Source organism: Mustela putorius, unplaced genomic scaffold, assembly GCF_011764305.1.
Source record: "Mustela putorius furo isolate JIRA1106 unplaced genomic scaffold, ASM1176430v1.1 tig00003927_pilon_pilon_pilon, whole genome shotgun sequence".
Lineage (NCBI taxonomy): Eukaryota > Metazoa > Chordata > Mammalia > Carnivora > Mustelidae > Mustela > Mustela putorius.
In genome coordinates this window covers 938,636-1,082,814 of record NW_025422072.1, presented here as the reverse complement: position 1 = coordinate 1,082,814, position 144,179 = coordinate 938,636, and positions in this window count along the sequence as shown.

The following is a 144,179-nucleotide window of genomic DNA, read 5'->3' as shown; positions in this document are numbered from 1 at the left end:
CAGAACCAAAATCCAGGTTTCCTGACTCCCAATCTATATACTTTTTTTTTTTAAATTAGGTTTGCGAACAGGTTCTCAAAATGTCTAAACAGATTAAACAGTTTAGATACATTTAAGACTCTAGATCTTTAAAGCATATCCCCGTTCTTTCTCATTTAAAGAACTTTATTGGGCACTTAGGTGGCTCAGTTGGTTAAGCATCTGCCTTCGGCTCAGTGGGGAGCCCATTTCTCCTTCTCCCTCTGCTGCTCCCCCTACTTGTGCTCTCTCACTCTCTCTCTGTCAAATAAATAAATAAAATCTTTTTTATTTTTTTTATTATTTATTTATTTATTTATTTATTTATTTGACAGAGAGAGATCACAAGTAGGTAGAAAGGCAGGCAGAGAGAGAGAGGAGAAGGAAACAGGCTCCCTGCCGAGCAGAGAGCCCGATGTGGGACTCGATCCCAGGACCCTGAGATCATGACCTGAGCCGAAGGCAGCGGCTTAACCCACTGAGCCACCCAGGCGCCCAATAAATAAAATCTTTTTTAAAAAGAACTTTATTTAGAAAAATAAATGCAACACTCAAAGGTTGAGGAAAATAAAACAGATGACGTGTTGGCATAGATTTTGGCATAATTGGAGTTTTAGCTCTGTCAGAAGACAATGATCCCATTCTTTGAACTTATGAGGTTAATTGTTAGGATAGCCCTTGAAAATCCATACTTTGAAACTCAGCTTGAAATAAAAACATAGATAAATGCAGATATAATAATTTGTTATTTTATTGTAAGGTTACATACCTTAAAAAATATGGTCTTCCATAAAACAGTCCCAGCAAATGGGCGTGGTAAGGACTTTCTCAGTGGATGTGCCCTGGGATTGATGTAAAACATGGAAAAGTAACAAATGATAAACGTATTGATTTCCCAACAAAGACATTTTCTTTCACAAGAGGAACATACAGATTCATCTGAGGCTGATCCTTAAGAGGACCTAGAGGCATGTGCAGGAAAATCAAATCCTTTTGTATGATATACGTATAAAGCTATGCCTATAGACCAGAAGAGAAAGTGTTTGCTCATCACCCATGGGCTCAAATCTACCTTTTTCTTTGAAATATGCAGGCGATCATACCATCATAATTAAATGTTCCTCTTTAATGTTTACTGGCTCTTCAAATAATTAAAGAGAATAATAGACTAGACTAAGAAATAAGCTGTGATTGCTGCAGCAGGTAGAACATCTGTGAGGGATGCTCTCCATTGCTGAGATGGAGGGGGCCATGTAGCAAGGACCTGAGAGTATCTAGGAGACTGTTCCTTGGTGGACAGCCAACAAGACACCAGGATCCTCAGTCCTACAAACACAGGGAAGTGAATTCTGCCAATAACCCGAGGGAATCTGGAAGAAACCATTCCCTAGTTGAGATTCCCTAGTCGCTGACATCTTGATTTCAGCCTTATAAGACCCTGACCGGAGGACCCAAATAAAATGTGCCAGACATCTGACCCCTGGAAATGGGGAGAAAATAAACTGGTGTTGTTGTAAGCTGCTAAGTTAATAATTTGTTACACAATAATAGAACATAAATTCAAGCGTGTTCTCAGATATTCCCTATAATTAATTGGATCTTACTTTGGTTCATTTAATATTACTGTGAGCCCACCAGATGGATAAGGCATCCTTAGAACATAGCTGTTAGGGGCGCCTGGGTGGCTCAGTGGGTTAAAGCCTCTGCCTTCGGCTCAGGTCATGATCCCAGGGTCCTGGGATCGAGCCCCGCGTCGGGCTCTCTGCTTAGCAGGGAGCCTGCTTCCTCTTCCCTCTCTCTCTGCCTGCGTCTCTGCCTACTTGTGATCTCTCTCTGTCAAATAAAATAAATAAAATCTTAAAAAAAAGAACATAGCTGTTAGAGTGGAAAGCCAACTTGGGATTTAAAGTTGGTGTGAAAAACGTAAAAGAGCTTTACTGTTCCTTCTGGACAAGCACAGTGATGATGTGCATGAACACTGGGATCTGAATTCACCACTCTGCTACTTAGGGGGAAATTAGTTAAGTTACTTAAGCTTTTTTCTAAATGGAAAAACAAGTATTTGCCTTGTAGACTTGACGTGCAGTTTTAGCAAAACGCTGTGTTTCAGCAAAATGCCCACCACAGAGCAAGTGTCTGATAAATTGTCACTATTATTATTATTCTAATCAAAGAAGGTAAGGCTGAGAGGGTGGTAAAGTACCATGAGAGTAAGAAGGAGGAAAAAAGCAGAGTGTGTGCAGGCAAAGATGCATCCCTATGTAAGCTCTTGCTAGTGGGTCACCAGCTATCACACATACTCAGCAGTCAGATTTTATTCATGGGAAAACCTTCAGAGAGCCTGGAGATAGAGTGAGCGCCACTTTTTTTTTTTTCTTTTTTCTGCAGTGAAATAGATTGCATCCCTAGGTTATGTGTCAGTCACCCAAGGTCTATTCAGATTCTGTTCCTGTTTTGAATTTAATGCTCTGCCTATCTCACTGAACCCGAGGCCACTCAAAAGTGAAGCTGAAACTACAGATGATCAAAAAGTGGAGTCCACAGATAAAAAGGGACGTAAGTCACAAGGTATGTCTTTCAAACCTGGCTCCACTGGCGGTCTCTGTCTGCCAGGGCTGAGGAGAAAGAATGGGTCCATTGTGCAAGGCGCTGGACATCATCACCAGCAATGAAAGCATGTCTATTTATAAGGGACTTGAGAAATGCAAAGAGAGAGAAGAAAGAAAAAGTTGTTATGTATAGGTTTTTTTCCTAAATTTAATGGGTTCAATGCAATGTACCTTTCCATATATTGGAAAGGAAACAACATGGGAAGTTAAATCAGTTAATATTTTATGTCCATATATTTTTACATATAATGTAGTTATAAAATGGAAGATATTTGAATGTGATTTAGTGAATTTAGTGTTAGATTTTCAAGCAGAACGTTCAGGTTTTTGTTTCTGTTTTTGTTTTTGTTTTAATTTCTGAAAACTCTCTAAGATGTTGGATAATTATTTTCTGGCCTTCAAACACCTTCATTTTGTTTCAACAGTATCTATACTAGGGCTGTTATCTACAGGGATATTAAATGTCCATTTTCTCTAATAACAACAAACATTGGAAAAAATATAACTTTAAAATTTCCATCTAACATAAAACATTTATTACCTAGTGTGTATCTTTATATAATAAAAAAAAATTAAGAATTGAGTAACCCTCAAGGACTAGTTCTTATCTTAGTCTTTTTGTATCTTCACCACAGCCTTGTCTAGGTCCACACACCCGCTAGCGGGCAGTAAGTACCCAAGGAAGGAATGAAATGTTTCAGACTCTCATCCCCAAGAAGCAGGCTGGCCTGTTAGAAAAGAAGAACTGGCTTGAGATCCAAAGCCCAGCTGCCACTGTAGCGTGGCCTTGGCAAAGTCACTTCCCCTCTGGGCTGTAGTTCCCTTATGTGAAAAATAAGATGGTTGACCTGTTCCCTTTCAGCTCCGACATACGGGAACTTAATGAAGCAAAGACAATTCCCTGAAGTGGGACAACAGTGTCTTGTATGAATATGCAAGAGGATAAACAATCTTACAAGGAGGCAGACTTTTGGAGTATGTGTGTGTGTGGAAGGGTGCTTTTAGGCTGACTCTCAATCTTTTTGACAAAAGTCTGCTTCAGAGATGTTAAAGAGCTATTGAAAATGTTCCATTTAAAGATCGAGTGTTTTCTTCTTCTTGAAAAGGTTATCTATTATCTACTGGCAATCACTTACTTTAGAGGGTATTACTTACTCCTAGCGTATTTGTGGGAGCGAACGCGGGCTCGTGTGTGTGTGTGCACGCGCGTGCGCACATGGTATCAAATCCTGGTGTTGTTATAATTATGACCAAGGGAATCATTACCATCAAACTCCTGTGACAACAACTCACAGAGCCTTACATTTTTCGCGTTTTATGTCTGAAAAGGAGGGATGTGGAAGAGTGAAAACAACTCATTTCCAGCTGCTTTTGTCCTTAGGTATAAAGCATAACAGTTTCAAGAGCAAAGGAGGAATGTAAAGGGTGAGACTAAAAGGAATCACTCTTTGAAAACTAATGGCAAGTGATAAAAATAAGTCACTAAAAGACAGACCGCCTTTTGATACAGAGCAAGCTTTGATTCTAACAGTGCTGGCTCTTGCTGGAACAAGCACAGAGAAATGAGATCCTTGGCTATTTCAACCCTGAGACACCTACCCCAGAAAATCCTGCTGGAACCAATTACCAAGCATTTTATAGATTTCTGCCATGAGCTCTGCCAAAGATGCCATCTGCTCAGACCCACCTAGCACTGACCTGTTGGTTTCCTAACCTGCACAGGTACTGGGAGGATGCGGCTGCCTAACCCAGTCTGCTTGCCCTGAGTTAGTCTTACAGGGAGACGGCTTAGAAAGCTAATGGGTCAGACAGACGGCAGCGCATCCTGAAAATGAGGTCGCACAAGCTGCCAGCTTTCCAGTCTCTCCTGGGTAATGAGCCGCCGGGAAATGCGTTGAATGGGTCCACCTTTAAAGAGACACAGACAAATATATCATTTATTTACCACCACAGCTTGTGGAGAAAAGCTTTCAAGATGAAAAATTATAAAACATGATGCTGTGAAACAGACCTGCAATTCTCATGTTATTTGGAATCAGGTCACTGGAAAGAGAGCCCAAGCTGCTTCTTAGACAAATGGCTAGAACGTAAAATGGAGTGAGAATCTGGCATGCTTCAACTCACATCTTTCCCCACATACACAGATTCTCTTAGAGCTTTTTGTTTGCTGAGGAAGATGGGAATGGCTCCTGTGAGACATGCTGAAGCAAGGAAGGGTGATGAAAAGCACTTTGGAGGCAGAAACAGCAGACTTGGGTGGGCCTGCTGGTCTACTTATTATCCCTGTCACTTGGAGCTAGGTTCCTAACTTCTATGCTTCTCAGCATCCTGATCTAAAACAAAGGTGAGAATACCCTTCCTGGCCACCTCATGGGGTTTTGAAAACGGAAGAGATAATAATGTATAAAGTCTGACCACACTTCCTCACAGTGCTGCAGAGTACAAGACAAGCATTCAACATGGTTAGGACTGCAAAGTCATTTGAGTATTATCACACTTGTATTGCTCCGTGAAAGATTCTTAAAATATAATATCCAGACTCTAAGATCAGCACAAGAGAGACTGTGTTCACATTAATAAAAGCTTAGATTAAACAAAATCATTTCCTTGCCTTAATCTAAACTTCCAGGTGGCCAGGATTCATGCACCCTTGAGTCCCTCTATGGGGCATTGACTGTATTCAGTGTGCTCATGGGACATTAAAGTTTCTCCTTCATATGTCCATATTTTAGACATTGACTTTGGAGATTAAGCCGATAATTCTCTTCAACCACAGCCAGTAAGTCAATAGGAAAATACTCCCGGCTTTTTAGGATTTCTTAGGGTTGTCATGATTGTCTTTCACTTATAATCTCTTTGTGGTCTCAGAAAGAAATATTTTCATTTTCAAAATTACCCATCAGATTTCCATGGTTTAATGTGGAGTGTCATAAAAATATGCATTTTTTTAAAAAGTAGGCTCTATGTGGGGCTTGAACTCAGGACACTGAGATCAAGAACTGAGCTGAGATTAAGAGTCCGATGGTCAGCCACTCAACCGACTGAGCGACCCAGCTGTCCCAGCAAATATGCATTTGAGACATTTTTGGAGACAGTAGTATGAAATATATAATATTATATCTTAACTCACTTTTTGAATCGTGAAACATTTGAAAATGCTTATTCCTGTGAACTAAATTGATGTGTCCTATGTGACTGATTCAGGTACTAAGTGTAGAAATTCTGACTTGAAACTCTGTGTAAAATTAAAGTCACATTTCTAAAACATTAAGGCTTGGGTGATAGAAAGCAAAACTATGAGTGTTTCAGAGGAAAGTCACCATCTTTGAAGATCATTCTTTTGAAATCAGAATTTAAATTTTTCTCACTAATAATTGAAAACAAGTCTATCCTATAAAAAAAAAAAAATAAGTAAATATAATTCCAAAGCCACAAGCTTGAAAATATATGCCAGGGGAAAAAAAGTTGTTTCTGTTTTATTACAGATTCTTAGGCTGGGTGTAATCAACATTTGTTTTATTGACACTTTTGCAATTTAATTGCTGCCATAGTCACTCTCTAAAGAATAAGCAATTGGCCCTCTGTATTATTAAAATAGCTAATCTACATCTCAGCTTTGTCATCCTTTCTTGCCAATAAGCTTAATAACATTTCTCCCCAAAGAAGCATTTGCATACTCGTGGTATGTAAAATACGCTGTAAGCAGACCAACACACACTTCTCCCTGGATTTTTTTTTTTTTTTTTTTTTTTTTTTTTTTTTTTGGGTGGCAAGCTTTTGCATTAGTTCTCGTCCCGACAGTACCTCGGCCAATCACCGATCTAGTCCACGCCCCTCTCCCCTGATCAAACGGGCTCACCCATGCTTGCAGCCATAGGGGCACCTCCGCATGTAATTTGCAGAAAAATTTATATATGATGGCGGGGATCGTGCCTATTACTTACGCTTGTCATCCCCCCTGGCCGAGGGGTCCCTGTCTTAGGTTGCTATAGGGTGGGGTCTATAGCTCAATTATAGAGCTATAATTGAGAAAAAATATTACTTTGCCCCCCGTCTTTGGAAGGGCCCCATTTGAGTGTGACTTATGTTATTCTCTAGCATCATCTCCAATCACCCTCTGTGCCATCTGGAAAGGAGGAAGCCCTGCTTTCCAATATGTGCACTGATGAATGTAGGTTCTTGGAAATTATCACAGTTTGATAATTAAAGGGAGCCCCTCTCAGCCCCTTTGCTCATCTAAAAAGCAGAGCTTAGTTGTAAATTCTAGGACCCAAGTGGCTCTTTATAACACTCACAGGCACATGCTACCTAGCCCCTATGTCCTACCAATGATGGGACAAAGTAGGCCGTCTGGGTATAAAATGAGAAATCAGAGTTATGAGAGAATTCTGATCTTTTTTTAGGTCTTGACCGAGTAATTAGGCTATCTACACATTTAATGAGGCAAGAGATCTAGATTTAGAAATGCGGAACTGGATGGAGGCTTAAAGATTAAAGTCCACCTCTTGCTAAACAAAGTAACTGAGAAAACCAAAACCAAAACAAACAAAAAACAAAACAAAACAAAACAAAAGTAACTGAGGCTCCATGAAATTAGGTGGTCTGCTTCAGACCACAGAGAGAATATCTAGTGTTGGTGGCTTTCAGGTAATGATTAATATTTCCTATCTTGGAGACTTTACTGACAAGTTTCCATAAATAAAATCATTCTATTAGAAACCCATCAAAACCAAGCAACCTGGTAACCAGCCAACCAATCAAACAACCAGCCAACCAACCAACCAATCTGCTAACCTACTGAAAACTTTTTGTTTACATGTGTCTGAGAACACAATATATGTGCCTCCATAGTCACATAACATAACATAGTGGTTGTGTGGAGAGAGAAGGGGCTATAGCTGAGTACTTTTATGTGTGTCATCAGCACTGTATAGGATATTGAATTTCCTCAGGAGCATTCATTATTCCTTGAGGATCCATGATTAATATGTAGGTATAGATGTAGCCAGTGAAGTAAGTTTTCAAATGATTTTGAAATCCTATTTTGCAACTTCTGTTCACAGTTTTCATTCATGTATGTGTTTTCTCAACATTGCTATAAAATTTTGCATTTCTATAGCTCAACTGGGTCTTATGTTAAAACTGATTCGTTGGAAGTGGGAACATAGAATTTGTAACAGATTAGTACTTACAGTAACTATAATAATAGTTGAATAAAATCAGTAAGAAATTTTAATCTGCACATTTTGAAGGTCAAAGTAACAGCTGGTGTTCAAATAACCTATAATACCATTATCATAATGTCACTATTTTTCATTTTCGCACGTTTTGGGTTGTACTCAGAAACAAACAAAAATTTGTCTCTTCTGGGTGTATTCTTTTTCCCCTACACCCTATACCTCAAATGAGCACAAAATAACTGATCAACTTTTCTTGTGGTGTAGCTTTTTAAAGATGTGTTAGTATCCATAAAGGTATTATAGTGATAAAAACAACTTACCCCCTGTTAATACTATTCTTCTCATACCAACTGTCTAACATTCTGTAAATTGGTTCAAAACTGGTGCTTCCTTCTCAAGTGTGTCTGGTACCCCGAAGCTGGCACTAGCCTATTTGTTCTGTAAGTCTGCTGGTGCACTTGAACGTCTATCTCCTAGATGGACATATGCTCTATGTAGCCTGCAAATGCTGTGGTCATTCTGAGCCTAACTCTTATGTCCAAGCATTTCCTGGGGCCTGGCATGGCTTTCTCTTTGCCTTTCATTTTTCCAACTCCTGTACCATCCATGAAGCCTTCTCAATTTATAGGCCCATCCATAATTTCCCTAACTCTAACAGTAAGACTAATAATAAATTGCAATAACAAAATATTGTCGAGGAACCCAGACTGAAGAAAAAAGTAACAGCTTAGTTACTAGCTCAAAATCATGCCCCTTCTGTGAATAAATTATGAATAAACAAATTGTATATACACCTCAGCTTTCAAAAATTAACCTCAGTCAGTTGTTTTTTGGAAAACTGTAATACTTTGACCATTTGTCTTTTTGGGTTAAAAGCTGACATACATGTTAAGTGTCTCAAGTTAGAAGGCCTTGAAATAGAGGCTTTTACAACACACTATGTATAGAAGAGTCAAAAGCTACCTTAGCAAAATCATTCTCGTAAAAACAACTACCATAAACACTTTTTTGAATACCATTACTTAGGCCTTTTCATTATCGAAATGTCTTGACTGATGCATAATCATAAATAATTCATTACTATGGGAAGGAAACCCTAGGGAGAGGGAAGATGTTTCCTTCTCTGTGTCTTTCTTTGTGTGCGTAGTTTTTTTCCTATCAGAGGGGACTTATGGATAGAATATTTAATCTGATATATTCTTGTTTCAGAGTGATTAATTTATGAAGAAATCAATAAATCCAAATTGGTCTATCTTGAACCACTGTCTGAACACATGGAGGAACAGGAGAGAACACTGTGCTGGTGGTTGAGGGGCTGAAGCAAAGAAGAACAGGGAAGAGAGAGAGTAGCCCTCTGGAAGAAACTTCTATCTTGTTGATTCTAGTAAGAATTTTGTGATTCTTCCACCACCACCCTCTGTTTCCCCCAAACAAACAACACTTTAAACTCTCTTTCCTCTCTTCTTGAATTGGTATATTTACTGTGATAAAGCTATCTTTTTTTACACTGTAGGTGTAGAAGCACAGCACAATATAATTTAAAGCTATGGAAGAGATCATTATTTAAGACTTAGAATGAAGGCTTTGAACACTGATTACTGATGGCTCCGTTATCTTTGAAGTTTCTTTGTCTTACAGAGGAAATGTTGATTCATGTTGTAGAGTGAGAATGATGTGCATCATGTGCTATTGTACATTTCCAGTTTCCTGGTGAGGGTTGAAGCTCTCAGGGTGCTTAGAATCATCTAGTTCAGACAGATTACAAGATGAAAACAAAAATGGTTGCTGGGTAGGAGGGAAGTGAAGGTGAGTGATAAACCACATGTAGGGGCAAGAATCAAGATGGAAGATAAATTCACTTGTGACATGTAGATTGATGTAAATTGCTTGAAAATATTGACCACAAGCTATTAGAAAGTGTAACAGTGAGTTGGTACTCTCCAACTTTGGATCTTAATCTTTCATTTACATTACACTGGCATAAATGGACCTTGAAAGGATTGAGCTTCTATGTTTGGCTTATTTTATTTTCATTACATCTGAAATAATTGGTGAAATGTACTTCCACTCCTCAACTGAAACACACTAAATATTTCATATATTCTACATTTGAAATGGAAGGACCCACATGAATTCTAAGGAAACAGATCCTGGATCATTTCCAAAAAGTGATAATAACAACATTATGTGATCATTATAGTCATTGTAAATAGAAGTATGATAAATGCAACAGCTGCTTGAATGAACTTAGGACTGTTACATTTTATTAATGAGGGAAATGGTTCATTGTAGCATTTGGAATAATGTAAGCTCTGCTTGGTTGTGACCTGTTAATTGATCAGAAAATCTAAGCAGAGTAAATCTAAATAGTATCTTCCTACACAGTAATTTAAAAACTTACTTGTTTCCCATACTGTCTCTGATTATTGATTTCAATATATAACAGGATGTGGGACCATTTAAATGACTTTCCATTAGGCATCATTAGCCAGATATTAGGTGCCAGGGTTCATCCAGAGACATTACTCTCTGGAGAGTATCCTGATGCCATGGCTGTTAGAATGCACTTCCAAATGATATTCAGACTTTCTTTTTTTTTTTTTTTGGCAACTTCTGTATGTAACTTTATTCAGACAAATGCATCATTATTCATGGTATTACTACAGCAATTTTGATATACTAGTTTGGCTGGACCTTTATTATAATTTACATGTTATATATAACTTACAGAACATTATAACAGTAAAAATTGTACACGTTAAAACTAGTGAAAAGTATGAGTCAAAATTTTGTGTATTTTGAAAGGAGTAGGAACAAATGGCCTTCCATCTTGTTTCCATAGTCAGTCAGTAAACTATCTCAATAATGCTCAGCCTAAACATGAGCACCTCTAGGGCTGACAATTGCATACACTGCTGAGAACAAAACTAGGACCATACACTCACAGACGAGAAGGGGCAGGCTAAGTGTCTCCTACTTGAGCAACTAGATTGTTTTCATTCCCAAACATGAAGTTGACTTAGCCCTGTTTTAAGTTCCCCAATCAGTCTCTGTGTCCTGAGGCAAGTGGATGAAAAGATGATGGATTGGTCATTATTTTGAATCATCTTTCTTCTTGTACTTCTACTCTCCATTTAAAACACGAGCGCTGATGACCTCAAATTGACTGTTTTTACTTTAAACAGGACATTAGGATCACATAGTGCATCTTTTTAAAAAAGCATTAAGTGAACAAATGCTTTCACCACTGTGAAAACAAAGAGGGTATATAGATAATTTAATGAGAATCCTATATTCCTTTAGTATTGAGTTCCTTTTGTTCTAGTCCTGCTGGATCTTGGCCCTGGGCAGGTCTTAAATCCTGCTGTGCACCGGAAGTGCTTCCTGTGGCTTCCCACCCTGGCTCTTCTCTGAGTGCTCTGCGAGCTCTACAGTTTAATCATCACAGCAATCTCCCGAGGTATGTGTTACTGTGATCTTGTCAATATCTTAAATAAAAATTGATATATCAATTTCAGTTGCTCATCTTTCATATTAAGAGCTATTTGTCTTTCTTTTTTTGTAAACTGCTCAATTTCTCTACTTTTTTTCTATTCGATTTTTTTCTTCTCAGCCTCTGGGAGCTCTTTATATGTTAATGAGATGAGTGTGGTATGTTATATTAGTGGCAAATATTTTCTAAATTTATTTGTCTTTTGACTTGGCTTATTTTCTTTTGCTATGCAGATATGTTTTTTGTGGACTATGTAATAAGATGTATCGATATTTTATTCTGTGGCACCATGGGCTTCCTTTAATGTAAAGTTAAAACATGTGAAAAAACACCTGTGCAGGAGATGCATAAAAAGCATAGGTTTTAACCTGCTCTAATGTGTATTATATTTTCCCCAAAGAAATTGATTTCTGCACAGTGTGTGACTTGAAACTGCCAAGAAGGTTAATGCCCTAGGCCTTGGCTACAAAGTAGGATTTAAGCCTGTAGAGTTATAAAGCCAAAAGATATTTATCATGGATTTTGGAAGGTGCCCCCCGCTCCCCCCGGGAATTATTCTGCATTATGGCTAAGCTTCCAGCCAAATGTTCTTGTGGGGAGCAAAAGATGTAGGGAAAAAAAAAATAGGCAGTTTAGAGAGCAATCTGCCAGCAGAAACTGAATCCTATCTTAACAAAAGCCTTTATGAGAGGTTTCAAGTAGACCTGTTTTATTGATGAAAAGCCAAGACTCCTCTCCAGATAATAATAACTATAAAAAGTGCTTTGCATACACTTAAAATATAATCCTCACAACAACTTGATGAGTAGGTAACATTAGAATCTTTATTCTGTAGACAATATGAGGTTTATAAATGTTCAGTAACCTACCCAAGGTTACACAGCTAGGAGTGAGAGACAAAATGAGAGCCTAACATAAATCTCATCCAATTCCGAAGACCAGGATCTTAGGTACAACCCTAGCTACCTACAGAGGCTAGCTTAACTTTTTGAGGCTACATTGCCCTTAACCAGGTAATTGAGTTTTGAAGGCAAAGCATGACTATCTTTATATCTACTGGTGGCATCAAAATTCCCTGAGATTTTTTTTTCTTCATTGGTTTTCAAATAGTAATAAAAAAGGTGCTATGGCAGCATCATATTCAAGTCTGAGTTATTGTGAGCTGTGGAGACAGCCACTGTTTTATTCATGTTTATGTTCCTAGCATCTGGCACAGTGCCTGGCATAGATACAGTCAATGGTGTCTGCTAAATGAATGTATGAATGAATACGTTCTCTCCTCATTATTCTCCTACTTATATAATTGATTATTTGCTTTCTAATTTATTTTTTGACTAGTTAATACATTTACATGGTCCAAAGACACAGAAGAGTATGCAGTAACCCTTTTGATCTCTCCAGCTATGGTTCCCATCTACCCAGCTCCCCTCTCCACAGGCAACCTTATTATTGGTTTCTTGTGTATTCATGCATCAATTTCAAGCATATTTAACCCCAAATCAATATAATCCCTTTAACACAATCTGATTCTCTTTTTTTTAAGATTTTATTTATTTATTTGACAGAGAGAAGTCACAAGTAGACAGAGAGGCAGGCAGAGAGAGAGAAGCAGGCTCCCTGCTGAGCAGAGAGCCCGATGCGGGGCTCAATCCCAGGACCCTGGGATCATGACCTGAGCTGAAGGCAGCGGCTTAACCCACTGAGCCACCCAGGCGCCCTGAACACAATCTGGTTCTTAAAAACACATATATTCATTATCAATATGAAAAGGCTTATTGAAAATTTGAAACATGTTAGAAAAGCAGAAAAAGGTCTAATAACTAGATAATCCATTAGAAACATTTTGGAGAATTTTTCTCCATCTGAGGGATCATTAGCTACCTTTAGTTACTCTGCTTCATGCTGCTATCCCTGACTTTAAGCCTGACCCACGTGTTAACAAGGACACGTGTTAACAAGGAAAGCCTAAATAGCACACTCTGGTAAAGTTTCAGCTGGATTGCTCCTAACTCTACCTGCTGCTATAGACAGGGCATTTTAAGGGGACACATAGGAGGCCACTATAAAATGATGACTTCTAGGGACTGAAGGGTCTCGTTTTCTGACATAAACCATGGCAGGATAAGGACATGAAAGCCCCAGTTAAGTATTTAACTGCAGGCATCTTGAGGGGGATCTTTGGCAAAATCTATTCACATCTGCAGAGATTGAGTCAGGAAGGATGGAGATTGGAACGGCTATATGCAGAGAACAAGAACAACGTACAGTTAGCTTGTCGGCTCTAATACGTGAAAATTCTGAGTCTCTGTGGCAGAGCATATATCAGTGAGGATATATGTGAAATGGAGAGATGTACCAGTGGTGAACTTTGCACAATGACAGAAACGGAGAATACCGACCAAACCCAAATCTTCAGTTTGTATTTTTAAGCCAAGGGCCACCACAGGCGAGGGGCTTCATTCGTGTTCTAATTGGAGGGACTGGTAATTTACGCCCTAGCTCTAGTATAAATACATTGGGATAGTTGATGCAGTTACTGTGTGTGTGTGTGTGTGTGTGTGTGTGTGTGAACCCACACATACAGAACTTTAGTACATTTGACATTTCCCAGGGGTTGAACCAATTTTCAACCCATCACTTTTTTTGTTTGGTTTGTTGTTTTCAAGATCAGGATTAAAAATCTACTCATGTGTGGCTCAGAAAGGTGGTTAGATCCCGGGAATTCAAACACAATTGTGGTTAACCTGAGCCCAGAGTAGACAGAACCAGGTAAGCTGCAGCCCTTATCTGGTATCTGAAGACAGTAGAGCTCTGTCTGGAAATTCCACAACCACACAGGCATTCTCCAAGGTTCTGTCTGGTAAAGCTTTTCTCTTAACTTTCAGCTTCAATGAATTGAGACTAATATGTTCAGTGAAAAGAGCTAAGACATTCTTACTGTAAGTCAGAGTGTAGAAAATATCCATGCAGTAAATTCACAACAGGAATGTTACAAAGTAATTGCTTCCACTCCCCTACCCATTGCCCCAGCTCTGTGGTGGTTGATTTATTCCTCTGCCACATTAACCCATTAACAAGGTGGAGAAGGCTGGGACTCCATGGCCTTAGAAAGCACCTGGCGCATAGTACCTGTTCACTAAATATTTGTTGAGTAGATATTGAATACATCTGCATTTTAAAAAAAGAAAAAAGGACAGTGAAGAAGCTGCAGCTTCTTGCATACTTATCTCATTCTACCCACTCTTGAATTACTGAAATCTAGAGACTGAGCTATGCTTATCTTCAATGACTGTGCCTCCCACATTCCAGGAGGTAAGAATAATGTGGGGCTCTTGTTACCTAGAGAGTCTGATTCAGTAAGTTTGGATCGGGCTTCATGGACTGAAAAATAAGTGTTATGGATGATTCTTCGTATCAGGTAAGTTTGGGAAACTTCTCTAGAGCCCTGAGCAGAGTACCGTACACATGTAAGTGCTCAGTAAATATCTGTTAAGTAAATTCAGCTACCGATGGCAGCCCCATATATACATATATAAAAGAAAACAGTGTCAGGTTTACTCCTGACTTTGAACACACAACAGTATTGCAGGAGTAGTTTAATGAGACTCTCCTGGAAGATGATGATTTGAATGTGGGAACAATAATTCAAATCTGGACAAACATCCTTTCTATTGTATAGCACATGGGCTCAGTCATGGAAAATGGAATAGGTACAAAGCATCTCATTTAAAATTTCATTCAGAAATGTTCAGATGAAGTTGTTTATTTCCTTGTAAGACTAGCAGTCATAGTGGAAATAATTAAACTGTTCATTTTCTTTTTCTTTCTTTTTAAAAAAATATTTTGTATATTTATTTGACAGAGAGACACAGTGAGAGAAGGAACATAAGCAGGAGGAGTAGGAGAGGGAGAAGCAGGCTTCCCACTGAGCAGGGACCCCAATGTGGAGCTCCATCCCAGGATCCTGGGATCATGACCTGAGCTGAAGACAGACCGGTAACGACTGAGCCATTCAGGCACCCCTAACTGTTCATTTTTTAAAGGGAACCTCTGAGTTCTCATTCATTAGCCCTCACCACTCCACTTCCTTAAAATATGTAGCTTAAGAAGCAAAAGCAATTTACCACCCAGAATATCACCTCATGGTATGTGGAAAGAATTGAAGACACACTTAGAAAGAAAATGTTGAGAAGATCACTTTGCCATTTGGTTTTGATATACTGGATTTTACTCTTCTTTTGTATAGCCATCTGCCATTTTTTTCCTGGTTAGGCATCTTTTCTTTACAGCAAGAGTCTGCACACTGCCTTCTCTTTTTGTGTGCTTTGATTTCTATTTGCTCCTACCAATGACCCAACTTTCTCCCTACAACTGAATTGTAAGAGGGACTCTGACAGGTCCCTCTCACCTCCATTTTCTTTTGTTATTGTTGGTTTAGAAAGGACTTTCAAACCAGTCTTCTTTCTAGGTGGTTGGGAGACTTACAGACTAATTGCCCTTTCCTCATTATCTTTGTGGTCCAAACACTTCGGGCTGAGGGCACCAAGTCCTAGATTAGAACATAGCCCTATCTGTATGTGAAGTGCCCAAGGGGATGGGAACAATTAGAAGGCATGGAGGGGGTGGGGGTGGAGAATTCTGAGGCTTGGTTACTCTGGGATGTCTTTGTACTATATTTCATTCCTTCTTTAGTTGTAAATAATAATTTAAAGGGCATTTTCTTGGCAAATATATTTCTCTATTATTGTAGTATTTATATACATATGAAATTTTTCCCTAAAATTCACATGCAGGTCCTTAAAGTACTACATGTATAATCTAAAAATGATGTTAAGTAAATAATATTACCAACCCCACAGGTAACGTAGACATAATAGGGCAGATATCCATGAAGTATTCTGGATTTCACTGTTGACTTTCCTTTTCTTCTTATTCCTTCTTGACCTTTCCCTATGCCTGGGAGGACCGTCTCACATTAATGTTTGCAAGTCCAAAGCAGAATTAGTGGGGTGTCAATAATGCATTTGAGCTAAATGCTTCAAAGACCGAGGAGACAGAGACAGTTATGAGACAGGGACAGGAGAAGCATGGAGCTAATGTTAACGGACAATAGCAGCTGTACCAGGCTGGGGAAGGGACCACGTCTACTGCCAGCCACCATCTTCTGGAAAGCTGGCTGCACTTGGCACAAGCCCAATTCTTCAGACTTTGTGAGCCCCCCTCCCCACCCTCCCCACCCCCCACAGAGCCAGCCTACAATTTTGTCTTAGTTCTTTTAATTCTCTCTATGCCTTGCCCTCCTACAGAGTCCACACATGCTGCCTCAGTCTTGGCCAGATTAGCTTGGGTGCAAAGCCCCATCCTATTTCAGTTACGTGTTTTTTAAAATCCTCAGATTTCAAACACTGCCTAGATTTTAATAACTCTCCTGAGAGAGGGGTCCAATTAGGGAGTGCTCAGCCTCCCACTGTGTCCCTGGTTCTCCCTCTCCATCCCTTCTTGGGTGCCACTGGAAAAAGCAAACACTTTTTCCTCTGTCTTGTATCTTCTCTGCACGGTCAGCCTCTGAGGTGTATCAGTGGGTCTCTTTGTGAGCTAGGGATGGTTTTACCTTAGAAGTGGGATCTGAAATCAGCTTCAACCTTCAGGGATTAGTCAAAGCATTCCCTTCCTACGGAAGCATCTTTAATTGGTATTAAATGATGGTATGAGAAAATGTTTAACAGGGATGAGGAAGCAGTACAGGGATGAGACACCGTAAAAGGATATTGAAGTTAGAGTAAAGTGAGCAATGAAAAAGGTTAAGAACCAATGACTCACACTATTAAATAAAATATATAGCTATAAAAGAGATGGATATGAAGGCTATGGGGAGGAAGAGATGCATTTTTCACTTTCTTAGTCTCCGTTAATTCCACAGACTAACTTTGCTCTCCTCTCATCTCTTCAAGCTTCTCCAAACATCTCCCCTCCCCTCCTTTTAAAAACTAGGCTATTTGCCTAGATAACAATCTAAATTCGAGAAATCAAGTATTTTTCTATATTGGAATATAGGTGGACTTTTAATATTTTTAAGATGATAGTGAGTGAATGTGAACTTTGAAATGGTACACAATTCAGGTATTAAAAAAGATTTGTTCTAGAAATGTAAGTTGAACAGAACCAGTGACAGATGGCTCAGCATCAGGGAAAGGTATTAAATGCATCTTTAATTGGTGTTAAATACCTCCCTCTCCTGGAGGGAGCGGAGGAGAAAGGAGTCACTGAAATGACTTGATTGTCTGAACACTGCCATGGTGCCTTTTTGTTTATCAAGATGGCATATGTTTTTCTCATCATTAAATGTCCACCAAATTGTGTTGAAACCTGGAAGAAGATTATAAACCAGAACCTGGAGTGTGTAGGAAATACACGGGGGTGGAGAAACCAGCTTGGATTCTGATCCTAGCTCTGTCACAGATGGTGAGGCCTTTGGTAAACCAGTAAACTAGTCTCTGGTACTCGAGGTTTTTCATCTCTAAGTTGGTAAAATCCCTGCCTCCCTCTCTCAGGGGGCCACTGAGCACTGGGGGTGGTCAAATACTGTGAGCTCTTTAGTTTACGAAATGTTTCCCTTCAAATGTGCCCATGATGGGTAATCAAAACTCTGAAACGCTGGATATAAAAGGCGAATTCAGTAGCCCCGACAGCTCAACTCTGCGTTGCTCCAAGTTTATATAAAATGATACACATTTAGGGTTTTAGTTATAAATGTTCAGAATAACTTTGTGGCCACGTATTTAAGATCAAACAGAAAAGTTTGGAAATAAAATGAGCTGGATTTTCCAATGGTGGGTGAATGTTAAAGTTTTCTCTTTGTTTAGTTCTTCAATTATGTCCTTACTTAAAGTCTCCTTTTCAGTATTTTGTTCTCCTAGGCTGCCAGCCGTCAAGGTCTTTTTACCTTTTGAAAAGAAGTACTGATAATTGACAATGAGAGCTATGGATCCAATGATTACTAAGGAACTAGGATTTGTTTCTTCTTGCCTTGGTAAAATCATAATCTCAGATTAAGTATATTAAGTCATTGTTATAATTATAGAGTTGTTTTTTTTTTTTTTTTTTTTAATCTAGCTCTCTGATAATCCAAATAAAGCCAGAAAAAAATCTGATAGGCAATATGTTTTTAGGGAAGAAATTCTCAGCAGAGACATTTCCATTTAAGGATAATTAACATTAATCTGTACAAAAGTAAATGGCAAAGATTATTAATTTATTTTCATTGTATTTCAGTTTTTCTAAGACGAGCAAGAACTGTGGAATTTGCTTTTATTAAAAAAGATGGACATACTTTACCTTTTATTATTTAAAACTGTACTTGATAGTGTATCTGGAAATGAACAGTATGTCATGGACCAGATGCTGGCAGCAAAATAACATTTCTACATGTCTTCAAATATTAAAACCACAGATTAGAAAATGGTCTTGAAAATTCTAGGGTTATTATTTCTCATAAAAATTATGAAAAGGAATTAAATTAGCGTCTTACTTAAATGCAAACCAAAAATTTTTAGTAACACCTGCCAAGACACAATATTATAAAGGGAAGCATTTTCATTTAAGGGCTTATTATTTTGTTCTGCAGAACCAATCTTGGGTGACTATTTACCACAATTCTTTTGGAGACATTCTTTCAACAAATCAAGCAAAACAGGAGGTACACAGGATAGTCCATAAGAACTACTCAGAAACACTTAAATAATAACACTTTATTAGGTCCTACCAGAAAATAATAGAATGTTCTCACCAAAATAGAAACACTTGGGCTCTGATCCAAGTTCAGTCCTTCATTATCTAATGCTTTGTAATGAGGGTAATGCATGCTCTCAGAACGCTTCAGTTCCTATAGAAGTATACACAAAGAGTAAACTGTCAAATTACAGAACAGTAGATGATGCAGGGTATAGAAATATCCAACCACCATCATTAAGCAAAAAAAGCTATATATTTAAGTGAATATACCAAGTGTTTATTAGGCGAATATTATGTTTAGTTTTCAGTTCTTAAAGAGCTGGAAGGGCTTAAGTAGGGCTTAATATAGCAATGGTTAAACAGGGAAGTTAGGACATTTAGGGTCATTTTTTTTTAATGATTTTTTTTAAAAGATTTTATTCATTTGACAGAGATCACAAGTAGGCAGAGAGGCAGGCAGAGAGAGAGAGAGGAAGGGAAGCAGGCTCCCCACTGAGCAGGGAGCCCAATGCAGGGCTCAATCCCAGGACCCTGAGATCATGACCTGAGCCGAAGGCAGAGGCTTTAACCCACTGAGCCACCCAGGCGCCCCTTGATGATGTTTTTCATTGAAGTTTAATATATATATTTAAATACAAGTAAGACTCCTCAGGACCAAAATATACCAGGGCACACTATCTCTTGTGGAAGATAAAAATTTCACATGCCACACTCTTTACTATGCCTTCAAGAAATACTAGGAAAATTCTTTGCAATTTCCTCAGCTTATTTGTAAGGAACACATGGACCCTAGTTAGGGGAGGTCCCACTGATACAGTAGCTACTTAAAATGTGTGTTTCTGGGGCGCCTGGGTGGCTCGGTCATTAAGCGTTTGCCTTAGGCTTAGGTCATGATCCCAGGGTCCTGGGATTGAGCCCTGCATCAGACTCCCTGCTCAGTGGGAAGCCTGCTTCTCCCTCTCCCACTCCCTCTGCTTCTGTTCCCTGTCTCGTTGTGTCTCTCTCTGTCAAATAAATGAATAAAATCTTTAAATAAAATGTGTGTTTCTGTGATAGTTGCTTGAGAAGCTACAGGTGAAGTGTGCTTTACAGTTTACAGGTGAAGTTTTCGGAATCATTGATAATGGATAATAACAGAATACAAAAGCTTGAAGAAGATTTAGCTACTATCTAGGGTAACACCCTTCTCCCCTCTTTCTGTTCTTCACATATACTTTTTTACAATTCCCCTCTCCCCCCAGAAGAGCACACAGAAATTGAAGGGATTAAGTGATTGTCTGCAGATTACAGAAGTCATCAGAAGCAGAGCTGAAACTAGGACCACGGTCTTCTCATTTGGAGGCCAGGCCCTTTTCCTTACAGCTCTCTGCTCCAGTAATGAAGTTCATGGCCACACAGCAGTATTTCCCAGCAGGGTTTTGGCACGAATTGCCCATGCTCACTTATACTCTTCCCCAGAGTGTGCAAAGACCTCTACATAGAAGTTGCATTTCCTTTTTTCATGCAGTGTAGTTCAGATGTTAGACGTCATGTGGGATCATCATAGGAATTACTGAGCTGTGTAGTCTTCTAGAACTTCACTTTTCTTCCTTCCTTAATCAGTGCTTCTCAAGCTCTCTGGTTATTATCTGGTCACTATCATTGTTGTTATTTTTAAAATTGTCAGTGTTCTTGCCACAGCTGAGTTCTAGGACATTTGAACTTGTTTATAGCCCCCTGAAGGAGTCGTGGCTACTGATCATGTCCTTGGCCATGCAGCAGCATCAACTTGCTATAAGTCTCTAATTGTTTGCCCTCAACTTCTGCACTTGACAAGTTGGGGGAAAGTAGCAAATAGTTTGCGAACCAGCCCTCCTCCAGGACCACACTCTGAGTACTATAGGTCTAAGAGATTCTCTTATAAATAAGACGTCCCCAAGTAACACAGAAAGGACTCCAGCATTCTCTCTTGCATCAAGTTCCTCCCTACCCTCACTTTGTATTCAGCAGATGGCATTAATTTCTCCTTGAAAAAGCAGGAGCTATCAACAAGGGGCCTTCTTTGGGGCACCCGGGTGGCTCCGCTGGTTAAGCGTCTGCCTTCGGCTTGTGTCAGGATCCCGGGCACCTGGATCGAGCCCTGTATCAGGCCTGCTTCTCCCTCTCCCTCTGCCTGCCACTCTGCCTACTTGAGCTCTCTATTCGGTCAGATAGATAGATAGATAGATAGATAGATAAAGTCTTTAAAAAAGGAGGGCCCTCTTCTTCTCATGCTCCCTAACCCCAGATTATTTTTCTAGATAACTAAACTTCTAGATAAATATCCTCTCTCACCTTAAAGAGGGAGGTATCCTTCCTTCCTTCCTTCCTTTTTCTTTTTTTTAAAAAAGATTTTATTTCTTTATTTGACAGGGAGAGAAAGAGAGAGAGATCACAAATAGGCAGAGAGGCAGGCAGAGAGCTGAAGGCAGAGGCTTAACCCACTGAGCCACCCAGGGGCCCCTGTAGGTGTCCTTCCTTAAATCTAGCTTGGTAGGGTGATTAAGAACATTTTCTCTGGAGCCAGGCTTCCAAGATTTAGGCCCCAATATTTTCTCTTCAAGCTGTATAATTTTCAGCTGTGGGATCTTGCACTTGCATTTCTTTATCTGCAGAGACCTTAAAATAGCACCAGTATGTAAGTACTCAGTACGTGTTAGCTATTATAATATCCAAGACTAACATTGTCCTCTGAGCTCTGGATCTGTTCCCCAATCTATTCCTCATGGGCCCAATGCTATTGATAACAGCCTTTTTCCCTGGTAACTTCAGTCTGCCATGCCTGTGATCTTTCATGCTTTGTATTCACATTTAATGCCTCCCCCAACCTTTTATAGTTACTCTTTCAGAATAGAAAATCTAGACTTAGTTCTTCTGCTTCCTTACTTCTCATTTGTTCTTTTTTCCCTCTCATTCATTTAAGAAGTTCAGAGTGTTAAAGAAGGTAAAGTGTGTGTTTTGTTTTGTTTTGAGAGGGAGAGAGAGAGAAAGAGAGAGAGAGAGAGAGAGAGAGATGGCAAGAGGGCTGGGGAGGAGCAGGGGGAGAGAGAAAGAATCCCAAGCGGACTCCATGCTAAGCACGAAGTCCAAAGTTTGGCCCAATCTCATGACCCTGCGATCATGATCTGAGCTGAAAGCAAGAGTCAGAGGTTTAACCCACTGTATCACCCAGGTGCCCCAGAAGGAATATGGGATATTTAAATCACAACAGCTAGACGTGGATCCTGGCCTCAGAGTGAAGAAAATCAGTTGCATTAGACACACATCTAGGAGGACCTGCTTAAGAAAATCAATCCCTTTGATGAGGTGCTCAGCGTCTGGCACAACTGTCTCCTGGGCATCATTAGTAGCTTCAGGCTGAGTCTCCTTCCCAGTGCTCCAGTTAGCTGGAATGAGGTTAACATGCTTGGGGGCAGATAACTTTGTTGTTCATGACTTGTCCAATAAGACGGGATTCAAATTTCAGAAGTATTGACTTGCACCTTGGAAAAATCACTCTTACTTGGAGTTTTTGACATAAAACTGTCTTGAACCCTTCTAGAGACTCAAAAATTTTCTTGGACAACCTTTCGACTATGATGGAGGCTTTTCTGACAGTCCACAGCAGCACAAAGCAGTTTGAGAAAGGTGAGCCTAGTCATTGTCTGCCCAACACAACTATGAGGACAGACCCATGATTGATACCCAAGAAAGAGACAGACCTATACGCTCAAAGACTGCTGTGGAAGCCATTTGTTGCTTCTCATTGCTACTTACATCTCTGATCTTTCACTGGAAACATTTTTATTGTGCCTGAAGAACAACTTTTAATATTCATTCGCTGATAACAAATTTTCTGGTCTTATTTCTCTGAAAATATTTTAATTTTACATTCATTTGTGAAAGGTATTTTTACAGTACATAGAATTATAGGTTAACAGGAACTTTTTTTAACCACTTAAATACATTATTTTATTTTCTTCCAGCTTCTATTGCTAGTTCTTATATTAAGAAATAAACTGTCAGTCTAATTGTGGCTTTTAAAAAGATGATCAGTTGTTTCTCTTTAGTTGCTTTAAACATCTTTCTCTTTGTCTTGGCAGTTTTATTTTGATGTGTTTTGAAAAAAAACTTTTTAGATTTATTCTATTTGGGATTTGTAATTCTACTTCAGTTTTTGGCTTGATGTTTTAATCAGTTTTAGAACATTCTCTTTGTCAACACCTCTTAAAATACTGTTTTTAACTCACTCCTTGTCTTCTCTCCTAATAGAACCCATTTACAGCTTTCCACTGGGTCTTCTATGTCTTTTCCCTCTCTTCCCGATTTTTTCATCCTTCTTGAGTTTCTATAGTTTATCTGAATAATTTCTTCTTACTTATTTTCCAGTTCACTAATTCCTTTTGCAACTATGCTCAATCTTCTACTAAATCCATTCATTAAATTCTGCATTTTGGTGTTTGTATTTTGAAGGTTAGAATTCCCATTTCTTTCTTTTTTGTAGTTTCCAGAACTCCACAAAAAATCTCAGTTTTATCTTTCATCTCTTTCAATATAAAACCTTAGTTATTTTAAAGTCTATGTCTGATAAAAATATTTGACCGAAGCCTCCATGGGTGCAAATATTGTCCCCTCCTTCTTTTCTTACAGATTTCAATCATGTTGCTTTAGCTCCTTGTGTACCATGTTATCTAAAAACAATTTTATTGAAGTATGATATTCAAGCAGAATAGTGTACATATATATGTACAACATATTAAATTGCTACAAATGATGCCTATCTATGTAACTTGTACTTAGATTAAGAATCATAGCATTACCAACATCCAGAAGCCCCCTTTGAACCTTTCTAGAAATTATTTCTGCATTTTTTCCTCCTCCACCCACCCAAGAATAACTACTATTCTGTTGTCTCATGGTACTGATGAGTTTTGGCCTAATTTTTGGACTTTATATGAATGAAATAATGAAGTATGTATTTTTTGGGTGGGTTTTATCTTTTTTTTTTTTTTTTTACTTAACATATCTGTGAGCTTCATCAGTATTATTTTATGTAGTAGCTGTCCTCTGTTCATTTCCACTGCTATTTCATATTCTATTGTGTGAATTTGTCATAATTTCTTTAGCATTCAATTGTTTATAGTTTTCAGTTAGGGTCTTTAACAAGCAGTGTGGCTAAGAATATCCTTATATTTGTATTTTGATGAATACATGTACTGCCCAGTTACTTTTGATTGCCAGGTACTGTGTTAACAAAATATTTTGGTAGGAGTTATAGAAAAATTTGACACTTGGGATATTATCTTTCTCTAGAGAAAATTTACATTTGCTTCTGCTTAGAACAACCTTAATCTAAAAACTGGAATGATTCTTTTTTTTTTTTTCTTTAAAGATTTTATTTATTTATTTATTTGACAGACAAATCACAAGGAAGCAGAGAGGCAGGCAGAGAGAGAGAGAGAGAGAGAAGCAGGCTCCCCGCTGAGCAGAGAGCCCGATGTGGGGCCCGATCTCAGGACCCTGAGACCATGACCTGAGCCGAAGGCAGAGGCATTAACCCACTGAGCCACCCAGGCGCCCCAAAACTGGAATGATTCTTAATCTAAAAACTGGATGAGTTCTTGTCCCTGTAAGGGCCTGGCCATAACTGGGACACTCTGGTGTTTAGAGTACTGGACTTTGTGGGTCCTAACTCAAAGTTAGAACCCCATACCTGATCCCACAGAACTCTCCTTTCTAAAACTCCTTTTCTTTCTTGCTTTATATTTCTCAACTGGCTCATTTCTAGTTGCCTGCTACTTCTCTGGTCACCATGTCTCAGCTTTTTCAATCTCATACATTTTCTGTGAGTGAGTCATATGCATGACTTAAGGAGCCACCAGTACACTCAAGCCGACAAGATCCTTTCTTCTGAACTCCAGAACAGTATTCAGTATTTTCTCCTGCTTCTTGTATGTTTCCAGTAGATGTCTTATGGAGTTTCAAACTCAATGTATCCAAATGGAAATCATTTCAGGAAATGGTCTGGTCATCTCCTTCACTGTCCAAACCAGGGAGTCATCTTAAACTCCTTTTTCTTTCTCATTTCCCTCATTCCATCAGTCTCCAATTCCATAGATTTTGGCTTTAAATACACATACAACTTTATGTTTTAAAAAAATACTTGAGCTCAAATACTACATGTTTGGCCATGAGATTCACAAAGCAATAAAACAAATGAGAAGATACTTGGGAGGTATTCAGATGGCAAGGATGGTACTTTATGAGCCTTCTGTAGCATTCATGGGATGGTTCACACTATACTAAACCTCTCAGAATGCTGCTCTTTAGTGTCTAGTCAAAGAACCAGTTTCCATATCCTTCTGCCCACGTATTCTATTAAAATATATACCCATCTCCTAGGCATACATTATTCTTACTGTCCACCCCATCTGAGTCACCAACTCAATGGAATGCATATTTCAAAGCCTGAAAATAACAATTTATGCATAACTTGTAGATCCATGTGTGGAAGGTAGCCTGTGTGTTGATGAAGTCTTTCTCTATTTCTCCTTTGCCTTTCCTAAATTCTCACCATGCTCACCATGGTTAAGTGTAGTTACCATTTGCCATGATACAAGTTATTATAATTGACTATATTCCCTATGCTGTATTTTTCATCCTCATAGCTTATTTATTTTATAACTGGAACTTTGTATCTCTTTATCCCCATCCCCATCACCTAGTTCACTATTCTCCCAATCCCCTGCCCTCCGGCAACCAGTGGATTGTTCTCTGTATTTATGATTATATTTTTATTGATGTATGTTTGTTTTTTATATTTCACATGTAAGTGAAATCTTATATCATTTGTCTTTCCCTGACTTACTTCACTTACTTAATAGCCTCTAGGTCAATCCATGTTGTCACAAATGGCAAGATCTCATTCTTTTTAATGGTTGAATAATATTCCATGTTATATATAGCACCTCTTGTTTATCCATACATTTATTGATGGACACTGAGGTTGCTTCCATATCTTGGCTATTGTAAATAATGCAGTAAATATAGGAGTTCCTATATTTTTTTGAATTATCATTTTCATTTTCTTTGAGTAAATACCCAGTAGTGGAATTACTGGATTAAATGGTATTTCTTTTTTCTTTTTTAGTTTTTGAGAAATCTCTATACTGTTTTCCATAGTGGCCACACCAATTTACATTCTCACTAGTAACATACCAGGGTAACCTTTCTCCACATCCATGTCAACACTTGTTATTTCTTGTCTTTTCAGTTTTAGCCATTTTGACAGGTGTAAGGTAATACCTCATTATGGTTTTGACTTGGATTTCCCTGGCGATTAGAGACGTTCAGCATCTTTTTATGTGCCTTTGACCATCTGTATGTCTTCTTTGGAAAAATATCTATTCAGATTCTCTGCTCAATCTTTAATTGGATTGTTTATTCTTTTGGCATTGAGTTATAGAATTTCTTTATGTATTTTGGATATTAATGCCTTATCTGATGGACTGTTTGCAAATAAGTCACTGTATAATAAGCTGGCTTTTTGTTTTGTTGATGGTTTCTTTCACTACACAAAAGCTTTCTTTTTTGATGTAGTTCTGATAGCATATTTTTGCTTTTGTTTCTTTTGCCTGAGGAAACATATCCAAAATTTGTTGCTAAGGCTGATGTCCAAAAGATTATTGGTTATGTTTAAGGTCTTTTATGGTTTTACATTTCATATTTGATCTTTTAATCCATTTTGAATTTTTGTGAATGAGGTAGGAAAGTGTCCAGGTTAACTCTTTTGCATGTTGCTTTCCAGTTGTCCCAACACCATTTATTGAAAAGACTGTGTTTTCCCTATTATTTTTGCCTCCTTTGTTGTAAATTAATTGAACATATAAATGTGGGTTTATTCCTGGGATCTCTATCCTGTTCCTGATCTATGTGTCTATTTTTGTGCCACTACCATACTGTTTTGATTACTATAGCTTTGTGATATATCTTAAAATCTGAGATTATGATACCTTCAGTTTTGTTTTTCTTTTTCAAGATTGGTTTGGCTATTTGGGATCTTTTGTAATTCCATACAAATTTTAGGATTATTTGTTCAGTTCTGTGAAAAATACTATTGGTATTTTGATAAGATTTGCATGAATTGATAGGTTCCTTTGGGTAGTATAGTCATTTTGACAATATTAATTCTTCCAATCCATGAGCATGGTATAGTTCTCCATTTGTTTGTGTCATCTTTAATTTCTTACATCATTGTCTTATAGTATTTAGTCTATAGATCTTTCATCTCCTCTAATTTATTATAATTAAAATATAAATTATAAATAAATTTAAAAATATTTTATTCTCTGATAAAATTATAAATGGGATTGTTCTCTTAGATTCTCTTTCTGTAACTTTTTATTAGTGTATAGAAATGCAATTTCTATATATTAATTTTGTGTCTTTTAACTTCACTGAATTCATTTATTAGTTCTGTATATTAATTTTGTGTCTTTTAACTTCACTGAATTCATTTATTAGTTCTAATAGTTTTTGGTGGAGTCATTACAGTTTTCTATATATATTATCATGTCATCTGTAAATAGTGGCAGTTTCATTTCTTCCATACCAATTTGGATGAATTTTATTTCTTTTTCTTATCTGATGGTTGCAGCTAGGACTTCCAGTACTATGCTGAATAAAAGTGGTGAGAGTGGACATCCTTATGTTTTTCCTGATTTTAGAGGAAAAGCTCTGTTTTTCACCATGTTAGCTGTAGGTTTGTCATAAATGGGCCTTGTCATATTGAGATATGGTCCCCCAAATGCACTTTGTTGAGAGTTTTATAATGAACAAATGTTGAATTTTGTGAAAATTTTTTATGCATGTATTGAGATGATTATATGGTTTTTATCCTTCATTTTTTTAATGTGATTTATTGTGTTAATTGATTTGCAGATATTGAAACATCCTTGCATCCCTGGAATACATTCCACTTAATAGTGGTGAATGATCTTTTTAATGTGTTGTTGAATGTCATTCGCTAATATTATGTTGAGGGTTTTGCATCTACGTTCATCAGATTTTGGCCTGTATTTTTCTTTTTCTTTTCTTTCTTTTTCTTTTTTTTTTTTTTTTTTTTTTGGTACTGTCTTCATCTGGTTTTGATAATCAGGGTAATGCTAGCTTCATGGAATAAATTTTGAAGCCTTCCTTCTTCTTCTTCTTCTTCTTCTTTTTTTTTTTTTTTGGAAATAGTTTGAGGACAATAGGTATTAACTTTTCTTTAAATGTTTCATAGCATTCGCCTGTGAATATGCTCCTGGGGTTTTGTTTGTGGGAGTTTTTGATTACTGATTCAATTTTTTTTTTAATTTTTTATTTTTTATAAACATATATTTTTATCCCCAGGGGTACAGGTCTGTGAATCACCAGGTTTACACAATTCACAGCACTCACCAAAGCACATACCCTTCCCAATGTCCATAATCCCACCCCCTTCTCCCAAACCCCCTCCCCGCCAGCAACCCTGATTCAATTTTGATACTAGCAACCAGTCCATTCAGACTTTGTATTTCTTCTTTTTTTTTTTTCTTTTAAAGATTTTATTTATTTATTTGACAGAGAGAAATCACAAGTACACTGAGAGGCAGGCAGAGAGAGAGAGAGAGAGAGAGAAGGAAGCAGGCTCCCCGCTGAGCAGAGAGCCTGATGCGGGACTCGATCCCAGGACCCTGAGATCATGACCTGAGCCGAAGGCAGCGGCTTAACCCACTGAGCCACCCAGGCGCCCCTCTTCTTGATTCGGTTTTGGGAGGTTATATGTTCCCAGGAATTTATCCATTTCTTTTAGGTTGTTTAGTTTATTAGCATTTTTTTTTGTAGTAGTCTCATATTATATTTCTGTGGTGTTGGTTGTTACTGCTACTCTTTTGTTTCTGGTTTTATCTTGCTCTTTTTTCTTTGTTTGTTGATGAATCCAGCTAAGGTTTATCAATGTTGTGTATCTTTTCAAAGAACCAGCTATTGGTTTGATCTTTTCTATTGTTTTGTTTAGTCTATTTTTCATTTATTTCTGCCATGATCTTTATTATTTCTTTCCTTCTACTAACTTTGGGCTTTGCTTGTCATTTTTCTAGATTCTTTAGGTATAAGGTTAGGTTGCTCATTTGAGATTTTTCTTGTTTCTTGAGGTAGGCCTGTATTGCTATAAATTTGTCTCTTAGAATTGCTTTCATTGAATCCCAAAGATTTTGGATCATTGTGTTTTCATTTTCATTAGTTTCCATGTATTTTTTAAAATTCCCTCTTTGATTTCTTCATTGATGCTTTGGTTGTTTAGTACCATGCTGTTTAGCTTCCAGGTGTTTGTGTCTTTTTGTTTGTTTTCCTTAGTTCTTTTTCTGAGGTTTTGTGGATTTGTTTGTTTGTTTGGAGCATATTCTTCTTTGTTTGACTTTCTGTGTTTGTGACAGTGAACCTATCAGGACATCTACACCTGAACTTGAAGGAATAGCCTTGTGTAAGGATATCTCCTGTGTAGACCATGTGAGCCTGGCAGCTTTAGCTGACTGGCTGGGGCTGTAGCAGGCATGGGCTTGGTTTTGGGGTACTTTGTGCTCTAGCCATCCTGGTGGGAAGCTAGAACTCAACTAGGCACAGGCTGAGGGGTGTCCCAGAGCTCTCTATGCAGAGAGTGCCATGGCAGGACAGCTGAAGCTCAAATGAGTGCAAGGTAGGGGGTCCTGGGGCAATCTGTGCAGGGGGTTCCTTGGTGGAACAGCTGGAGCTGAAGTGGGCATAGACCAAGAGATCTGGAGGTACTCCATGCAGGGGGTGCCCTGGTGAGTCATCTGGAGCTGAAGTGGGTAAGATACTAGTGTGTCCCGGAATGCTTTGAATTTATGTGGCCTTGGTGAGATGACTGAACCTGTAGCTGTCCAGGGGTGTCTGGACAGGACACCCTGTACTAGGGCTGCCTTCATGGGGGCAGGGCTGGTGTGGGTTAGGAGCCTGGGGGCCACTAAGGCAGCCAGCCTGCTGGGACATCCAGACCTTCCTCCTGTCTGCACTATCAAGGTGAATAGGGAACATAAACAGTGGCACTCACCTAACCCATCAACCCAGGAGAGAATTTCATCAACTCCCTAGCCATTTGGCAGAGTTCCAGGGTTGGTTCCTTTTATATTTTAGTTGCTCTTTTAAACCAAGGCAGGGCACCTAGGGCTGGTGTGGGAGTGGGGCTAGAGCTCACCCAAGAGCTCTGGAGCTGGTAGGCCAGCTGAGTGGCCCAGACCCTGCTCCCATCTATGCTATGACAGTGGACAGGGAATGTAAATAGTAGAGCTTGCAAGTCCCTCTGATTCAAAGGGAGTCCCAATCATTCAGTGGAAGGCTAGTTCCTTTATATTCTAACTGTCCCTTTAAAAAATGGCTTTTTTTCTGTGTCTCAGGGCAGATAAATTAGCTCCTGGCCCCTCAGTACTATCCGTCCTACAGCAATTCATAGTATGGGGGTGGGGATTCTCATCATTACCATGTCTCTGTCTCCCTGCCATTCTCTTTGTTGTTCCTCTATCCTCTGTTGTGCAGCAACTGTTCATTCAGCCCTCAGTTCTTCTTCAGGAGGGATTATTCTATATATAGGTGTGAATTTGCTGTGTTCATGGAGGAGGTGAGTTCAGGATCTTCCTATGTTTTCATCTTCAACCTTCTCCCTATAGTAAATTGATCTTTCTAAATTCTTATGTTGTTTATACCACAGCATTCATCATAAATTATATGTTGTATTTTTTGCTGATAGTTTCAAATGCATTAATTTTGTCTCCCCAACTTCAGAGTTAGCTTCCTGGTGGGGCAGGGGTGGGTGGATAAGGCCTGTGTTTTCCAGTCCTTTGTATTCTTTGAACCTAACATGGGCTTGGACTGTACTGGATGCCTGGTAACCATTTGTTATTTGACAGTTAGTTAATTTATAAAAAATTGAAATCACCCAAAACTTGTAGGATTTTTACTCTGATTCATAAAGGAAAACTTGTTCATGTAGGAAAAAAAAATTGTCTTCTCTGCCTTTCTAAGTACCAATGAACATGTTTTAACCTCTTAGCCAAAACAAGTTATTATACACAATTCATGCTCCCTAAGAATTTGTAAATGGGGATAGAGGGCAGTTACACATCAAAAAATTACTGATGTGAAATCAGTGGCTTCCAATATACTCGCATTCATAAAATGACTTAGAGTTTCCAATTGCTTTCCTATTTCATCATGAAAATGATTATATCTGGAATGATATCATCACATAAGCATGTAATAACATGATTGCCTTTAAAAAGGTTCTTTTTAGGCCGCACATGAGAAAATATATACTATTGATTACCATAATGTAAGAAAGATCAGATATCAACTGGAAATGGCTTCTTTAAAGGGATTCCAGTGTGTGGGTGGGGAGGGAATAACAGGCTATGTGGAATTTGTGTTAGGCCCATGGGTAGCATGGTGCCAAGGAAAGAAGCCTGGATGAGGAATCAGAGCTCCTGGGCCATATCTCACTTCTACCAATTGCTGTTATAATCTTGAATAAATCATTTACTATCTCTGAATCTTAGTTTTCCCACCCGTAGAACAAGACTATTAATACTATCCCTGGATGGGACGCCTGGGTGGCTCAGTTGGTTAAGCAGCTGCCTTAGGCTCAGGTCATGATCCCAGCGTCCTGGGATCGGGTCCCACATCAGACTCCTTGCTCAGCGGGGAGCCTGCTTCTCCCTCTGCCTCTGCCTGCCATTCTGTCTGCCTGTGCTCGCTCTCTCCCCCTCTCTCTCTCTCTCTGATAAATAAATAAAATCTTAAAAAAAAAAATACTATCCCTGGCAAATTTTTAACCTTATTCATCTAATATAACACATATAAAAGAATTTCATAATCATCTAAGTAACATAGCAGTGCAAGGGAGTCCTTATTGGGAGCCTCAGTCAGTACCAGGGAGGTGTTTATGAGGAAGGGCTCTGACGCTAAATGGCCTGCAAGGTAATCCCTATTAGCAACCTTCTAACTTTCTCAACCGTAAAATGGGATTAGAACGATACATCTTACCTCACACAGTTGTGAAGATTAAGGAAGATAACACATAAAAACCACCAGCACTGCTTTGTACATAGTAAGATCGACATTGTCATTAGCTATTATTATTGCTAATTATTTCATGCATGATCTAAAAATAATAGGTAATTTGAGATGTTATCGATATGCTGAGAAACACCTGGCTAAAGAATGAAACAACCCATCAAACAATTACTTTCTGATCGATAGGTAACATTTTTAGAGACATGGGCGAGGTCCCTGTCTTCATGGACTTCTATATGAAGAGGATGGGGAGAGACAATGAATAAATGAAGAAAAAATACATCAGGAAATGACTAAAATGGTGGATTCAGAAAGTACTGTGGATGGAGTGAGCAGTGTGTTGAGGCTGCCATTGTCATGTGGTGGCGAAGTCCGCTCTGAGGAGGGGGTGTTCATGCCAAGGCCTGAAGGATGAGAAAGAACCTGCTATATGGAGAACATGCAAAGAGAGTGTGGAGACAAAATCCCAAGGAGGTAGGGGCTTGCAGACTTGGGGACAGAAAGGGGTGAACCTGCTGGAACATAGTGTGGATGGGAGGAAGTATTCAATAAGATTGTACAGAGGGGCGCCAGGGTGGCGCAGTCGTTAGGCATCTGCCTTCAGCTCAGGTCATGATCCCAGGGCCCTGGGATCCAGCCACATCGGGCTCCCTGCTCAGTAGGAAGCTACTTATTTCCCCAAGTGGGAAATAAGTGTCTCCCTCTCCCACTCCCCCTGCTTGTGTTCTATCCAAAAACAAAACAAAAAAAAGTTTGGAGAGAGGGATTCAATCACATGAAGCCTTTTAGGTCATGGCAAAGAGTTGGATTTTATTCCATGAGTATCAAGAAAACTTTGAAGCATTTGTTTAGGGAAGGGATCAAAGAAGGCAATATAGAATATTTAATTATATATGACAAAGGCCTTTCCAGATGAGCATAAGTAGCAGACAGTTAATTTACAGTAAATTATTTTGTTCAATTAGCAGATTTTGGTGACATTAGAACAGTTTTCAAAATAAATCTAACTGACGGCTGCTAGGACCTTAATTAAATGTAGTATTTAACATTGGTACACTAGATTTAGATTTTTTGCTTTGGGCAATCAGTGCATTCTAAATCCATATTATTGGTCTAGGCAGAAACCACCACATTGTTTATGCCACCCTAGGACATTTAATCTCAGTGCAGTGTGCCCTGCAGTGAAGACTAATAACTTCTCATTTATTAGACTTAAAAGGGAGGGGTTTCTTTTAGCTGTGAAAGAAAACCAGACAAACAGAGCCTTAAATGCATATTGGCTTGTTTGTTATTATTATATTTTGCTTCATGCAACAAGTCCAGAGTAGGTGGTGTTTCAAAGGTTCAAGTTATATCAGAGTCCACTTCTTTGCAATTCCTCGATTTCCTCCCTCGTGGTCCCTACGTGGTTGCTGCAGCTCCTAGCAACACACTTATACCCCAGGCAAGAAGGGTGAGAGAAAGTGGTAGTGCCTGTGTCAGGAAATCAGACTCTTAGATGTGCACAGAAATCTTCTCTTTGGCTTCTACATCTTTGGCTTGAACTTTGTCACAGTTACTGTTCTTAGTCAGAGTAGGTAAATTTTTAGTTTTCAGTAGCTATACTAAAGGAAGAAAAGGAAATAAGGTTGAAATGGGTTTGAGTGAGCTGACCTATGTTATTTTTCACAGTAGGGTTATTACACAACTTTAGTTCCCCCTAGCAGTAACAAGATCTATAGCAGATACTGAATTGCTGCACACTCCTGGCATGAAAAATTACATCTGGAAAGGGTTATCTTGGGAGATAGTTAAATAAATTTTCCAGCTGACTATGAAATCTGAAAGTGAAGGTAAACATCTGCATCAGGTAGTAAATAAAATTTTAGGATTGACTAACTTTCATAATTGATCCCAGATTTCCGTGATTACAGTCACACACATAGCCATCCATTTAACTGATCTTTGTACTTGAGAGGGTGAGCTACTTGGCTTCACTTAGCTATATAATAAAGCATCCTGAAGCAGAAGTGCAATTGCTTCTGAGTGGGTTGGGCTCTTTGGCTGAACCTCCGCTTGTGTATTTTCATGTAACTTCAGGGTATTGTCCCTGTGATTTATTCCTGGATGGAAAAGAAGATGCAGACTCCAGATTTTATAGTATCTGGAAATGCCTTTAAAGGGGAAAGGGAAAGCAGTTAAGTGGCTAGAACTGTAACAATTATAAATCCTAGGCAATGTCTTTACAGAACAATGAAAGTGATTTGGCAGGAAGCTAATGGATTTAATCAATTTTTAAAAATCAAAATAGATTAGCTAGTGGGTGCAGTGGAAAGTGTACAGCTGAGATGTTAGCTCAACCTCCACCACTTACAGTGCTCTCTGGACAAGTTTCCTCGATGGTAACACAGGGATAATAATGGGGACCATACTGGACAGTTGACACTGGGCTATAGAGCAGCCAAATAGCCCTTAAATTTGAAGGGATTTCCAAAATAGGTGGGAGCGATGGTTCCTTTTCTCCACAAAAAGGGAAAATACTTTCTCTTTTCATCCTGTAGAAGCCAGAATCTCGGGCAGCACAAATAGATTTTGCTGAAAATAATCATGAATTGCTTCCTAAGAGCACAGCAAGTTCTTGGGGAGAGGCCTAAAGATCAGCTAGACATTAGTTTTGAAGGGGGTTGGTGTAGAGTCTGGAGTCCAGCATCCAGCATGCAATGGCAGCTGCTCTGTAGGCAGTTTTGGTGATGGGGTCTCGGCTGTGTGCCTTTCCCTGCTTTGTTTCTGTTTGTTCCTTGTTCTCTGGGTTCCAGGTAGTCTCCCCAATTATCCACTTAATGTCCGAGTTTCTCCTTTCAATATTTTTATTAATACATAACTTCATATAACATATAATCTTTTATTAGTTTCAGGTATACAGCATAATGGTTCTCTATGTTTATATATTGCAAAATGATCATCACAAAAGGTCTAGTTTATATCCATCACCCACAGTTACACAAAATGTTTTTTCTTGTGATAAGTTTTTTCCATTTAACATTTTCAAGTATATTTTAATTCCAGTGTAGTTAACATACAGTGTTATATTAGTTTTATGTACAGTACAATGGTTCCAACAGTTTCATATATTACTCAGTGCTCATCAAGATAAATGTACTCTTAATTTCCTTCACTGATTTCACCCATCCCCCTCCAACCACCTCTCTTCTGGTACCATCTGTCTGTTCTCCATAGTTAACTGTGTTTTTTGGTTTGTCCCTTCTTTTTTCCTTTGTTCATTTGTTTTGTTTCTTAAATTTCACTTATGAGTGAAATTATATGGTATTTGCTTTCTCTGACTGTCTTATGGGTTATACTCTCTAGACCGATCCATGTTGTTGCAAATGGCAAAATTTCACTCTTTTTGTGGCTGCATGTACGTAAGTGTGTATATACACACACACATACATACATGCTACCTCTTCTTTATCCATTCCTCTATGCACACTTGGACTACTTCTGTAGTTTGACTATTGTAAACAATGCTGCAATAAATATAGAGATGCATGAATCCATTGAAATTAGTCTTCTCATGTAGTGTGGTTCCTGGATCATACGGTAGTTTTATTTTTAATTTTTTGAGGAACCTCTATGCTGTCTTCCACGGTGGCTGGATGGGTTTGCATTTCCACCAACAGTGTACGATGGTTCCTTTTTCTTGGCATCCTTGCCAACATACATTATTTCTTGAGTTTTTTATTTTAGCCATTCTGACGGGTGTGAGGTGGTATCTCACTGTGATGTTGATGTTGATTTGCATTCTCCTGATGATGAGTGATGTCGAGCATTTTTTGAGAACTTTAAAAATCTACTTTCTTGGCAACTTTCAAATATATAATATGGTATTAATTATGGTCATGATGCTGTACTAGAGTGAGTTTCTGATATCTGTAACAGGGAACTCTAATTAACACTGGAAGGAGCCGGAGTGTAAACGATGCAGTGCATGCCACCCAGACCCTCTGTCGTAAAAGGCCTGTGTCTTCTTTCTGCTTGTTCTGCAGAGTGATGCTCAGCAGCAGGGAGCTGCTCCTGTTGGACGGTTGCCAAATCCCTACTTCGTTTTGCGCTATGCACCATGCGCACATCCTTAAGTGTTTAAAAATCCAACCCTTTGGGATGTTCATTTTTACAAGCATTTAAAATGCTGATTGGAAATCTTTAGTCACTTCATTAAAAGACCCCTTCAGGGTGTGCCTCAGTTGGCTGGGTTAACTAGTGGCAACAAACAGTGGTACTTTGGAGCACTTTTAACTACCAGGAAGTCCATCTTTGTTGTGTGTAAAGCTATTATTTCTTCAGGCAACAAACTAGCACAGTTCTTGAAAGTATCAAATAGGAGATTATGTCTCCCTCCAGATCAGCCATAGCTAGTGAAAATATGTCTTATTTATTTTTACTAAATTTGAATAAGAACTAACCTTTGTACTTTTTTGGTAGTCATTAGCTGTCTGATAATTAGTTCAATCTCAAAATTATGGGAGAAGGGAAAGTAGTGTATATTGAACTCCACAGTATACCAGATGCTGTGCTGGGCACTTTCATTTACTCTCCACATAATTCTCTTAGCAACCCTGAACATGACATAGCATTATCTTCACTTTATAAACAATGATCTTAGATTCAGTTTCAAGGTCCCTCAGCTAAGAAATGGTGGCATGGGATGCCACACATGTTTGCCTGATTCTAAGAATAATGTCTTCTCATTCATCTGATTACTGGATATTCAGCGGGTACCTACCTTGTAACAGAGATAGTGTTAAATAATGAGTAAGTATCTCATCCCCTGAAGAACTCATTGACTAGAAGGTGAGATAGACTCCAAAACCAACAATATATATAAAGCACAGTGTGAGTGATCCATGATAGAAGCATATAGAGGTATAGGGGAGGGGTTCAGTTGAAATTGTGGGCAAGGAGGGCTTCGCTGATGCATGAAGTCTGTGCTGTGGCTAGGAGGAAGATTAGATTAGTGGTCAGCCAGATACAGAAGAGAGAGATAGACCTATCCATCTACCTAATCTATCTGTTAGGGACTGAATGTTTGTGTCCCCCTTCCCGGACTCATATTTTGGAGCCCTTGCTCCTATGGTGACTGTGCTTGGAGATAGGTCCTCTAACTAGGTTAAATGAAGTCATAATAGTAGGGCCCTGATCTGATAGAATAATCAGAGTCATAGCTGGAGTGGACTTCACAGAATCATGCTATTAATTGGCCTTATTTTCCAGATGAAGAAACCAAGACCCATCAGGGTTAAACTGTTCGTTTTATGTTACTCAGCAGTTACTGACTGAGACACACTAGAACTCATGCTTCCATGACTCAACCGGTGCTTTCTGGATCACACTGAAGACCTAGAAGGGGCTTGACGTCTCCATCTAGGCCACATCTACTTCTACCGTGGAACACAGTTTTCCCTCTCTGCATAACAGAGAGTACATTCATTTCTACAAAGCTTAATGGAAAATGATATTCTTTTGGCTGGAGATGTTTATAGTGATGATGTTTTTACTATATATATATATTTATGATTTCTGAATATGAAATCAGTATTTGTAAGTAAGGGATACTTGCTATTTTTAATTGCTATCCTTCCATAAGTTTTTCTTCTTTTTTTTTTTGCAAGCATAATTTTTAGTGTAGGCAGTTGTTTTTTCTTCAAAGAATATTATTAATATCTCTTATTTTTCCTAGTGTCATATATTTTAGCAGAAGGGTCTGCAATTAGATAATTCCAATTATTCATTTGCATTGCATGTGAAGTGCCACTTTATGTGGAACCAGTTTTCAGTCTATTTACTTATATCTTACTTCATGTGCTATTTCCTGATTATTAAGAAAAGGGAAATAAATTACACTTGTCATAAAGTCTGCTGAGCTGACCACAGGCAATTTAAAATCTATAAACCTTTAGCTGTAACTTCTTAACAATACAGAAGATTAGCTGGAGGGGGGAGAAAAAACATTTGAAGGGAAAGCAAGCTCATGTTCTCAGGATGTAGTGGGGTTCCTCCCCTGCCCAGCTGGTGGGTACATTTACTTGTCAGTTTGGTTGACTTCAGTGTGCTCTGAAAAGTCATGTTCTTCTGGCAATTATTAGCTAATATGTAATGTGAAGAGGTATCACCAAGCATTAGTAATTTTATAGGACTAATTTAAACAAATAGACATCAAGTAACTAAAAGCAAGTAAAGAAGATGGCAGTTTAACGAGGAAGAAATCCATCAAGTATTGACCAGGGAGAAAAGATCTGAGTTCCACAGTGAGATGTATTAAGGGACATAGAATTTTCCTGGACCATGCAGGCCTTTTGGTTCTAGCTGAATGAATCTGTCAAAGCAGAGGAAGGGGTGGGGAGATGAAAAGGATGATTAAAAAGGAAAAATGAAGTGAGCAAATTAGCCTCTCTAGGCTCTTCACACTAGGTTGTCTCCTTTAGCAACTCTGTCCACACCTTGTACCTCTTCATAATACCTACCACACTCTGAAATAGTTTTTTTAGCATCTGTCTTTTCCTGCCTGTCTGTGTTCAGACTAGCCATGATATTTTGGCCAAGTGACTTAATAGTCTTTGCCTCCTTAGTTTCCCTGCCTGTAATGTGGGGAAAATGAGATACTTACTTCATGGGTTAGTATGTGTAGAAACTTAGACCACCACCTGGCTCAGGGTTAGCCCAACAAGGATAAGGACTGCTTCTGACTTGTTTCCCACATCATTTCTGATTCTTTAGTACCATGATTTGCTCATTGTAAGGCCTTAATAGTTGTTACTCATCAACTGACCCTAGGCCCAGCAGCCCTCTAAAATACCCAGTCTTGGGGCCTCTGAGTGGCTCAGTTAGTTAAGCATCTGTCTTCAGATCAGGTCATGATCCCAGGGGCCTGGGATTGAGCCCCACACTGGGGCTGCTCAGGGGGGGTCTGTTTCTCCTTCTTCCCCTCCCTCCTCCCCCATCTCCCCACCTCTCTACCCCCCTGCTTATGCTTTCTCTTTCTCTCAAATAAATAAATAAACATCTGAGGAGCTGATCATCTGTTTTCTTCTGTGGAACCTTCATCCTCAACTCAGGGCCTTTGAAATAGATGGTGTTCTTTGGTTGAAAGTGGGCCCCAGGGACAGGATGGATTATCTCTAAATACTGCCCCTGGGGGTCGCTGGTTGTCAGACGAAGGTGGTGGCTCATGCTCATCTTTTCTAGAGAGGACCATTTGATCTAAGAAACTGGGAGCTTCTATCTATGTCATGAGTATCCTTCTCTATGAAGTACTTTTTCTAATTAAATTTTTAAAATTTAAATGACAATAGTATTAAGTCAAATTGCATAATCATAATTATGATAAAAGGAAAGTTACTTGCTCCAATTGTCCTGCTTACATCCCAATTTATAGAATTGGAATAGTTTTGAACTATTTTGTTTTAGTCATTATTCTTATAACAGCACATTAAGTATATATCTCTCTTGATTTTCCATTTTTGACTCTAGATAATACTTGCTGATTTCCTACCATAAAGATAAGGCTTTGCCTTTCTTTTGCTATCCTCTCTGCCTCCTATCACCTCATTCCAGTGTTTGGTAGTTTTATTTTTTAAGTGCTCTTCTGTCTTCTGAATAATGTTTCTGTCAGAATCATTTTTTTCTGATGGTTTACCATGGTCTTTCTTTTATGGTAATGTTGATGCCAGGTGATTCTTGCTGCTGTGTGTGTGTCACACCTGCTTCCTGAGAGTGGGTGAGATTTCCTGCAAATAAGGCATCACTCTGGGCACACTGTGTGTACTCTGATCTTGAGGGTAGGGTGTGCCCACAGGGAGGCTGGTTTAAAAGTTTAGGTTTTCCAAATGCCAGTATGAGGATGGCTTTCCTTTGAAGCCCCAGTACCCATACCTAAAGTCTCAAGCTTTCCCAGGTGGTCCATTCAATTTCTTTGGAAAGGAGCCCTCTATTTTGCCCAGGGGTAAAATGCTCCCACCATGGGTTAGTGCCGGCATAGGGTTGAGGAGTGAAGAGTAAAATCAGGCTGGGGAATCTGGAGTGTGCAGCGGTCCCTGTAGTGATTTTTCAGTGAATCCTCTTCCCATCCCCCCCCCCACTTCTCACTCTTGTTATACACCCATAGAGAACTCATATGTATTCAAAACCTTACTAGTGGTCCAGAATCCAATGTAAAGAATTGAGAGTGTAGGAATGAGTAACTGAGATGGAAAACAACTTCAGGCTAGTTCAGTGTGTCATTCCTAGATAGGGCTCTAACAATAATCTGTGAAATATGAGATCTGCAGGTGGAGGCCAAGGAATAAACTTTAATGTGTTGAAAAGAGGAAGTTTCAAATCATTATAAATGGAAGCTTAAAAGCTTAAAGATACAGGCAGGATCAACTATCACACTGAGGCTTAAGTTGAAAAAATTATTGGGATCAACAGGATATTACAGAGTCATTACTGACAAGTATTACCTTCAACTCTGGAGCTCTAAGAGACATAGAGCCCACTTAGTAAGACCCTTTATTGCACCAAGAGAAAGAAGAGACATAAAAAGGTTAGTGACGCCAACCTTTAAGCCAGATCTTAATCCCACTATACCCATTAGCCTGTAAATGTGGACAGGCTGGAATCATTTTACAACATCTCCGCTCCAGCCTTCCTCATTACACATTTGATTCATTTCCAAGGACGAAAGTGTGAATGTGCTTTCAGGATGTTGACTGTTCAATAATTTATGTAAGGTTATAAACACATTTCAGCACATTTAGGAAACAGATTTTCCTTAATTTTTTCTATGGTGTAGTCTCTAAACAATTTCTGGTCAATTAAAACCTCTTGTGATCAATGGTATTGTCAATTCCGTCTTTTATAATTTTCAGAAAAGTCTATGCTAAAATGCATTTCTCACATGCATTCGTGTCTAAGAATTACCTCTCTACTATTTTTGTCCATATTGCAAATTTTGCCAAAACCATTTCCTCTTGTCAGCCAGAGCTCTAATATCATTTCTCTTATAAAATATTATGTCATCCATCATTGTTAATGTCACCCATATTCTCTTTATCATGTTTATGTCTTTCTTGTATACACAGCTCTTTGATATTTCAAAACCTTCCTGCTACCATTTCCTTGTTTTAACAATGTCTCTCGAATACCAAGGATATAACACAATTTTGCTTTTCTTTTGGAGAGATACCTCATATTTTTCTAACAATGACTAGTTTAATAGACATTTTACTTTGGAGTTTAATTTTTTCCTCTTATCTCAGCTTGGCTTTTCTTTTTATTCTTACCTTTTTCCTTTACCTGTAGATGTATTCCTGATATCTAGGTTCTGTTTTTATCTAGTTCTCATTTTTATATCATTTATATGAATAAAGTCCATAAAGTTATTTTCCAGATTAATCACAGGATTTCAAGGTTGAAGGAATGATAAAGGTCATCTAGCTCAGAACTCATTGGAAGGTTGAATTTCCTTGATAATATCTATCAAATGTTTATACCACCTGTATTTGGGCAATCACTGTCTCCCAAGTTGGTTTCTTATATGCACAGTTTCATTTTAGAAATTCTTCCTTACATCTGGTCAAATCTGTATTACACCAAATTATTCCTTTCTTTCCGCTCCCAGGAAGTATCCTTTCCTCAATATTTAACACATCTGACCAATAATGATTCTATTTGCATGTCTTTTTCTTTTAGCTCATGTAAAGAGCTCCTTTACTGTTTCAAAAACTCATCTACTCCTCCTCCCTCCTTCAATGCACATGATTTTTAATTTGCATCATTGAACTGTAAATTATGTAAATTATGTAATTTTTCTAAAAAATTAGAGAGGTAATATAAAACTAAAGTCATACAAAATATCCATTTAAAGCATTTTGAAAGAAGTGATTGTATAGCAAGAATGAATTAAGATTTGTGATGGGAAGACTGAATAGCCTCATATTAACTGCATTACTTTCCCCCTCACAATACTGTACCAATACTGGTAGCTGTCATAACAAATTAGCCAAAACTTAGCAAGTTAACACAGATTCATTATCTTATAATTCTGTAGTCAGGAATCAGTTATGGGTCTCACTGGACTAAAATCAAGGTATCAGCAGGGATGTGTTCCTTTTTGTGGGCTGTGATAGGATCTGTATCCTTGACTTTTTCAGCTTACAGAGACTGCCTCTATATTTCTCATGGTTTCAGGTCTTATACTCAAGTTTTTAATCCATTTGGAGTTAATTTTTGTGTATAGTGTAAGACAGTGGTCTAGTTCGATTCTTTTGTATGTGGCTGTCCAGTTATTCCTAACACCATTTACTGACGGACTTGTCCTTTCTCCATGGTATATTCTTGCCTCCTCTGTCACAGATGGATTGATGCAGATGTGTGGGTTGATTTCTGAACTCTCTATTCTTTTCCACTAGTCTACATGTCTCTTTTTATGCCAATACCATATTGCTTTGGTTATTATCAAATTGTGGGGGTATAGTTTGAAATCAGAGAGGATAATATCTCCAGCTTTGTCCCTTCTCAAGATTGTTTTGACTATTTAGGTGGTTTCGTATACATTTTAGAACTACTTGTTCTAGTTCTGTGAAAAATGCCATTGGGATTATTTTTAAAGATTTATTATTTTTTTAGAAAGAGAGAGAGAGACCGTGGTGGAGGAAGAGAGATAGAGAGTCTCAAGTGCACTCTGCCTTCAGCATGGACCCCAACACAAAGCTTGATCTCAAGATCCTGAGATCACCACTTGAACCCAAACCAAGAGTCAGCACTTAACCAACTGCCACCAGGCACCCCTGCCATCGGAATTTTGATAAGGATTGCATTCAATCTGTAGATTGCTTTGGATAGTATGAACAATTAAACAATTTTTCCAATCCATGAGTGTAAAATATCTTTCCATTATTTGTGTCGTCTTCAATTTCTTATGTCTTATAGCTTACAGAGTGCAGTGAATTTAACCTTCTTGGTTAAACCTTCTTGGTTAAATTCACTTCTAGGAATTTTGTAGATTCTATAGACTTATATAAATGCAATGCATTTATGTACATTAATTTTGTATCCTGTTACTTTACTGAATTCATTTATTAGTACTAGTAGCTTTTCGTGCAGTCTTCAGGATTCTCTATTTGTAGTAATCATGTCATCATCAAATAGTGAATGTTTTACTTCTTCCTTACAATTTTGGACACTTTTATTTCTTTTACTTGCCCAATCACTATGGCTAGGATTTTCAGTACTGTGTTTAATAAAAGTGGTGAGAGTGGACATCCTTATCTTGTTTCTGATCTTAGAGGAAAAGCTTTTAGGTTTTCATCGCTGAGTATGATGTTAGTTGTGGGGTTTGTCACATATGGCCTTTATTATGTTGAGGTACTTTCCCTCTATTCACATTTTGTTGACAGGTTTTATCATAAATAGATGTTAAAATTTTGTCAAACATTTTTCTGTATTTATTGTGAGGACCACAGGATTTTACCTTTTATTTTGTTAATGTGGCATATCATGCTGATTGACTTGTGGATGGTGAACCATTCTTGCATCCCTGAAAAAAATTCCACTTGAACATGGTGTATATTCCACTTTAATCCACTATTGTATATGGTTTGCTAATATTATGTTGAGGATTTTTCCATCTGTATTCAACAGATATGTTGGCCTTTTCAAATTGTTGTGCTCTTATCTGGTTTTGATATCAAGGTATTGCTGGCCTTGTAAAATGAGTTTCTTCATCTTCAGTTTTTGGAGGAGATAAGTACTAAATCTCTGAATATTTGGTAGAATTCATCAGTGAAACTTGGTGGAACGTCCTGGACTTTAGTTATGCTTTTTGTATGATTACTCATCCAGTCTTTTTAATAATAATCAGTCTACTCAGATTTTCTATTCCTTCATGACTAAATATTGGAAGATTGTTAGTTTCTAGAAATTTATCCATTTCTTCTTGATTGTTTAATTAGTTGGTGTATAATTTTTCCTAGTGGTTTCTTATGATCCTTTGCATTTCTGTGGTATCAGTTGTAACTTCTCTTTCATTTTTGATTTTATTTATTTGAGCCCTGTCTCTTTATTGTCTGGGTGGGTATAATTACAAGTGTGACAATTTTATCTTTTCAGAAAAAAGTTTTATGGATTTTTAAAATTATCTTTTTAGTCTTTATTTCTGCTCTAATCTTTATTATTTCCTTCCTTCTACTAACTTTGATCTTCACTTGTTTTTCTAGTTTCTTTAGGTGGAAAATTAAATTGTTTATTTGATATTTCTCTTGCTTGTTGAGGCAGGTCTATATTGCTTTGAAGTCCCCTCTGACAATCACTTTTCTGCATCTCATAGATTTTGGTATGTCACATTTCTGTTTTCATTTGTTTCTTGTTATTTCTTGACTTCTCCTTTCATTCCTTCTATGACCCAGGAGTTATTCAGTAGCATGTTGTTTAATCTCGACATATTTGTAGTTTTTCTAGTTTTCTTTTTGTAATTGATTTCCTGCTACATAACATTGTAGTAAGAGGAGATGCTCAATATAATTTGAATTTTTATGAATTTATTGATATTTGTTTTGTAGACTCACATGAGATCTATCCTGGAAAATGTTCCAATTATTCTAGAGAAGACTGTATATTCTGCTGTTTTTGGATGGAATATTCGTATATGTCTGTTAGTCCACCAGGCCTAATGTGTCATTGAAGGCTATGTTTTCTTGTTTGTTTTCTATCTGGGTAATGGATCCACTGATGTAAGTGGGGTGTTAATGTTTTCTACTATTGTTGCATTGCTATCAGTTGCTCCCTTTATGTTTGTTAGTATTTGCTTTATGTATTTTGGTGCTTCTATGTTGGGTGCATACATATTTATAAATATTATATCTTCTTGCTTGATTGACCTCTTAATCATTGTGTAGTGACAATTTTGTCTTTTATTACATCTTTTCTTAAAGTCCATTTTGTCTGATATGAGCACAGCTACACCAGCTTTCTTTTCATTTCCATTTTCATGGAATATCTTTTTCCATCCATTCACTTTCAGTCAGTCTGTGTTCTTATTTCTAAAGTGAGTCTCTTGCAGGCAGTATATGGATGTGTCTTGGTTTTTTATACATTCAGCCATTCTATGTCTTTTGATCGTAGAATTTAGTTCATTTACGTTTAAAATAATTGTTAATAGGTATATACTTATGCCAGTCTAATTAACTGTTTTCTGGTTATTTTTGTAGTTCTTCTCTTCCTTTCTTCTTTTTTGGTTTTCTTCCCCTATGGTTTGATGGCTGTTTGGTGTTATGTTTAGATTCCCTTCTCTTTTTATGGATCTACTGTAAGTTTTTGCTTGTGGTTACTGTGAGGTTCACTTATACCATCCTATGTATATAACAGCCTATTTTAAGATAATAGCAATTTAAATTCTGAACATATTCTAAAACTACATTTTTTACCTTCCCTCCCTCAAGTTTTGTGTTGTTTGTGTCACATTTTATATCTTTATGTATCCCTTAATTTTTATAGTTTTAGTTCATTTTACTGCTTCTGTCTTCTAACCTTTATAGCAGTTTTATAAGTGATTAATCCACTACCTTTACTATATATTTACTTTTTCCAAAGAGATTTTTACTTTCGTATTTTTTGTCATTAATTAGTACTGTTTCTTTTTAGTTTAAGAGTCCTGTTAACATGTATTGTTAAGTTCTGTTTAGTTATAATGAACTTTTTTAGCTTTTGGGGTGTCTGAAAAACTGTGTATCTCTCCTTCAGTTCTGAATGATAATCTTGCCAGGTAGGGTAGTCTTGATTGGAATTACTTTCTTTTTCTCACTTTGAATATGTCATGCCACTCTTTACTGGCCTCCAAAGTTTCTGTAGAGAATTCTGCTGATAGCCTTATGGTATTTTCTTTGTAAATAACAGTTTGTTTTTCTCTTGCTGCTTTTAAGATTCTCTCTTTAACTTTTGGGATTTTAATTATAATGTGTCTTGGTGTGAATGTCTTGGTTCATCTTATTTGGACCTCTATTCCTGAACCTAGATGTCTGTCTTCTCCATCTTAGGGGCATTTTCAGCTATTATAATTATTGTTATTATTATTATTATTATTATGTCCAGTTAGCCAACTTATAGTATATCATTAGTTTTTGATGTAGTGTTCAACAATTTGTAAGATTCTGCTCCTTTCTCTTACTTCTCCTTTTGGGACTTCTTTTCTTCTCCTTTTGGGACATTCATTCATAGTATGAATGTTATTCTGATTGATGTTGTCCTGTAGGTCCCCTACATAACTTCATATTTTTAAGTTCTTTTCTTCTTTCTGCTCTGTCTGGCTGAGTGCCATTGCTTTGTCTTCCAGCTTGCTGATCTGTTCTTCTGCCTCATACAGTCTGCTGTTGAACGCTCTAGTGTGTTTTTCAGTTCAGTTATTATATCCATCAGCTCTGTGGCTTTTGTTTGGTACTTTCTTACATTTGATATCACTTTGTTGAAGCTCCTACTGTGTTCATACATTCTTTTGCAAGGGCAGTGACCATTTTTGTGATGGTTATTTTGAATTCTTTATCAGGTAGATTACTTTTCTTTGTTACCATTAAGGTCTTTTTCTGGGATTTTGTCTTGTCTTTTGTTTAGAACATATTTCTCTGTTTCCTCATTTTGCTTGACTCTCTGTGTTTGTTTCTACATATTAGATGAAATAGGTACTTTTTGGTCTTGAGGGAATGGCCTTGTGTAGGTAATAAACCTTTTGTTCAAAACTTGTCCTAGCTCTTGGTTGTTTTGGAACCTTTATGATTGTCTAAACCTCCTGATTTATTCTTGATATGCCCTTGTTGTTGAGGGTGTGCCAAGACCTGTCAGTGATCCAAGGGGAGGAATCTCATTTAGCATCTAGTTTCAGGCTGATTGGAAGCCAGACCCTCAGGCAGCAGCTTTTAAAATATGCAAATATATTCTGTCCTGTGGGCCCGCAATGGTAATCTCTGCTGGCTTCCAGACCAGATCTGGAGGTGCCAATGGGTGACAGTTACAAAAATTGGGGCTTCAGATGAGTTTATAAGATCCTTTCTGGGAAGTCTCATCAAGACACAGGCCAAGGTGGGGTGGGGGTCCATAGGATGGTGTCTCCCAGTTTGTGTTTCCTGGGAGCACCTCCTTAACCTCTAAATGTGTGGGAAACCTGAAGCCTGTCCCTCAGGCTGAAGTTCCAGGTTAAGTTAATAGGCTTTTTTCACAGGATGATTGGATTGTGTTTCAGTGTGCTCTTTGTGCAGTGTTCTGGGGGGTGGTGGCCTGCCAAGAACAGTAGTTTGGATTGTTACATTCCAGGGAGCTCAGGAATGCCAGTCTCCTTGGCCACCAGGGCCATGCAATTGAGGGGCATCCCCTGTGTAGATTACCCCCACCTGCTGGCTTTAGCGACACAGCTGGATAGTGTAGGGGGTAGAGTATGCTCACAGCTTCAGAAAAGCAAAGGGAAAATGTTTTTGACTGTGTACAGTCTGCAGCTGCAGGAGGAATGCAGTGGGAGAGTGCCTTGTCTGTGTGCACATGCCAGCCTTAGGCTGGAAATAGAAGAATGCAGCTACCACTGGTGCTCATCAACTGCCTGAACTCACTGACTTTACAGGGTAGTGGGAGAATGCTGCAGCCATCTGTGCTCACTGGCCCCAGCTACAGAGCAGGGGAGTGCTGCAAATATCTGTGCTTTCCTGCTTCAACAAGGCAATAGGATAGTGCCACCACTGCTGGCCCTGACCTGTCTCAGCAAGGTGGCAAAACGGTGTTGCCACCAAGGTTTTTCATATAGCAGATAGGTGCAGAGTACAAAAATGGCATCCACCAGTGCCGCTTTTTCTGGGGAGAGTTTAAGTTGTCCCTTCCCCTTCCAGCAGATGCTTTTATTTTTTAAATTAAAAAAATTATCTAAGAGAGAGAGGGAGTGGGAGTGGGAAAAGAGCAGAAGGAGAGGGACAAGCAGACTCCGTACTGAACATGGAGCCCAAAGTGGGGTCTGATCCCATGACCCTGAGATCATGACCAGAGCAGAGATCAAGACTTGGTTGCTTAACCAACTGAGCCACCCAGGCACCTCCAGCAGATGTTTTAGATTAGCAAATTGATCTCTTTCATATATCATTTAGATGCTCTTCAAACTGCTGGGGAAGTTTGCCTTTTATTTTTCTTCCTGGGTTTCAAGTGAGTGAGATGTAGGTGAGCCCTTTAAAAGGGGAATCTCAGTTTCCTACAGCACTTTGAGTACTTTGGATGTCAGTACTGTTGGTTTTCTAAGCCAGTCATTTTTGGGGTTCATCTCTCTGGGGAAGATGACAGGGGTCAGGGTTCCTGAGTGGGGCACCAACCCCTTGCTCCTTTGATAGAAGCACTATACTGGTGAGATTCCACCCTACTAAGTGTTGTGGATGGGGTTTTTGGTGAAACTAAAAATGTGATATGGTCTTTTATTGTTTGTTGTGGAGATGTGGTTCATCTAGATTTCAGATCTTTTTCAGAGGGAAATGAATCATAAATACATAGAATATAGATTTGGTGTGTCCATGGGAGGAGGTGAGTTTGGATCTTCTTATGCTACCATTTTGCAGATATACCTCTTTTTAGTTCTCTGAACCAATAGCTACTGAGTACTTACTGTTTAAAAGCTATTATGTTTTCCAGAGTGGCTGTACCAGCTTGCATTCCCACCAACAGTAAAAGAGGGCTCCCCTTCTTCCACATCCTTGCCAACATTTGTTGTTTCTTGTCGTTGATTTTTGCCATTTTAACTGGTGTAAGGTGGTATCGCATTGTGGTTTTGATTTGTATTCCCCTGATGGTTAGTAATGATGAGGACTTTTTCATGTGTCTGTTAGCCATTTCTATGTCATCTTTGGAGAAGTGTCTGGAAGGAGCTGAGATGTTCTTCAACACATGAATGAATAAAGAAGATGTGGTCCATATATACAATGGAATATTACTCAGCCATCAGAAAGGATGAATAGCTGCCATTTGCATCGACATGGATGGAACTGGAGGAGATTATGCTGAGTGAAGTAAGTCAAGGAAAGAGGGTCAATTTCATATGGTTTCACTCATATGTGGGACATAAGGAATAGCATGGAGGTCCATAGGGGAAGGGAGGGAAAACTGAAGGGGAAGAATGCAGAGAGGAAGACAAATCACGAGAGACTCTGGACTCTGGGAAACAAGGTTATAGAAGGGAGGAGATGAAGTAACCAGGTGATAGCTATTAAGGAGGGCACATGTAAGGATATGCACTATATATTGTACTACATCAAAAACTAATGATGTACTATATGCTGGCTAACTGAACATAATAAAAGAACACAAAAGGTATTGTTACATATTATGACAGGTGCTAAAAGAAATGAAAATTATGTTCTATTAATCATCTCTACTAGATAGAAATCTTGCACGCCTTCTTAGGCTTTCTCAATAATGTCTCTTTCTTCTTTCCTGCACTGGTTGGCTAAACACTTTTGGACTTAGATGAAACGTCACATTGCAGGCAGTGGTCCTGGAAGTCACTAAGTGGCCGCATCAGATCTGAGCTATCACTGAGGAGTTGATTAATCCAGCTCCAAAGTTCAGGGGAGTAAGCCTCCAGTGGGGTAGTCCTTGCTCAAAGGAAAAAAGGGGGTTGGAATGGGTTGACTAATAATCCCCCCTCCTTTGTCTGGCATTTACTACTCTTAGGGGCAGCTCCTCCTTACAACTAACAGGAGAAGTTCTAAATGCTGAGAGAACAGGCACCTGTTGAGCTACTTCTGTATTTCTCAATAACTAGTTGTGGAGAAAGCAACAGCCAGGACAGTAGAACTCAGAATCATACTATCCTTTCCTTTCTTCTCTCTCCCTTTATCCTTCACACTGTGCATTCACTACCTCAGTCTTGCATTTCTCAAATCGTTAGAAGATTAATCCTCACCCCTAGGCTCTGTTTTCTAAAAGAGTGGTGCTAAAACACCATCTAATTGGGCTTTATCCAAATACCAGGAAATGAGAAAAACTAATGTTTCCAAACTCATGAATGCTTTTTCTATTAAATAAAAGCCTTAAAATAATGTGAAGAGTTAGTCTTAAACATAAACTATAGCCTTAAACATAAACTATAGACATAAACTATTGATAAACAGAAAAACACACTGAGGGAAAGTTTTAAAAGAAACACCTTACCTTATTTTTCACAGGGTTTGCTCTTGGGCTGAACTTCAGTAGTATCAATCACTACTTAATCTTGACTTTTTGTGAAGGATGAGATCCTTTATAATCTTTCCTGCTATTAAAAGAAAGGATAGGGCGCCTGGGTGGCTCAGTGGGTTAAGCCGCTGCCTTCAGCTCAGGTCATGATCTCGGGGTCCTGGGATCGAGTCCCCCATCGGGCTCTCTGCTCAGCAGGGAGCCTGCTTCCTCCTCTCTCTCTCTGTCTGCCTCTCTGCCTACTTGTGATCTCTCTCTCTGTCAAATAAATAAATAAAATCTTAAAAAAAAAAGAAAGGATAAAAAATGCACTTACTGCAGCAGGCAGCATGCTTCCTTTGACATCCTTGTTTCTCTAAACAATGAAAGAATTCGGAATTTAGAGTGAGGATTTGAATCTGGCTTTTTGACTTCCCATCTATATAAAATGGAGGAGTTGCCTTCTGTGAGGTGAGGAAACAGACTCAAGGAGAATTAACCAGTGTAAGGTAATACCACAATTTGGACTTTTTGCCTAGTATCAAATAAACAGCTTAAAAAAAAATTTTTTTTTTCTTATAAAGGCTGCCCCAGTGTCTATAAATGTCATCCACATATGCATGCTTTACTGATTGGTTATCAGCTCATATCAAGCATCTCTCTTGTCTTCCTAACCAGGTCATAGGGGCCTGTGGGCAGGTTCTCTCTCTCTCTTTCTCTCTCTCTCTCAGTTTTCCCACATGGTCCAGCAGAGTGTCTTTTATAAAGTAGGCACTTGATAATGGTTGACTCATTATTGGAGATGACTGGCAGTGATCACTAACATAGTAAATACTGAATGTTAACTAAGATATTTTAAAGAGCCTTTCTATGTCTATATGTTGACCAGAGAGTGAAATCAAGAATATAGTGATATTGTTTTTATCCTAACTTCGACAATTTTCTATTCAGTTCCGAAGGTCTTCTGGACATGACCAAATGATGGAACATAAGATTTAACTCCACGTCCAGAAGACTATTCAGGTGCATGTTCAAATGTACCTGTACCCAATGGCAAATGAAAGCAGAAGAGCTATATGGGTTGCATGATGCGTGGTAGATGTTCTTTTTCCTATGTTACACAAACACTTCTAGAAGGCTTATTCTTTTAGCTTCACAAAAGTTGGCGCAATAGCCTGCACTGAACAGAATATGTGTTTGCCATTTTTATTTCTCAAAAGTAGCAATTTAAATTATATTTTTCTTAGGTGATATTTACATTGGTTAAAGCATGCATCTTAAATCAGGCAATTTTCTTTTAGTCAAAGTTGTATTGATAGATAGTTTTAAAAATAGATCAGCCTATTGTGCATGTCAAGCTATAAAAATAGAAGCCAGGTCTATGCTTGACAGATTCCAAAGATAGTCTTCACTATGATTAGCTAATACTCACGGTACTGCAGGTCTCTTTAATATTAATGAACCACTAATGTCAATGTGGGAAAGTGAGCAAAGAGCATGGAAGCTTTTTAATATAATCACCCTGGCAGGCAGCAGTAAGATTTACATTTGGGATTTTGCAGTAATTAAAGAAATTAGAGAAATACTCAGGAATAAGAATTTGCTAAAATAAGTCTGCTGCGCCCTCTCCCACGCCCCTTGCTTGTATTCCCTCTCTTGCTGTAATATCTTTTTCTGTCAAATAAATAAAATCTTTAAATTAAAAAAAAAGAAAACATTTATTTATACTGTAAAAGCATCCAATAACTTCTGCATATCAACTGCCCAGATGTACGGAAATTCTATACTCTCTACATTGTGTCCATGGATGTCCCTCTAAACCATGACACAAGATGTTACTCATATTATAATGTGTATTCACTGCTGATGAAGACTCAGAAAGAATGAAGTTTATTTGGGTTTGATGGTCTCTTCATTTCTCTCTTACTCCCTCTCTTATACATCAGAGTTGTTTGCAGTTCTACAACAGAAGTTGCTTAAAGACATTCTCTGCCTTCATTCTGAGGAAACCTAAATGATTTGAGTTTCTGCTGGGATTCCCTAAGGAGGGAGCTGAAGGGCAAGCCACAAGCCTAGGTCAGTCACCTCCTGAAAAGCCATACCGTGTATGTCATCACAACATCATAATTATCATGTCATATTTATCTATCTCTCTCCCCCACTCAACTATATACCTGTTCAATTGTTGAATAAATGAATGGATATTAATAGGACTCTTCCTTCAAGACTTTTTAGTTTTTAGAACTTTTTAATTATCTCTGTTATGACTACATATAAAAGGGAAAATTGTATAAGCTCTTCAATATACCTAAGTGGTAGGTAAATATGTTGAGAACTTCCAAGAAAAGAGAAATAATATTTATCTAAAAATATTTACACAGTACCACTGCTGGTGTTCCTATGATAAATGAAATCCTCAAACTCAGTTGAGAACTCATTTTGGCTCATGTATAGCGAGGTCTGAACTTATTAGACTATTTCCAAAATTTTACTTATTTTTTTCATGATTATAGATAATAACATTTGTTAATCTTAAGAAAGTTATAATACATGGGTAAGTCTTAAAAATTACCATAATCTCACCAAGAGATAACTATGCCCATTTTCTGTTCTTGTAGGCTTTTTCAGTGTTATGTGTGAGCATATGTATGTATACACACATGTATTTTTATAAAAATACCATCTTACTTCATATTTTGCTTTCAGACCCAGTTTCTGTTCTTAACCAACTTGTGGTCATCTTTCCTTGTGAATAAATAAGTTTATTTGAACATAATAACTGTAATAATTAATAGTATTCCATTATGTAGAATTATTGTTTAAGTAGATTTATGTATATTTATTATCATAAATGTATTTATGAATTGACACATATGTATCTTTGCATATTTGTCTAATTATCTTAAAATAATTATAAAGAATATATAAATAATTCAAATAATAGAAAGATCAAAATAAAAAAATCATTATCTTGAAATAGTTTATTTATAGTTTTGCTCTTTTGGTCATAAAAATACATGATCTACATTTTGACATGTAGTGCCAAAAGTTCATCCAAAAAACCTGTACCAGTGTATACTCACCTCCCAAGTGGAATGTATAAACTTACCCATTTATTTGCATCATTATCCTTAGTTGACTATAATTCCTCTTTTGCAGCTTTTTCAAATTGGTAAGTGAAAAATGGTACTTCTTGGTTTAATTTGGATTTCTTTGTTTACCACTGATGTTGAACTTCTTTCATCAAGTTTTTTGGCCATATGTAGGCTAAATTTTTAATTTAACCAAAGATTTCATTAAATTTTTCTAATGTTCATTTTTAAAATTTTTTATTTTATTTTTTCAGTGTTCCAGGATTCATTGTGTATGCACCAGACCTAGTGCTCCATGCAATACATGCCCTCCTTAATACCCACCACCAGGCTAACGCCAATGTTTGTTAAAGAAACAGAACTCTGCCAGTCTCCCTGTACCTCTCTTAATTGCAGCACCCCCATTGTAATTTTATAGTAATTAGTATCTTCCTTAACCTAGCCTCAAGTTAGATACTATGTGGTATAGATTCCAAGCCTATGACCAGGCATCCCGTGAGCCTCCAGATAGTGGTGCTGGCTGTGGTTTTGAGGACAGAGAAGACAAAACCATAGATGGAATAGGTATCTAACACTGTGAAGGTAAACCACTAACTTTTCCAGGATGGAAGGGGTCCAAAGTAGTCAACTTGTCACAAGTAGCCTATTGGACTCTTTGAGAGATAAAATATACTGGGGATTCAAATTGGTTTCTGTTGCTAGCTGGTGGGCATTCAGAGGCAGCAATAACAGGTTTGGCTCTGGTAAGCGGAAATTTGCACTGCTGGGTCCATGTGCATCTTTTCTGTAGCCATCATAGCCAGGTCTAGGGTGACTGATGATTGGCCAATGTTAACTGGCCAGGCCACTTTGTCCTCTTAGTTATTTACTGCCTCTTCTGTAGTGGATGCTTTCTGGTAGTGTTAACATACGACATTAAAATCTCCATACTTTGTGTCCATTGCCATATGGCAATCCCCATGCCTCTTCCCCAGGCTTCCTTGCCTGAAGAATGTATTAAATATGGTTCCTGTGGATGAACAAATGTAACAAAGGAAATTCTACTTTTACACAAAGTTGAAGAGTTCAAGAGACTATTACAAATATAATAACACAGGTTGGTAAGTTTAATTAAAGTTGTGATTACTTAAAATTTAGAAAGGTCTTAATTTTTTATTGTTAGAGAACACTGCAAGTCTTCTGTCAATGGGAGAATGATGCCGGGAGAGAGAGCAGGAGACTGAGAACTTGTTTCCTGGGTGGTTACCAGGCCCGAGTCCTTATTCTAGCTCAACACTGCCAACACAGGCATAGGAACGAACACGACAAAACCAGGGTACAAAGCCATATTGGTGTATAGAGCTAAAGAGGATCTGACCTGAATTTGAGGCAAAGAACTCTCGGTAGTAGCTGCCAAACAAAAGCAAGAAGGATGAACCCACTCTTTCAAACTCTCTTCCCGCCAGCTAGAATAGAAGCCTTCTGGGCCTTTGGCGTAAGAAAGCTTCTGGTTTGAGGAATATGCCATAAGGGACCCTGCTAAGGGCCTTATGAAAAGGCACAGTTGGAGCAAACAGCCTGCTGACAGTTGAGATTTGAATTTCAAATGCGGGAACTTCTGAAAGAAAAACAGTCTTAGTGCAACATAAATTGCTTCCAAACACTCAAAGACACAGCAGAAAGGGCAACAGAAAACCACATGAGGCAAAACAATTTTGACAAACTGTTTTGGAATCTGTTCTCTTCCTTTGCATCCCCCACCGCCCCGCCCTCTTCCCCGCCCCAAGTAACCAAAAGCAGCAGTGAAATTAATTGAAACTGTGCAGGAAGTTCCAAGAAACTCTGAGGAAGCAGGTATATTTGAAAACTAGATGCTATGACTGAATCAACAGTCTCTGTTGGGGAAATATCCCCTAGAGAGAGAAAAATTCGTGATTGAGTATGAAGTCAGGCAGTCAGTTGGTATGTATTTAACGGTAAAGATGGAAGCTGTGTCCTGTTAACCAACTCCTAAGCTCTTCTTAAAGGCCCAATAAGGCCCAGTCACAGCAGTTAATCACCACATGTTTTATCATGTTTTGTCAATCTGTCTGCAATAGATTTCAGACTCCTCAACGGAAAGAACCTTCTTTTTATGCCTGGAAAAAGAACCCACTGGGGAATCTACCACTGTGTGGCTGGGGTGCGAGAAGTGCCAACTGTAGATGTGCCACATGCCCAGAAACTACCAGAAGGTTAATTCCTTTCTCAGAGAGGAAAATTGTTTTGTGAGCCATATCTGAGGAAATGAGTAAAATGAGTTGGAGGGTGGGCTTTAGAATAAATTTGAAATGTACAGGCAGATTGCTGTTTTACCATGCTTGTTTGCTTTGCGTTTATGTATCCCTACTGGTGACCCAGTCAAAGAGCAAATGTTGGATTCCTACATTTCAGGCTGCAGACCTATTATTCTACCAGTGGGAAATAAGATTCTCACAGTCCTATTACAGGGAGCCAAATTGCTTCATCCCCAGAAGCCAGAGGATTTCACTAGCTAGCAGTGGGGAGCCCATACAAAGCTGTAATTTGCAATCTGAATCTAATTTCAAACCTCATCTAAAAAAATGAAAATTAATATATTGAAGAAACTCCCTGTATTAACTCACCAGTTTCCCCCCAAATTCCTTAGAATTTATGGATAATCAATTTTTTGAAGAAAATTAGTTGGAGTTTAATCACTGTTTCCAGATTCTTTGGGGTAGACATGGGTGAAGGTTCACTGTGCATATTAAGAAAGAATTCATCATTGCCCAAAGAAATGAGTACCTTTCAGATTTTACCAGCTTAGGAAAACAATTCTGCCTATTAATAAGAGTGAAAAATTTATGTGAATTCAGCCTTAAAATAGACTTGTAGGAGAGCGTTATACCAATGTGAGATTGAATATAGGGGCTGTCACTCCCATAGATGGGGAGAACCATGTTCCTGAGAAAGGTCACATAGATCTAAGCTTTGGCTCTGCTCCCCCACACCAACCCTTTTCTAACACTGAATTAATGAGCTGGCTACTGTCTCCAGCTTCCCAACCATAACAAGTTCACAGTGGAGTGAAGGAAAAGAGCAAGGGAAATTCACAACTGAGAAATGTCCTCTCATAACTTGAAAGCTGCTCTATAGGCAGCACAAAATAAGGATATTATTAGATACATCTCCCTTCAGTGGTGGAGCTTAGGAATGAAGGTATAGGGCTTTCAAAAAGAAAGTGTCAAACAATACCAAAACCCCTTCTTTTCAATCTCCACACTTCTTCTTTGATTTCTGGAGCTCTTAACAAATCATGAGAATTGGCCAAGTTGTGTTTTTCCTCCCTTTACTTCATCTCAGTCTCTGCCAAACGAAAAGCTAAAAAGCTGAGAAATGATCACAAGTTGGACAGAAGGCAAGGAATTGAGTCTGAATAATTTACCAGCTGTTATTCAGTTCAGGATAAGTAGAGCCTGAAGGACACATACATGCTAGAGGTCTTGTGGGGCCTGAGGCTTATATAATTGTGGGCAGGGGGGTTAGAGGGAGGGGAGAGCATTTTCTTTTTTTAAAGAAAAAGAAGACCCATGTATGAAATCAATAATAGGTACAAAAGGGTAGTTATTCAGAATGAGAAATCACAAGGCATGACAACTTTTTTAAAGGCTGAGAAATCCTTCCCCATCTAGGATGTGTTATTTCTTGTTTCAATTACTGCAAAAATTCTTTTCTGTCCTTACCACCACTGGGCAGGCTGGTATTGGGACCCAGTACATAATTTGTAGGGTACGATGCAAAATGAAACTCTGTGGGTGCTTGGCCAAATATTAAGAATTTCAAAATGGAGACAACAGACCATTAAAAAAAAAGATTTTATTTATTTATTTATGTATTTATTAGAGAAAGAGAGAGAGCATAAGCAGTGGGAGACAGAGGGGCAGAGGGAGAGGGAGAAGCAGACACCCCACTGAGCAGGGAGCCTGACTCAGGGCTCAATCCCAGGAGCCTCTAAAGGGAGACACTTAACTGACTGAACCACTGAGGGGTCCCGACAGCAGAGCATTAAACCAAGCACTGGGCCCAACCGAGTGTGAGGTCCCATGTGACTGCATGACTGTATGTCCATGAAGGAGACCCTATCAGCATGGCAAAATACAGAAAAATAATACAAATAATGCAGTATTTTTATTCATTATGGACTCACCTCTATGATAGTTTTCTCCTATTTTTTTTCCTTTGGCTACATATGCTTGATTGACACCTCATATGTTGACTGTTCCGTAATATTTTTCAATTAGGAAGACTTGAAAGATAATTCTGTTTTTCCTTTAGCATGTTGAGCATGTTTGATTGGAATTTGTCTTTTTTTTTCTTGGCAGCTTAGAAAAGCTTCTCCTAGCATCACAACTCATTATTTTTCATGTTTTTAGGGTTGTTATCAATTTGGGGGACACTATTGCTAAGTTTCTTTTTCATAGGAGCTGTGAGATTTGTTTTCCACAGCTAGACTGTGTGCCACCCACATGCTTCTGATACCAGGCTCCCTAGGACATGTTCACCATACAGTATGACCCCTGGGGGAGCAGACACAAGAGTGGGTGGTGGAAGTACTCCTTGAAACCATTCCTTCATTAGAACTGCTAGCAATAACATGGAAGTGCTATCTCAGACTAATTGATTCCCAAATTTAAGTTCCTGTTGGCTGACCCCAGAGACACACATGGCCCCAACACTAACAGATAGGAGGGAAAATGTGACTGAGTTTGTGGGAGAGTGGTAGTCAAGGTGGAAAGAAATAGTACCGATAGCTGATTATTATTAAAATATCTCACTTTTGCAGATTTTATAATAATATACGATAATGGAAAGGGCCCATGCAAGCGTGAACCACATTAGTCTCTTTGTAAATCTACTTCATACCACACCGGCATTGGCGATCTACCCACTTAGGATAAAATATTATGCTAGCCACAAAGCAGAGCTATGGAACTGGCTGTCGTACAAACTGGGCAAATGGTGGTCATGAACTTTGTTAGAGACAGGTGACTTTTACATTCCGTATAGCAAGGGCTGCTGGCTGATCTTCCATGCTTTTTTTAGGAGCATGTTAGCACTTAGGTATTAAAGCAGACAGCAATGGCCTAATGGGCAATGATACTGTAGAGTAAGATGGATGAAAAGAGCTTATTCACTTATATGAAGTAAGTGACCACTTTTGAACAGATCATTTGGCATTTACTCCTTGAAAAGTGCTTGTAGATTTGTTACAAAAAGTGTTTCCCAGAAAATTAAAGTTTTATTCTGAAAAGAAGTATTTACTCACTTCTCTAAAGGACTAGAATTATAATAACCAAGGATTGTGCATTGGAAAGAGACTTAATTTGGCAATGCCTCTTCATGTCATTTATATGTAACACATACCACAGGTATCCAGGATTTCTCAGAGTTTACTAGTAGGTATGCTTCTCAAACATTGGTTTTATGATCCAGGTTCAAGAGACAAAGGCAATAGGTTAAAAACAGAGAAAAGGGACTATAATGATAGGCCACCACATTGAAGGTGTCGTTAGAGTCAACTTTCAATTCTTTCTGCCAGAGAGAGGACCAGTGACATGGACAGTTGAACACTGGGTGACTTGATCAGCTGATTAGGGCCATGGCCTCACTCACTCTCTGGGACAAATTCCATGGCCTCCCTTTCACCCTCATCCTTTTTTATTTCCCAGCCACCTTTGAGACTGAGGGACTCTTCTTCTTGAACTTTCTTTCTTTGACTTTGCCTTCTCCACACATTCACCTTATTTCCTCTCATGGTGAGTTTTCTGTTCCTTCCACCTCCCTCTGTGCTCTGTGATCTCCCCATGGCTCTTTCACCCCTCTCCACCTCATGGATGCTGTCTGTGGACTCTGTCACTCCTGCCTTCATTCCTTACCTTTCTAGTCTCACCTGATAGATGCCCTGGCTCATAGAGCTTCAACGTGCCCAAGATTATCCTTCTCCTTTTGCATCCCAGTCCTCCTTGTCACTCTTGTCAAAGCCTTGGGTCATCTCTACTCTTCCAAACTTCTACTTCTGAAATCTCTCAATGGTCCTTTTCTCTCCATCTCCAATAACATCATTTTAGTTCAGAACCTCATCACTGCTTCACTGATTAAAATAATCTCCTAATTATTTTCTCTGATTCAAACTCTATCCTTTTTAATCTATTAGAATAGAATAAGATTAAATTATTATAATCTTTTAAATATTTCTTCTGGTTACCACTCAACTATTACACTTCACTCTCACACACCTTCCAAAGATTTCCACTGCCATCCTTCATAAAGTACAAAATTCCTTGCTACAACCTTTGGGACTTTTCATAATTTGACATTAGTACATCTTTCCAGCATTATATCATACAACTCTTCCTTATTCATCCTTTGATTTAGTGGAGTAGGAATAAAAAGGCAACGTACAACACAGAGTCTCCATGTGGATAACTGAGACCTGACCAAATTTTGTATTGTCTTGAAAGTACCAACAAATGTTTTCATGAGAGATTTAATGAGAAAAGACATGTAGCTAGGTTAATGACTAAGGAAAAGAACACAGGGAAATGGCCAATAATGAGCACAGATGCTCTTAAACAGAACAAGTTGGATACACAGGCTCGCTTCACCCATGGAATGGGTAAAGTCCTTGGAAAAAGCAACTCTTCAGTTAGTGAGGCCGGCTTTGCAAATGTCCCTCAGCACTGTTCCTGGAGCACTAAAATCTTATGTAAATTATTATTAGTGAACTGAAAATTTCTGCCCTTTCCCCTGAAAGACAGGGAAATGCTCCAGAATACCTAACCTGACATGCTTTCCCTAGATCTATTATCTCTTTCTTTGCACTGATATTTTATGTCATCTTTTGTGAAAAGCTAATTTTAAGGCAGTTTTCTCCACATTACTTTTTCTCAGAAGAAGGTCTGATTATGTGGGGCATAAAAGGAAGTGAGAAAAATGCATTCGGCACAACTAAGACTAGGATATTAGGAAAAAAGTGGCATGGTGATAAAAGAGAGACAAAAATTACTTTCCTTAAATTTTTTTTAACTTATTGGAAGAAGAGATATGGTAAAACAATATATATTCTTGTTCTTAAATATCCAAGCCTATTTTGCTTTACCTATTTACAACAGCTTCACATTTGTAATAAAGTTTACTTCTAACAAACTTATGTTGAGATCATACTCTATCCCTCCACCCAATCTCTCTCTCTCTCTCTCTCTCTCTCTCACACACACACACACACACACACACATATTTACAATATATTTGAAGAAATAAGATGAGTGAAGTCAATATTTAAAGTTCATTTAAAATCCATTGATATATGTTTTTTATTAATGATTTTATATTTTGTTTTTTGAAGTTTTATTAAGCTTATTTTAATTGAAGTATAGTTAACACACAGTGTTATATTACTTTCAGGTGTATAATATATTGATATATATTTTTAATTTACAGTGAATCCTCTTAGTTTAATCATATTGGCTTACATGTAGGAAATGAATTTTACCAAGAGATATATGTAGGAAATGAGGTGTCAAGAGTTTTACCTTTAGGAGAGGGTATCTTGGTATAGTTTGTATTTAATTAAACAGAAAAAAAACTATCACTTTGAAAAGCCAAATATATGCCTTAAGAATTAAAATAAATGAATTTCCAGTTAGAAAATAAATAAGTCATAGGGATATAACGTACAGCATAGGGAATGTAGTCAGTAATATTGTAACAACTTTGTAGAGAGGCATAGAGTAACTAGATCTATTAAGGAGATCATTTTGTAATGTATAAAAACATGTTGTACATCGGAAACTAATCTAATATTGTATGTCAATTATAGTTTAATTAAAAAGGAGAAAAAAGAGGACCAAAAAATTAAAATATGTTGTGATTATTTGAATTAAAATAAAGGCCATTAAAATTTCACAGATTTAATTATTTAAACATCTTAAAACAATTTCAAAATTAAGAACACTAAAGTAATGAGTAATTATCTAGCCTGCTTAACTAAAGAAAATTAGTTTACCAACATTAATTAAGTCTCTTACTGCCATTAGAAGTAAATTAAGCCTATTATCAAGTAGGTTTTTACAAATGGGTAAATTGAGACAGACAAATATAAAATGAATTTCCCAGGGTTATAGTCAAGTCAGTGAAAATTGGAACCTGTGGATTTTAGTTAATTTTTTTTTTTAAGAATTTATTACTACGAGAGAGAAAAAGACCAAGCAAGCACAAGCAGGGGCAGCAGGAGGGGGGAGAGGGAGAAACAGACTCCTTGTGAGCAGGGAGCCTGCCACCACAGGGGGTTTAATTTCAGGACCCTGGGATCATAATCTGAGCAGAAGGTAGATGCTTAACCAACTGAGCCACTGAGGTGCCCCTTAATTTATATTTGTATAGCTGTAATGATTATTAAAAATGTGTTATACTAGTTAATCACATTAGTTATTAAAGAAAATATACAAGATCTCTCGCTCTGTTGAAAGCATGTTTCTTCTGATTAACTTTTATAAAATATTAAGAGCAAAATTAATATATTTCTCATGCAAAGTAATAAAAATATTTAAAAAATTATTTGGGTACATAAAACAAAATTTTTTATTTGTGATAAGAATAGGAAATATTGATTGGTATAGAAACAGGTGAAATTTAGATAAACATCAAGAAGGAAAATCACCACCCATTTCCTTTAGATTCCCCCAGCCCAGGAACATTATCAGCTCATACTTTGCATCTTGGCTTTGAATTCTTTTATAGTGTTTGATCACTTGGGGATTCCCTTTCTGTCTTTGTTTAGGGATATTACTATTTTTAAGAGACTTTTTAAAAAAGCAATGTTAAATTTACAACAAAATTGGAAAGGAGGTACAGAGATTTTTCATATACTCCTCTGCCCCCTCTGCATGCATTTCAACACCTCACTCCCCCTTCCCCATGATCATCAACACTTACCAGAACCATGCATCTTCTACCAAAGATGAAGCTACATTGACACATTGTAGTCACCCAAAATCCATAGTTTACTTTAGGGCTCACTCATGGTGTTGTATACTCTTATGAGTTTAGACAAATGTATAACAACATATACACATCATTATTATATCATACAGAGTAGTTTCACTGTCCTAAAAACTATCTGTGTACTGCCTATTCATCTCCCCATCATCATCTCCATCTCCCCACTATTGGCAATCAACTGAGCTGTTTGTTGTCTTTGTACCTTTGCCTTTTCCAGAATATCATATAGTTGGAATCATATGGCATGTAGCCTTTTACTTAGTAATGTGCATGTTTCCTCTTTTTCATGGCTTGATAGCTCATTTCGTTTTAGCATTGAATAATAGTCCATTGTTTGCATATAACAGTTTATTTATTCATTCATCAACTAAAGGGCATGTTTTGGTTGCTTCTAAGTTTTAACAATTATGAATAAAGCTGCTATAAGCACACTTCTGCAGGTTTTTTTGTGGACATTAGTTTTTAACTCCTTTGGGTAAATTCCAAAGAGCATAATTAGATGCCAGATTATAGCATATATAGCATAATATATAGATGTTAGATTATATGCTTAGGATATATTTTGTTTTATAAAAAAATCACCAAACTGTCTTCCAAAGGGCTGTGTCATTTTTCCAAAGTTGCTGTATATTATCCCCAGCAATGGATGAATGTGTTCCACGTTCTCTTCAGCACTTGGTGCAGACAATGTCACAGATTTTGGCTAGTCTAATAGGTGCGTAATGGTATCTTACTGTTGTTTAAATTTGCAGCTGCCTGATAACAGATAATGTAGAGCATCTTTTTATGTTTATTTTCCATCAGTATATCTCCTTTAATAAGGTGTCTATAAAGGTCTTTTGTCCATTTTTCAATCAGGTTGTTTATTTTCTTATAGTTGAGTATTAAGTGTTTTTTTAATCTTCTACATTTTGGATAATAATCTCTTGTCAGATGTGCCTTTTTTTAAAAAAAATTTATTTATTTATTTGAGAGAGAGAGAATGAGCAAGGGGTAGAGAGAGGGACAAGCAGACTCCCCACTGAGCAGGGAGCCTGATGTGGGTGTTGAACCCAGAACCCTGGGATCCTGACCTGAGCCGAAAGCAGACTTAACTGACTAAGCCACCCATGTGCTCCTCAGATAAGTCTTTTACAAATATTTTCTTCCATTCTGTGGTTTGTCTTTTTATTCTCTTGACAGATCTTTTGCAGAGCAGAAGTTTTTAATTTTAATGAAGTCCAGTTTATCAATTCTTTCATGGATCATGTCTTTTGTGTTATATATGAAATGGTATCACCATACCCACGGTCATCTAGGTTTTCTCCCATGTTGTCTTCTAAAAATTTTATAGTTTTTCATTGTACACTTAGGTCTATGATCCATTTGAATTATTTTTGTGAAGGTTGTAAAGTCCATGTGTAGATTAATTTTTTGCATGTAGATGTCCAACACCATTTGTTAAAGAGATTATCTCTGCCCCATTGTATTGCCTTTGCTGCTTTGTCAAAGATCAGTGGACTCTCTTGATGGGGGTCTATGTCTTGGCTCTCTGCTGTGTTCCACTGCTTTATCTGTTAAGTCGTTCTTCAATACCACCCCACCTTGATTATTGTAGCTTTATGTTAAGTCATAAAGTGAGGCTGCATCAGTCTTTCAGATTTGTTCTTCAATATTGTGTTGGTTATCTTGTGTCTTTTGTCTCTCCATATAAACTTTACAATCTGTTTATCAACATCCAGAACATAAATTGCTGGAATTTTGAATGGGAATGCACTGATAATATATACCAAATTAGGAAGAACTGACGTCCTGATAATATTAAGTCTTCACACCCATGAATATGTAATATATTTTTATTTACTTCTCTGACTTCATTCATTGATATTATTATTATTATTTAAATTAATTTTAAAAATTCATTTGAGAGAGAACAAGAGTACAAGCAGGAGGAAGAGTCAGATGCAGACTCCCCACTGAGCTGGGAGCCTAATGTGGGACTCTGGGATCATGATCCTAACCGAAGTCAGATGCTTAACCAGCTGAGCCACCCAGGAACTCTGATTATTATTATTTTTTAAGGAATGATTTATTTATTTCAGGGAAAGAGAGAAAGAGATTGTGCATGCATGCACGAGTGAGGGAGGGGCCGAGCATGGGAATCTCAAGCAGATTCTCCCCATTGAGAGTGGAGCCGGACATAGAGCTCCATCTCGTGACCCAAGAGATCATGAGCTAAGCCTAAATCAAGAGTTGGCCGCTTCACTGCTGAGCCACCCAGGCGCCCCCATCATAACAGCTCCTTATATAAAACAAGGGGTGATTTTACATCTACTTTCCTTATTCTTTTTAACCTTGTTCTATAATGTGGTGAGCATTTAGCAATATATAAATTTGGTATAGGAGAAATGTCTCATGGAAGAGATCTATATCATGGTGCTTTACTTAAAGACTTAACTTTGCATACAGGTCAAGAGATCACCAAGATTTTTTAAAATATTTTTCTTTTCCCAGGGTGGGCAGTATAAAATAATATTAAATTAAGCAAATCTAATCTAGCAGGCTATCAGACCATTAAGAAACAAATAAAATAAAATAAGCCTCTAGGACTTTATTTGCATTCCTCAGTATTATTTCCCTGGAAACAGACAAGCAGCTCTTGTTTACCCTCTCACTTCAGATCGTGTCCCACTGGGTACCCATTTTCACAACACCCTGGATTTTGCCTCTCGGCCCTTAAGTACAGTTGTAATGATATACTTATGAAATTAATGTATAACTGCACCTCTAGATACAGTAATCTGTTTTGCCTTCAGTAGTATCTCTAGCTCAGAGCCAGGCTCTTAGTAGATACATAGTAAATATTTTTTTGAATAAATATATTATACAATTATGGACGGGCTGTACTATACCATGTGATAATTCTTATAATGGAAAGAAACTTCTGATAATCTTTAGGACTGGCACAAAAGTAAAAAGTACATTTCAAGATAAAAAATTGTTGACTATCACACAGAATTTGCAGTGATTTGAGATTCCTTCTGGGAGCCATTTTGGCAAAGGAAATGATTGCCTTCTCTTTATTTTCTCTTATGTATTAATTTTATTCTCCTTATTTTCTTTCCTCTGTCTTCCAAAATTTATTATTTGATTTTCCCTAAAGACAACTATGCAATGAGTTCATGCAAACATCATCTTTAAATTACTGAAATTTTGGTGAACAAATATAGAAACAAACTCCAGGGAAAATCTATTTTGCATTCTTTTTGATCTTTGTATGTATGAAACCTTTTATTCTTTTAACATCTAAAATATTATAGGATCTATTTGCAATTATGCATTTAACAATTCTATGACTGCAAAGTAATTTTCTTTAAGTCACACTTACAATTGCTCCCAATCAATAAAATGATGGCATTTAGTTGACAAAAATCTATCTGATGAATGATAGCTTAATTTAGTACCTGTCCCTAGTATTTAGTTTGAACCTTGGATATACTGTGGCATTGAGGTCTCCTTATCACTATCAATAAGAACCTATACAATTTTATTTTAAAATGTTTTCAAATGAGTTTCAAAATCTGGTCACATTTAAAGAGAAATATGGGAGCTTTAATGAAAGAAACACACTGCTTATAACATGCTGGGCAGATGAAAACAACATCCATTTCAATTGATTAAAAAAAACTTAGGGGCACCTGGGTGGCTCAGTGGGTTGGGCCGCTGCCTTCAGCTCAGGTCATGGTCTCAGGGTCCTGGGATTGAGTCCCACATCGGGCTCTCTGCTCAGCAGGGGAGCCTGCTTCCTTCTCTCTCTCTCTGCCTGCCTCTCAGTGTACTTGTGGTTTCTCTCTGTCAAATAAATAAATAAATAAAAATCTTTAAAAAAAAAAAAAAACTTAACATGGGAGGGATTTTGGTCAAAGGATTTAACCAAGATGATTACATAATGTGACAAAGGAACAATAAAAAAGACTAGAAAAAACAAAAAAGTATTTTGAAATCTGTTATCTCAACCTCTAATACAGGCTTATATATGTCCCTGAGACAAGTCAATCTCATTCTCCTCTGGTTCTCAGAAATGTCACAGTATGAGGAAAGATGAAAGGACACTAATTTGCTCCAAGGTAAATTTAAAAAATTTATGTGGGACAGCCTGGGTGGCTCAGTCTATAACCTGTTTATCCAAGTCCCAGAGACCATCTCTATTAATAATGAAATCAGAGTAAATTTTGGGTTTATGCTAACTTCAGATATCTTCTAAGCAGGTCAAGCAAACGTTCAAGGTGATGAATCAAAAGAGAAAGAATCCAGGAAGGACAGTCTGTTTTAATCCCAGCTGACAATCTAGTCCTATCCTTGATAGTCCTAGTCCTTGAAAGGCCTGGCAACTACAAAGGCTTTCAGAAAAAAAGAGTTCAACCTTAGCCCCAATAAAGTGATTTGGAGAGTGTTGCTAGAAACATGGAAAAAAATAGCAACCGGGATTAATTTCACTCCCTTAATAAAATCATTTCATTTGAGAAATAGATATTGTATGGCACACCTCGGTGACTCAGCCAGTGGAGCATCTGACACTTGGTCTCAGCTCAGGTCTTGATCTTGGGCTCATGAATTTAAGCCTCATGTTGGGCTCCATGCTGGATGTGAAGCCTACTTTAAAAAAAAAAAAACATATATATACATATATATAGTGCTTCCCCCATGTAACAGGTGTAAATAATTTTTACAAAAGATTTTATTTATTTAAGAGAGAGAGAGTGAGAGTTGGGGGAGGAACAGAGAGAGAGAGAAAATCCTAAGTAGGTTCAACACCGTACACAAAGCCTGAGGCCAGGCTTCATCTCACAACCCTAAGATCATAACCTGAGCAAAAATCAAGAGTTGGACACTTAACCAACTGAGCCACCCAGGTGCCCCTAAAATATTTTAAACAGAGGCCATTGGCCTTGCAAATGATCAGAAAAATAATGAAAATATTATCCTGAAAAAGAATAGATTTTATGCAAAAGAAAAATTACTGGGGACATCAATAGTAGCACAGACCTGGGGCGCCTGGGTGGCTCAGTGGGTTAAAGCCTCTGCCTTCAGCTCAGGTCATGATCCTAGGGTCGTGGGATCGAGCCCTGCATCAGTCTCTCTGCTCGGCAGTGAGCCTGCTTCCTCCTCTCTCTCTCTGCCTACTTGTGATCTCTATCTGTCAAATAAATAAATAAAATCTTTAAAAAGAATAGTAGCACAGACTTTCCATGTTGCATCCCCAAGACCTCTTTGTTCTATGCAAACAGCTGGACTTTCTCTCATTGGCCAATCTTGGACAGAGAGGTGTTTACTATGCAGTTCATTAAGGATGAGAAGGTTTCTAAAAATTCCACTGAGGAGTCTCAGATTTCATTAATTAAGGCAAATGTTTACTGAATCATGTGCTGGCAATTTGTTAGCTGCTGAGGACTTCAGACAAATATGATGTTGTCTTTGCTGGGGAGCAGTAATCCAAGGACTAAAAGCTCATAAAAAGAACATGTGGTGCCTGCTACGTACTTACACAGCATTAAATGAAATTTTTGGCTTTTCTATAATAAGCATTACATTTTAAATTCTAAAAGAGAAATCAATACTTCTTTACAAAAAATAATATTTTTCTTCTATAGACAAAACATTCCTACTCTGGAATTATAATAGGTCTAGATGTCTTGGGTGACAGAGACCTAGAAACTTCAGAACCAGAAGATAGGAGTCAACAGCTCTGTGGAATAATGGTGTTTACAAGTAAAGTTGGAGTTGCCAACAATGGTGCTGGCTCTCTCCTTGTCCCAGGAATTCACTCAGAAGCTGAAAACACACGTTTCAGGGTAGAAATATAGATAGCTAGGCTTCCAAATAAGGAAGAAGTTGCATTTGGTGAGCTCCCTCCTCCTCCTAAAATTCGTCATTCTAAATCCTTGGATTAAGATGAGTGTTGTGTGTTGTGAAGCTGCAGTGCTGCTGGGGAGCCAAGTGAGTGTGGGAGAAGTTAGTTAGCTATCAAATATATATGGCAGTTAAGTCTTGTTAATTCAGTTTTTATAGATACTCTATTACCCTGGGTACCTTACAAAATTAATCAAAGCAATGAAATAATGATAATATTTGTTAAAAGAAACCTTTGAAATAGCTTTATCACAGACCAGAAAGGTTAACATTCACCCCTGGTTTTTCATTTAAGAGTAGAAAGAGGGCTTCTCAGAAAATGGGGATGACTAGGTAGTAATACATACTCTTAAAAATGACAATCAAATCACCATAGTGGTGAGTTCATAAACATTTAAGATACCCTAGGGACGTTTGATAAAATGAATTATTATGGTCTATTTGATATTACATAAGGAGACAATGTAAGAATTTTTTAATAAAATAGAGGTTTTAAAATATTTAAAATTTTTTTTTGCTGTAAAATGAATTTTTGAATCTAGAGAAGTCAGGATGGTGTATATTTTGTGTAAGATTAAAGTTTCATTTTTGTGGTTTTAAGAAGCCGCTAATAGAGGTGTGAGCTTAGCAATCCTGTACTCTTAGTAAAGGTAACTAACAGCACAAAAGAATGAGAACAGTCCTAAATGAGATATTTTCCCCTCAGATACAGTATAATCAGATTTTCACTCGTGTGTGTCATTGCCTGTGCCAGCCCACTGCACAGCCCACAGTGGGTTCTCAGAAAAGTGCGTTAATATTAAATGAAAACATTTGCGCTCTCTCTACTTATGACTTTCATTTAGTCTCTTGGGAAAGTGTAATTTTTTTCTAGCTCTTGTGATATGCTTATCTGTGCTTGGCCCCCTTCAATTCTTTTAATCATTTGGTTTGGAGGTGCATTCTTGACACAAAGGCAGATGGTTTATGCCAACTGCTCTTTCTTCCCCCACAACCAAATAATAAAATAAAATTAACAATGCCTGGCAAGTGAGTCTATTTGAAAAACAAAGAGCTCTGTTATTTCTGTGGCTTGTGTGAATCAAACATCTAATGTGATGGATGGGCATCTCAGTCCCTTGCTCTTGGTGACTTAAGGTCACTCTGGGATTTTAGAGCTGGAAGAAATCATAAAGATCATACAGAGCAGTGGTTCCCCAACCTGGCTCTGTTTTAGAGCCACCAGAGGAGCTTGTTAAAAATTCATATCAGAACTCACTCCATATCTAGCAAAGTAGAGTCTCAAGCCGTGGACTGGCAATTTCCCCTGGTGATCCTGGTTTGGGGACTGGTGGTCTGGTTTTGAATTAAATGACCTGTCCAGGGGTTTGGTAGTAACAGAATTAGGACCTGAACCCATGGAACTGTTTGATTCCAGTTTTCTTTTCATACCACTAACCATTGTTATGACCAACATCTTTAGAGAGCACATAATTTATATCCATTTGTGAGTAAGAAAGTGCCCAGAAGTGCCCATGCTCAGGTGGGCACACACACGTAAGACACTTTGAGTTTTTTAAGTGCCTTTGATAGACCTTTCTCTAATTCTTTCTCTCCACATTTCAATGACCTCCTTGACAGAGTTCCCTGAACTCCACCTTCTCTTTGACTATTTCATTCATTCTCCTCTTAAGGCTTCCAAAGGCCATTAATCTGTTTTCACTTTTTTTCTATCAAGACTGTTAATCACAGAAGGACCGGTTTTTATGCTGTCTCACTACCTTCTTTTCTGTTCCTGTCTTCTAGTCTGGTGACTAGACATTTAGGGTTAGATTCCCTGGATTTATGTGCAAGTGGTTTATTTTTTCCCTTATTATTTCCATGCTTTTGTATGTTTTCATTGACCTCTGAGATATTTCTTCCACTTCATTTTGCATTTCACTAATTTGGTTCTCCATAGGGACCTTCTTGTCTTTCAAATCATCTACTGAATGTTTCTTTCTTTCTTTCTTTTTTTTTTTTTTTTAAAGATTTTATTTATTTATTTGACAGAGAGAGATCACAAGCAGGCAGAGAGGCAGGCAGAGAGAGAGGAGGAAGCAGGCTCCCTGCTGAGCAGAGAGCCCGATGCGGGGCTCGATCCCAGGACCCTGAGATCATGACCTGAGCCGAAGGCAGTGACTTAACCCACTGAGCCACCCAGGCGCCCCTGAATGTTTCTTTTTTAACTTAAATTTTTTTTAAGACTTTTTAAAATTTATTTGATAGACAGAGATCACAAGTAGGCAGAGAGACAGGCAGAGAGAGAGAGGAAGGGAAGCAGGCTCCCCACCGAGCAGAGAGCCCCATGCGGGGCTCGATACCAGAACCCTGGGATCATGGCCTGAGCCGAAGGCAGAAGCTTTAACTCACTGAGCCACCCAGGCGCCCCTCTACTGAATGTTTTAGTCCTTAAATGTTTAGTCTTAAATGCTTATGTTCTCTCTATAATAGTTATATATCTAACATATATATTTACTAGTAGGAGCTGTTTCATGTGATTAGGGAGGCTGAGAAGTCCAAGATCTGCAGCTGGCAAGATGGAGACCCAGGACAGCTAATGGTACAGTTCCAGTCTAAGTCTGAAGGCCTGATCACCAGAAGAGATGATGTGTAAGTTCTAGTCAGAGTTGGAAGGCAGGAGAAGACTGATGTCCCAGCTTGAAGGTATTAAGGCAGAAAGAGAATGCTTCCTTTCTTACTCTGCCTTTCATTCTCTTCAGGCCTTCAAAGCATTGGAAGAGGCCCACTCACACCAAGGAAGGCAATCTGCTTTACTTTGTCTACTGATTCAAGTATTGATCACCTTGAGAAACACCCTCACAGAGACATCCAGAAATAATGTTTAACCAAATATCTAGGTACTCCATTGCCCAAGTTGATAAATGCAATTAGCCATCACCAGTGTCATCAACTTGGCACCAATTTGCATCTTTTTAACATACACTCAGCCTCCAAGTATAGACAATAACAAGGCCATAATTTTGCCTAACATGATACAACTATACAGAGTACAATTGGAACCACACTAGTCCCTTCCTCAGAAGAGGCTACTCCCTAAGACCTGCCTGTCGCTTTACTAAGGATGAGAATAGGGAATGCCTGCCGCTGTTTTTAAGCACAGAATTTGATTCTTCCCTACAGTATAGTGCCAGCAATAGTCATGCTGTTACTGTTTGCAGCAAGCATAGTGACCTTTATTTCAAATACAGGACATCACTGTTTACCTATTTTTCCATAAGTACTTCTCTAATGGAACCCAGTTAATCACCAAGCTCATGGTCTCCAGACCCAACTATGATTCCTTCTCGGGCTGCCCAGCCCCCACCGACTGAGAGTGAGAGCAGCTAAGAGTGTCTGTGTAGGAGGAGGGGGGTCTCTGTGCTGTGCAGCACCACGCTAAGTGTGTGAGCAGCATCTGTGGTGGGTCCTGCAGAATCGATGGGGCTGTGGGCTTCCGTGGCTGTGGGCTTCCAGGCCTGCAGACTCAGCAAGAGTATGACAAGGACTGGGTCCCTTCTCCCTGACAGTGCTAATTCAGAGAGAGTGAGGAGTTCTGTATCTGGGCACTATTCTCTGTCTCATTTTGCTCCATTAGTCCCTCCAACATATTTGCAGCCAATTCCCTGTTTCGATTCTGTTTTAGCATTGTTACTAGTCACTCCATTTGAAATCACCAGAAAGCTTTCTCTTTCCCTGGCTGGAAACTGATTGACATAGTCAGGTAATGAAACTTGTAGAAAGAAGTCTTGTTTATAATGAAGTTGATTGTGTTAAGGTATGAAAAATAGAAGACTCCTCGTAAGTTCATCAAATAGAGCTGTGGGTCTGTAAAACCACGCTTGATAGAAAATCTGCTGTGGGCTGATTGTTTATTCTGTGGTCCACTTTAAGCTAAACTCACTGATTTCTTCATGTTGTGAATCTTCTTTCTGTCTCCCCTTCCCCACTTGATAACCACCCAGTCCCTCATGGAGGCCATTCAGTGTGAGACAGCTTGAACCTCGACAAAATGGTGAAATTACAGAAAACACTGTATCAGTCATTTGTACTCATACTATGACTGACTAGCATAGCAATTACTTTCAGTGCATGGTTATCTCCACTAAGTATTTTCTTTTTAACCATTTAATCTCTAACTTGGGATTAAAACCTTTTTCTGCTAAAGTCATTTTAGACATCAGTAGGATATTTTGTGCCCATGTACACCCCAGAGGATGCTGGGTACTACAATATTAGCAGAGCCAGCTCTGAGGTTAACCTTGACGACTTAACAACAATGGAACTCCTTTTGTGTGAGTGGCCCCTTGAGCTCCCAGGGGAGGCTGGAAAAGGGCTAACAGTGCCCTTCTTCATTCATTCACGGAAAACCAGTATTTATTTGTCATATTACATAGCGGATACTGTGCTAGGTACTTTGGAGACAACTCTGATTAAAAAAAAAAATGACATATTCGTTAACATATCAGTTAACATATCAGCTGATCAGCCACGCTGGAGCTTTGGAGCTTGACGGGTGATCTTGAGTCTTAGTTTCTTCATCTACAGAGTAGGGGAAACTAGGATGTGTCCTGCAGTGAGCTGTGCCTCGTTTTCAATCCCCCTCCTTCTGCCAGACTGCTGGGGGCAGAGAATTTTATATCTCTTTATCCCCTACCTTGACTCAATATAGAACTGCCTAGTAAGCCCTGAATTGAACACAATTCCTTCCTTCCATTCTCTCTCTTGGATTCAGAGTGTCTAGATGTATCTTTGTATTGTTCTGATACAGAGATTTCTGAGTTTCCAGATGTATTTGTAATATATATATATATATATTATATATATAATATATATATATATTATATATGGTCCTATTTATATATATATATATAAATATATATATATTATATATGGTCCTATTTAATGATATTTAATGATATATATATATTATATATGGTCCTATATATATATATATATATTATATATGGTCCTATTTAATGATATTTAATGATATTTTTCTAACAAAGAATCTTGTTCTCCTATCTCAGACTTTTTCCTGTGCCTTCTGTATTATTTCTGCCTGTAATAGGTAGAACACAAAGCTGTGTTGAACACATTCTTAATAATAAAGATAATCCTGAAAGACAGACACCATATGATTTCACTTATATGTGGAATCTAAAAAACAAAACAAACAACAAAACAAAACAGAGACAGACTCATAGATACAGAGAACACAGTGGTGGTTGCCAGAGGGGAGGCAGATGGGGAGATGCAGAAAATAGCTGATGGGGATGAAGAGGTACAAACTTCCAGATATGAAATAATTAAGTCACAAAGATGTAAAGTACCACAGAGGGAATAGAGTCAATAATATTGTAATAACTTTGTGTGGTGACAGGCAGTAACTAGACCTTGTGTGGTGATCATTTTGTAATGTATAAATACATTGAATTACTATCCTGTATACCTGAATCTAATATAATACTGTATGTCAATTATAATTGAATAAAAAAGATAGTCCTATATAAAAATCAGTTTGCCAAGATAATAAGGTACTGCTTAATAATCACGGAGTTCTCATAAAGAAGTTATCTTTGACATGTCCCAACATAAAACAAAGCCTAAAACAGCCATTATATCTGACATAAACTCAACTTCCCGTCTTATCACCCAACTTAGCATATTCTTGGATTTAATATGGGATTTCTGGGTAGGATCTGGGGAAATACTGGTGGCAGTTGTATATTCAAAGATTCCCAAATTAGCCCTTAAAATATAAAAGAATGAAAAAAAGTCAAATTGCTGCTGGGAATATTTATGTAACACTATACTCATTTTTGAAATTAAAATAAATGTCTCTTCTAGCATAAAGGCCTTAGTTAGGGATTTTTATAGCTATTTGTAGCTATAATTTACAAAACCGAGTCTATTTCCCTGTATTTGGATCTGTGCTTTTAGGCTGTTATGATCAGCAACCCCTTAGAATCGAGTCTGAGAAAAAGGCTGGTTTAGGTAGTTTATGTGGGAAGTGAGACTGGAAGTGAAATGGGAAAGCCCAGGTGAGAATGCACCCCTGGGTCAGCACTGCCGGAGGTGGCTAAGGCTTGATGATCTTGGGTCCTTCTGGTATCAGGTAGGATACTTATCGGAATTACCCACCTGAGGAAAGAATGGGAGAAGCATTGGTTCATCCCACCCCCCATTGGTTGAGGTGGCCCATAGGGTATCAAAACATCTGCAGGTTCCTCTTGCACATGTGTGGGACTGAGTGGGCACCAAAGCCAGACACGGTGTGCATGCTAGAGGAGAGGTTCTGTTTAGGTGGCAGAGGGCAGAGCCCCTGAGGAGCTGTCCCCAGGGCTGTGGCTATCTCAGAGGAGGCCGGGGAGATTGTGGGGCTGGATACCAGAGTGTCCAACATGGGCTCTCGGTATTTAGTGAAGAAAAAAAAATTTAGATCAAAGAGGACAAAAATTATTCACAAGGGAAATAATCCCACTTGAAGATGGTATGCTTTTCTTGACTGCTAATATCTGTATTCCTATACTTGGTATAAAGACAACTTATCAGAAGTGGGGAGATCATTGAGCTACTTAATTAAATATAATAAATCTGATGTTTTAACATTAGGTAAGGTGATTAATTCTGCATTCCCGAATCTAGCCTCATTTGGAACATACCCCTGGGGCACTTTATTCTTACATTTATAAATTATGAACTCAATGAACCTAATATTTTGCTGATAACGGGTATATAATACATTAAGGCTTGCTTGCTTTAAACAGATATTCTTTTTAATAGCAATTAGGATGGGGAAAAATGTCCTTTGTTATGGCCCATCCTTACTTTCAGGCTTTCTTATAGTTTAGCTTAGTAATTATAGGGTCATTAATACAATATGAATGCAAAACCCTTACAAATCTGAACAAAACAATTATAAAAATGAAGAGAGGAATGAAAGCTGGAATGAAAAGATATGGTAAATGAGGAAAATGAGCATTTTCCAAGATACCTATAAAAAGTGGATTTAGAGAAAAGGATACAGAAAGAAACCCTTGCACAGACACATCAGGAAAGATACTCTGTGTTACTTTGAATTTTGTGCCAGTCAAAGCCCTAGGTTGCTTCCGGTCATTTTTAAGAACAAGCTCAAAGCAAGTCATTCAAGGAGCTCCATGTGCCAAGCCCAGTCCACATTTTCACAGCTGATTCCCAGAGCTCACTTGCAGGAACACTCTACTCCAACCCCACCTAATCTGAGCACTCTACAGATACTAGCTCATTTAATCTGCATACATGTCTATGAGGCACTGAGATGCACACGAGTAAGTGACCTGCCCCAGGGGTCACCAGCTAGTAGGTGGTGGAGCCAGGATTGAAACCGGGTCTGGCTCCCGAGTCTGGGCTCTCCACCGTCACATCCCTGGCTGGCAGCCTGCCCTCCAAACTTGCATATCTCTCTACTGCAGCTTTGCTATCTCTCATGGAGAATGTGCTCTTTCCTCCTTTCTACCTGTTAAAACTGACTTGCCCTTTAAGGCCAAAATCAAGTTCTACTCTCCTCGACAAAGCCTCCCATGGCTGCACTGGTCCCAGTCATCTCTTCTTTGGATTCATAAAGTTCTTTTAATTGGCAGAATTCACTGCAAGTTATCGGCATGCATATGCACATTTTTCCCTAATCCAGGCATACCCTCATTCAAGATAGGCCCAAACCTTCTTTTTTCCTCTTAAAAATAAGAAGCTTTCACTCTGTGGCAGAATTGAAGGTCATGAAGCCAGTGCTCCAGAGGAGGACCCCAGAGGTGTGTGTGGTCACCACAAAGGCGTGGTCACCTTTTTGGGTTTCCTTGTAGCACCTGCTACTTCTTATGCCTTGGGCCTAGTCAGTACTCTGTATTCACTGACTTGAATTAAAGTTGAGAACTATGATGATATGAACTGCCATGATTTCATTTCTATTATTTATTCAAATGAAAGCTTAATGTATATTCCAAATTCCAAATAAATGTAGATTGGCAATTTTTACACTATATATGACAGGTAATTTTAAAAGTGCTCACTACAGCAATGTGGTGCTGGAGAGATTTCCCTATTTTCATTTTATATGTAGAAATTGAAAACTTCCAGTGGCCACCATGACAGCATTAATTGTACATAGATCGGCATACATATTTAAAGAAAGCCCAAATACATTCTCATAAAAACAAACTTCTAGTGGTTTTTCAGAGGGATTTGAAAATAGAGACACAGTTGAAATCAATAAAGATGGTATCTCTTGCCAATTTCTTGCCTGACTCACTTGTTCCAAAAGCCAAAAAGGTGTCTGCCTCAAGTCTGGCACATTGGTGGGTCTAGCTTGCTTCTCTGTGCTCTTGAAGTCAGCAATTCCCAGGGTCAGGAAAAGCAGGTGACCTTGGGAAGCTGGCAGTGGATTTGGGAAAGCAGTTTTCTCACATCAAATTAATGATCTGAATCTCAGGCCCTTCCTATCTTTATAAAGCTTAAATGTATTTATTGAGGCCCATCTGTTGAAAATAACAATGGGATTAAAAGCTTTAGGTTCTTCCCTGCATGGAAGAGACCACAGCATGTGATCAACATCCTTTGTCTCTTTCTCCTTCACTAGAAAGCCCTTTGGGCAGACACCTGCTCAGGCCCCCATTCAGGCCCAACCAATCCCCAAGACCCTGTGTAACACTCACAGTCAACTACCCTTTTGCCAAGAAATGGCTCTTTCTAGGGTAGTTTCCCAATCCCACAGATAAATAAAGTTTCTTTTCTTTGATGTTTGATTATATCCTTATTCTAAGAGGGTGTGACAAGAAAAATGTTTTCCAATGGCTACTAGGAATGTATGTGTGTAGTGCGGGTGGGGTGGGTTGGTAAGGGTGGGAATTTAATCATTTCCCTTGACTGTTTAAATTTATAATTATTTTATCTAAAATTTAACTTTACATAAAGAAAATTTCTTGGTAATAATAAGCATACTTATTAAAAGAATCTAGACTAATTGTATCACCCAGGCTTTTCAAAACTATTTACTATGAGACTCACTTAGAACCTTTTTATTATTTATTTTTTAATTAAAAAAATTTTAAGATTTTATTTATTTGAGAGAAAGAGAGAGAGAGAGAGAGAGAGCGCACAAGCAGGGAGAAGAGGGAGAAGCAGCAGGCTCCCTGCTGAACAAGGAGCCCTAAGTGGGGCTTGCTTCCAGGACATTGGGATTATGACCCGAGCTGAGGGCAAAGACTTAACTGACTGAGCCACTCAGGCACTCCTCCCCTGGGATCTTGATACAAAGCAGATCTGGAGTCAGTGGGTCCAGTAAGGAGCCTATGATCCCGCATTCCTTTCTTTTTTTATTTTATTTTATTTTTTTAAAGATTTTACTCATTCACTCATTTATACTGAGCCAGCAGGGAGAATCCCAAGCAGACTCAGCACTGAGCATGGAGCCTTACATGGGGCTCTATCCCATGACCCTGAAATTAAGACCTGAGCCAAAATCAAGAGTTGGTCGCTCTGCCAGCTGAGTCACCCGGTGCCCCTGTTCTGCATGTCTAACAAGCTCCAGGTGAGGCCGAGGCTGCTGTCCCTGCCTTTACACCTTAGAAATAAGAAGCCGCACAAGGCAGCCTAAGTCTTCACTTTTTTAAGACACTTCATCATTATGGCAGCATTTGTACTTTCTTTTAGCCCAGCTAGGGTGGCTTTACAGAGGCAGTAACAGTCTATCTTCTGAGGGTTAGTGTGAGGGGATTCAATGATATCAGCCCTTGCTTCTCAAAGTGTCGTCTGTAAGCCAGCAGCAGCAGAGCCACCTGAGAGCTTACTAGAATTGCAGAAACCCCAGCCCTACCCCAGACTGAGTCAGCTGTATTTTATATTTTTTTTTTTAAAGACTTTGTTTATTTATTTATTTGACAGAGGGAGAACATGGGTGGTGGGAGGAGAGTCAGGGAGGAGCAGAAGGAGAGGGAGAAGCAGACTCCCCTTGGAGCAGGGAGCCCAGGGGGAGGCTCGGCTCCCCAGGCTTAATCCCAGGACCCTGAGATCATGAGCTGAGATGAAGGCAGACGCTTAACTGACTGAGCCCCCCGGTGCCCTTCATCTGTATTTTAATAAGATACTGAGGTGATTGTGTGCACACTAAAGTCTGAGAAGCACAGATGTAGCCTGGATGTAGTAATCGGTGCATAGTAGGTGCTCAATGGATGGTAGCCATGACCCTTCCAGTTCTTAAACCATATGAGCTACTTATATTCTTCTTCCCATTTTATAGGTGAGGAGACAGAAACACAGTAACAGGGCTAGGATTCTAACCTAGATCTTTAGATTCTAAAGCCGTGCCCTTAATACTACAAACCTTTTCCTAAAAAGAAATTGAATTTCTTGAGTAGTAAAGGTCTCCATGCCTCTCACCTCGCTCACCTCTCCTTGATCCATTAGCTGCCCAGGCACTGCCCTGTGGGAAAGTGCCTGAGCACCTTTTCCCCAATCGGCGTACCCCCGTTCCTTGTCCCGCACACTTATATTCTGGAAGGTTCAACTGAAGGTTATGTGCTATGTTAATCTACCCAGAGGCATTTGCTTTAATCAGGGTTTTCTGAATGTAATCTTTTGCTCCAATACTCCTGTGGGGAGAATTCTAGGCTGTTAGGATTGGTGAGGATGTATTTTAGTACACGTCTGTGCTTGAGTGTGTGTGTGGGGGGGGGGCAGTGGTTGAGTACTGTGGAGATCTCTCCTGGCATCCCTTAATCCTAACTCTTGGCAGATACTGGCTCCATTCATATGTAAGACCTGGGTGAGACTCACAGTAGTCCAGATTTTGGAGAGATCTTTCTGTCAGGAAAAATCAAATTCCAAATGAAAGTGGGAGGAGAAGAAGAAAGATATATCTGGACGATAGCCTGAAGTTCAACCAGAAATGTCCAGGACATGGAAGGAACATGATTTTGGGGCCAGAGGTATTAGTGAACAGTTATATCATGGAGACTAGTCATGCCACTTTGATTATGCCTTTTTTTTTTTTTTGTTTATTTTTCTTTTTTTTTTAAATTAAATTTAATTTTTTTCCAGTGTTCCAAAATTCATTGTTTATGCACTACACCCAGTGCTCCATGCAATACGTGCTCTCCTTAATACCCACCACCAGGCTCACCCAACCCTCCACCCCCTCTGCTCCAAAACCCTCATGCCATTCTTTAAGTCAGATTTTTCTTTCTGATTTTGCTTTCAAGTTTTTAGAAACAGGCTAATAGACTATAGGCTTACCAGATAGACTTAGCTATGTGTCTTGATCTTAATTGCTTTATATCTAAACTTGAGATCCTTTTTGGTTTGTTCCTGTTTCTCACCTCATGGGCATTGATTGATTTAATGCCTTTCTACATTTTTGTTAATAAGAATTGAATGGACTTGCTAATTCTCTTTAGGACTATTTTGACTTGATAGCTTCATTTAAAATTGGGGCTTTTATGCGGTGCCTGGGTGGCTTAGTTGATTAGTTGATTAAGGGTCCAACTCTTGATTTTGGCTCAGGTCATGATCTCAGCGATCTCAGGGCTCGAGCACCTCCAAGGGCCCCTTGCTCTGCTCGGAGTCTGCTTGTCCCTCTCCCTCCCTGATTGTCCCTTCCTCCTTCTCAATGGAAATTATATCTGCAGCTTGACAAATATGGTCTTTCCCTATGGTCTTTCCTTCAAGTTGCAGGCTCTCATCCTTGTCCCAATGATTGTTTTTGAACAAAGATTTTCTAAGCCATCATAGTGAAGAAATGGAGAGAACTAGTTCTCTTTTGGAGTGTTTTCGAATTCTGAATTAAAGGGGCTTCAACTGTCGACATTTCCTCCCCTAACATCTCTCCTTCTTCAGCTCTCACAGGCATCTCTTCCCTTGTATGTATATACGTGCACTTTTATGTACACACACACTGCTTTAACATTAATAAATTACTTTATAGACAGTTCAAATTTGGACATCTACAGCAATTCCTTTAATGTCACAGCACATTGCACCCATCACATGATAAAGTGTGAAAAGCAAGGGTCTGTTCCCATGGCACCAATATCATACAGTAAACACTTACACTGTACATGTATGTGTTTATCTGTAGTGGGGTGAATCTCAGTTCATAAACTCAGGCGGGCAAGAAATGTAACTTTTATTCTATAACTGCACTGAATTTTTGGATTTTGAGCTTTGGATCTGGTGGGAGTGGGCAGAGGCGTTCCCCCTCCCCCATACAACCTCCTGGATATTGCTCCTTAATTCTAAGATCCTACCCAGTTTTAAGATGTTGAGGTGGTGAACAGAGAATGGTTTACTGATGCCCATATTGCTGCTGAAATCCTAGTGCCCATGGCCTCTTTAGAACCTCTTTCTGTTATCTGGGGCTATTCTTTGGTCGTGGAAATCCTCTCCTGGCCTGTCTATGGTTCCTATCTTCCTGCACATACACGACAGCTGATATCTCTGGCATTTGACCATTTCTTCTTGTTCTTGGGAATCATGCTGTCTTTTTTCTTTTTACCTCTTTCAAACCTTGAGGAAGCTTCTCCTAGTCTTAGGGAAATCCATCTTACTTCATATTTATGCCTGCTCAGTCCTCTCCTCTTAGACCTTTGGGAGCGAAAGCTGGATTTCTGCTAGAGAGCCCATTCATGCCCTTCCCTAAGGCACCAAACATGGACCTGAGCAGAAGGGGAAGGGAATTGTTGATAAAGAGGCTGAATAGAGAGCTATCTTGAATACAGGGATAACACCTCAAAGTATCATTTCTGTACAATTCTGAGATTTAGTTATGTATATTTCATTTTGTAGGAACTATTCCCCGTCACGGTACCTATGGTCTTTCCTTCAAGTTGCAGAGTTTGCAATCAGTGAGGAACCAACAAGTGTTCATCCATTCTCTGCCACTTATCAAATAGGCCATTTGGTAGAACAGACACAAATCATAAGCTGTGCAGTGAAATTACCTTTCTATGATAAGTTTCTAAGGACAATTAATTTTAGGTGGCTGGCAAATATACCGTGCAAAGAAGTGGATTGTTAAGTAGCTATGTAGGGCCAAGGTTGTTTTTCTTTTTTTTTTCCCTTTCCAATAAAGCACTGAAAATCTTACCTTTTAAATATACTCTTGAATTAATGGAAATTATATCTGCAGCATGACAAATATTTTCCAAAAACAAAGAATTTTCATGGAGGGAAATCAAATCAGAAGTAATTGGATGGGTATGAAATCCTTTCATTGCTATAATAATAAGATAATTTATGTAATACCTCAAGCATCTAAATCCTCTAATGGCTTTTTTGAAATATAAAAGACTGAAAAAAATCAGTTATGCCCGTTCCCTCCTTCACTAAGTGTTTATTTGAAAAACTCCTTGTTCAGTTAATGTTCTCTTGAAACATAATAGCAGCTCTGTCTGGGATGGAGAGACAAATTGTTTAGTGGTTTTCTTCTCAGAAATTTCTATAGTAGTTATGGGGGAAACGTTTTCTCAGATAAAGTTAATCCTCTTTTTTCCCCCAGTATTTTGATAATAGCTTATGGTGTTATATTGTACTTCCAATTTTTAGCGCTACTCCAAATCTGCTGCTCAAACTTTCATCAAATTTTATTTTTTTTTCTTTTAAATTGACCACTTCCCAGACACACCTCACTTCACCTCTGGCTATCCATGGCAACCCTGTAGAGCAGAACTCAAACAATCCATGGTGAAAGACAAAATTCTAAATCTGAACTCTCTATTCCTACACTAATTTCCTCATAGGCTAGAAACAAGGAGCTGGAAGACTGGCACTGGTGTATGGGCCACACTTAGGTGTCCTGGGGTCCTGTTTTACAGTCCACGATCTCTGCCCATGCCCCATACCACCCTGGATATCTTCCTAAAATACTGCTTTCTAAACTGAAATCCCTACTCATCATTCTGGAGCTCAAGATTCTGCAACATCTGACAGCATCCAGCCTGTGTCCTAGCCACACACCTCAGGCTCTGTGGTTCTCTCCCTTTGCTGGAAAGTAATTCCTTAGCACCCAGCTAGAGAGGAACCTTTCTTTGCTCACTACACTTGGCTGCACTGATATCCAGCTTGCCTATAACAAACACACTGAGCCACAGACACTGCTCTCTAATTGCCTTATTTTTTCAAATGGATTGTTTATTTTAATTAATGAGTGACTAATGAATTTGGTGGGCAAGAAGCATGGAATGTTTTTAGTCAAGGGATGAGGGGGGCAGGGAACAAGCCATTATGTATACAAGGGACAGGGGTGGTGGTATCAGGGGAGACAGGAAGGACAAGAATTTTTTTTTTTTAAATAGCTGTTTGTTTGTTTGTTTAAAGATTTTATTTATTTATTTGACAGACAGAGATCACAAGCAGGCAGGGAGAGAGAGGAAAAAGCAGGCTCTCCAAGGAGCAGAGAGACTGATGCGGGACTCAATCCCAGGACCCTGAGATCATGACTGAACCACCCAGGCACCCCAAGGGACAAGAATTCTTAACTTTGGGTCTTTAGGACTGCATAAGTGATAATCTTAGGGGAGAGTTTACCCCTGATTTGAAGAGGGGTGTTTGTGTGTGTTTGGGTACTTGTGCACAAAGAAGGACATTTATGGAGAAGAGATTTATGGAGAATTACATGAAGATCATAAGATCATACAATTTGTGTATCATCTTTTCTTAACTGAGTTTTTTAAAAAAGTTTTTATTTACTTACTTGAGAGAGTAAAAGCACAAGCAGGGGTAATGCCAGAGGGAGAGGGAGAAGCAGACTCCCTGCTGAGCTAGAAACCCATGAGGGGCCTGAGGCTTGATCCCAGGACCCTGGGATCATGACCTGACCCTAAGCCAGACACTTAACTAACTGAACCGCCCAGGCGTCCTTCTTAACTGAATTTTTTATTGAGAAAATTGTAGATTCACATCTGGATGTAAGCAGTAATACAGAGAGATCCCATACAGCCTTTATGCAGCTTCTCTCACTGGTCATCTCTTGCAGACCTATACTCTGGTATCACAACCAAGATACTGGCATTGATTCAAACCACCAATCTTCCTTCAGATTTCCCTACTTTAATATGTCCTCATTTTTGTGTATGTGCTTATGCAAGTTTATCACATGTGTAGGCTTGTGTACCCGTGGCCACAGTCAGGACAGAACAGTTCCATCAGCACAGGGACCCACCCTGTTGCCCTTTTGGAGCCACCCTCTCTCCATTCCCCCAGCCTTATCCTGACCTCCACTCATTTTCCATTCCTAGATTTTGTCAATTCAGAAATGTCACATAAACGGGAGCATGCAGCATGCAACCTTTCAGGATTCCTTTTTTTCACTTAGCTTAAGTCTCCAGAGCTTCATCCCCATTGTACATGTCAGTGGTTCCTTTTTATTGCTAAGTAGTATTCCATGTTATGGATGCATCAGGTTGTTTAACCACTCATTCACTGAAGGACATGTAGGTGGATCCCCGTTAGGGGCGGTTACAAATAAAGCTGCTATGAGAATTCAGATACAGGTCTTTGTGTGAATGTAAGTTGTATTTGTTTGGGAGAAAAGCCCAAGAGTGTGATTGCTAGGTCATTTCGTAGCTGTGTGTTTTGTTTAACCTTTTAAACTCATTATTTACAATTATTTTCTGACTCCACATTTTTGTATTACGATACAAAGTGCAGTTGCCTGCTCAGTTATGGCTCTGATGTTAATACTTGAAAAAAGCCATCTTTTCTTAGTCTTTTTGCCTTAAAACTCATATCTCATTTTATACTTATAGCACGTTTATAAGCTCAGTGGTATTTTACAGGAAACTGAGACACAGAGATGTGTCTAAGTAACTTAGGCCATACAGAGAATTAATAGCATGGTCTGAAGCAAATCCCAAGACCCCTAAAGTAGAATTTTTGTGGTGACACATTAATGAGTCATGAAATCAACTCAGTCAGTCACAATCAGAATGTTTTTATAAGGAAAGAGACTAGGCTAGAATACAAAATATCATAGTGCATTGCTTATAGTAAGAATATGTACTGTGCAATTTATATATAAATTTATAAATAAATGTATTGTGTAACATATATAAATTGCATGATAATTAAAAATGCTTTCCTTACAGCTTAGTTGTTTCCATTAAAACCCCCATATAATTCCTTTATATTTTCCCCATGACTAACAAGGATGTACAAAAATCTAATTAGTCTAGAAGTTTAACTAATAATTCTTGGTTAATATTGGTTTGAAAGAAATCTTTTATCTATAGGAATTTTTCTAAGTGTTTTTGTCGTTTTATGGAACTTTATTTTCTTTATCACTTGAGGCAAACCTCATATACAAACCTTTCCACATTATAGGAAAAAAGGGAACACTACCTAACACATTTGATAAAATTAACTGATAACAAAACCTTACGAAAGCAGTACAAGAAGTTAGAAATGAGAGGGCTATCCCAAGGCCACACATTTAGAAACAGCTGGAGCCAAGGCCCAACTCCAAATTTTCTGATGCCTAATAATATGGTTTTCCTGAAATCATACCCTGATTCTCTGTAGGGTATTTTCTAAGCAGCATATGGTGTTTAGGTTGATTTTGTTATGGACAGTCTGTATATGTCAGAGCTTTTATACAGAGATCACTGAAGCGGCAACAAGCCGACCAGGAAGGAGAGAGACCATCTGCAGACAGTGGAAGGGCCATCATGTAGGAAAGGGAGAAAATGTTTCTATCTTATAACACAAAGCAGAATTAGGATCAGATTTTGGCATTTAGAATAAGGGAAACTTGTTCTTCCCAAGGAAAATATTTCTAGGTAAGCTGCTCAGGCGCAAAATAACTACCTACCATGGTCTTGAACTATCCAAATACAGAATTACTCAATAGCCCACCAGAAAACTATCTATTTGAGCTGCTGGAGACAAATTCTTCAATTGGACCAAATGTTCTTTAAGGTCTTTTTCCAAATCTAAGTTCCTAGGAATCTACAGCTAAATGACTTTCTCCCCTGTTAGTCATTTATCTCTGCAAATTCTACCCACGCACCATATTTCCTTACAATCTGTTTAGAATTAAAGAAATGATTTCTAATTGAAACCTTAACTACCATGATTTTATTTCCAGTAGACATAATTTATCAAAAAACTGAGCTTAAGGAATGTGCATTTTTTTCCTTACAGTTTTTTGAATTGGGTCATAAATCAAATAACTCACATTTCAGAGTAGAAAAGAACAGGATGAAGTGTGAAATTCTGTGTTATCAATGTAAAATGGAGACTTGCCATTTTATAATCCTCAAGAAGTAGGTAGGAGCAGATATTACTCAAATGGAAATTCTGATGGAGAGAAGAAAGTGATTTGCTCAATGTCATGGAGCTAATAAGTGATCACACAGCTAAGACAGGGTCACACACTAACAAGGCCCACACTTGCTAATAGTCTTCGATGACTCCTTGGATAAATATTAAACTTTCCATGGGAGAATATGCATGAAGAGAAACTTCTCACCTCTAACAAGAGCATTTTCAAGGGGTTATAAGTCCAATTGTGAGTAATTGTTTATACAATAAAACTCACTATCCTCTACCTTGCTTACTAATATGTTCTTTTTAAAAAATAGAAGATTCTGCCCCTTTTATGGGGTGTATTTTCCTCAGGAACAAAAAAGAGGTTCCTTTATAGATGCACAATTCTATTCTGAAGGCAAAACATTCTAAATCATAAGATTTTACCTCTTGGTCTTACATTTCAAACCCCTCCACAAAAGATATTGATGTCAAGATACTCATGTCAAGTAGTGTAAGGAATAAAAATGTGAGTATAAGTAAATGTTAAAGCAGTAATTCAATGTTTCCCTTTTTACACTGTAGTGTCAGTTAGGCAATACTCATATTTCTTGTGTTCTCACATGATTTTTACTTTACCTTACCGTACTTGAGATCAAGGTCTTGTCCACTGCACCAGAGAAGAGTCGATATTGGCTCCAATGTCTCACACGTTGTTCATAACACCTCTGGACCTACAGTAATGAGAAGAGGTTTGGTTAGCTTCTGATTTAGGAAATTCTAGAGATTTTGTTTGAATAGGCATGGGATAGAGATGGAGAAGCTGATAATGTTGGTGGCTGCAGTACCCAAGTGAATGATCTAATAGAGAATGGACTGGCCAGGTTATAGGGAGATCTATATTTTCTTCTCCTGCATGGACTTCTCATTATGCTCCTTGCTGAATGGCCCCATGGACATTTTAAAATGGGCACAAATGAAGAGGAAGATGGTAAAGAGGAGCCCACCTAAACATCAAGCCTCTGCTACTGCTGCTGTGTGAACCCATCTCCCTAGTAAACTAACTGCTACATTGCAGGTCTGGGCCTCTGCATATTCCTTGTAACTCTACAGAGCAACCTGACCAATTTTCAGAAATTGTTCTTTGGGACTTAAGTTTGTGAGAGTTTTAAGAAATCCCACATGTTGCCAGCAATCCCACAAAGCTTACCAAGACAGACTCTAATTGACATAGTTTACTGAGAACTGAATTCAAGAGATCATTGCTGAGGGGGACTTTGCTCTTAAGTTTGCAACAAGTGTTTATGCTATGACTATAAAAAGAAGAATGGTTTTACTTGCTGGGGTGGAGGGGTTCTGTTCTTCTTGCCCTTCCAGGCAAAGTGCTAGAGCAATTTCCTGGTCTCTCTCTTTAGAGGAGGAATTTTGGTGTTTAAAGAAGGAGTGGAGGAGATGCTTATATTAAATTCTTTGTATTTATCCAAAAATTTTATGAAACTTCTAAAAGTTCCATTTAATTTTTAAACATTCCTGATCATTTTTATCATCTCTGCTTTATTCTAATATTATTTTTAATTGCCATTTAAATTTGTAGATTCACATACCGTTGTAAGAAATAATACAGGGAGACCCCCAGTTTCCTCCAATGATAATATCTTGTGATATTGTGCTATAGTTCTGCAAGAAGAAGATATATAGCACTATGTGCTATAATATCTTGCAGAATTATAGCACAATATCAAAAGATATTGACATTGGTACTGTCAAAATACAGAACACTTCCATCACCACAAAAGACCGCTCATGTTGCCCTTTTAATAGCCATACTCACTTCCTTACCATCTCATCTCCCCCTTGACCCTTGGGAAATATTACTGTTTTCCACTTCTGTCATTTTGTCATTTTTAAGAATTTTACATAAATGGAATCATAGGTTATGTAATCTTGTTGATTGGCTTTTTCACTCTATAATTCTCTGAGAATTCACCCAGGTTGTTGCATGTATCATTTGTTTTTACTGCTGAGTAGTATTCCATAATATGGATATGCCATGGTTTGTTTACCCATTCACCTTTTTCAGAAAGACATCTGGACTTACTCTAGGTTTTGGCTGTCATCAGTAAATCTGCTATGAACATTTATGGGCAAGTTTTTATATAAGCATAAGTTGTATCTCCTATTTTTTTTGTCAGGTTTTCTATAGGTTTCTTGATTTTTTAAAAAGATTTATTTATTTATTCAACAGATAGAGATCACAAGTAGCAGAGAGAGGCAGAAGCAGGCTCCCTGCTGAGCAGAGAGCCCGATGCAGGACTCAATCCCAGGACCCTGGGATCATGACCTGAGCTTTAACCCACTGAGCCACCCAGGCACCCCTATAGGTTTGTCAATTTTATTGATCTTTTCAAGGTCTTTGATACATTTACTTTCTGTATTACTTTTCCATTTTCAGTTTCAGTGATTTTTGCTCTACCTTTAATTTTTCCTTTTTTTCTCTTTGGTTTCCTTCCCCCGCCCCCAGTTTCTTGAGGTAGGAGTTTAAAGGACTGATTGATACTTTTGTTCTTTTTAATATCTTCACTTAGTGCTATAAATTTCCTTTTATGCTCTGCTCTAGCTATGTCATACAGATTGTGATATGTTGTATTTTCATTTTCCTGCAATGTAATTTTAAAAAATATTCCCTGAGACTTCCTCTTTTGCCCATGAATTATTTAGAAATATGTTGATTACTTTCCAAGTTCTTGAAGATTTTCTTATCATTTTGTTTTTGATTTCTAGATTGATTCCATTGTGTTTGGCAAACACACTCTATACAATTTCAATCATTTAAATTTGTTGGTGATTTTTTTGGTTCCAGGATATGGTCTATATTGTATCTAAATATATGGTCTGTATTAATCTATGTTCTGTGAGCACTTGAAAATGTGTATTCTGTTGTTGTTGACAGTAGTGTTCTATAAATGTTGTGTTCTCCAAACCACATTTGACAATACATTAGAGGGATCATTTACCACTATCAAGTGTGATTTATCCCAGAGATGCAAGACTAGTTCAATATATGCAAATAAATAAATATGATACAAACATTAACAAAAAAAGAAGGATAAAAATTCGTCCACAGATGCAGAAAAATTATTTGGCCAAATTTGACAACCATACATGATAGAAACTCTCAATAAATTGGGTTTAGATGGAATATACCTGAACATACTAAAGGTCATGTATTATAAACACATGGATAACATCATCCTTGATGGGACAAAACCATGAGATTTTTTTCTTTTAAGATTTTATTTATTTATCTGAAACAGAGAGAGAGAGGGGGAGAACATGAGTGTGTGTGTGTGTGGGGGAGAAACGGGCTCCCTGTTGAGCAAGGAGCCCCATGTGGGGTTCCATCCCAAGACCCTGGGATCATGACCTGAGCTGAAGGCAGACACTTAATCAACTGAGCCATCCAGGTGTCCCAACCATGAGGTGTTTTTGTTAAGATGAGGGAAAAGACAACAATGTCCATTACTAACACTTCTTTTAGCATAGTTTTGGAGGTTTTGGCTATAGCAGTCAGACAAGAAGACTAAGTAAAATGCATCCAAATTGGCTGTCACTATTTGAAGATGACATGATACTATACATAGAAAACCTTAAAGGCTATCAAAAAACAATTAGAACTAATAAGCAAATTCAATAAAGTTGTAGGATACCAAGCTAATATGCAAAAATCTATTACATCTCTATATACCAATAATGAAGCTGCAGAAAGAGAAATTAAGAAAACAATTCCATTTAAAATTATACCAAAAAGAATAAAACATGTAGGAATAAATTAAAACAAGGAGATGAAAGATCTGTAGTCTAAAAACAGAAAGACAATGATGAAAGAAATTGAAGATGACAACAACAAATGGGGAGATATGCCATGGACATGGACTGGAAGAATTAATATCGTTAAAATGTTCACACTACCCAGAGTAATCTATAGATTCAGTATAATCCTTATCAAAATTCCAATGGCATTTTTCACAGAACTAGAGCAAATAATCCTAAAATTTGTATGGAACCACAAAAGACCCCAAATAGCCAAAGCAGTCTTGAGAAAAAAAAAAAGTCTGAAGTATCATAATCTCAGACTTCAAGATATACTACAAAGCTATAATGGTCAAAACACCAGGGTACTGGCACAAAAATATACATAGATAGTAGAACAAAATAGAAAGCCCAGATATAAACCCAGTAATAAGTATTTAGATGATTTACATTTATTGTAATTATAGGTAAATAATTTTTACTATTGCTACAGAAACATGTAAGATTTTTAGGTCATCTTAGTGGACTGAACTCTTTCATCATACAAGTCTCTTCTCCATCTCTGGTAATTTCCTTTGCTCTGATGTCTGCTTTATCTGATCTAAGAAAGCTACTTCTGCTTTCCTTGATTAATGTTTGAATAATATATACCCTCCTGCCTTTAGTTTCAACCTGACTATATTGTTATATTTGAAATTTCATGTAGATAACACATAACTGAGTCATATTTTTAAATCCATTCTGCCAATTTCTTTTAGTTGGTGTATTTAGACTATATTTATTGTAATTATTATGTTAAAATTTGTGATTTTAATATTTTTTCTCTTTCTTTAATTTCTGCTTTATTCCCCCTTCCTTCTTGTGGGTTATTTAAACATAGTTTAAAGTTCTATTTTGATTTATCTATAGTCTTGGTTTTTTTTTTTTTCCTACTGATACCACAGATTGGGGAGTTGTTATTGGATAACTGAGATAAAAGTCCTGGATCCCTACCTAGCTTTCTCTGACACTATCCTAATAGGGGTGTTTGGATGTCTCATAATACTAGTAGAAATGTAGAGGTCTAGGCTCCCAACTTGGCTTTTTGCTGGCATGGTGGGAGTGAGGCCTTATTTTTTCCTGTTGTGTTTGACAGGAATAGCACAGTTATTATCAGAAAGTTTTCTGCCTTGCTGGGCTTCCCCTTTATTGGCCTTTGCTGGAGAGAGCAGGCTTTTGCTGGCGCTCCCCCCCTTACCCCTGCCCCACCCAAACTCACTGACATCTCTGCATGCTAGATACTTTAGCTCCAAAACTGGAATATATGAGGCAAAAAGAAAACCCAAGGGGCTTACTACCATATCAGTCCTTGGCTCCTGAGGTTCCTTACCTCTACTTTTCATGGTCTTATGTTTGTTTTATACAATGACCAAGATTTTAGTTGTAATTAGAGGAGTAGGGGAAAGTATGTCTAGTCTATCTTCCTGGAAGTCCATTCTCTCATATTTTAAAAGTTATATTATATAATTAACTTTGTAGTTATATCTTATACTGTATTTGAAATTCTTGGAGAGCTAAGTCTCTCTTTTCCCCTGGGGACTTTCACTCATTGCCGTTTTTTCCTCTTTTGTTGGGTGATCCTTATTTGAGCCGAGGCTCAGACTTACAATGATGATGTTTATCTCCTTTGAGAATTTTCTTTTGCTTCTTCTACATACCAAGATATGCTACTTGGGACAACTTTAGAATTCGCCTAGTCTGTAATTTAATTTGGTTTAATATAGTCTCAGGTTCACCTCTTCTTCATTGCCTCTGTCTCAGGTTTAGCTTCCTGATTGCAGTACCAATATAGGCATCTTTCCTTCTTATGTTTGTTTTATATACAAACCTATAAAACCTGCCATCCTTCCTTTGATGTATCTAAGTGTGTATGTACACGTATATTGATCAGTGCTCACTTTTTAGTTCATGGGTTTGTTTTAGAGGCTGGGAACCATCTTGCAGAATTTTCTTACTTTCTTTGAGCCCAGAAAGTCAATAAAATTATGTTTTATGAAATCCAGTTATTTTGCAGAAAAAGAGTTGTACTGCCAGAAGCTGAAGCTATATTTTTTTACCTTTTCAAAAAACAAACAAACAAACAAACAAACACTCTGTCACATTTATTCTCAAGAGGCCATTGAGACATCTCATAACATTAGAGCTGCTTTTCCCAAACTATATTCTGTGTATATCATTGACATAAATGGTAACAGGTTTTTCTCAAAAAAAAAATTTAAATGTTTCATGATAAAAAATTGAGGTATATCATATATATTGTATCTTCTGCTCTTAGGAAAATATAGCAGATATTATCATATTAAAGATTCTGAGAATTTGTGAAGTAAATAAAACTTTACAATTATCATTAACCCTGCATTTCCCAAATTGCTTGAATGTGGAATCTCACATCTTAATTAGTTAATTTAAGGGTAGTTTATTCACACCCCACAGGACACTAGAGTTCTGTGAACCAGGGAAGTTCCAATCACATGTGGGTTCTTCCCATTACTCTCATTTATTGGCCTCGCTGGTTGTGACTGAAAAACAAAAACTAGGTCTGAGGAGAAATATTCAACCTGAATACAAAAGGGGGTAGAAATTCCAATAAAGGCAGGTCTTCTGGTTAATTTGGTTAATGCTGATTTAGAGTCTCTGCTTGGAAGCAGTGCATTTACAATGAGAAGATATTGGTTCTAGTTCTGGTTTTGTTGAGCTGTAGGACATTGGTTGAGTGTATAACTTGCTTAACCCCATTCCATTTTTTATAAAGAGGATGAAGGAAATGGTCTCTAGGGTGTTTTCCAGCTCTACCATTATCCTCTCTCAATCAATAGAGTCACCAGTGTCTCCTCTGTATTGTAAAGATGAGTGTGTTGGGATAGTACTGGAAATGTGTGTTCACTGCTTTCCAGACTTACAGAACTCCTCACCTCCCCAGCACTCCCCTCTCATGCATTTACACTACAGAAGACCTGCCTTTATTGGAATTTCTACCCCCTTTTGTATTCAGTTGAATATTTCTCCTCAGACCTAGTTTTTGTTTTTCAGTCAGTCACAACCAGCGAGGCCAATAAATGAGAGTAATGGGAAGAACCCACATGTGATTGGAACTTCCCTGTGTTCATAAGATAGGCAGACCTTGAACAACAGGTTTAGTCCCTCATCTGTTTTTCTAGAATATAGAGATTTTAATTAATTGATTGATTAGTTAATTAATTATTTTGCGAGAGAGAGAGAGAGAGCCTGCATGGGGGGGGGGCACAGAGGGAGAAGGAGACACCCCGCTGAGCAGGGAGCCCAGGACCCCGGGATCATGACCTGAGCCAAATGCAGACTCTTAACCTGCTAAGCCATCCAAGCACCCTAGATTTACTGTCCAAAAGTGAAAAGAACACTTTCTGACTCTGGAGGCAGAAGGCTGGGTTTGAGGGCCAGTTGATGATCTTGGGTCCCCATTTTAGCCTATCTGAGATCCTCAGTTTCCCCTCTCTAAAGCAGTGGTGATGCTAATTGTTGCATCTACATTATAGAGCTCCTGTGTGGATCCGAGGTGATAGTAAATAGGGAACTCTTCTGTGTACTACAAAAGCTCTGGTGTGTGAGAAGTGAATAATGCATTTTGTGATTGTGGTTACTTGCAATTTACAGAACAATATGTTGAAACAATAGCTAGAGATGCACATGCTGAGGCTGTTTATGAAAAGGAAATCCGGGAGATAATGAGGATTGAAAATTTAATTTTTAGGGGTGCCTGGGTTGGCTTAGTCAGTTAAGAGTTGGACTCAAGTTCTGGCTAGGGTCATGATCATGGGGTTGCGTGGTTGAGCTCTGTGTCAGGCTCCGAATTCAACAGGGAGTCTGCTCAAGATTTTCTCTCTCCCCCTCCCTCACCCTCTAATCCTCTCACCCTTCACACTTTTTCTTTCTCTCAAATAATAAATCTTAAAAAAAAATTAAGTTCTAGACTTTCTCTCTGCCTTTCCTTTCTCCTGCTATCTTTTTATGTACGAAGGAAAAACACAGGAAACTAAAAAGTCATAGGACATTCCAGATAAATAAAGATTAAAGAAAATATGGGGCCAATTTAAGTTAAGGCATATTCATAGGCCAAAGTTTATTTTTAGTAAAAAATCCCCTTAGCCTTATTCAACTCAGAAAAAAGTAAACTGATGACCTAGTAGTAAAAATTTATATATACTTCTACTTAGTCTCATAAGTCATTCAGTTCCAGATCCTTTGTGAATTCATTCAATCCTTTGCCAATGAATTAATGAATAATATTCTTCTAAGTGGGTTCCTATGAGAATGGATTTTTGTGTATATAGCTTATTAAATCCTTTTTAATATCTATGATTTTACCATATTAATAAAAGCATCAAACTTATGCCATTGAAATGTAGAGGAAAAGTTATAAGCTTATTATTTCAGTATTCAATAATCTTTCTTGCAAAAGCACCATGCTATGATATTCTTTCCTATAAAAACGATAAGTGATACAAATCCACTCCATCAGGCTGGCTTGGTGGGCAAAGGCACCTTTAAAATCCTTATAGTCACTGCTTTCTGACATTTTCTCCACTTTAAGGAAGAGGACTAAAACAAAATAGAGAACTTACTCTAAAAGGACTGAGTCACAGCTTGGAACATTTCATGTTGATGTGATTTGAAATGATAGTTGAAAATTTCTGGTTGATGGGGATGCAGAATAAAAGCCTGAGTAGACCTTGCATCACTGCAGTACAGGGAATGAAGTATCAAGATGAAGATGGGCATGTCCTCTCACCATCCCACAGCCCATTTCCCTTCCGGGCTCCCTGTAGGATTAGTACTCCATGTTCTTTGAGGATGGAACTTCAGTACCACATGTTTGATCTGAAAGTCATGCTACAAAACACTAAGAAATATTTTCCTTCCCTCTGACTCAAATATCCCATTTTCTCTCTTTACCTACCTAATTCTCACTTAACTTTCTGGGTTTTGGCTTAGATGTCGCATATAAATGGAAAGCAGTTCTAGACCCTGTGGCCTGAGTCAGGTCCCCTTTTCTATATTTCTGGGCACCATACAGAACACTTACTCAAAGCAATTCAATTTCCCTTAAATTAACCTGTTTACTTTCCCCCCTCACTTCTCACTCAAACACAACCAGCCAGCACAGCCCAGCAGCACTTTGTGCAGTGATAGGAATGTTCTAATCTATGCTGTCCAGTGTGGTAGCCACTATTCACATGTGGCTGTTATACTCAAAATATGGCAAATGTGACTGAGAAACTGAAGTTATAATTTTATTTAATTTTAACTATATTTATTTAAATTATTTAAACTTAGATTATAAAGTATATAAGAATTCTAAATATAAATTATAAATAAATATTTCATTTAAATTGTTCATTTAAATTCATTTAAATTGTTTGTTGAAATGATTTAGATTTAAATTTAAATAGTCACATGGTGGCTTTTGGCTACCATATTTGTCAGCACCACAATGGACTGTAAGTTTCTTGATGGCTGGGACTGCATCTTATTTACCATTATATTTCCAGTACTGGAGAACAGAAACCCAACACTTTCTAAGCACTCCAGAAATACCTGTTGACAACTAGTTGAATGTCAGTCTTCTGGCCTTATTTCACTATGATATTTTGTTTGATAGCTGTAGCTGAAATTCCAGTTTTCTCACTTAACATTTATTCAAGAGTAACTTAATTTCTCTGTGCCTTCAGTTTCCTCGTCTTTAACATGAGGTATAAATAGTACCTACCTCATAGGGTTGTAATGAACATTAAATGAATTTATACACATATTAATTTGTTAATTAATAAATAATATTAATTAGTGCTGAGTACAACAGCACTAGTAAGATAGTAAGTTCTACCATGTACTAGCTATCATTATATTAATTTTGCAGTGTTGCCTTTTATTAAGAAGAGTGAGAAAAACAAACAGAAGAAAATGAGTCAGGGATGCCTGGGGAGTTCAGTTGGCTAAGCATCTGTCTTTGGCTTGGGTCATGATCTCAGGACCCTGGGAGGGTCCTACATTAGGCTCCTTGCTCAACAGGGAGTCTGCTTTTCCCTCTGTCTGATGCTTCTCCTGCTTGTGCTCCCTCTCTCTCTCTGACAAATAAGTAAAATATTTTTTAAAAAAGGAAAGAAAATGAGCAAAAACACTACTTTGGTAGAAAGTACTGAATTTTGTGCAAGATCATTTAAACTAAACACGTTAGGGATCTTTACACACATGTTATTTATCTGAGATTCTTACCATCAAAAGGGCTGAAGAGAGGAAGGCAAAGCATAAAAGACTTTTTTTTTTTTTTTTTTTTTTTTTAAACGTTTTTCCAGTATATTTCACATTTTTTAAAAATTTTTTTTCAGGGTTCCAAGATTCATTGTTTATGCACCACACCCTGTGCTCCATGCTATACGTGCCCTCCTTAATACCCACCACCTGGCCCTCCCAATCCCCCAAACCCCTCCCCTCCAAAACCCTCAGTTTGTTTCTCAGAGTCCACAGTTTCTCATGGTTCATCTCCCCCTCCGATTTCCCCCAGCTCACTTCTCCTCTCCTTCACCCAATATCCTCTGTGTTATTCCTTATGTTCCATAAGTAAGTGAAACCATTTGATAATGGACTCTCTCTGCTTGACTTGTTTCACTTGGCATAATCTCCTCTAGTCTCATCCATGTTGATACAAAAGTTGGGTATTCATCCTTTCTGATGGAGGCATAATACTCCATTGTATATATGGACCACATCTTCTTTACCCATTCGTCTGTTGAAGGGCATCTTGGCTCTTTCCACAGTTTGATGATTGTGGACATTGCTGCTATGAACATTCGGGTACAGATGGCCCTTCTTTTCACCACGCCTGTATCCTTGGGGTAAATACCCAGTAGTGCAATTGCAGGGTCTTAGGGTAGCTCTATTTTTATTTTCCTAAGAAATCTCTACACTGTTTCCCAAAGTGGCTGCACCTACTTGCATTCCCACCAACAGTGTAAGAGGGTTCCCCCTTCTCCACATCCTCTCCAACACTTGTTTTTACTGTCTTGTTAATTTTGACCATTCTAACTGGTACAAGGTGGAATCTCAATGTGGTTTTAATTTGAATCTCCCTGATGGCTAAAAGACTCTTAACAACAGAGAACAAATTGAGGGTTGCTGGAGGGGAGGTGGGTAGGGATGGGTGAAATGGGTGATGGGCATTAAAGAGGGCACTTGTGATGACCACTGGGTGTTATATGTAAGTGATAAATCATTAAATTCTACTCCTGAAAGCAATATTATACTATATGTTAGCTAGCTAGGATTTAAATAAAAATTTGAAACATGAAAAAGAAAAAGAGCTGCTATTCTGATGTGTCTCATAAGGGATTAGCTACAGTGCTGGGTTGATACAGCACTATAAACAATGGCAATAAAATGGAATAACTTGTTTACTTATTATTTATTTATTTATTTAATTGAGTAACTTCAGAATGTCGAGGAAGTGACAAATTTTAAGAACACAACCTTACTATCATTTATAATATAAATTAAATTTAATGCAATTATAGCAAAAATGTATCTTTTAAAAAATATTTATTTTAGAGAAAGAGATACTGGGGGTTGGGGGCGGAGCTTGATCCCAGTACCCTGAGATCATGACCTGAGCATAATCTAACTGAACCACTGAGGGGCCCCGGCAAAATGTATCTTATCAAGAATGTCAGTAAGGATGCTGACAGGAAGGACTATCTTAGAGCAGTCTCTCATTTCTGTCATTCTGAGCCAGCATGGTTGGCGACCAGGCTGGATCTCTGAAGTGACAAAATAAATCACAATTTTCTTTCCTAGTTTGACATCTTTTTCGATACGCAGTTGATGAGTGAAATTTTAAAAAATGTCTTCATCTTTAAAATTATTTCCTTCTTTATATTCAGATAGTTATTTAGATTTATTGTTATGTCCTTCTTTATTTGGGGAGGGAGAATCAGATGGTGGCTCTGGGGTTTGGAAACTCACACCATGCTCTCCCCATTTTGGGGGGAATCTTCAGGCGTTACTATCTGCTTTTTAGGATAAGAAAACTAAATTTCAGAGAGACGCTGTTTGTCCGAAGCTGCATGGCTTATAGGAAATAATAGAACTGAAAGTAGAGCCTGGGTTTTGTGACTTCTAGTTCAATGAGTTTCCAAGGAGTTTTGAGTTTAGACACTTGAAGAAAAGAAAGAAGGAGTTGAAGCAGGAATACCCATAAGTAGGTGCTACTTATTTCACTGGAATTTAACCTTTTATTAACCATAATGAAAGTGTGGTGTAAGCCACAGATCCTCTTTCAGATGAATGCTCGTAACAGTATTTTTGCTAACAAATTTGGGTAATAATAGTCCCTGAAATTCACTGATGGACCCTTACTTAAAAATACTCAGTGTGGAAATAATCTAATTTCATTTTAGGGCATTATAAATAATGCCTCAAAATCTCTGCACACAGTCATTGCTGGTCTGAAATATCTACTGCAAAAGGGCATACCCTCTTGGTATGAGGATAGATTCTGAACAGGTTTTATCATTCTCTATTACTGAAAACAGTAAGTGTAGATTGTGTTGCTTCTTCTACTTTCATATTTGATGTGGTCATGATGACAAGCTATTAAGTCAGAGTTTCTGCTAACAAGCTATGAAGTTTGAATACAATGCTTTTTTTTTTCTTTAATAAAGAAACATTATGTTTCTCCTTACCAATAATCTTCACAGTTAGGTAATGTTATTAATTACTACCAAGGTATATATATTTCAAAGGCATTTGTTTCCTGGCAAGTAAAATATCCTAATTCCAAGAAATTAAAGGAGAAGATATATCAGCTATTTGGTGCTTTCAAGTTTATAAAGTTGTACTAGAAGAAAAGCAAGACAAGAAAATTTTGAGGTGCTTTTAATAATGCTGGTATTTTATGAATTTAAACAAGTTGCTGAAAGGAATAGAGAAATTGTGTTAGGTAACCAGAGATCTCTTTAAGCATGGATATTAATGTTAAACATGCAATCTACTAGCAGCAAGTTGCTAGTGGGAACAGTATAAAAATTTAAAGAGACATAATGAAGGTTTTATTTCTGGTTTAAGACCTCATTTTTATTTCCCATTGGGAAAATGTGAAACCACTTCTCAGAACAGTAATTTTAAATTGTGTAACTTAAGGATGAAATAGACATAGGGAAGTCAGGGCAAGGAAATATGTGTCTTCAATACTTCCTTTAAAAATACATATAAGCCATGTATTTATTTATTTTATATCTTCCAAAATATATAGAAAATAGCTCCAGGACAATTTTGATAAAATTCATCTTGTCTGTCATAGGAGTTGCTTTTTATTCATTTTAAGGGTATGATGGGGTCTTCTGAAGAATTTCATTTTCATTAATAAACTCAGACTATCTTTCGTTGAAGCACAAGCTATTTTCAGGCTGAGGGGGAGAGACTGAACATTCATGCATTTTCTCATACAAGTAATTTCCTATGGTAGCATAGTGCAGCAACACTGCAGTTGCTGCACTAAGAAAGTTGTTCTTCCTTAGAAAATAATCTATAACCAGAATTGTCCATTATTTCTAAAGAAGGCCATACTCTGGCTACCCCTGATCATGGTCCCTCTTTTTATAGCTTGATTTAATTCTCAGCAAACAACTTCCAAGAATACTCATAAAAACAGATGGACTTACCTGTGAAATACCTGGTGGGGCTTTAACTGTAGTGGTTTTCTTCCCACAAAATAAACTATGTCTCTTTACACCAGTTTTTCTCAGAGCCTGATACAGTCAATACAATTATTAGTTCATTTCAACACCCACTGAGGACTTTTTATATGGCAGATCCAGCACTGGTGCTCAGGAAACCAGCATGAGTAAGACCCGTTATCTGCCTTCAGGAACCTCAAGGGTGGAGGACAAAAACTGATTCATAAAGATATGATTTTGAGACAATGAAGCCAATGATTTGACATATGTGTGCAAAGAGTATACTGAATATGAGAAGGCACCAAGCAGAGCCTGGAGAGGTAGGAATCCTTGGTCAGTCAGAAAAAGGATGCCATGTGGTGCATGATAGTTTTATAAGAACATGTGCCATCATGAACAAAAAAAGCGTAGAAAAAGCATGTACCTAGAAACAGTTCAGTGCATTTCAGAACTGCTGGGATAAAAAGAAGCTATGTGGCTGAAGAGACAGAGTCCATGTTGCATTCCAAGGAAGACCCCATACACCACACTAACTAAGGAGCCTGGAGTTTATCCTGCACCTTTATCTCTTCATAAGAAAGAACCACATAGGAGAGGTCTGGGGCAGAACTAGAGATTTGGAGGTTATCAACATGTTAGGTAAAAACTGTAAAATGAATGTGACCACTCAAATGAGTGCCTGGAAAAGAGAAGACTGGAGAGAGAATCCTGGAGAACCCCAACAAGTAAGAGTATTTAAAAATGGATGCGAAAAAACAGAATAGGAGGACAACAGGAACCATCATGATAGAAACTGTGAAGAGCACCAGACCAGAAAAGTCCAGTGAGATTAAACTGGAAATTGTATCTCACCATTAGGAGATAGTAGCAGGTTAATTTAAAACATTGATGGGCTAGTGCGAATGAGAGCCATACTGAAGTAAATTGACAAGTGAGTGGGAGTTAAGTGTAGTCAACTTGTATAAAAAACTTGGACAAGCATGAATGGAGAAAGCTGCTTCAGGGAGTTTGTCTGTTTTCTCTGCAGGAGAGCCGTGAGCATATTTAAAGGCGGATGGTGGGAGTGTGTGGAAATGAAGGAGAGGAACTATTGCCAGAGCCATGTTCAAGTGAATTTAAGAGGAAGTGGGATAAAGATTACATTCTGATGAATTGTCCTTCAATGAGAAGAGGGACACGTCCTTCTCTAAGACGGAATATAAGAAAGCAAGAGATATTAGGGCAACTTCAAAAAAACACTTAAATAAAACAAATTTTTGAGTAGATAATACCATGGTTCAAAATTAGGTATAAAAGTATATAGAATGAAAAATTTTCTCTCCATCCCTGCTTTTCATCATTATCTTCTTAAAAAACACTTTATTGAACACCTACAAAATACAGGTACTGTTTCCCATGCTGGAGACACAACAGTGAATAAAATAGAGAAAGTTCCTACTTACATGCACACATGTGCGCCGCGTGTGTGTGTGGCTGTCTGAGAGAGTGAGAGAGAGAAAGGAGGAAAAGATTGACAATAAGGAAATACAGAGTTGTATAAAATGTAATATAACATAATATAACATATACCAAAGGTCTTTGACAAAAATAAAGCAGTTATGGGGATGTAGGCAAATTCTGTATTTTTTTTTAATTTATTTATTTAACAGACAGAGATCACAAGTAGGCAGAGAGGCAGGCAGAGAGAGAGAGGGGGAAGCAGGCTCCCTGCCCAGCAGAGAGCCCAATACGGGGCTCGATCTCTGGACCCTGGGATCATGACCCGAGCCAAAGGCAGAGGCTCAACTCACTGAGCCACCCAGGCGCCCCCAAATTCTGTGTTTATATAGGATGATCAAGGAAAGATCTCTGAGAAATGGGTTAGAGCACAGTCCTGAATGTGGAATAGAATAAGCTGAGAGGTTGTCTTTTGAAAGTGTGTCCCAGGCAGTGGAGGCAGGAAATAAAAAGGCCCTGATCAGGAACGTAATGGTGAGTTTGAGGAACTATGAGAGGCTAGCCTGAGCGAAGCTAAGAAAAAAAGTGGGAGAGATAACTGTTGTTCCTACAGAAGTAACAGGAGATCTACAGATTTTCAGACTTAAGATTTTATCCTAATTTTTGAGTGCTTGCTTCAAAATGGGATTATGATGTAAATGCAAGACACAAAAAGATCTTGTTAAAGCGTGGATTCTGATTCGGTAGGTCTCAGGTGGAATTGAGATTCTGTATTTTCAACAACCTCCCAGGTGTTATGGTTATTATCAGTTTGCAGATCACACTTGGAATATAATAGTCTAGAAGCAATAATGAGGACAGTTATTCTACTCCAAACCCTATCGACTTAGAGGTATAAGAGAACAAACTGCTACTCTTTGTGAGGTATGAGTACAAAATGAGGTGGCAAGTTTCAATCAAAGAAGTTGCCAGAACATGCTGAGATGAGGTTAAAGATACAGGTCATTTGCTAATATATTGCTGAGTTCCTGAGGGCACAGTATAACTGTTTTGGGTAGGTAAGTGTGTGAGATTGGGTCAGATTAGGGGATGTACAGAATTTATGAAAAAAGCAGACAAATGAAAGGATGACACCTGGCACCTTGAACTCTCCTGGTGATTGAGACAAACACAGATGTGAAGAAGAAGAGATTTAGTCCTGATGCTCTCTCAGGGGAAAGTGTACCACCAGTTCCAATTTTAGCCTTCTGTATAAGGTTAGTATTTTGAATAGACAGTTGTAGTGAAGTGGGGAGTGTTGTGTGTCAGGAATTGTGGTTATTTCCAGGACCAAGAGGAGGCCTGGGGGTCTCCTCTACGGTCCTTTTAATGGCAGGGTCCAGGCCTGGGGTAATAAAACATTATCTGGAATGAAGAGAGTGTTTAGGGCCCTATTTACATTCCTCCACGGCCACATGATTTCTCCCTTTGAAGCAACCAATATTACTAGTCTCCTGTGTACCCTTTCCAGCTATTTTTGTACAGATAAAAAACTCAATAGGAATATAAAATATTTCAAAAAAACAATTAGCAAGCTTGATCTAATGGACATAGGAAGAATATTACACCTAACAGTTATGGAATACACCATTTCACTCCTTTCAAGGTCTCATGGAACATTTACACAGATTGATCCATATTGGCCCATGAAGAAAGTCTCAAAACATTTCAAAGGATTGTTATCAAAGAGACTATACTTTCTGACCATATTACAATTATGTTAGAATTTAATAACAGAGACCAAAAAGTCCATATGTTTGAAATTTAAAAAACACAGTTCTAAATAACTTATGGTCAAAGTGTAACAAATTAGGAAATACTAAGAACTAAATGACATGGAAATTCCTTTATTAAAACGTATTGGATGCAGCTAAGGCAGTGCTCAGAGGAAAGTTTTTAGCCTTAAATACTTCTGTATATAAGAAGAAAAAAATTAATAATCATCAACATTCAAAAGGAAAGGAAAAAATACAATTAACCCAGGGAAAGTAGAAATAATAATAAAGAATATGAATTTAATTGTACATAATACCAAAGTATAACAGAGAGGCCCAGTAAAGGCAAAGTTTGATTATTTGAGGAGTATATTTGAGAAGCCTCTGGTGAATTTAAGAAAATAAAAAAGGAAGAGAGGCAGGATGGCAGATGAGTAGCAGACTGAAAGACATCAGGTCACGGCTAGATAGTTATCAAACCATTCTGAACACCTACAAACTCAACAAGAGATTGAAGAGAAGAGCAGCAGTTCTAGGAACAGAAAATTGACCACTTTCTTACAGGCAGGATGTGCAGAGAAGTGAATCTGAGGAGAGGGGAAGATAGACCATGGGGGAGGGGCTGGATCCCAGCAAGCAAGGGAGCAATGGAGCACAAAATCAGAACTTTTAGAAGTCTGCTCCACTGAGGGATATCACTTCAGAGGCTAAGCGGGGGTGGAGTCCTCTCAGGACCAGTATGGTCTCAGGACCTGTGGGGTCACTGAAAGATTGGGGGTGTCTGAGTGTGGCAGAGCTCCCGGTGTTGGAGCGGGGAAGCCGACTCTAGAGACAGAGCTGAGGAGTGAGCTCTCAGCTCAGGGTTAACTTAAACCATGATCCGCAGCACAGTGAGACCACTGCTTTTTGAGCAGGGACCCCACAACTGGCAGATCCAGGGAGACTCCTCTTCCTCCTCTGGAGGCAGGAATATGCTGGGTTTGGAGACTCCAAACAGGGCTGTGCGTCAGAGATAGAAATGCTCAGGACACAGGCCAGGTGAGCCCAGAGAGCAGTTGGAGACTAGTGAGACAGGAGTGATTGACCCCTTTTCTCTGGGGGTGCACTGAGAAGTGGGGCCCTGAACGCTCAGCTCCTCTGGGCTGGGGATTGGGAGGCCACCATTTTCATTCCCATCCTACAGAGGTCTATGGAAAGTGTTCAGGAACAAATACTCCTGAGAGCAAACTCGAGAAGGTTTCTTTGCCTGCCCCTGGCAAGGGCAGTGCAATTCCACCTTGGGCAAAGACATTTGAGAATCACTACAACAGGCTTGTTGAAGATCAGCAAGAATATCCAGCCAAGACCTAGCTCACTGATCAATGAGAACAGCGGAACTCCAGAGATAGGGAAAAGGAATGCATGAAATTCATGGCTTTCTTTCCATGATCCTTTGGTCTTGCAAAGTTAAATTAAATTTTTTAAATTTTATTTTTCTTATTCTATTTTTTTAACTTTTCTTCTTTCCTCTTTTATGTTTTTTAACTAGTTTATCTTTACCTTTCTAAAAAAATCTTTTTAAACCTTCATTATTATAGTCATATTTTATCCTTCATTGTATTTAACCTTTTTTTTGTATACATTTAGGGTTGGGTTTTTTTTCCTAAAAAATTTTGGGATACAATTTCTTCTAACAGATCAAAATGTACCCTAAATCTAGCATAGGGCTTTGTTCTAGTCTCCAGCCTGAGCACATTCTCTCTCCACTTTTTTTTCTTCTTTCTTTTTCCAACCAACTTATCTTATCAATTCCTTTTTTAGAATTTTAAAATTTTCATTTTTACCATCATATTCCATCCTTTCATTATATTTACCCTTATTTTTCTATATATATGTTTTTCTTTCTTTAAAATTTTGGGAAGTAGTTTCTTCTGAGACCAAAATATACCCAAAATCAATTGGGTGGCTCAGTTCTATTCACCAGTCTAAGATATATATAAAATTCTTTCTTTTTTAAAAATTTCTCATTATCCCCTTTCTCCTTCCCCTGGTTTGGGGTTTCCTATGATTTGCTTAGCATACATTTTTTCTGGGGTTTTTGCCACCCTTCTCTCATTCATATATTCTTATTTGGATAAAATGACAAGGCAGAAAAAAGAACAAAAGGCAGTACTGACAGCTTCAGACCTAATCAATATAGACACTGGTAATATGTCAGATCTAGAGTTCAGAACGACAATTCTCAAGGTGCTAGCTAGGCTTGAAAAAGGCATGGAAGATATGAGAGAAACCATTTCTGGAGAAATAAATCCCTTTATGGAGAAATAAAAGAACTAAAATCAAACCAAGTTGAAATTTAAAAAGCTATTAATGACATGCAGTCAAAAATGGAGACTCTTACTGCTAGAATAAATGAGACAGAAAAGAGAATTAGTGATGTAGAAGACCACATGATGAGGAACAAAGAAGCTAAGCAAAGAGAGAGAAACAACTACTGGACCATGAGGGGAGAATTCTAGAGATAAGTGATACCATAAGATGAAATAATATTAGAATAATTGGGATTACAGAAGAAGAAAGAGAGAGGGACAGAAGATATATTGGAGCAAATTATACTAGAGAATTTCCCTAATATGGCAAAAGGAACAAGCATCAAAATCCAGCAGGCACAGAAAACCCACCCTCAAAATCAATAAAAATAGGTCCACACCCCATTATCTAATAGTAAAACTTACTAGTCTTAGTGACAAAGAGAAAATCCTGAAAGCAGCTTGGGACAAGAAGTCTGTAACATACAATGGTAGAAATATTAGATCAGCAGCAGACTTATCCATGGAGACCTGGCAGGCCAGAAAGAACTGGCATGATATATTCAGAGCACAAAATGAGAAAAATATGCAGCCAAGAATACTGTTTGCAGCTAGACTATCATTGAAAATAGAGGGAGAGATAAAAAGCTTCCAGGACAAACAAAAATTAAAAGAATTTGCAAACACCCAGCCCTACAGGAAGTACTGAAAGGGGTCTTCTAAGCAAAGAGAGAGCCTCAAAGTAATATACCCGAGAGGAAAAGAGACAATATACAGTAAGAGTCACCTTACAGGCAATACATTGACACTAAATTCATATCTTTCAATAGTTACCCCGAATGTAAATGGGCTAAATGCCCCAATCAAAAGACACAGGGTATCAGAATGGAAAACAAAAACAAAACCACCAATATGCTATCTACAAGAAATTCATTTTAGACCCCAAAACACTTCCAGATTTAAACTGAGGGGGTATAAAACAATTTACCATGCTAATGGACATCAAAAGAAAGTTGGGGTGGCAATCCTTATATCAGATAAATTAAATTTTAAGCCATAGACTATAATAAGAGATAAGGAAGGACACTATATCATACTCAAAGGGTCTGTCCTACAAGAAGATCTAACAATTTTAAATATCTATGCCCCTAACATGGGAGCAGCCAGCTGTATAAATCAATTAATAACAAAATCAAAGAAAGACATGCACAATGATACAATAGTAGTAGGGGATTTTAACACTCCCCTCACTGAAATGGACAGATCATCCAAGCAAAAGATCAACAAGGAAATAAAGGCCTTAAATGACACACTGGACCAGATGAGTTTTGAAGAGTTCTAAGATTATTCACCATGACCAAGTGGGATTTATTCCTGGGCTACAAGGATGGCTCAACATCAACCACTGTGATATAATACATTAATAAAAGAAAAGAACAAGAACCATATGATACTCTCAACAAATGGTGAAAAAGCATTTGACAAAGTACAGTACAGCATCCTTTCTTGATCAAAACTTCAAAGTGTAGGGATGGAGAGTACATTCCTCAATATCATCAAAGCCATCTATGAAAAAACCCACAGTGAATATCATTTTCAATGGGGAAAAAACGAGAAACTTTTCTGCTAAGATCACAGCAAGGATGTCCACTATCACCCCTGCTATTCAACACAGTACTAGAAGTCTTAGTCTCAGCAATCAGACAACAAAAAGAAATTAAAGGCAACAGAATTGGCAGAGAAGAAGTCAAACTCTCACTCTTTGCAGATGATATGATACTTTATGTGAAAAACTCAAAAGACTCCACTCCAAAACTGCTAAAACTTGTACAGGAATTCAGTAAAGTGTCAGGATATAAAATCAACACATAGAAATCAATTGGATTTCTATACACCAACAGCAAGACAAAAGAAAAAGAAATTAAGGAATTGATCCCATTTACAGTTGCACCAAAACCAATAAGATACCTAGGAATAAACCTAACCAAAGAGGCAAAGAATTTGTATTCAGAAAACTATAGAGTACTCATGAAAGAAATTGAGGAAGACACAAAGAAATGGAAAAATGTTCCATGCTCATGAGAGCATTGGAAGAACAAATATTGTGAAAATGTTTATGCTAGCTAAAGCAATCTACACATTTAATGCAATCCCTATAAAAATCCCATTCATTTTTTTCAAAGAAATGGAACAAATAATCCTAAAATTTATATGGAACCAGAAAAGTCCCCAAACAGCCAGAGGAATGTTGAAAAAGAAAGCCAAAGTTGGTGGCATCACAATTCCAGACTTCAAGTTCTATTACAAAGCTGTCATCATCAAGACAGTATGGTACTGGCACAAAAACAGACACATCAGTGGAACAGAACAGAGAGCACAGAAATAGACCTTCAAGTTTCTGGTCAACTTATCTTCAACAAAGCAGGAAAGAATGTCCAATGGAAAAAAGACAGTCTCTTCAACAAATGGTATTGGGAAAATTGGACAGCCACATGAAGAAAAATGAAACTGGACCATTTCCTTACACTATACATGAAAATAGACTTAAAATGGGGGCACCTGGGTGGCTCAGTGGGTTAAGCCTCTGTCTTTAGCTCAGGTCATGATCTCAGGGTCCTGGGATCAAGCCCCGCATCAGCCTCTCTGCTCAGTGGGGAGCCTGCTTCTCCCCCCTCTCTGTCTACTTATGTTCTCTCTGTGTGTCAAATAAATAAATAAAATCTTTTAAAAAATATAGACTCAAAATGGATGAAAGACTTTAATGTGAGAAAGGAATCCATCAAAATCCTTGAGAAGAAAACAGGCAGCTACCTCTTCGACCTCAAGCACAGGAACTCCTTCCTAGAAATATCACCAAAGACAAGGGAAGCAAGGGCAAACATGAACTACTGGGACTTCATCAAGATCAAAAGCTTTTGCACAGCCAAGGAAACAGTAAACAAAACCAAAAGACAACTGACAAAGTGGGAGATATTTGCAAACAACATATTGGATAAAGGGCTAGTATTAAAAATCTATAAAGAACTTATCAAACTCAACACCCAAAGAACAAATAATCTCATCAAGAAATGGGCAGAAGACATGAACAGACATTTCTGCAAAGAAGACATCCAGATGGCCAACAGACACATGAAAAAATATTCCACATCACTCAGCATTAGGGAAATACAAATCAAAACCACAATGAGATACCACCTCACACCAGTCAGAATGGCTAAAATTAACAGGTCAGGAAATGTCAGATGCTGGAGAGTATGTGGAGAAAGGGGAACCCTCCTACACTGTTGGTGGGAATGCAAGTTGGTGGAGCCACTCTGGAAAACAGCATGGAGGTTCCTCAGAAAGTTGAAAATAGAACTACCCTACGACCCAGCAATCACACTACTGGGTATTTATCCTAAAGATAAAAATGTAGTGATCCGTGGTGATGCAACATGGGGGCTTAAGTGGGTAGAAGAATAAATGAAACAAGATGGGATTGGGAGGAAGACAAACCATAAGTGACTCTTAATCTCACAAAACAAACTGAGGGTTGCTGGGGAGAGGGGGTTTGGGAGAAGGGGATGGGATTATGGACATTGGGGAGGGTATGTGCTTTAGTGAGTGCTGTGAAGTGTGTAAACCTGGTGATTCACAGACCTGTACCCCTGGGGATAAAAATATATGTTTATAAAAAATAAAAAATTAATTAAAAAAAATGTAGTGATCCGAAGGGGCACATGCCCCCGAATGTTTATAGCAGCAAGGTCCACAATACCCAAATTATGGAAAGAATCTCGATGTCCATCAACAGATGAATGGATAAAGAAGAAGTGGTATATATATACACACACACACACACACAATGGAATACTATGCAGTCATCAAAAGAAATGAAATTCTGCCATTTGCAACGACGTGGATGGAACTAGAGGGTATTATGCTGAGTAAAATAAGTCGATCAGAGAAAGACAATTATCATATGATCTCCCTGATATGAGGAATTTGAGAGGCAAAGTGAGGGGTCTGGGGGTTAGAGAACGAAAAAATGAAACAAGATGGGATCGGGAACGAGACAAACCATAAGAGACTCTTAATCTCATAAAACAAACTGAGGGTTGCTGGGGGAAGGGGATGTGTGGAGAGGGCGGTTGGGTTACAGACATTGGGGAGGACATGTGATATGGTGAATGCTATGAAGTGTGTAAGCCTAATGATTCACAGACCTGTACCCCTGGGGCAAATAATACATTATATGCAAATAAAAATAATTAATAAATTTTTTAAAAAGAATGTGCTTTTCACAAAGAAAAAAAAAAGAAAAGAAAAAAGGAGAAGACAAAAATTAGAAATAAAAAGGACCTATCTATAGAAGCTATAGAGCAAAATGGTAATAAGAGGATATGATAAGCAGCCTTGTTTATAACAGACTTGGACACATTCCTAGAGAACTATAATTTATCAAAGAAGAAATATTGGGCTTATGCTAAACCCTATGCCACCAAACAGTCTTAATTTACAGTTTTGGCTTTCCCAGAAATGGAATCTTAAACCAGTTAATCAGAAGTCACCTGATCAACACTAGTTAAGTAATCTTACTAATGACCCTGCCATCCTCTAAAGGAAATTAACTTTGTAGTAACCAACCCACTTTTTGCCAGTATTTTTGTTGCTGCTTTCTGCCTATAAAAGTTTTTCATTTTGCACAGGTCTTTGAGGCTTTTCTGCTAGATCCGATGCTGCCTGATTTGAATTGCTTTTTGATCAAATAAACATGATTTTTAATATGCCTGTTTATCTTTTAACATATTCTCATATCCAATAAGTTAATTGATTTTGTAGTTAAGTCTTCCTACTCAAGGTGTGTAGGCACAGATTGTTTTAACAATATATTCTAGCAAGTACTCAAAGAATGTAATTCTACTCCTACACAAACTATTCTGGAATACAGAGAAAGAGGGAACACTTGACAAATCACTGTAAGAGTTTGGTTGTCATAATCTTGATCAGACCTAATGAGGACAGTTTAAGAAAGGAAAATCTAACAAACTTAGAAGAAAAAGTCCTGAGCAGATATTGGGAACAGGAGTCCTACAATGTATAAATAGATAGGTAGCAAAGGAGGGGAATGTGTCTTAGAAAGAAAAAGCATAAGAAGACAAGAGAAAGATGTCAAAAGCACAGAATGAATAGCTATCAGGCAAGTTGGTGGGTTGGTACCAAAAACAAACTCCATTTCCTTTACAATTTTGACACTTCTTGCTCTAACATTATAAAGTTTGTGAAGGAGATACTTCAAACTTTTACATTTGTTTATTCATATAGTTATTAAACCCCTTCCATGTACAAGGAATACTGAGCTAGGAAATTAAAAAGGTATGTTCTGAGGATTTTGTGAAAAAAGTGGCATCTCCCCACATTCCTCCATAAAACACAGAGGACAACTAGGATAAAAAAAAACAATGGGCCGCAGACAATCTTCACTAAACTAGGTCACAGAGTATGCCCACAAACCCCAAATTATGAACAAGTTATGACAAAACAACAACAGTTACAAGACCTCCTGGGTAGTAGCACCTGTCCAAGAGGAAGCGGAAAGAAGCAATGGGATGTCTTACAAACCTGAGGACTTCAAAATAGCAAACAAGCATTTACCTGAAAAACTCAGCTAGCCATGCTGAGAATAACAAGTGTAATGGAGAGGGTTTTTCGTGATCCAAAAGTGTTTGTGGTGAGGCATGGTGTGTGGTAAGACTGAAGGTGCTTGAATAGTCTGAGCTCCCTTCTCAAAGCTACCAAACAAAGGTCCCTCCCAGGACATAGCTGGGCAATAGTCCAAACTGAGAAAAAACTGCTGAAAGAGAATCTAAATTGAACAGGTCAGGGATAATAGAGACCATGAAATATAAAGTCCAGATCAAAGTGTCAAGGGAGAATAAAAACAGAAGATCTTAGAATTTAAGTGTTCATATTGTTGAATACTTTACAAAAACCACCAGGAGAGGGTGGCCTAGAGACATTAAATTGGAAAAACTATCTAAGCCAAGCCTCCTTTATAAAAAAGTTTGGAAAATATAATTCTCTGTTAAAATGAGCAACAGAAAAGGAGAGAATTCAAATCATATTTAAATTTATGATAGGATAAAAAGAAAGACTAAGGAGTAGAATCTCTATAGATAATGCAGGAATATGAGATAGATGTTCTCACAAAAATAAAAAAGCTATAACTCAGGGTGGGGGGCTGGTTGGCTCAGTCGGTTAAGCATCTGACTCTTGATTTTGGCTCAGGTCGTGAGATCAAGTCCTGCATCAGGCTCTGTCCCGAGCCTGGAGTCTGCTTAAGATTCTCTCTCCCTCTTCTTGTGCCCCTCCCCCACTCCTTTCTCTCCCTCACAAAACACCCCCAAAACCAAAAATGCTATAACAATATTTCAAAATGAACTAAAAGACAGAATATCTGAAAGATGAGACAGAATGTAGAAACCTCAGCAATACAGGGGTAGAACTCAAGAAAGAATAAGAAAAACATTTTAGAAATTGACTAAAAGTATAACACAAAAAAATAAATATACACAATGGGTAATGTCTTATAATAAAGAGAAGATAAAAATGAGGAAAAAATGTAAAGATCAGAAAGAAATGAGGATCGCTGGGGCTGGGGAGGTGGTATGCTGGGAAGTTAGTGCTTCATGGGTATAGGGTTTCAGTTTGTTAGATGAGAAGGGTTCTGGAGATAAGATGCTAGTGATGGTTGCTCAACAATGTGAATGTACTTAATACCACTGAGCTGTACCCTTCAAAGTGATTAAGATAATAAATCTCATGGATGTGTATTTTACCACAATAAAAAGAATTGAAAGGATAAGAAGAAGTGAAGAAAGAAATGATGAGTGTCAGCAAGAAAGTGATTAATTCGGACAGTGGGGAGGGTCCCGTGTGTGTGTGTGTCTGAGAAAATGGACCCAGAACAAATATCCAAGCAATAAGATCTAGTGATTTATGAGGGGAAAAAAAAGTAGATTATCAGCTTTTCAATAACAGTACCTTATCCTGAAGAAAACAGTAACATAGTTAAGATGGTGAAGGAAAGAAACTGTGAACCAAGGATTTTACATTCAACTAAGCTGACTGAAGTATAAAGACAGCAAACTGCCATCAATGTGCAGATACTTGAGGAACACTGTTTTTAGGAGCTTTCCCTTGGGGATAAGCTGGAGCTTCAGACAGCAAAAATAACTGGAGAAGCATTGCCATAGTGATTGAGAGTGAACATTAAGTATATATTTACATGGAGAAGAGACACAGGACCAAATAAATAAAATGTAGTATGCAATGGCTCTGTGTTCTGACTACACAGAGTAATTCTAAGAAATGAGAGAATAGGAAGAGCATACGAAAAACATGTAAAACAGTTTTTCAGTAATTATGATGGTAGTAGTTTTGGTATTGTAATTCTGAGAATGTTTTGTGTGACATGGAAGGAACATTCATTCATCCCTATTGTCCTTGACATGGATTCTTGCTGTGGACCAAAGGGGATCTGGATGAAAGAAGAGTTTAAGTAAATATGGAAATCAAATTGGAAGTATCAGTAGGAACACAGGAAGGATTTTATCTTTAAATAATAAATGTCAGATTTATATTTACAGTTATATATTATACATATTATATAGCACTATTATGAATATAATGGACTAAGCTAGGAGAGAGGTATATATTCTACAGGAGAGAAAAATAGGCATAATGTTACATAAGTGGCCAAGTTCCCTCCTTGTTCATTTCAGCCTGCCCACAGTACCTGCTTTCTGAAGTTGCTACCTTTGTATACTTAAGAGCCCTCATTTATGCCTTTTAGTAGTTAACCATCATTACCTAGTTAACAATGTTTTATATTAAGTTTTACCAGCTCCAATGATTTCTCTCTGCTGCTTAGATGCTGGCTGATGCAGGCAGTGCTTGTAGCTGAGCCTGTGGAATAGAACCAAACATTTGCATGTGCTGCGGTGAACTGCTGGAAGTTTCTGAGGAAGCCAAAGATGTTCCTAAAACATTGTGTCAGAAAGTTAAATATGGTTGACTTTTCTAGAAGAGGGAGAGCCAGGAGGTAAGAAGTGACGTAAGAGGTAAAAGAGGAATTCAGGTGTTGGCAGAGAAGATAAAAAGGAGAGGAGAGAGCTGAGAAAATTTAAGAAAGAACAGAATTTAGGATTGTTCAGAGAGGAAACTATAGGAGATGCCGAAGATTTTATGCCATCAGTACATTTTTGATGTACCAGAAATGATCATTTTAAGGCAAAGATGCTGATAAGGATACCAGAAGATGGATCTCAGTGGGAGGAAGGTGATTATTTGGGTCTTAGACATTTTGGGTTTTAAATGATAATGAGGTATCTGGGTAGAAATGTTTGGGAGGCAGTTGAGTATAAAGGTCTGAAGCTCGGAGAGATCAGGGTCATAGCTCTAAGTTAAGACTAATTATTCATCCAGTGTCTAGTATCTGGGGGCTGGTATGTAGAACTAACCCAGCACATTCATGGTCTCTGCCTCAGGGAGCACACAATCACGTGGCACATGTCTAAAAAGTTACTCATTCTAACGTTCTCTTTATAGACCTGACACCGAGGTCCTGAGGGTCCAGATGGCTCCCCATGTTTCTCACATTTAAGTAACAAGGTCAGAAATTGAATTTGGGTGTTCTAACATACTTTGGTTTTAGCATTCCAGGCCGTCTCTCCAGACATATTAGGCACTTAATGCCCTCCTTCCTACTCCTACCAATTGAAGTAAAATCGCAGCTCCTTCTTGAGCTGACTTCTCCAAGAGGTGAGGTGCTTTTCTTTCTATGGGAATTTTACTTTTAACGGACACCAAAGCCTTACTCTGCAGGGTATTGCTACCATGTTGGAATTTCAGAGACCAGCCAAGTCCTGATAGGCCTAAAGCTACACCTCACCAGAGAGTATGGACTTCCTCCAAAGTCTCAGCACCCCTCTACCTGCACCCCGGGCATTCTCTTGGAAACCAAATAAAAGAGTATTAGTCAAATGGAAAGGTGCCTAAGTACATGAGGGTAAATTTCAACTCCTACTCCCCTCTCATTCTTAAAAACTAAAATTTTGCTGACAAGGAAACAAGAGACCCTCGTGTGTTTGTGATTATCTAGCCAACTAAGTGTTTTCTTATTTTATCAGATATTAAAAATATAATGAAGAGGAATAGAGAAAGTATCAGTGTGTTTGGAGGTAGACAGTCTTTCTTTGGTTGCTTGAGAGCACATAGTTTTCAATGAGATAGCCTGGTTTAAATCTTGACCCCCTCCTGACTAGCTTTGTGACCTTGGGAAAGTAAGCTAAGCTCTCTGTGCCACAGTTCCTCACCAGTGAAATGTGGATACTTCTTCCGGTAGTTCTTACTGTATCTAAAGTGCTTAGAACAATGCCTGGCTCCTAGTAAACACTATGTAAGTATTAATACTATTGATACTTACAAAGTTTATTATATCTGACACACCTGACTTACTTGGTTTTTCCTGATTTGCCTGTCTGAGCTGTTGTGCTAGTGGCTGTGTAGGTGATGGCCCTACTCTCAAGTAATTTCACTTTATTTGGAAAGGCAGGATTTATGCCTGTGAAGAGATAACACACAGTGAGCTCAAGTAAAAATCCCAACTGCATAATCAAGTCAGTGCTTGCTGGGAGGGAGGGAGAATGAGTGGGTCTTTAACGGTGGAGACCTAGGACTATGTCCATTTAAAAAGGAGGTGTGTATATGGAGGTGGAGATACGGAGCACAGAGAGAATGTGAGCAGTGAGGAGGGGACTCTGGACTAAGCTTTTATGTACCAGAAGCATCGTGATACAGAAAAGAGGAGATCAGAGAAGCAGGTGCGAACTGTGTGAGCAAGGGAAGGGAAGCAAAGAGACACTTGTGAGAGATATTGGCCAAGAAGACCAGTCCCTAAATCTCTGATATGAGGCTATGCATCTAGGAAAAATAACTGAGTTCTCAGGCCCAGGTAGCAGGTGGTGGAATGATGGTACCATTCACCAAAACAGCAAAACCACAGGCAAAAGCTAGCTTTGAAAGGACAGCCCATTTACAGCTTCCCAGGTTTGGCTGTTGGGAGGACTGGAAGAGACACTACACACAAATCACTTTGCACAGTGCCTGGCACCAAGTCAGAGCTCCATCTGTGCTAGCCAGTATCATCTATGCTCAGGAGACTGCACTGAAGGAATTTAAGTACAATGCTAAGACATGCTGGCCATGGATGTACATAGGAATGTACATATTATATTTTCTGGCTTTTGTTTGGATACTTGGCTTCTTTTTCCTGAAAGAGACAAAATATATTCTTATAGCTGCAAGATTTACCTTGAACTCTCACCATGATTTTAACTATGATTAGAAAAATAGGTAACAAAAGAGACCGTAAGTGAGGACTTCCAAGAGGCCCGAGGGAGGCAAATTAGCCAACATTCTGTCATTTTCCCTCTGATTAAAAGTCTCCCTTGGAGTCATTTTTTTCCCAACACAGAATAAAGGAAAAGGGAAGTCTTCACAGCCTTTGGTTCAGAAACAGTTGATGGTATTGTTAGAACAAGTACATTTCATTATATGCTATAAAACTTGCTGAGCGTGCTGATGGCATTATAGAGTCATGTGGGGGAAATGCCCGAGGAGTCCTGGCTGCATTAGAATTCATTGTATATAGTGTAATGAGTTTAATTTGTGAAAAATAAATTTAATAATCTGTTGACTTTTGTTCTTTCTAGACTCACTCCTTTGAGTTTTACTTAGAAAAGCATTTACTTAAAAGCTTCATGAACAATGAAAACAAGCACTGAAACTCAAGCTTTACACCACGGACTGCAACATTTTAAGCTATGGTGGGGAAGAGAGGTGTAAAGGAGCAGGCAATTACTGCTTTTTTTTTTTTTAAGGATGTTTTCATTGAAAACTGGTACCCTTTTAAAAAACAATGCATCAGCTGTTGTGTTTATCTTCTTTCACTGCCAAAGCAAATGGAGATTCTAGGCTCAAAGAATACTAGATCCGAGAGGCGGCTTGGCAACCCTACACTCTGCAGATGAGGACACTGACCAGTGATGTGTTCCAGGCCACAGGAAAACCCCGGAATCCGCACGGGAACTTGGATCTGGCTGCCTGCTTATCTGCTGCCCCCCTTTCTTCCCCACCTCTCTGCCCTCACTGAATGCTCTTACTGGTAACCAGAAGGGGATTCTTTAAAGCAGTAGAAGACTTCAGAATTGGGAGGGGCCTTTGAGAGCAAAAGCCTCAACCCGGTGATGCTCTGGAGCTTGCTCAACATTGGAGATAAAAGTGAGTGAGGAGGGCCTGGACCTAGCTTTCCTGACTGAATTCTCAGCCATTTGTATTTCTTTAAATCACTCCAGATCAGTGAACGGGTGACTGAGTTCCTGTCAAAGTAACCGCAGCAAGGTTCATCCTCCTTAAGACCGCTGTACTTCATGCTTCTACTTACCCTGCTTCTCTGGACCTAGAGATCTCTGCAGATCTCCTCTGCAGACTAGAAGGACAGATGGGGCAGATGGTCTATAGGCTCTTCTAGCCCAAACATACCACACGCTGATGACTGTGGATACAGTGCATGACCGAATTCCCTAGATTCCTTTAATAAACATTTTGCTGCAACAGACTCACTGTTTCTTTCTTTTCCTTTTTTTAAGATTTTATTTATTTGACAGACAGAGACCACAAGTAGGCAGAAAGGCAGGCAGAGAGAGAGAAGCAGGCTCCCAACTGAGCAGAGAGCCCGATGCGGGGCTCGATCCCAGGACACCAAGATCATGACCCGAGCCAAAGGCAGAGGCCCAACCCACTGAGCCATCCAGGTGCCCCTCATTGTTTCTCTTTCAAACAACCCATGACATTTCCTGCCTCTGCACCTTTGCAAACCATTCCCCTTCCCTGGAATCACTCTTTCACCTTATCTTAATTGTCCTGATTATGCTTCCTACAGAATGTGAGTGCCATGGGAGTAAAGGCCTGTCCTGTTTGCTGCATTAGTCCACCACTGGGAACAGTGCCTGGCACACAGTAGGCACTCGGTAAATAATGAATCCAAAAGATTATAGTTGCTGCTTGATTCCCATCTTTTTATTATTTATTTTAATAATAATCTAATTATTAAAACATAATTAGGGGTCCTTGATTCTCACCTGGGGGCTCAATCCTGTCTTAGATTCTGCTCAGTTTCAAACAGAATAGCTGTCAGAGCTCTTGCCAAGAAAAGAAACAACTTGGCATTGAATTAATTTTGCTGCTTCTTGGGTTCTGACCTTGGGCCTTCTCTAGGGACTCTGGTTTCCCACCTTTTTATTGCCTTCAGAGTGCATTGGGGTCTGATGACGAGTCTAGCAATCTTCCCCACCAGGTGGGGGTTCGGTGCGTGTTACTTAACTTTATGCTTAAAAGGTGATGCCATTCTTCTGGATATCAACTTTTGCCTTCCAGGCTGCTCTACCTTCCTGTAATGGCCATTGACTCTGTCTTCACAGTGCCGACGATATCCTGGGAGTGGACGACTCTTGGTCTCCATCCCTCCCTATCCTTCTCTGGTTAAGTCAGTTACTTCATGATCCATGTCATGTTCTATGTAAGAGTCACTGTCCTGGTACCTGGCATATCAACGTCTGTTAAGATGTTTGCCTTGCCCTGCCCATGAGCCAGGGTTTTCTCCCTAAACTCCAGTCTACCTGCCTGATTTATCCATGTTGTTGTTTTAGGGTTCCTCTCTTGGTGCTGTTTCTCCTGTGGAGTCACTCTGCCACCAGGAGTTGGGGTGGCAAAGCCAACCACTGGCATAGATGGTCTCTTCAGTGTTTCATCCCTGACCCCAGTTAGCAGAGTCTGCTGGCCATACTGCTCTTCCTGCCTGAGATGTGCCCCTCTTTCAATCACGTTCATGTTCAGGGAAGGATGGTTCTTTCCTCTTCTAGTATCACGGTTAAAAGACAGTGTTCTGGGCCACAGTGCCTAGATACGATGAGTTGTATGGCTGAGGCAAATTACTCAGCTCTAAGCTTCAATTTCTTTATCTGAAAAGTGGGGGAGGAATGCAGGTCATAATAGTAATTTGTCTTGTATGGTCCTGATGAGGATTAAGTTAGGAGTATAACCAGCAAGTTCTGTAGCCCAGAGTTATTGGGCTCCCCTACATGCCTCAGCCCTCTGAACCGCTCTATCCTATGAGCTTCCATAACACTTATTCTCTATATTCTTATTTTGCATTTAGGGGTACTATATCGCACCTGCAATTTCCATTTTTAGATCCATATCTTACATGTCCAGCTATACTGTCGGTTCCTTCAGGTAAAAATCTGTGCCTAGTATCACCTTATACCTCCCAAGCCTAGCCCCATGCCTTGCATATAGCAGACACATAGTAAATACTTACTTTTATTGTTGACATGAATAATCACCTCATCATTCTAAAGATCAAACATTACCATCCCACGAACTCTGCCCACCCCAGAGTTCATTTCCCTTGTTGATGGTGCATGGGCAAGGATAAATGCCAAGGCAGAAAAAAACTCTTATTAACTATCCCAGGGATTATGCAGGTAGCAGCTGTCCTGGGACAATGTTCCTTATTAATCATGTTCTTAGACTTACTTGCAACAGTGGCTAGAAATAACAATGTTCAGACTAAAAATCTGCTTTCCAATTAGCTCAGGAAAAAAATGGCATCTGGGACTCAGCCAGTAGGAAGCTAAGAGACTCACTCCACATATTTCAAAATACTGCTTCACTTGTAATGGCAGTCGCCTCTCCTGACTAGAGAGTTTCAGATTGGTAAGTTTCCTGACCCCAAGCACTTTGACTTCACCTACTATTGACCAGTAATAGAATGAAAGGTGGTAAGTTCAATGTCACATCCTCTCTCCTGGAGAAAGGCATTTCACACAATTAACAACTTAAAATTTGGGAGCAGCCTTTTAAGAAAAGCTTATTTGGATTCTGAATTGAAAAGCAAAGACACTGGTGCTCAGACACGGTACTACATCTGCAGCGAAAGGATTAAAGGAGAGGAGTGAATCAAACAAGTAAGTTATGGGATACTCCAGCATTTAGACTAAAGGCTATATATAGCTGGAGGTTGGGAGTGGGGACCTAAACAGGGAGGAAGTTCAGTTGGGTTCCAACTCCTCCCCTTTCTCAGCTCCAGAGGTGGCACTATCTCTTTGTCTATTTCTTCTATAAAGTGGGGGAAACCCCTATTTTCCCATCCTGCTTTCTCAGAAGGTTGCTGTAAAGATCATATGTGGTAATATTTTTGAAAGATCCTTTTGGGTTTAGAAGTGCTGAGTAAACATAAGTCGAACAAAATGGTTTTGTTGACCACAGAACCCTTCTGGACCTGGTGGTCTTCCCAGTGCCGGGCACAGAGGCCTGGACAGAGTGAACAGTAGGGTACAGGGAATGCCATGCTGGTGACAGTTACCACTTCACTGGAGACAGAGACAGGCTGATCTGAAGGAGGACAGGATATTCTTATGAAGTAAATCTTGCTTTTCCCTTAGAGTGAATATACAAATTCTAATTTAGGGATCTAGAGGGTTTTGTTCCAGATCATGTGGAAGGGGTCCACAGGCAACATGGCCAGGGACAAGATTTCTATCTACCTCTCCTCAGAAATCTCTAGATGCTCTAAGAGCAAATGCTTATTTTTCTATGGGCCAGTCTTCTTTTGGGAGGAGAGAACTGAGGAAGAATGAACTTAAAACTACAAAGGGGTTATTGTTTGGCAAAGAGGGGAGAGGGTGATTTTTCTCAAGGAAAGAAAAATGTGACAGTAGGGAGAGCAAGGGAAGAGTTTTAGGTCTGTTTCAGGGTTGGAGGTAGCACAGCCCATTACCAGCAGAGGCCTGGGTAGACTTCTGGATATTTTTAAGAAGAAGAAATGTAATTACCTTTCTGAGATGGCTTAAGGGCATTTCTTTTCAAGGCCACTTCAGTTTCTTTGCTGAGTCTATAAACTTTGTAAGGAAAAGCAGAAATGTATATCCACTTCAAGAATAATGTGACAAGCTATCTTTTACAGTAAACTCTTGCTTTTTAGAACTTTTTGTTTTTCAGTACTGAGAGTTCTAAGAAATGAAGGATAATATTAAAATTTGAGAGCAGTAACTCAGGAAAATACATTAGTAACTAAATTGTTAAGCTGTTACATAATTTCCCATTAGGTTATCTACCTTACCTGTTACTTCTAGAAATGTAGCCCCAAATGCTATCTCTAAAGAGGGTGGTAAACAATGAAAAGCCAAAAGCCAGGTATCTCTAAGAGACTGATAATTTCCAGCTTGGAGCAATTCATTGTCAAAATTCCCAGGGTCTTAGAAAGAAATTGCCAACATTAGATTGCCCACATTTCTCCAAGAAAAACAGAGATCAAAAGAGACATATATAAATAACATAAATAACTGACCCAAACAATAGCCTCAGAGGGGTTCCAAAGAGGCTTCCTTAGAGAGAGATGCTTACAACGCTTTTTCAGAAAAATTCAACTTTCTTAACAGTGCTAATAACATGAAACCTTTAGGAAGAACTTTCCATCTACTAACCTTTGGGGGAAAAGCCCCACTTATCCAGAGGCAAGAAACAGTTCACACTAGATGATCCATTAATCCCTGAACTAGGCCTATAGATGAAATGGTTTATAGAAAAAAAAGAATTTTAGAATTTACAACCTTTTCAAAAACTCAAAATAACTCCTGTTATTTCTCTGTTTCAAGTAAAGATTCAGGGGTGCCTGGCTGGCTCAGTGGGTTAAAGCCTCTGCCTTCAGGTCAGGTCATGATCCCAGGGTCCTGGAATCGAGTCCCGCATCGGGCTCTCTGCTCAGCAGGGAGCCTGCTTCCCCTCTCTCTCTGCCTGCCTCTCTGCCTACCTGTGATCTCTGTCTGTCAAATAAAAAAATAAAATCTTTAAAAAAAAATAAAGATTCACAGGCAGGTACAAAGAGTAATGATTTTTAAATTAAAAAGTTTTATGAGATTTTCAAGTAGAGGAATAAAGCTAGAGGGTCAAGCTTTTCCTCTGAAGGTGGGGGGGGGGGAAGGTAGAGTGAAAGGAAAATATAAAAGCCAAGCAGGAGAGAAGAAAAATATATTGAAAGATGCCCATTAAAAAATATTTACAGAGTATAATAAAACTATTTAATCTTAACTTTTTATTACTAAGAGCATTGTTCCCTAAGCAAATTAATAGCGTAAAGAAGATTCCAGGTAGGACCCAGAACTTAATTATGAGAATAAGTCATGCTTGTCATTAACAGCATAGTTTGCAAACCAAAAATGTCTTACCTGATGATTATGTGTTTGTAACAGAAAGGTTGGGAAAAATCCTACCTGATGATGCTTTGGCAAATCATCAGTCGGAGTTAAATGTTTATGATAATAATCAAAGTCTTTTAGAGACTGGAAAATATAAGAGGAAATCTAAACTGATTCTGCCTCTCAAGGTATATATGAGAAAATGGAGTTTCTTAGTGGTACAATGTTTGGCTAAGGATTGTGTCTAGTTGGTTAAAAGGATCTAGGATCATGTTTTAAAGTTTCTCGTTCAGGTTTCTTTTCTCTATCATAGTGCTTAACTGAAAACAGTCCCAGAATCGGAGAATTTCACTCCGCTTTGGAAGAGGCATTAAAATTCATGTTTTTGGTATCCTTTCCACTGAAGTATAATATAATATAATATAATATAATATAATTATATCATTTATATATATTATATATATAATACATACTGAAAAGTGTACAATTCTTAGGTACAGAGTAAACACACCCACCCTAGCAGAGAAAAAACACATTACCCAAACTGCACAAAGCCCCTTTTACCCCTTCAAGGCAGAACCCACACCGTACAACACAGTTACTTATTTCTATACCCAGGTGAGGAATAAACAAACTGAGGTCCACATTGGATAAATGGTTTTTCCAAAAGCAAATTGTTAGCAAGAACAATGAAACAAGGTCTTATGATACCAACTTCAGTATTTTTTCACCAAGTTAATTCCATCTAATTTAGCTAACAATATAAAGTCCAACACTGTAAAACTGCAAAAGAGTGCCCCAAACATTTGTTGAATGAATTAATGAAATCATTCCTGAAGTTCCTCCTGTTTCATACCTTATTTCTGTGACCTTGGTGTGTTTTTTCTTGGGTCTCTCACCCACATTGGAAGGTCTCATCATATCTTGTTGATGAATCTGGGCTGAATAATTTTGAACAAGGTATTATGAAGCTGTATGTGTGGGTGCTGTCACCCTTTATAGGGTTTTCCTCTAAGAGGGTTGAATGTGAGCTCATTTCACTGGGTGAACTCCCATGTCCATATTGGAAAACTTATTTCTGGGGTTAGTTTATTTTGATAGAAAGTAATCCTTCAACCACCTGGGGAAACATGAAAACTGTTAGAGTTCTAGAAGCAGTATGAAAGAAGTAGTTGTGTGACCAGTTCCTCCTGCAGACTTTCACTAAATCCTGTTTTCATTTCTATATCTCATTCCCATTGCCCTCTGGGGATGACTAGAAGTTGATCTACCTTTTATTGTCACCATGCAGTAACAAGTCCAAACAATGGCAATAATAAAATACTCTCCTACCTTCAAATATTAGCTTGGTCTGGTTCTAAACATTTGTGGTTGCTTTTTTTTTTTCAACCTTATAGATTTAATTTACATACCATAAAACCCCCTACATTAAGGGCACATTTGATAAATACTGGTAATTATACACAGTTTGATCAATTTGGAGAACTGCATTCAGGATATTGTTCCATTCCTCTAAAGAGTTTTCTTGGGCCCCTTTGCAGTTGATACTATGATCCAACTTTCAGTCCCAGTCAGCTATGGATCTGCTTTCTCTTCCTATGCATTTTACTTTCAAGAATTTCATATAATGGGGGCACCTGGGTGGCTCACTGGGTTAAAGCCTCTGCCTTCAACTCAGGTCATGATCCCAGGGTCCTGGAATCGAGTCCTGCATTAGGCTCTCTGCTCAGCAGTGAGCCTGCTCCTCACTCTCTCTCTGTTTGCCTCTCTGCCTACTTGTGATCTCTGTCAAATAAATAAATAAATAAAATCTTTAAAAAAAAAGAATTTCATATAATGAAATCAAATAGTATGTGCTCTTTTGTGTTTTCTTTCACTTAAGATATTTTTGAGGTTTATCCATCCTGTACATATTAATATTCCTTTTATTGCTGAGCAGTTTTCCATTTTATTGATATATCAAAATTTGTTTATCCAGTCACATGTTAGTGAACATTTGGGTTCTTCCAGTTTTGGACAATTGTGGATAATGCTGTGAACATTTGGTGTAAGTCTTCACATAGACATACAGTTTCATTTTTTTTTAGATAAACCCCTAAAAGTAGGATCGACAGATCCTAGGTTTAACTTTCTATGATATGCTATGCTGACTTCCAGGGTAGTGCCATTTTGGTTTCCATCAGCAATGTTTGAGAGTTGTCACGGCACTACATCATCAACACTTGCTATTAGTATTTTTAATTTAGGCTATTGTGGTAGTGTGTTGTATTATCTAATTTAGTTTTAGTTTCATTTCTCTGATGATTTGTGATGATAACAAGTTATCATGCTCTTTTTTTAAAAATTTTTTATTTTTTAATAAACATATAATGCATTATTAGGCCCAGGGGTACAGGTCTGTGAATTGCCAAATTTACACACTTCACAGCACTCACCATAGCACATACCCTCCCCAAGGTCCATGAGTTATCATGTCCTTATTTGCCATATGTTTATCTTCTTTTGGTAAATGTCTGTTCAAATTGTTTTTCTCTCTTAATGGATTGTTTGCCTTCTTGAATTGAAAGAGTCTTTTTTTATATCTTAGGGTAAAGCCTTTGTCATATGTATTTTGAAAATATTTTCCTAGACTAAATTTGTCTATTTTGCTTCCCTCAACTATGTTTCAGAATATAAGTTTTGGGGCACCTGGGTGACTCAGTGGGTTAAAGCCTCTGCCTTCGGCTCAGGTCATGATCCCAGGGTCCTGGGATCGAGTCCCCCACATCAGGCTCTCTGCTTCCTCCCTTCTCTCTCTCTGCCTGCCTCTCTGCCTACTTGTGATCTATCTGTCAAATAAATAAAATCTTAAAAAAAAAAAAGAATATGAGTTTTAATTTTGATATATTTTGTCAGTTTTTTTCTTTTATAGCCATGTTTATAGTGTCTTAAGAGATCTTTGATTCAGGTCACAATTTTTTTTTGTTCTCTTCTAGATGCTTTATACTTATATTTCTTATGTTTAGGTCTATAATCCACTTTGAGTTAATTTTTATGTGTGGTATTATGAATTGAGGTTAATTTTTTTTTTTTAAAGATTTTATTTATTTATTTGGTATTCACAAGTAGGCAGAGAGGCAGGAATTGAGGTTAATTTTTCGATACAGATATCCAGTGAGCCACCCAGGTGCCCCGAGGTTAATTTTTTATACAGATATCCAGTTTCTCCAGCACAACTTAAAGACTACTTTTTCTCCATGGAATTACCCTGTCTTAAGAAAAGACTTGGCATATTCCAGAAATATAAAGGTCAGGTGGTCTGAATTTAGTGAAAGAGGGGGAGAATGATATACAATGATGTTGGAGAGAGAAATAAAGGCCAAACCTTGTAAGGTCTTATAGGTCTTGATAAGGAATTTGGATTTCATTCTGATAGTAATATAATTGCTTCATGGATTTTATTTTTTTTTATTTTTTTTTTTTAAAGATTTTATTTATTTATTTGTAAGAGAGAGAGAGTGAGAGCGAGCACAGGCAGACAGAGTGGAAGGCAGAGTCAGAGGGAGAAGCAGGCTCCCTGCGGAGCAAGGAGCCCGATGTGGGACTCGATCCCAGGACGCTGGGATCATGACCTGAGCTGAAGGCAGCTGCTTAACCAACTGAGCCACCCAGGCGTCCCGCTTCATGGATTTTAAACATAGACAGTGGATAATGTGAATTATATTTTAAAAAAGACAATTCTTCATCTGTTTGTACCAATCCAATGAAACCATGCTAATGAAGGTCACTGCTGACCATGCAGTAGTAAGCGGAGTTTGATGGAGTTTTATTGTTTTTCAGTGGGGCAAAATTTGACCCAGAGCTCAGCAGTTTTTAACTGCCAACCACACATTTGCCTTTTCCCCTCTCTTTGTAGCAGCCTTTTTAAAACCAGAGCTAATGCACATTTTTGAATGCTAGCTTATATATTGCTACTGCCAGAAATCTTTGCCAAGGTTATCAAAAATGCTACCTGGTGCTATATGTCTTTTTGGCTTCTCTTCCTTTTGCTACTTCCTTATTGCCAAGGCAAACACTGTGTTAATGCCAATAGGAAAAAGCTTAAGAAGACTTTTTAGTTATTAGAGACTGCATACTGCTTGGTGATTATCACTAGCTTGATTTAAACTATATGAAATTAACTAAACATGAGGAAACTAGGATAGTATTTTATAATAAAGTAGATTTATAATGCATTGTGATTATCCATTGAACTTCAAAATGATTAGCTTAAATTTATAAAAAAAGATTTTGATACAGAAAAGTTTTGTTCTATATAAGAGTAGATTATAAGAGAAATTGTAGATTTCCTAATAATAGAATTGGTTTATTTTGGCAAAATTTTGTTGAAGGATGGTTAACTGGTTAAGTTATATCTAGATTATCTTTTCTGTTTAATTCCAAAGACTCTTATTTAAATATATATTTGTGCTTAAACTTTAGTAGCTTTAGTGTATGATTTAACTTTCAGAACATTCAGTATAGTTAAGTTAAGAGATAAAAAGTGAAAGTTAAATCAAGTTGAACAAATAGGTTACTATTGTTTTTCCTTTAATGAGTTTTATATGATTAATATCAACTGTTTGGCTGATCGGTTCTACAGATAAGCTTCAAATTTGCATCATAACTATATAATTTATTTAATATTGTAAGAATGTTGGTTAAGAAGACAGACACTTTATTAAGTAAATGTTGGTACTAGTCTTGATAATGTTGATATTCTCTAATTTTAATTTCTTCATTTTATCTCCATGTTAACTTAATGTTTCATTTTAAAGATTATTTTAGGTGTTTAAATATAGAATTTAGTTTTAGTCTTCTAAAGTTTTAACATTTACTCAAATAGTCTTGCTAGAAAGGAGTTAGAAAAATTTTTTTAATTTTATTTTTTAAATTAATTTATTAAAAATTTGAGTATAGTTGACATACAATGTTATATTAGTTTCGGGTATACAACGTAGTAACTCAACTTTTCTATACATCATGCAGTGCTCACCACAAGTGTACCACCATCTGTCACCATACAATGCTATTAAAATATCATTGACTATATTCCCCGTGCCATACTCTTTTATTCTGGAATTGGGAAATTTTTTAATTTACAGAGATATAGAGAAACTTCCCTTTCTGTTGGACTAGATAATATGAAAATTCTCCCACTAATAGCATGTGGAAATTATGGGATTGATATCTTCAAAACAAAGAGAAAACTGAAACCAGAGTGGAAAGCTAGGACTAATGTCCTGATTTTTCTAGAGTGTCTATAATACTAGAAATAGAGGCCAGGGTTTTGAAAGCTTTTTGAAGGAATAGAAGATAGAAGATGTCCAATAAGATGGGCAATTAACTAACACTCATGCATAAAAACAGGATAATCAGAGGGCTAGAATCTCAGTGAATGGCTGAACTAGGAAAAGAAAATCATATCTTGGTGAAAGGGATCAAACGGAAACTTTAAAAGTTTTAGTCCTTGGCTTCATGTGGAAGAAAATTGTTCCCTAAAAGTTAATTTTCAGTCTACACACAAGCTCATGGTTTGAATTTACAAAACCTGCACCATTCAAGAAAAACCTTACTAACAATTTAAAGTGCTTCAGAGGACTGGAGTACCAGAGTGTTAAAGTACCTAACAGAAGTAAATGCATATTTATCAGGTCAAAGTCATTTCCAACTTGTCTCTTTCAAATTAAGGTCCACCAAATAAAAGTTACACACAAAAGAAAACAAGCTACAGTGAGGAGAATCATCAAAAACAGCAAACAGTAAATTAGATAGACTTGACCTAAGATCTGACACAGGATTGGAAATGTTGAAATTATGCTTAAAATATTCCTGTAAATAAAAAAAGAATATTGTAAATACGACCAAAAACTAAGATTGAGAATATTTTAACAATTATATAACACTGGAAAGGAGATAAGCAGAATCTATAGAAATAAAACATATTTAAATTAAAACTCTGTGGGTTGGTCAAACATCAAATCAGACACAGTTAAAGAGAAATTATCAAACTGAAGAACAGATCTGAAGAATTATGCAGAATTTAGCACAGAGAGATTAAAAAAGTATGGAAGACAGGTTAAGAGATATGGAAGACAGAATGAAAAAGTCTAATACATGGCTAATTGGAGTTCCAGAATAAAACAGTACTGAGAAGAGGGAGAGATAATTTTGAAAAATTTTTTTGAAATATTTTTTATAATGAGGATTTTCTATAATTAAGGAAAGACAGAGATTCTTAGATTTAAGAAAACAATAAATCCCGTGCAGAACAAATAAAAATTAACAAACCCAGTCACACAGGAGTTAAAGTAGGATCATCAATGACAAAATAAAAAGTAACTTATTAAAATAGGTGAACACCTATCTTCAAATAAAAGTTAGATTGAGGTCATAGCAGCAAAATGGAAGCCTGAGAACACAAATACACCTCCAATGTGCTGAGAGAAAATAGAAGTTCATCTAAAATTAGAAACTTAAACTGTCTTTAAGAATGAGGATTAAATATATTTTCAGGTAGACACAAATTAGAGGAGTTCACCACCAACAGAATTCACTTAAAAAATTTCAAAAAGATGCACTCAAAGTAGAAGCAGATGTCTCCGATAGAAGGTCTAAGATTCAAGAAAGAATGGTATGTAAAAAAAAAAAAAGGTAAACATGAGGGAAAATATAAACTAAGATGGGCTGTATAAAAATTATAAAAAGTAGTAACACTGATTTGGGGGTAAAATTATTAAAATTTTATACTAATAACATTTAAGACAAGGAGGGAGTTGTCATATGTTGAATTATTCCCTTTGAAAAGGATATGTTGGAACCCTAATTCACAATATCTCATAAGGTCACTTTATTTGGAAATAGAGTCTTTACAGAGGTAATTTCAGTTTAAATAAGGTCATTAGATGGCCCTAATCCAATATGACTGGTGTCCTTACAAAAAAGAGAAATTTAGACACAGATAACACATAGGAATAAAACCATGTGAAGTTGAAGGTATGCTTCTACATGCCAAAGATTGCCAGAAAACCACTGGGAGCATTCAAGAAATAGAACAGATTCTACCACACAGTCCTCAGAAGGAACCAACACTACTGACACCTTGATCTTGGATTTCTAGCTTCTAGAACTGTGAGACCATAAACTGTGATTCTTTAGGTCACTCAATTTGTGGTTCTTTCTTACAGCAGCCCTAACAAACTAATACAGAAGTGTTTAGAGTAAAGTGTCCAAAGTGATGAGAGTTCTAATAATTTTATATTATTTGCAAAGATAATATTACATATTTTAAGGAAACTATGTATGTTGGAAGTTACTAAAAATGAAAATATATCTTTTACTTCAATAGAGAATAAACAGAATAAAAAATAAATTCTCTCATGGTATATATGGCTGATTCCACATCTGAAAGGTACAAGATGATCCTGGAGCATTTTCATACTGGAGAGCAACAAAAACCTCAAAGATTTCTACTAACAGACTCATAAACTAATCTGGTTAGGTTGCACTGGCCAAGAAAGGGAAATTTATACACTAACAAAGATAACAAATGTTGTGGATTAACATTTATCTAATATATTTAAATCCAGAAGTTCAAAATGATACTAATTATTTAAGATTTATAGGAAAATGAACAAACTCACTAGTTACTTTTGGAGGGTTCTAGAAAATGATTTCATTATTTTCGAAACTAGCCAAAAATCTGTCAATAATTAATCCTATTGTCTACTAGGAAGATGGTGGAGTAGGAGGATACTGGGCTTACCTAGTCCCATGGATATAACTGGATAAAAATCCACATCAGTGTAAATAACCCAGAAAAGGTCCCCCCAAACTGGCAGAACAGACTCTCCATGGCCATATATAGAGGCCATGATGAACAGGGTAGAAGGGGCAGAGACATGATCAGGAACCAAAGTGACCCATGGGAGGGTGGGATGCCACAGGCATGGAGAGGGAAGAGGAGCAGGTACCATTCCAGGTACCCCAGGTACAGGGGAACCACACTGGGAAGATGAATCCCCATAACACTCAACTTTGAAAAGCAGAGGGCTTAACATCTCAAGTTCTTTAATTAGTGGGGCTTAACACCTGGAATTTTAAGAAATCAATGGATTTAGTTCTAGGAAAGCTGGACAGTGACAGGAAACTAAGTCCCCACCCTCAAAGAGACAGAACAACAAAAGCCCTGCTGAGATATAGGCTAAATCCCTTTTGCATACTGGTGGGAAATTCAAACTGGTGCAGCCAAGGTGGAAAATAGAACTACCTTATGATTCACCAAGTATACTACTAGTTATTTACTCAAAGAATACAAAAACACTAATTCAAAGGGATACATGCTTCCCATTGTTTATAGCAGCATTGTCTACAAGAGCCAAACTATGGAAATAGCCCATGTCCATCACCTAACGAATGGATAAAGAAGATGGGATATATATACACAATGGACTATTACTCAGCTATAAAAATGAATGGAATCTTGCCATTTGCAACAACAGGGATGAAGCTAGAGAGTATTATGCTAAGCAAAATAAGTCAGTTAGAGAAAGACAAATCCCACATGATTTCACTCATATGTATAATACAAGAAATAAAACAAAGGAGCAAAGGGGAGAAAAAAGAGAGAGGCAAACTAAGAAATAGATTCTTAACTACAAAAAACAAACTAATGGGTACCAGATAGGAGGTAGGTGGGGGATGTTTAAATAGGTGATGGGGATTAAGAAGAGGCGTTGTGATAAGCACAGGCTGATGTATGGGAGTGTTAAATTACTATATCGCATACATGAAACCAATATAACACTGTATGTTAACTGCTGGAATTAAAATGAAAACTTAAAAAAACGATAGAAAGAAAGAAATAATAAGGGTTAGAGTGGAAATAAATGAAATAGAAACTAAAACAACAACAACAAAACAACAGTTCAATGAAACCAGGAGCTGATTCTTTAAATACATCACAAAATGATAAACTTTTAGCCAGTTGCATCAAAAATTAAAAAATAAAAACAAAAGAGAGACTCAAACAAAAAATGAAAGAAGTGAAATAGTAACTGAAACCACAGTAATACAAAAGATTAGGATGGGGCGCCGGGGTGGCTCAGTGGGTTGGGGCCTCTGCCTTCCTCTCGGGTCATAGTCCCAGGGTCCTGGGATCGAGCCCCACATCAGGCTCTCTGCTTGGCAGGGAGCCTGCTTCCCCCCCCCTCTCTCTGCCTGCCTCTATGCCTACTTGTGATCTCTCTCTGTCAAATAAATAAATAAACTCTTTTTAAAAAAGATTAGGATATTACAAAAAATGATATGCCAACAAATTCGGCAACTAGAAGAAATGGACAAATTCCTAGGAACATACAGCCTACTAAAATGGAATCAGGAAGAAGTAGAAAACTTGAACAGACTGGTTACCAGTAATGAAATCAAATCAGTAATAAAAAAAAACTCCCAACAAACAAAGTTCAAGTCCTTCAAACAAAGGACAAGAAGTGTTCACAGGTGAATTCAACCAAACATGTCAAGAAGATTTAATACCTATCCTCCTCAAACTATTTCAAAAATAGAAGACAATGGAAAACTTCCAAATTAATTCTATGAGGCCAGTATTACCCTGATTCCAAAACCAGAAGAAGACCCTACCAAAAACAAAACAAAACAAAAAAAAAACAAAACAAACAAAAATAAACAACCAAAACAAAAAACAAAAAACAAAACAAAAACTACGAACTCATCTCTCTGATGAACATAGATGCAAAAATCCTCAACAAAATAGTAGCAAACCAAAATCAACAATACATTAAAAAAAGAAAAATCAGTAACCATGATCTAGTGGGATTTATTCCTGGGATGTAAGTGTGGTTCAATAGTCACAAATCAATCAACATGATACATAACATCAATAAGGGAAAGGATAAAAACCATATGATCATTTTGATAGATGCAGAAAAAGCATTTGACAAAGTGTAACATCCATTCATGATAAAAACCTGCAACAAAGTAAGTTTAGAGGGAACATATCTAAACATAATGAAGGCCACGTACTCAATGGTGAAAAACTCAGAGCTCTTCCCCTAAGGTCAGGAACAAGACAAGTCTGTCTACTCTCACCACTATTATCCAACACAGTGCTGGGAGTCCTAGCCATAGCAGTCAGACAACAAAAAGAAATAAAAGGCATCCAAATTGGTAAAGAGGAAGTAAAACTTTCACTATTTGCAGATGACATGATACTGTATGTAGAAAACCCTAGAGAGTTCACCAAAAATCTACTAGAATGGATACATGAATTCAGTAAAGTCACAGGGTACTAAAACAATGTACAGAAATCTGTTGCATTCCTATACACTAATAATGAAGCACCAGAAAGAGAAACTAAGAAAATAATTCCATTTACAACTGTACCAAAACAATAAAACATTTAAGAATAAACTTAACCACAGAAGTGGAAGAACTGTGCTCTGAAAAATATAAAACAATGATGAAATAAATCAAAGATTACACCAAGAAATGGAAAGACATTCCATGCTTATGGGTTGAAAGGACAAATATTGTTGAAATGTCTATACTGCCCAAAGCAATTTACAGATTTGGTGCAATCCCTATCAAAATACCAATAGCATTTTTCACAAAATTAGAATATATCAATCCTAAAATTTCTTTGGAACCACAAAAGGCTCTGCATTAGCCAAAGCAGTCTTGAAAAAGAAAAAACAAAACAAAACTAAAACTGCAGGTATCACAATTCCAGATTTTAAGTTATATTACAAAGCAGTAGTAATCAAAACAGTATGGTGCTAGCATAAAAATAGGCACATAAACAAATAAATAGACAGTCCAGAAATAAACCCACAATTATATGGCCAATTAATGCTCAATAAAAGAGGCAAGTATATGCAATAGGTAAAAGACAGTCTCTTCATCAAATGGTGTTGGGAAAAGTGGACAGCCACATGCAAAAGAATGAAACTGGACCACTTTCTCACACTGTAAACAAAAATAAACTCAAAATGGATTAAAGACCTAAATGTGAGACCTGCAACCACAACAATCCAGGCAGTATTTACTCTGACATTGGCCATTGCAAGATTTTTCTAGATATGTCTCCTGAGGCTAGGGAAATTAAAGCAAAAATAAACCATTGGGACTACTTAAAAATAAAAAATCTCTGCACAGTGAAGGAAACAATCAACAAAACTAAAAGACAATCTACTGAATGGGAGAAGATATTTGCAGAGAACATTTATGATAAAGGGTTAATTCCAAAATACATAAAGAACTGATAGAACTCAATACCCAAATCCCCAAATCATCTGATTAAAAATGGGCAGAAGACATGAACAGACATTTCTCCAAAGAAGACATAAAGATGGCTAGCAGACACATGAAAAGAAGCTCAACATCATTCGTCAGCAGGGAAATGCAAACTGGACTACAGGGAGATACCTCACACCCATCAAAATAGCTAAAATCAAAAACACATGAAACAAGTGTCAGTAAGGATTGGAGAAAAAGGAAATTTCTTGCACTGTTGGTGGAAATACAAACTGGTACAGCCTTTGCAGAAAACACTATGGAGGTTCCTCAAAATTAAAACTAGAATTACCATATGATCCGGTAATTCCACTACTAGGTCTTTACCCAACAAATATGAAAACTGTATGTCTTTACCCAACAAATATGAAAACAAATATTGAGGGTTGTTAGAAGGGAGAGAGATGGGGGGATGGGATGCCTGGGTGATGGACATTTGGGAGGGTATGTGCTGTGGGGAGTGCTGTGTTTTGTGTAAAGCTGATGAACCACAAACCTGAACTCTTGAAAAAATTATACATTATATGTTAATAAAAAATTTAAAAGCACCACTAATTTGAAATTATATATGTTCCCCTATGTTTATTGCAGCATTATTTTAAAATAACCAAATTATGGAAGCAACCCAAGTGTCCATAGATAGATGAATGGATAAATATGTGGCACACACACAAACACAGAGGAATATTATTCAGGTAAAAAAATAAATGAAATCTTGCCATTTGTAACAATGTGGATGGATCTAGAGGATATAATGCTAAGTGAAATAAGACAGAGAAAAACAAATGCCATATGATTTTCCTTCATATGTGGAATTTAAGGGACAAGACAAACAAGCATAGGAAATAAGAGAAAAAGCAAAAAACAGACTCTTAACTATGGAGAACAAACTCATGGTTACCAGAGAGGAGGTGGAAGGGGGAATAGGTAAAATAGTTGAAGTGGATTAAGAGTATACTTCTAGTGATAAACACAAAGTAATATAGAGAATTGTTGAATCATTACATTGTACACCTGAAAGTATTCTTTCATGTAATACATACATGTAAAACTGTATGTTAATTACACTGGAATTAAAAATAAAGAATTCTAATAAATAAGTAAATAAATAAATAATTCTATATTTCCTAAAAGATATTTTGAGTCCTCATCCTATGCAAATATTTGTCTTGAGAGTTTCCCTTTATAAACCCATTCCAGGGGCACCTGGGTGGCTCAGTGGGTTAAGCTTTTGCCTTCAGCTCAGGTCATGGTCCCAGGGTCCTGGGATCGAGCCCCACATCTGGCTCTCTGCTCAGGGGGGAATTTGCTTCCTCCTCTCTCTCTCTCTCTCTCTCTGCCTACCTGTGATCTCTATCTGTCAAACAAATAAATTTAAAAAATCTTAAAAAAAAAAAAGAGTAAAGTGTACAAGAGCATAAAGGAAATTTGAAAAAGAAACAAATCATTTAGATAACAAATAAAACAGTGGAAAAGAATAGACTAAAGGAATATTCCCATATATCTTACTTAAGGATGATAAATATGTCATTGGATATTGGCAAGAAAATGATGAACCATTCCATAAAGGATAGGCTATTTAGGGAATTAATTTGGAAGAATAAAATAAAAATCCAATCTCAGATCTCTATTTCATATAAAAAATAAAGTCTAAGTGGATTAAAGACCTGAAAAGAATATAAAATAAAATAAAATAATTATAGATTCTTAGTAGCAAAGAGTTTCTTAAATAAGACAAAATAAAGCCTAAAACCAAAAAGGAGAAAGATTGATTAGATCTGACATTTGTATCATTTACCAAAATTAAAAGGGATTATATGTCATAATACATATTACTGATAACTTACTCAGTAACAGAGAACTCAATCAATTAAAAAGATCAATTACATATAACTGAAATTGGCAAAAGAGTTACATCAACAACTGATAGAAGACAACACCTTAAAAATAGTTCAGCAAATTCAACATAAGATAATGAGTGACCATTCACCCATGTGAGATTAATCAAAATTAAAAAGGGCTGCAATTCCAACTATCATTGAGGACACTTATTAACTGACCAGCAAAGCTACTTGTAGGCATTTACCTACAGAAGAGAGAATATACAGAAACTCTATCACATGTACACCAGGGACATACACAAGAACTTCATAGCATCATTGTTTATATGAACAAAATACTGAAAACAAATGCCCATGGTAAGCAAAACTGACTAACAATTGTGTATAATCACACAGCAGACTACTACCAATCAATCAAAATTAACTACTGTCACAAATATCAAGATGGATGAATCTCATAAACATAATGTTGAGGAAAGAAACCAAATCAGAGACTAAATAGGCATCGTTGTAATACTTTATATAAAGTTTAGGTACTTCCATAAATATATATATATAACAAAATTACAAAGAAATGCACTGAAATGCCAAATGTAAAATTCAGAATAGTAGTTATGGATTGGAGAGATATGGGTATGTTCATAACAGTCGATAAATGGATTAACAATATTTTGTTTCTTAATCTGAGTGGTGGGTGCCTGAGTATTTATTATATTATAGGATGTTTATATAACTTTTATTAATTTAGAATTTATTAAGATTAGTAAGTTATTAATAGTAAACTATCAGTAAAACAGTTAGAAAACTGTAAATACATTCACTGAGTTTCTTAAAAGTGCCAGGCACTGCTAGACACTAAAAGGAATATCGTGTTAAACAAGAAAGACATAGTTCTTAGCTTTATAGACCTTAAAACCTACCTGGGAGGAAAAACATTAAACAAATAGTTACTGTTACTGTTTTAGATGACTTGCCATTCTCAAACATACAGTTTGTTATGAATTTCTGCTTTCTCTTGACCTTGCCTGCTTTTCTCTTGACCCATCTCCTACCATGTAGGTCTCCATAACCACAAAGTTTTCCCTGATGTCTCCCCGCAGTATTGATCCAAATTTCCTCTCAGATCACCGTGCTTTCTGTTTTAACCTCTGAATTGCAATTATTAGTTCACCTTTCTGTTCCTGCCAGTAGTCTCTGAGTTCCTTAAAATAGGAACCATTTTCTATCTAACCACCATTGTGGTGCATGATAAATGTTGAAAAACTGTGTTTACATGTGAAAATAAAAGTAGTAAGACGATTACGTAGATAATACAAAATTAAAATGAAAGCAGTATACAAAATCCTTTGCCACAAAAATTAAATCCTATTGGGCAAAAATTTATTTTAACATGGCAAATATAAACACAGTGATACCACTAAACCACTAAAGGTTTTTAAAATTTGTAACAAAAAAAACCTTATTTTATCCTATTCTCTTTTCAGGGTTTTCTTTGTCAAAATATTCACTCTCCCATGTGCATGGAACTTCTTTTATATGCCATCAAAATAAATAGGTGAAGTCAATAGAGAAATTTTGATGAAAACATTCCCATTCAAGGAATTTTTTTATATATTTCTAAATATAGAGAATATTCTATGTTTTTTCCTATATTTCTATATTTTCTCTATATTTTTCTATATTTTCATGCATATTTTATTAGTGACCAGTGTCCTGCAAAATACATTTATAAATATATCACTAGGAAAAACACTAGTATTTTTTAACCTAGTATTTTCTTTGAGTTGATATATCATAAGAACTTCTCTTTGAGCTGCTTTATATGTACAAGAATCAATATCTTGTTGTAGCTTTTTTTTTTTTTTTGCTATAAATTTGATTACTACTTTTGATAATGTGGTACCTTGGTATAATATAACTTTTTTCCAACTTCTCCCAAGGATTAAATCTTACTAAATACATTTTCAGAAAATCTATTAAGTATTTATTACCAGAGTCCTTGTGATTAAAAGAATACCAAATGTTATGATTTATATTTGTTTGTATGTGATAGCAACTTGAAATTGAGATGACAGCCTTAGTATTACATACATTTTGGCCAGAACATATTATAAAAGATAGACATTCTGCTGCCCTGAGACTAAAATTTTTTTCCAAGATTTCCTACAGCAAATAACCTCTTATTGTACACACATTTAGGAAGAGAGTGAATCAAATACCTTAAAATCATCAAAACACAGGTGAATTTAATTTTCCATTATCCCTATTACCTGGATTCTGGCTTTTGCCCTAAGACTTGCTCTCACAAAGGTATATCCTATTTCTATTTCCAGGGCCTCATTGGCTTTTATTAGAGCACCTCATCAACACAGGGAAAAAGACAGCAATCTGGTACATGTAATTCAAAAGAATTTCTCCAAGACTTCTTTGAGGTAATATCAGAAAGTTCCCTTGATATCTACCTTAAAAGAAAATTGGATCTTAAATTTAACTCCACAGAAACACATCTTTTGAAGTATCACAAATAAAGCAGGTTTCCTGCCTGGGGACACTTGCCTATTGCTCTAGCAATTGCACTTACTATACTATGGAAAATGGAACATCGGTACATTTATTTGTCTCAAAAATTGCCCTAAGAAGGATGCCCACTATCTCTACTATTATTTCATGTTGAATTGGGAGTACTGGACAATTCATTCAGATGTAACAAAATAAGTAGAGGCACAAGAATTAGGAAAAATAAAGAAATAAAACTATTCTTATTTGCAATTTATGAGAGTATTCTTGGAAAACCTGAGAGAATCAAAACCAAAATTAACACATACATAAATTCTGTGAAGTAACAGAATGCAATTTTAATATATAAAAATCAGTAACCATTTAGAAGACATAATGGAAGAAAAACTCGATTTATGACAACAGAAAATATAAAATACTTAGGCATAAACTTAAAAAGAAATGTGCAAAATCTATATTTTTTAAAATATACCCAAAATGCACAAAAGCAGAGAAAGAAATTCTTCATTCTTGAGTAGAATGAATCAACATAAAAGAGTTAATTCTTCCTAAGTTATTATGTGAATTAAATGTGATCCAATAAAAATCTAACAAATTTTATTGCTAGAGCTAGAGGATTTTTTTTTTTTTTTAGGAATTTTATTTATCTCTTTGTCAGAGAGAGAGAGAGCACAAGCAGGCTGAGCAGAAATCAGAGGGAGAAGAAGGCTCCCTGTTGAGCAAGGAGCCCTATGAGACACTTGATCCCAGGACCCCAGGATCAAGACCTGAGCTGAAGGCAGACGCTTAACCAAGTTAGCCACCCAGGAACTCCCTAGAGAATTTAATTCTAAAGTTCACATTTATAAATAAATATGCCAGAGAAGCTAGGGAAATTCTGAAAAAGCAGAATAGTTAGTTTTACGAATTATTAAACAAACACTTCTATAATTAAAATAGAGGTACCATTGTGTGAAAAGACAGATCAGTAAAAGGAATAGCATAGCATGTTCAGAAACAGACCCAAATACATATAAAAATCAACATATGGGAACTTCCTAGGAAGATGGTGGAGTTGGAGGACTTAAACCCACCTTGTCCCATTGAGCCACTAGACAGCACATCAGTGTAAGTAACCAAGAAAACTACCTGAAGGCTGGCAGAATAAACTCCACAACTAAATTCAGAGAAGAGGTCACACTGAAGCGGGTAGAAGTGTGGAGATGCCGTGGGCAGCTAATCCCTGTGGGTCTGGCCATTGGAGGAAAGGAGATGGGGGCTCAGAGAAGAGCAAGAAACAGACTATTACACCTGGGAACCTGCACAGAGATGAATCCCCATAGCATTTGGCTTTGAAAATTTTGAGGGGATGAATTTCATAAGTTCTTAGAACCAGGGGGAGTTAAAGCCTGGAACTTTAAAAATCAGCAGTTTGTCTCTGGAAGAACCCAAAGGGCAACAGGAAGCTGAGTCCCTGCCCTAAAAAGAGAGCATGACAAATAGTCCAAGGAGATATAGTGTAGAAGCAGTAGTTCAAAAAATTCCTGAAGCATATGAAAGGGAGAGTTATTTACTAAACTTAGAGCTTGCGGGTGCCATTTCTTCCTGTGCCTCTCTAGCAAAAACACCTGGTCACCTGCGGGAACCAGTCTAACACCAGATTTCACTGTCTAACTGGTTTACGCCAAGCTCTGCTCCCTGCAATTTGGTGGATCTGTCCCTTCCATCCAGGCCTGCATCAGTCCTGGCACTGCAGGTTCACTCCTCCGCAAGACCAGTGTACCCTCGCCAATGCTAGATCATCTGACTGTGAGCTTTGTAGGGCCCTGGACTTGGCAACTGTGGCTGGTCAACTCCTGGGGAGGACAGTGCACCTTATTAAAACTATATCCCCTGCCCTCATGCACCTTGCAGAGTGGCCCTACTCTGCAATGATACGAGCAGCAGCTGCATATCCCCTGTGGAAGAAGACCAGCACCATCTTGTTAAAAGCACGTGCCCCACACACTACTTCAAGAGCAAGAGACATAGCAAATGAGAAGACAGAGGAATATGTCCCAAATGAGAGAACAGGGCAAAATCATAGCAAGAGAGCTAAGTAAAACAGGGATAAGAAATATGTCTGATAGGGAATTTGGAGTAATGGTCATAAAGATACCCCTGGACTTGAGAAAAGAATGGAGGACATCAAAGAGACTTTAACACAGAGATAAACAAGAACCAATCAGAAGTGAAGAACACAATAACTGAAATAGAAAACACATGAGATGGGATAAATGGCAGGATAGAAGCAGAAGAATGAATCAGTGTCCTACAAGAGAGTGTAATGAAAAAATCAAGCTGAACAGATGAGAGAAAAAAATATGCAAAATGAAAATAGACTTAGGGGACTCACCAACTCCATCAAGTATAATAGCATTCACATTATAGTGACCCCAGAGGAAGAAAATATTTATTATGTAAATGGATGTCAAAAGAAAGCCAAGGTAGCAACACTTACATCAGAAAAGAATGAACTTTAAAACAAAGTCTGTAACAAGAAACAAAGAAGGACACTATATTATCACTAACAGAAAAACTGACCAAGAAGACATAAATTGTAAACATTTATACACTTTAACGTGGGAGCATCCAAATACATAAAAGAGTTAATAATAAAAATAAAAGAAATAATTGACAATAGTACCATAATAGTAAGGGAAATTAACACCCCACTATATCAATGCACAAGTGATCTAAGCAGAAAATCAACAAGGAAACAGCGCCTTTGAATGACACAAGGGACCAGATAAATGTGACAAATACATCCAGAACATTTCATCCTAAAGCAGCAGAATACACATGCTTTTCAAGTACACAGAAAACAGTCTCCACAATATTAGGTCACAAAACAAGTCTCAACAAATTCAAAAAGAACAGTTATACCATCCATTTTTTCCAACCATAGTGCAATGAAACTGGAAATCAATCAACCACAAGAAAAAAATCTGGAAGGAGAACAAATACATGGAGGTTAAATAACATGCTAGTAAACAGTGAATGAGTCAACTAAAAATCAAAGAGGAAATTAAAAAAATACATGGAGACAAATGAAAATGAAAACATAATGGTCCAAAATCTTTGCAATACAGCAAAAGTGGTTCTAAGTGGGAAGTTTATAGCAATACAGGCCTACTTCAAGGAGCAGAAAAATCTCAAACAACTGAAACTTACACTTAAAGGAGCTAGAAATAAAAAAGAACAAACAAAACCCAAAACCAGTAGAAGGGAGGAAATAATAAAGATTAGAGCATAAATAAATAAGAACTACAGAACAGATCAATGGAACCAGGAGTATGTTCTTTAAAACTATCAACAAAATGGATAAACTTTTAGACAGATGCATAAAAATAAAAAAAAAAGAGAGGACTCAAACAAAATCTGAAATGAAAGAGGAGAAATAGTAACTAACACCACAGAAATACAAAAGATTATAAGAGGATATTATGAAAAATGTTATACCAACAAATTGGACAAACTGACCCAAGACTGATGAATGGATAAAGAAGATGTGATATTTTTCCCCCCAATGGAATATTACTCAGTCATCAGAAAGGATGAACATTTACCATTTACACTGACATGGTTGGAACTAGAGGGTATTATGCTGAACAAAATAAGTCAGTCAGAGAAAGACAATTATCATATGGTTTCACTCATATGTAGAATATAATAAACAGTACAGTGGGTCATAGGAGAAGGGAGGGAAAGCTGAATGGGAAGCCATCTGAGAGGGAGAAAAACCACGAGAGACTCTTAACTGTAGTATACAAACAGCTGGAGGGGAGGGAGGTGGGGGAAGGGGTAATTGGGCAAATGGCATTAAGGAGAGCATGTGATGGGATGAGGACTGGGTGTTATACACAACTTATAAATTATTAAAACACTACATCTAAAATTAAGTATATACTATATGCTGGTTACTTGAATTTAAATTTAAAAATATTGCACACTGTATGTTAACTGGAATTTTTTTTTTTTTTTTTTGGACAGGCAGAAATCACAAGTAGGCAGAGAGGCAGGCAGAGAGAGAGGAGGAAGCAGGCTCCCTGCTGAGGAGAGAGCCCGGTACAGGGCTCGATCCCAGGACCCCGGGATCATGACCTGAGCCAAAGGCAGAGGCTTTAACCCACTGAGCCATCCAAGTGCCCCTGTTAACTGGAACTTAAATACAAGCTTAAAAGAAAAGGAACTTATGGTAGGTATTAAGGAGAGCACATATTGCAAGGAGAACTGGGTGTTATACGTAAACAATGAATCCTGGAACACTACAACAAAAACTAATGATGTACTGTATGGTGACTAACATAACACTATTTTTAAAAAAGGGAAAAAAAGTAACTTATACAACTCAATACCAAACTACCAAACTGCCCCCCCACAAATCTAATTAAAAATGGACAGAGGACATGAACAGACATTTCTCCAAAGAAGACATCCAGATAGCCAAAAGATACATGAAAAGGTGCTCAACATCATTCATCATCAGAGAAATGCAAATCACAGAATAGCTATAACCAAAAACCCAAGAAACAAATGTTGGCAAGGATGTGAAAAAATAGGAACCCTTGGCGCCTGGGTGGCTCAGTGGGTTAAGCCGCTGCCTTCGGCTCAGGTCATGATCTCAGGGTCCTGGGATCGAGTCCCGCATCGGGCTCTCTGCTCAGCAGGGAGTCTGCTTCCTCCTCTCTCTCTCTCTGCCTGCCTCTTTGCCTACTTGTGATGTCTCTCTGTCAAATAAATAAATAAATCTTAAAAAAAAAAAAAGGAACCCTTGTGCACTACTGGTAGGAATGCAAACTGGTGCGACACTGTAAAAGACAGTATGGAGATTCCTCAAAAATTAAAAATAGAATTACCCTATGATCCAATAATCATATTACAGGATATTTACCCCAAAAATACGAAAACACTAATTCAAAGGGATACATGCATTCCTACATTTATTGCAGCATTATTTAGAATAGTCTAATTATGGAAGCAAGCTAAGTATCCATTGATAGATGGATAGAGAACATGTGGTTTATACATATTCAATAAAATACTCGGGCAAAAAAAAAAAAGAGAGAGAATGAAACCTTGTCATTTGCAACAACATGGATGGAGTTAGAGAGTAAAATGCTAAGCAAAATAAGCCAGTCATAAAAGAGACAAATACCATACAATTTTGCTCATATGTGGACCTTAAGAAATAAAACAAATGAATAAAGGAAAAAAATAAAGACAAACTGAAAAACAGATCTTAACTATAAAGAACAGGTAGTTGCCAGAGGGCCGGTGGGTGTGGGGATGAGAGGTAAGGGGGATCAAAAAGTACACTTATCTTGATAAGCATTAATATAGTTCGTGAATCATTAAATTTTATACCTGAAATGAATGCAACTCTGCTAACTATATTGGGATAATTAAAAGAAAAAAAAGAAAAAAATTCAACATATGATGAAAGTGACATCTCAAATCACTAGGGAAAAATGTAGGATTTTTTTAATGATGTTTGAACAATTGGAAGGCTACCCATACTTCATATTATATACCAGAACAAACTCCAAATAGGGCAGAGGTCTACTGCAAACTGTGAAATCTCATAAGGACTAGAAGAGTATAGGTGAAGCTTTTAAATAACCTCTGGGTGAGTTATGATTCAAATCCAGATACAATAAAAGACTGACACATTCAAATACATTAAAAATATTTTAAATTAGCAAAACCACCATAAACAAAGGCAAATGACAAATGGCAGTTGAGAAGATATTTACTACCTTATTGTAGAGAAAGAGCTAACATCTTATATAAACATTTCTTAAAATATATTTTTAAAAACCTACAACCTAATACAAAATAAGCCAAGATACAAACAATCAGTTCATGGAAAAAATATACACAAAAAGCCCTCAAAGATATAAAAAGTTTAATAACTTCCTCATAAGAAAAATGTCAGTTGAAACTACATTGAAATACTATTTCTTATGTATTAGAGGAACAAGAATTCAAAATCTCAATAACATATTTTGCATACAAGACTACAAGAAACAGGTTCCCAAATATTGCTGATCAGAATTCAAAATGATATAACACCTTTGAAAGGAACTTTGCATTATATAGCAAGGGATTTACTATCAACACAGCAGCAATTCCCACATATAGGAATTTAACCTAAGATAACACTTTCCCAAATGTGAGGGAAAAAAATATGCACAATGTTACCCATTCAAACATTATTTATAATAGCAAACTACTGAAAACATCCCAAGTGTCCAGCCACAGGAAACTGGTGCAATAAATTATGGTACATTCACACATGGAATACGACTAATTTAAAAAAAAAAAAAGGTTGAGGAAGAATTCTATGAATTGCTATGAAATTATTTTCAGGCATACTGTATTTGGAAAAAAAAATCCAAACCCAGGTATATATAGTATACTATTTTTTGTGTAAGAAAGAGAAACGAGGTTATATACATACATTTTTTCAATAAAAATAAAGATAAGTGTGTGTGTATTACAAAACAGAAATCAGGATAGATAAGCCAAAAATGAATAAAAATTTTTACCCATACAAGGAATGGGGGAATGCAGTAGAGGGACAGTACTCCTCAGAACCTATTGTTTTAAATTTTGAACAACATAAATGCTTTACCTCTTCAGAAAGAAAATTAAAAAGAATTTTTAAAAGATCATCCTCACAAATGGATACAAATAAAAATAAATGAATCTAATTATATATCAAATTGATGATATAATCATATGGAAAAAATGAATTCAAGTTTTAAACATAGTACCTTGGGATGCCTGGGTGGCTCAGTCGGTTAAGCGTCTGCCTTCAGCTCACGTCATGATCCCAGCGTCGTGAGGAGCCTGTTTCTCCCTCTGACTCTGCCTGCCACTCTGCCTCCCTGTACTCTATCTTGCTGACAAATAAATAAAATCTTTTTTAAAAATTAAGATAAATAAATATAGTACCCTATGTATCATAAATGGGTTTTTCTCTAAGTACAAGAAAGCTGGAAGAAATCCTGAACTCTATTTTTTTTGTCATTGATAAGGTATTGTAGTAATACCAGACATAATTTTTGTACATTGTAGAAAAGGGAAAATTAATGAATATATGGATATTCTTGGGAACAGATTTTTCACTGTGAAAAAGAAATACTAATTTAGAGGGGGTTTAAGTCTTTGGATTTGGATTGAAGCAATCAGTATGAACTCCTGACTTAAATATGTACATATATTTCTTAGTTTTATCCACTGAAAGGGATTAAAGAATGACATCCCACTAGTCATAAATACACCCAACATCCTGATCTCAGTTTCTAAATACATTCCCCACTAAAAGAAATCCAAGTAGCTGCTTCTAGAAATTCCTGGTTCTGAGAAGGGATCAAGAAAGTGGAAGTTAAGCCTCGGACATCTTTCACAAGAGGTATGATAACTTGTTAAAAAGACCCAAGGGCTGTCTTAATAGAATCCCACTTATAGTGTCTGGGACAATTAAAGCATCAAAAAGAATAGTGTAGGTAA